This window comes from Maylandia zebra, linkage group LG9 (genome assembly GCF_041146795.1).
Source record: "Maylandia zebra isolate NMK-2024a linkage group LG9, Mzebra_GT3a, whole genome shotgun sequence".
Classification (NCBI taxonomy): Eukaryota; Metazoa; Chordata; class Actinopteri; order Cichliformes; family Cichlidae; genus Maylandia; species Maylandia zebra.
In genome coordinates, this window is record NC_135175.1 from 25,223,455 (window position 1) to 25,339,223 (window position 115,769).

At 41.1% G+C, this 115,769-nt stretch overlaps 7 protein-coding genes and 1 pseudogene across 15 annotated transcripts; all 8 read left to right on the forward strand.

Moving 5' to 3' along the window:
- The first annotated feature begins 5,302 nt into the window (after positions 1–5,302).
- slc4a2b (solute carrier family 4 member 2b) lies at positions 5,303–60,586 on the forward strand. Of its 9 annotated transcripts, none has more exons than XM_076888217.1 (25): positions 6,068–6,186; positions 6,271–6,434; positions 21,044–21,365; positions 26,862–27,033; positions 43,262–43,430; positions 43,521–43,756; positions 44,516–44,640; positions 45,461–45,681; positions 49,503–49,639; positions 51,572–51,752; positions 51,852–51,987; positions 52,334–52,535; positions 52,616–52,724; positions 53,181–53,365; positions 53,588–53,804; positions 53,896–54,102; positions 54,217–54,365; positions 54,469–54,663; positions 55,065–55,289; positions 55,395–55,484; positions 55,594–55,760; positions 57,360–57,613; positions 57,698–57,867; positions 58,210–58,383; positions 58,674–60,586. In XM_076888217.1, the coding sequence occupies exons 4-25, from the start codon at positions 26,974–26,976 to the stop codon at positions 58,752–58,754; spliced, it is 3,690 nt and encodes a 1,229-aa protein (XP_076744332.1). In that variant the 5' UTR covers positions 6,068–6,186; positions 6,271–6,434; positions 21,044–21,365; positions 26,862–26,973; the 3' UTR covers positions 58,755–60,586. The 9 variants fall into 9 exon arrangements, with proteins under 9 accessions (XP_004552023.1, XP_004552026.1, XP_076744332.1 ...); XM_076888218.1 differs by having other exon boundaries at positions 52,619–52,724; XM_004551963.3 differs by having other exon boundaries at positions 21,286–21,365.
- Positions 60,587–60,625: 39 nt separating this feature from the next.
- Positions 60,626–62,008, forward strand: LOC143420316 (cyclin-dependent kinase 1 pseudogene; annotated as a pseudogene).
- A 3,494-nt stretch (positions 62,009–65,502) lies between these two features.
- On the forward strand, positions 65,503–66,761 carry LOC143420317 (uncharacterized). The gene is made up of 4 exons (XM_076888221.1): positions 65,503–65,744; positions 65,931–66,035; positions 66,136–66,237; positions 66,362–66,761. Exons 1-4 carry the CDS (start codon positions 65,547–65,549, stop codon positions 66,449–66,451), a joined length of 495 nt encoding a protein of 164 aa, XP_076744336.1. The 5' UTR covers positions 65,503–65,546; the 3' UTR covers positions 66,452–66,761.
- A 1,079-nt stretch (positions 66,762–67,840) lies between these two features.
- On the forward strand, positions 67,841–69,909 carry LOC143420318 (uncharacterized). Its single transcript, XM_076888222.1, has 4 exons — positions 67,841–68,087; positions 69,120–69,230; positions 69,314–69,415; positions 69,613–69,909. Exons 1-4 carry the CDS (start codon positions 67,896–67,898, stop codon positions 69,697–69,699), a joined length of 492 nt encoding a protein of 163 aa, XP_076744337.1. The 5' UTR covers positions 67,841–67,895; the 3' UTR covers positions 69,700–69,909.
- Positions 69,910–70,623: 714 nt separating this feature from the next.
- LOC143420519 (uncharacterized) lies at positions 70,624–74,776 on the forward strand. The gene is made up of 3 exons (XM_076888701.1): positions 70,624–70,912; positions 72,723–72,887; positions 73,150–74,776. The coding sequence occupies exons 1-3, from the start codon at positions 70,721–70,723 to the stop codon at positions 73,234–73,236; spliced, it is 444 nt and encodes a 147-aa protein (XP_076744816.1). The 5' UTR covers positions 70,624–70,720; the 3' UTR covers positions 73,237–74,776.
- A 2,322-nt stretch (positions 74,777–77,098) lies between these two features.
- Positions 77,099–83,167, forward strand: LOC143420319 (uncharacterized). Its single transcript, XM_076888223.1, has 4 exons — positions 77,099–77,432; positions 80,219–80,329; positions 80,427–80,528; positions 82,880–83,167. Exons 1-4 carry the CDS (start codon positions 77,133–77,135, stop codon positions 82,961–82,963), a joined length of 597 nt encoding a protein of 198 aa, XP_076744338.1. The 5' UTR covers positions 77,099–77,132; the 3' UTR covers positions 82,964–83,167.
- A 499-nt stretch (positions 83,168–83,666) lies between these two features.
- LOC105940916 (B-type lectin plumieribetin) lies at positions 83,667–84,939 on the forward strand. Its single transcript, XM_012919297.5, has 3 exons — positions 83,667–84,107; positions 84,262–84,355; positions 84,458–84,939. The coding sequence occupies exons 2-3, from the start codon at positions 84,266–84,268 to the stop codon at positions 84,725–84,727; spliced, it is 360 nt and encodes a 119-aa protein (XP_012774751.3). The 5' UTR covers positions 83,667–84,107; positions 84,262–84,265; the 3' UTR covers positions 84,728–84,939.
- Positions 84,940–102,013: 17,074 nt separating this feature from the next.
- Positions 102,014–103,118, forward strand: LOC143420320 (B-type lectin plumieribetin-like). Its single transcript, XM_076888224.1, has 3 exons — positions 102,014–102,077; positions 102,180–102,273; positions 102,367–103,118. Exons 2-3 carry the CDS (start codon positions 102,184–102,186, stop codon positions 102,625–102,627), a joined length of 351 nt encoding a protein of 116 aa, XP_076744339.1. The 5' UTR covers positions 102,014–102,077; positions 102,180–102,183; the 3' UTR covers positions 102,628–103,118.
- The last annotated feature ends 12,651 nt before the right edge of the window (positions 103,119–115,769 follow it).

The window sequence follows — 115,769 nt, forward strand, 5'->3', positions numbered from 1 at the left end:
GCTAAATCTGAGAGTAATAAATATATGTACAATATAAGAGTGTATGCATTACTGGATGTGTATACTAAATATGTTTTTCTACGTGTGTGTGTGTGTGTGTGTGTGTGTGTGTGTGTGTGTGTATACATATTTTACAAATTAAATAGAGTAAACAATAAAATAAAATATATAGAATATACAGAGGTTGGTAGTTGGACATGTGCAAAACAGTGGCATTTATATACAGTGTGGAGTGCATAATGCTGAAGTTCCAGTAGTGAAGGTGAGGTGTCTATGAAGTGTTCAGCAGTCTGATGGCCTGGTGGAAGAAGCTGTCTCTCAGTCTGCTGGTACGGGACCGGATGCTGCAGAACCTCCTTCCTGATGGAAGTAGTCTGAACAGTTAATGGCTGGGGTGACTGGAGTCCTTGATGATCCTCCCCGCTTTCCTCAGGCACTGCTTCCTGTAGATGTCTTGGAGGGAGGGAAGCTCACCTCCAATTATCCGTTCAGAGCACCGCACTACTCTCTGGAGAGCTTTGCGGTTGTAAGCGGTGCTGTTGCCATACCAGGTGGTGATGCATCCAGTGAGGATGCTCTCAATGGCACAGTGATAGAAGGTCCTGAGGATGCGGGGGCTCATGCCAAATCTTTTCAGTCTCCTGAGAAAGAAGAGGCGCTGCTGCGCCTTCTTCACTGTTTTGTTTGTGTGTACTGACCACGTAAGATCCTCAGCCAGATGTACACCAAGGACCCGGAAGCTGCTCACTCTCTCCACAGCAGCGCCGTTGATGGTGATAAGGGTTTGTACTTCTCTGCACCTCCGGAAGTCCACTATCAACTCCTTTGTCTTTGCGACGTTGAGGGTGAGATGGTTGTCTTGACACCAGTGGGTCAGGGCGCTGACCTCCTCCCTGTAGGCCGTCTCATCACCGTTGGTGATAAGACCCACCACTGTAGTGTCGTCCGCAAACTTCACAATGATGTTGGAGTTGTTAGTGGCTGTGCAGTCGTAGGTGTAGAGTGAGTACAGGAGAGGGCTCAGTACACACCCCTGTGGAGCACCAGTGTTCAGTGTGATGGGGGATGAGGTGATGCTGCCCAGTCTGACCACTTGGCGTCTGTCAGGCAGGAAGCTAAGGATCCAGCTGCAGAGGGAGCTGCTCAGTCCTAGATCCTGCAGTTTCCTATCCAGCTTCGAGGGAACGATGGTATTGAATGCTGAGCTGTGATCTACAAACAGCATTCTCACATACGTGTCTCTCTTCTCCAGGTGTGACAGGGCAGTGTGTAGTGTCAGGGCTATGGCATCATCAGTGGACCTGTTGTGGCGGTATGCAAATTGTAGAGGGTCCAGTGAGTCGGGTAGTGAAGAGCAAATGAAGTCCCTGACCAGCTTCTCGAAGCATTTGCTCATGATGGGGGTCAGGGCTACAGGTCGCCAGTCGTTCAATGAGGACATGGTGGAGGATTTGGGTGCTGGGACGATGGTGGCCATTTTGAAGCAGGCTGGGACTACAGACAGAGAGAGGAAAGGTTGAAGATGTGTGTAAACACTCCAGCCAGCTGAGCCGCGCATGACTTGAGGATGCGGCCGGGAATCCCGTCCGGACCAGTAGCTTTGCGCGCGTTCACCTTCCTGAAGCAACTAAAATAATATAATAAAAAAAGAAATTGCAATTTATTAGGTACACTTTATGAGCTGCATCCAGCAGATAATTCTACCCTTTGAAAATCTTAGAAATATTGTTTTCATCTACTGTTTATCTACTGATAGAATAAAAATGCTTATTTTAAAGTAGATTGGTATTAACGTCAAAGGGCTATGATGTGTTATATGCTATTGATGGTATTTGATAATGTAGTCTAGCACAATACCTCGAGTATACAGGCCTAGTAACATTAGTTAATATACACTTATAATAAACCGCATTAAACTGAGATTGTAGGTTTACCTAAGATCTGGTATACATCATTTTACAGGTGTACCAGAAACTTCCTTTGCTCAACACTCTGGGATCTCCGTTGTGGTATTTTGTGCTTCACAATGCACCACACATTTTCAATGGGAGAAAGGTCTGGACTACAGGTAGGTCATTCTAGTACCCGCACTCTTTTACTACAAAGTCACGCTGTTGTGACACATGCAGAATGTGGCTTAAGCAGGGACGTCCCTGAAAAAGATGTCACTTGGATGGCAGCATATGTTGCTCCAAAACCTCTATGTACTTCTCAGCATTAATGGTGCCTTCACAGATGTGCAAGTTACCAATGTCGTGGGCACTAACACACCCCCATACCATCACAGATTCTGGCTTTTGAACTTTGTGCTGACAACAATCCACATGATCCTTTTCCTTTTTGGCCTAGAGGACACAAAGTTCATGATTTCCAAAAGCAATTTGAAAAAGTGGACTCGTCAGACCACAGCACACTTTTCCACTTGGCGTCAGTCCATCTGAGATGAGCTCAGGCCCAGAGAAGCCGGTGGCATTTCTGGGCTGTATCTGGAGTTGATATATGGCTTTCGTTTTGCATGGTAGAGTTTTAACTTGCACTTGTAGATGTAGGGACAAACTGTGTTAACTAACAATAGTTTTTCTGAAGTATACCTGAGCCCACATGGTAATATCCTTTACATCATTCCTCAACTTTCCCAGTCTTTTGCTGCACCTGTCCCAGCTTTTTTGGAACCTGTTGCAGGCATCAAATTCAAAATGAGTGAAGATTTGCAAAACAACAATAAAGTTTATAATATAATATTTAGTTTATAATGTTTATAATGTAAATATAATAAAGTTTATCATGTAATATTTAGTTTGTATTCACTGGGCTCTTTTATTTATTTTACTTTATTTATTTTTCCTACTTAACTGTCTCCATTTTTGTGCAATCTTGACCTTATTGAACTATTTTGTATTTGTTATGTTCTGTATGTATGTGTTTCATGTTTTGTGTGCTGTGAGATAGTAACAGTGAATCAGGGAGAGGAAGTGGGGCAGCTATGAATAGGATGAAGCGTGGAAAGGCATCTGGTCCAGGTGAGATATCTGTGGAGGTATGGAGATGTCTCATCCTAACATCCTTCTCTGTCACATCAAACCTCTACAGGTCCTTCTTCATTACATCCATGAACGTTTTCTGAGGTCTTCCTGTTTATCTCTTGCCTGACAGCTCCAACATCTAACATATTCCGTCTAATATAGCCACTGTCCCTGCTCTGCACACATCCAAACCATCTCAACCTTGCATCTCCAACTTTATCTCCAAATGTGAGCTGTCCCTCTGATATAGTCATTACTAATCTTGTCCGTTCTGGTCTCTCCCAGTGAGAATCTTAACATCATCTGCTCCCCTAGCTCAACCTCCTGTCTTTTTGTCAGTGCCAGATTTTAATTCATTGAGCTCTTTTATTTTATTTCACTTGTTTTCATGTCTTTATTGAACTTAACTGTGTAATAAAAACTACATTTTGGATTTTTTGTTTGAAAAAACCCCCCTTATTTAATTATTTTGTCCATTCCACTTTATTTTGCTTGCTGTGAGACAATAATTTCCACATTCTGGAACAATTAAACTATGTTTAATCTCTTTTTGTCTCAATGAAGTGGGTATTCATTCACTACATATATTATAATGCTTAAACACAACAGGTGTAACTTCAGAGTTCATTAGCAGTAAGCTGTCAGCAGGGGTCACACTTACTCTATGTGATGTGGCCATAGACTTTATACACTGATTTTCAGATGTCATGCATTATTAGTAGACAAATACAAAATTTGATTGGCATAAACAATTTATTAATCATAAATAAGCCCGATGGTCTGATTATCCAATTATCTGATCAACTGAGAAGATACAAACAATAAAATAAAATAACACCATGCGCTTGTATCATTGTGAGTTCTTCTGATTAAAAAGCACTGTAAAAAAGAAAAGAAAAGGTAGGATTTAATTACTCATATTACTCTACACTTGAAATTAATATAAAGACTCTTTCTTTAATGCTTTTGCAGGACTGCTGTGGACAAGTAATACAGCAACAGTGAGTGACACAGGAACAGATAACAATGTGATTAAGCGAGATAAGATATTCATAAAGTTGCAGCAGACCGTAATGCGACAGGTAGGGTTAATATGTGTGAAAGAAGAAGGAAGACCTTTAGATAAAGTTCATACAGCTTATACAGCCTTCATAATATATTCTTTCTTACTTACTACTTTATTCACATGCATATGGAGACATTTAGATTATTATACAATTCTTAGATATTGGGTAAAGCTAGACATATATTTAAAGTAGACCTGCATGTACACATATATGTGTATATTTCAATAAAATTGCAGAAATTACACTGTCATCAAACAATGTGACTAATAATTAGTATGCAAGGGCATACAAGTGGCTCAGGTGTGCAGTCAGGTGATGGCAGGGAACAGCAAGGTGGGCTGAGGTAGCCCCTGAGGTTCTGCTGGTATACAAAGGAAAGACAAGGCAGTCCACTTCTGCTGCCAGCAATGAGTAATGCGAAATATGAACCCACTGCAGTGTTGTTCAGATATATTTCTTTATAAACGACATGTGATATGAGAGATTTGTTGAAGGTAACTCAGCTTGACAGACATAAAATCATATATTTGCACAAAGAAACTGATGTCTGAAGAAATATAAGCTGAAAACTTACCATGCTCTTGTGAGGAGATATATAATGAAAACTATCTGCAGCAGATGAACAGCATCTGTAAAACACGATGGAGGTTTTGAGAATTTTGTCAAAACTGATGGAATTATGAATGCAGAAAATGCCAATACCATTTGGAAATAGTTTAACTGGCAGCAGCTTAATTTTTCAGCATGAGAATGAGGCCAAACATGGTGGCCATGCAATACAAGTACACCCATATATTAAAAAAACACACACACACACACAGCAGAAAGCTACCAGTCATGGACTGCTCTCCCCAGAGCCTCAACAACAGCATTACTAAAGTGTCATAACTCAGCTGTGTAACCAGTCAAAGCTGAACCCAAATGCAGGACTCAGGAAAAAGGGTCAAAATCAGTTTTTAATGCTGTAACTCCAAGAAATAAACAACGTCCAGGAAAGATCTACTGAAAGATCTATTGAAATTGAGCCAGGAATTCAAATATTCAAACTCAAAGCTTGCAGCGAGGTAGCACACAGCAATGTGGGACAACACAGCAAAGGATAAGGGGCGAATCAGTACTCAATACACACACACACACACACACACACACACACAGAAGATAACGAGGGGAAAGGTAACAGGTGGGAACACAGCTGCTGCAGACAGCTAACATAATGAGACAGGAAGAGAAACTCCACACAGACACAGAAGACACAGAAGAGAACAACACTTACTATTATAAAACAGGAAGAGAGTCAACTTAACGGGGAGACAAGAAAGGACAAAAAGACAAGTACGGAGACTAAAGGAACAGAATGGGAACAGAAAAGGGAATTATCTAATAAACGTGAAGTCATTGAAAACTAACACTAAGGGCAAAATGACTATAAATTCACATTGTTACAGAATAAAATTATGAAATTATGAGCCTTAAATGATTTTTAGTGATCCTAATAAAGGTTGCCCGTCCTTTCTGGGGGTCAAACTAAGGGTTTTCTGGAAATTTCCTAAGTCAAGATAAGTAAATTGTCGTTATTATTTTAACTTAATGTCATATTGCGCTTTGATCTGCGTAAAATGTGAAATAGAAATATAAGAAACAGAAAACCTTTTATTGTTTTTAATGTTTATTTTCCCACGTACATTTATTTATATTAACGTCATAAGCATCATAACGGAACGACGCCGTCACAGGCCTGAAATGTGATTTATAGTTCACGCAGGCGCAGCAACTTCTGTTTGAAGAAAACGGCGACAGCTGCCAAAAGTTACCTAGATTAAACCGGAATTAGATTGGTGTAACTTCAAAATAAAGGTGCACGATGCAGTATAGAAACAATCAAGTCCTTTGTCTCACTGCAGTGTCACGTTTTTGATTATTTTTCTTGCTTTAAGCTTCAAGATGTCATGCATCTAACGTGACCGTGGCAAATGCACGAATTTGGTGCGAAATTGTTTTAAGTTGAAAGTCTAGCCGGAAGTTGAAATGCTTTTATTTCTGGAGTGTTGACACCGGCTTGAGCACACGTAGAGTTTGGGGTCGAGTACCAGGCACCGGTAAGTAATTAAGCTGTAATCTGTGTGTGAGTGAGCGCTTCACACGACTTTAGCTTTATGAAAAAGCATCTTTTTTTCGCTCAGAGCGGCGTAATTTTGAAGTCAGTTAACGGGTTTCGACCGACGTCTTGTTCTGCTGTGTAGTGAAGAAGCGGAGCTGACAGCCAGTCAACTGCCACACATGCAGTCAAGTGTCCGTTACCTCCGCCGGTGGATGACTTAGCTTTGTTTCCCAGCTTGTTAACCAGGTAATGTGAAAAAACAAAGAGGAAGGGGGGAAAGTGGTAGAAATGTGGTCGGACTGAGAGTTTTTGTTGATGTCGTGGGAGTTCCTCATCCCATAGACTAGTGCTTTTCACCTCCTGACCAAAGCCACGCTGGTGATTTTGTTTTAAGAGCTAGGATGTTGTTTCACGTTGTGTCATCAGGAAGGACAGACGGCTTTAAACACAGCAGTGAAGGGAGTGGACGTGTGGTCGGTCTTATTCATTCATTCATTCATTCATTCATTCATTCACTCACTGGATCAACAGGAGCATTATTGTCTCTCAGGTCATAAGGGGAATAGTTAATCCAGATGTCGTCAGTCTGGTTATCTTCCTGTTAATACATTAATCAGTTATTAAACGAGGCATGCCAGCACTGGTTAGGAGCTGTAACAAGCCGTTTCATCCTATTTTGGTTATTTGTTGTGTTAATCATACACCCAAAAGTTATAAAGTTACAGACTACAACGGTTCTTTCTTTTTTTAAAAAAACATGATTACAGCTGTAAAATGACTGCTGTGTGAATTTAAAATACCACTGAAGAAGCCAGAGCTTTTTATTCCTTTTAAAAAAAATGATGTTTAATATATGCACACATGTTGTTTTGCTCTCCTCTGATCTCCAGGGGTCTCTCTGTCTGCCCATCTGCCAGCTTATTCATTCTTTTGTAACACTGAACACTAAGTGTCTCTGTTCTGCCTCTTAGAATAATGGTTTTTAGTTAGGGTGGAGGAGAACATTCTGTAATAAAGACAAATTGTCAGTTAGAGTAAAAAGAAAAACACATAGTCAGTTAAAAAAAAAAGATAATACTGTAAGGACAGTAAGAGGGAGATATATTTAAAAAAAAAAAAAGATGGAGAGGAGAGGAGATAACAGCAGGTTTAAAAAAAACCAAACATTGTTTTTAGAAGTGGTTTGGAGCAAGTTGTAGATTTTGCTTTATCTTCTCAGGAAGGTCACTCCAAAGCTGAGATTCCTGATGACGAAAGCACGGTCAATCGGTTTTATCATTCTGTTACATGTGCATATAAATTTATAGATAAAGGTTCAAAAGAAACATCAAGACTTAATGTTTAGGAGGGAAAAAAAGTTTAATATTAAATTTTATTTTATTTTTTTTTTCTTTTTGCCCCCACGTGGCGTGGAGCTTTGGGAACATGACCGTGAACGCACATAGGATAAGACATATTCTCAATACACACTCTGTAGACATTTTATTAGGTACACCTTGCTAATACTGGGTGTGCCCCTTCAGAATCACCTTAATGCTTCATGGCATAGATTCGACGAGGTGCTGGAAACTTTCCTCAGAGATTTTGGTCCATGTTGACTTGGTAGCATTACACAATTGCTGCAGACATGACAATATGAATATCCTGTTCCACCACATTCCGAAGGTGCTCTGTTTGACTGAGATTTGGTCACCGTGGAGCCCATTTCAGTACAGTGAACTTATTGTCATGTTCAGGAAACCAGTTGGGGTGATTTGAGCTTTGTGACCTTGTGTGTTGTCATGCTGGAAGCAGACATCAGAAGATGAACAATCTGTGGTTGGCAACAATACTCAAGAAGGCTGTGGTGTCTAAACAGGCTCAGTTAGTGCTAAGTGACGCAAAGGTGGCCAATAAAAGTATCCCCCCCACACCATTGCACTAGAAGCCTGAAACCTTGATACTTGCCAGGATGGATGCTTGAAATAAATTCAGATTCCACAATCTGAATGAGATCAAGGCAATATGCAAGATCAGTTAAACTTTGCTTTTCTACAGTAAGAGTCTGTTGTGGCCAGTGCCATCCTCCATGCCCCTGCATCCTAGGGCCACAGGTTGAAGGTCACAGAGGCCAACAGACTCAATAAACTGATCCCGAAGGCCAGTAATGTGTGGGGATGAAGCTGGAGTCTCTAAAAGTGGTGTCAGAGAAGCAGATGTTAGCCAAGAGATGGGCAAATGCTAGACGATACCTCCTGGCCAGTCATAGGAGCACGTCCAGTGAGAGCCTGAGATTACCAAAATGCAGCATTGAACGACACCGGAAATCATTCCTGCCTCTGGCTATCTCTCTGTACAGTTCCTCCATCTAAAGTACAAGTACACACTGCAATAGTTGCACTTAAATCTGCACATCCTCTGCAGAGAGAATAACAAAGTACAGTATGATAAGAGTTATCCAGCCTTAGTGAGTCTGTGTGAACTGTGAACTGTAGCCTCAGTTTCCTGTTCTTAGCTGACAGGAGAGGCATTGAGTGGGTGCTGCCAAGGTTTGGCATGTTGTGCATTCAGATATGCTCTTCTGCATCCCTTGGTTGTAACGAGTGTTTGAGTTTGTTGATTTCAGAAGCTCTACTAAGCATTTTTGCTCAGAACTTCCACTTACTGGATAGTTCCTCTTCTGACAAGTCTCTGTAAACTCTAAAGATGGGTGTGTGGGGAAAATCTCAGCCGATCAGCAGTTTCTTGGGTATTCTCTTTAGACACCACAGCAAGAAATTACTGAATGATTTCTGAAGTTATTACACAACATGGCGGCAAATGGCCATGTCCCACTTTTGAAATTTGGCCTGTGCCAATGTTCAAATGAACAGTTTTGTTTAATTTAGCTTGTTAAGCAAGTCTGTTCAAGAAAATGTATATCTTTGTTGTTTTAAAAAAGACAAACTGCTCTAAAAGTTTTACATTGATTTGAGGCAACAGATACCCCGCCCCTGCAGTCAAGTTCTGGCTAGAGCCAAAAGGAAATCAGCAGGTAATAAAATAATTTCTGTAATCAGTTTTGTTAACTGGGATTTAATTTACTTAAGAATAACAGACATCTAGGCTTATCAGATTATGAGAAATGACAGAAAAATGGCATATTTCTGCCAAATAAGACACAATCTGGTCATTCTTTCATTTGTATTCCCATACCGTGAGATAATTCTGAGGTTTGAGGAAACAGCATAGAAAAGCATTAATGCGTATCATTTGATGCTGTAGCCTGTAAGAAACATCTACCGTTTCTGTAAATGGCTCTCATGCGGTGGTTGCACATGACAAGAAGAGAAATGTTGAATGGCGCTTTGTCATTAGACGTGAGGTTATGTTGCCTTAGACTAATTACTGGAACGTAGCATTATTTATGTTGTAGTGCCACTTGTGAGTTTCCTGCTGCGGCAGAGCATGTGATGCAAAAGAGGTCTGAATCTGATTTTATCTGGGGAAACAAAGACACAGGAGGGCTCGGTTACAAGTAACATAGTTTTGTTTTTTTTGTGGAAAAAACAAAGGAAACAGTGATGCTCATATCCAGTGTTGGTCAAGTTACTTGAAAAAAGTAATCACTAACTAATTACCGATTACTTCCCCAAAAAAGTAATCCTGTTACTTTACTGATTACTTATTTTCAAAAGTAATTAATTACTTAGTTACTGATTACTTTTTAAAAACATGATTTACAACCTGAATAGGTGATAAAGCGATAGATCTTTCAGCCCAATTCTACTTTTTCTGCATAATCCATCATACAAAATGTAATCAAATGGAAAAGTCTTTTTTTAAAACTTGTTTTATTAGTTTTAACCTTTTAACTTTATGCATCAAGCAAAATTTTAATTATATGCAACATTCTCTGACTTGAAGAAATTTGTTTAACATTTACCGGTAAACTTATTTTCTGCACATTCCAGCACATAAATTTTTTTTTGTGTGTGTTTACACTCACTCTTTCAAATAGATGCAAGTAAAACACAGCAGAAAATAAATAAAATCAAAGACTCAGCGGTCCTGTTGCTCTATTTTCACCTGTAAAGCAGGAGTAGGGTAGGCGGAGGTTTACCCTGGTGCAGGTGTGCCACAGCGGTCAGTTGAAGAACCTGCGAGTTTCTGAGTTTCCCATTACGTCGTTGCGCACTCGGTGCTTGCTTGGAAGTTTAGGGGGGGGGTTTCACTGTAAAAAGAAGTTTTCTTCCCACGCACAACGGACACTAATGTTTTTGTCACTTTTTATGGAATCAAACTCAAAGTAAAGTCAGTACTTCCACGCTTTAAACGCTGCACGCTCATACTCTCTCCCACAATCGATATGTGATCCATTGTTGATCTGCACACAGCTGGTGTCACAAACGTTGCACTCGCTTACGTCACCGTCATGAGACGTACTCGCAAAAAAATCACGGTTTTAGTAACGCAGTAATGCAGCGTTCCTACGGGAAAGTAACGGTAATCTAATTACTGTTTTTACAATAGTAATCCCTTACTTTACTCGTTACCTGAAAAAAGTAATCGGATTACAGTAACGCATTCTCTGATATCTGAGGTTACGGTAAATACAAACTTAACTTGCTTTTAAAGTGGACCTGTACCTATTACTATGCTCTTCCTTATTTTCTGTCATACATGCAGGGTGTTACAATAGTGCATGCATGTATTAAATATTAAAAACTTTGTGCTTTATGTCTAGTTTAAAACACTTTTGTCTACTTTTGCCTCGTTATGATGTCACAGAGAGTGGATATTCCTTATATGGTCATCTCAAGTACAAGGCTCTGGCTCCAAGCAAAAAAGCCACATCCATCTGCTGTTTAAACCTCAAGTTTGTGAGGGGCAGCCAATCAGAAGAAAGCTAAAATAGCTTGTTTCAGAGAGTGGATGAACAGTGGATTATTGTGGATTGTGACTAATGCAAAACTACTCTAGCAAAGTCTAAGGAGGCAAAAATGGGCAACATCCCTTTTTAAATTCACTGTCAGTAAAGCGTTGCAACAGAAACTAATGAGGAAAAATCCATTTTGGCTTGTTTTGTTTCTGGTTTCCACAGATTATGTTGCAGAAAATAAGATAATTTATGCAAGAAAAAAGAGAAAGAAACCCCATCTTAGTCTATCATCTGTTTGGATTCATAAATGGATAGGTGTAATTTCAAGTGAATTAATAACTCATGATTATTTGCACCATTTGAAATCCCCATCTTGGAAACCAGGACCGTGTATTTTGTCTAATGGATGTAAGGACACATGTCCTCTGGCAGGATGGAGGAAGGATGTCTCTTCTGCTGACTCACCAGTATAATCTCTGTGCACTGCAGGTTATTTGAGGAGATATTTTTATTTTGATGCAAGGCCAATACACTGGCTAAACTGATTATCGTTTCCAATAATTAAGTTTAAGTGATATAAACCACAGTGATGCTTTTTTCCCCCTTATAACTGTTCAAAACCTGAGGGCTAGATGGAGGAATGTGAAATGTTTGTCTTGGTCAATCTGAACTTATTTGATCTTTGAGAAAGAAAAAAATAAATAAATAAAATTCCCGAGTCCTTCGATGTCCTTTTGTCCCATAAAGCTCTGCAATGCTTGAACACTTATCAGTGTGATCAGTCTCAGCTTTTATTTGTTTTCCTTTGCTTCTGTGAAATATGTCGAACAGACTTATTGCGAGCTGGTTTGACAACAGCAGCGTGTTGTGCTTTAGAGGAAAGGGGGGAAAAAATGCTGAAGGATAAATATTTGAGCAGAGCGTCTCCACATTCCTTTTGTGAATTGCTTGGTCATGCAGAAGGGGAGGAAGGAAAAGTGGGGGGGGATGAGCTGAACGTTTTTATCAGAGCATGGCAGACACTGGATATCTGCTCTGATGCTGATTTGTAAGGAGTGAAAAATGTAGATATTAGTGAATCAGAAGGATGATCTTTTGCAAATTAGTTAATATGAACACACTGTTTTAATCTCCTAGGATCTGGCGTCCAAATATGGGGACATCACATTTGGGGTTGTCTAGACCACAATACTAAATTTTGCTCTTGCAAATTGCTTTCAAATGAGCCATATTGCTCAAAGGCGCACAATTGTTGTTTCTTATTTTGTTTTTGTAAATAAAAAGTTTTGCACATCATTATTCAATTGTGACTTTATAGTGTTCTATCGAACACTATAAAGTCACAATGGGAAAGAGAAATAAAAAAATGCATGCCATAAAGAGTTTGGGTCTTAGGAGGTTAACTAGAGTTGTCAGGTTATGTGTTGAAGTTCTCTAACCCACCACCATCAGTGCTACGCCTGATGATTCAGGATAGTATACCAAATGTTTATAATTAATTTTCTATAAAATCATGATCATAACTAATTTGGTCAGTAACAAGCTTGAGATCATTTAACGCAATTATTTACAGATTCTGGAGAAACTGCGTATTTATTATACATAAACAAGTTATCTTCTCAGTTAAACTGCTTTCCACTGTATGGAGGGCAGTTCAACTGAAAAACCTGAATGAATAAATAAATAGCTTAGTGAACTGAACAGCCACAAATGGATGCCAATGTGAATATGGATTTTCAGACTGCAGCAACGATAAAAGAAAAGGATGTGGCACTGTAATTATTTTATCTTGATTTTCTTGTGTTGGGCATCAGTCACACGGGCCTAGAGACCGGTTGGCGATCCCTTGCACAAACTCAGGTCATTGGTTAAAAAAAAGGGACAATTTGTAATTAAAATAATAGTCATAACAAAAATGATAATTGCACAGTCCCAATCTAATAAGCCAAGTAGGGTAGTGGAGCTTTTCAGCCACTGCACCTCAGATGTAAATATTTTGTAGAGTTGATTTAATGGAGGCAGACACCTAAACAAGGTAGATAAAATGACAAAAATCTCACATCTTTGCCTCAAAAAGAAACAAGCTCATTGATGGACTTAGCTTATTTTGGTTTTCATGTGACGTATGACCCTGAAGGTAAGTGCGTCATGGACTAAAGTAAAACAGTATGTTGGATGTGCCACGCAATGCTCAATTACATGGGTGGGAACTAGTGTGTTAGCGCAGTTTGCTCGTTAACGTGTTGGCCGTCCAGCCCCACGCACGGGGCGATCCGCGGTAGCTCGTTAACGGAGATTTGCCGTGTTGTGGCGTTAACGTCATTTCAACGAGATTAACGCTGACAGCACTAGTGGGAACACAACGAATATGACTGCACATTTACTCCGACGCCATCCTAGTGCAAAGACAAGTGGAAGCAGACAAAAACAACAAGCACAGATGCTACAAACTTTACCCGAGTCATTTAGACAGCCGTTAGCATATGATTCTCCTTATGGGGACCTGATATGTTTAATATGCTGCTGAGAGTATAGCCCAGAAGAAGCGTATAGTATAGCTTTTATTTTGGAAAGAGCCATTTCTCTGTAATAAACTCTCTTTTCCAAAGATGAGTGATTCCTCAATCAGATTTATGTTTTTATTACTTTGTTGTTTCAGCAACATTAAATTTAAAAACTGTACTTTTGAGTTAAATATATATTTATAATTTTAATAAATGACAAATTAAACGGGCATGAACATTTTTTTTTTTTTTTTTTTTTGTATCAAAAAAAATCGAACCTTGACACTAGGGCTGCCACAAGCGATTATTTTGATAGTCGACTAGTCACCGATTATTTTTGCAATTAGTCGACTAATCAGATCATCATCCACTGGACGTAAAACGTACAGCTTATTGCACCAGCAGCATCTGCTCTTATATAACTATCATTAGCTTACAGCTTTAAGTGTTTAAGGTCTGTGCTAACTAAAAATAAAGACAAGATGGTAGTTTATTAAATTTTAATGAAATTTGCAGATTGGTTCAGTGAAGTTTAATAAACTCCTTGCTATCTAAAATATAACAGGACACCGGAGTAAATTCTGGAGCATCTCACACTTCTGATAATCAGCTGTCTGCTTGACGTTTATTCAGCTGTGTAAAAACTATAACTTTAATCTCAGCCAAACCGATTTACTCAGGAACAAATAAAATACTAAAAAAAGCCAAACAATAACATTGTTAAGTTATCTAAGTGACTTATATATATTTAACCTGAGTAGCGAAAGACGGCGGTGGGTTTGAAAACGATTTGCCGGGAGTCCGGTGTTCTCACGCTCTAGTTAGCCTTGCCCCCGGCTCGCTATCGAGCTAGTGGGTAACAGACGTCTCCGAAAACGTCGGAGCGCTTTTGAAAATATTTGGTGTCTTGATAAACTGAGCAGATATTTGAGGTTTACACAGTTACATTCTCGCCTGAAAATATGTTAAACGTTTATTTTGTAACCCAGAAAGAATAATAAGAGTAAAATTAAAACTAGCTAGCTGCCGCCATTGTTGGAAACTGAGCTGGGCTGCGCTATGAATTCTGGGACACAGTTTCTTCTTCTTCTTCGGGGTTTAACGGCAGCTGGCATCCTTGTACATGCAGTGCTGCCATCTTCTGTTTCAGTCCGTTATTACACTCTTAAATCCTGCTATTATTCCTGCGTCTTTTGGGATCTTACAAAGCTTCAAACGACGCGTCGACTATTAAATCAGTCGTCGACGATTTTGATAGTCGACGTAATCGTGACTAGTCGACTAATCGTGGCAGCCCTACTTGACACCAAAGTATCGAACCGAACCGTGAATTTTGTGTATCGTTGCACCCCTAACATTCTGCTACATGTTATGCTGAGAGTGCAATAAGCAATAAAAAGAGAAGCTGGACAAACTGAGTATTATATCCTCTCTGCATTATCCCAAACCCATTTTTCTGCATTGTTTTTTTTGGTAATAATCTATCACGGGTTTGTAGCTCTTCATGTTTGTTTTACCTTCCCCTTGCAGATAAACAAGCATGCTGCTTTTTCCATAAACATATTAATCCTGAAAAATGTATCTGAACCTAAACACTGTTATTTTTGTCTTGTTTATTATCTGGAACCATGACGTTGGCTTGCTTGGCTGTTGCTCAGCTGTTGCTCGGCTCTATCCTGCTATTTTGCATTTAATTATCATTATGTGATTTGGCTGTAGACGTTGGAATGTGCATTGTTAGGCCTGCTGTCCTGTTACATTAAAGCTCATTAAGTTGTCTGCAGATTGTAGTTTATTGGGAGCATCTAAACCAGACTAAATATGATCTGGTTTGACATCCTTTCTGTTCCTCTTGGATCAATCTTTGCCTTCATCATCCTTTCCCAAGCAAACACAAGTTCAAATTTCATTCATTTTCTCAGTCTGGCAAAGGTTTCCCAAGTTGTGTTGCCAGCCACACAAAAGTAATCACATTACGTTGTTTCCCAAGAAATGAATAAATGGCTGACTTGTATTTGGCATAGTGTGAGATCTCTTTTAGGGCTTTGTTTTGGGTCTGGGAGTCCAGGGGATATTTTATTCCCGCGCCTTTCTAAGTCTCAGGACAATAAGTGGTTATTCTAAGTGCACCGGGTCACAGCTTCACAATTGCTGTTTTTCTGCAACCTGAGCAGCCCTTGATGCAATTTTGAGAAGGAGAACCACACCCTAAGACTACTGGAGCTGGATAGGACCGGTCTCGGGCGGCTCCAACTCGTCTTTTCTCCATTATTACACTGTGTGCCTCCCCCCCCTTTATATTACTATGTGTAATCCAGCATTGTAATTACATTGCTGCAGACAAGGTGCTTTATCTCAGTATTCACTGAAGTAGAATACGAGAGAACCTTCACTGTGCTAGCTCAGTGGTTTTATTACAATCTGATATGGGTACTTTGAGACCAATACCACAATTGCTGTTGGAGGCTGTTAGAGCTGCAAAAATCAATATCTTTTTAATAACAGAGGATGAAATGGGTGGATAATATGAATACTACCCTTTGGCTCTTTATGGCTTTTTTAACATTTTTATTGTTTTTACTTTTTAAGCTCGTTGTTGTGATTTTCAAGCTTGTGACTGGTTGTTTTGACTCCTTACAAACTAATATCTAGATATAAGATGAAAACATAGACACGTATTTTACTTTGTATGTTTATTAGAGGCTTGCTACTTCCTGTTGACTGTTTTTTTTTTTTTTTTTTTTTTTTTTTAAGGAGGAGGACAAAGAGTGGAAGCTTTTGTTAATACATCTCTTTTATCTCTATAAACGGGGAATAAAGGTCAAACAAGGATAAAAAAAAAAAAAGACCTATTTCATGTTGATTGAATGCATTGTTCAGTTTCCATGCCTCCTATTTATAGCAGACACATTAAGTCTTTGCAGCCTTTTCTAACTTGCTGAGTCTTGGGTTGTTTCGGTTTTGTGGACACTGATATTCTTCAAGTAGAGCGAAGACTTGCGTCTGTTTTAGCCTGCCGCTGTGTCTCGTATACCCTAAGCCTTTCTGAGGTATGTGAATGCTTGAGAGATGATTGCGTTCTCTTTTCTGGAGGTGAGGACGATAGACTGGCTGGGACTCAGCAGTCTCTGAAATCTCTCGTCACTCCAAAGACAGGTGCTGTTTCAGCTGTAAGCACAGCCATTTTCTGCCTGAACCCTCTGATGGGAGTTTGATATAAGATGTGCATAGATTGACTGAGAGCAGCTGTTCGCTGTGTTAGACTGGAGCTCTTCCAGTGACTTTGTGCGCATAACAAGCATAGTCATGCTGAAGTCTCTAGACCGTGCCAAACCCTGAGTGAAGCTGGTGTGGCCACTGGGCTGTGAAGAGATGTCTGCATGTTACAAAACTCAGGAGTTGGCGGGGTCACTTCTAAACTGCTGAGCTATTTTAGGCTAAAACACTCGGAGGCAACTGAGTGAACGCTATCAACACACCAGTGCCAAATCGCCATAGAGATCCACAGGCAGGGCAGCTGTCAGAGGTATACAGCTTCATCGAGGTCAGTCTGCATTAGAAGGCAGCACAAGGGGTCTGACTGCTGTAGTGAACCTCTGTGTTAATGCATAGTCTTTGCAAGTCCAGCCTCAGCTGCATCACTTCAGTGTGTTTGTGTGTTTTTATGACTAAGAATATTGCCTTGTGTTAAACTTGAGTGGAGAAAAGAATTACAGGAAGCTGAGGGGAGTTTTCCGAAATGCGTTAACACTAACACTGCGTTAAGGCAGCTTGTTGTCGTGCAAGAATTCTCGTCAAATGTCATTTTTGTGTTTGCTTTCATGTTTCGACCGAAGTACAGATTTCTTTATTTAGTCCAGCTTTTGGGCCAAATCTGGCTCGGTATATTAACCTAACATTAACTTGACATATTCTGTGCAGGTTGGTGATGTGATGTAAGCTTCTCATTTGGTGGTTGCGGTTAAGAAATGACTACCTGTTGTCAATGTGTGTATGAAGTCGCACCTTTTTAGAGCTGGCCACAGTGGATAATGCTATTATTATTGAGGAAAGCCCCAGACTTTGAAGTGGCTTTAATTTTAGCTTTTTTCCCCCGCAAGATATGCATGTGACTCTGAAGTGAGCTTACATCCCCGGAGACAAAAAACTATACCTCTCTCACACACACACACCCTCCGACTTCTGCTGGCGTTTGGTTTTTCTTTAGCCCTTAGGCTGATATAAGCTTTTGTGGAATGCAGTGCTTGATTATTTGGCGAATGGATAAGCAACTTGTTTAGATCACAGGGTTGTTCTTTGCTCGCTGCAAAACACAATTAATGTGGCGGCTTTTGTGACTTTAGGTGGGATTAATTGTGTAATGGTGTTGATTCTTCCATAACATGAGAGGATTTTTTTTTTTTTTTTTCCATTGCCAACTATGCTGCAAAGCTGCGGCAGGCCAGGGGAAAAAATAAAATAAAATAATACTTGTTTATTAATTTCAGCACCCACTGTTTACATGTTTAGATGAAAGCTATTACCCTTTAATAATTAAAGAAGAAAAGAAGAGCTGCGTGGCTGATCTGACGGGCGCTCTTTAGTGAAGCAGGTAGATGTTTAAAGAACAACATTTCAACATCTCATTTCTTTCTATTTTGCTTCCAGAGTTTCCTGTAATCATTAAGCTGACTTTAGCAGTAGACTCTGAAGGCTTAAAAAAAAAAAAAATTCCTTGCTCATTTACTCATTTTCAGTTCAGTCTTTGTAGCTGACTATTTGTATAGGAAGTGTTTTATTTATTTATTTTAGTATTTATTTATCTTTTTCTAAAGCCACTTAACACAGACCTATGACTCATTCAAGCATATAAAAGGCACCTGACTCAAGGGATGAATCAGTGTTGTGTCTACACACAAAAGTCAATTTAGATACAATTGTTTTGAATTGTATCTAAATTGTATCTTCAGGCACTGTCACAGTTGTTCCCACTTCTTTAGGTGATTCTATGAAAAATGCCAAAGATAACAGTTTTCGAGACATAAAACAGTGTTCACAGTGGAACGGTGCCTGTCAAAAAGCCATTCTTAAGGAAGGGAAGTGGGGAGGTTGAAGTAGTTGGTTAGCCAGCTATACATGAACTGGACTGAAAATGAACTGAACAAAACTGCATCCAATCATTGCACCTTTTTCTCATTTGCCTAGTAAAATCTAAAGAAATGAGGGGTGGCTTAACACATTCTCACAGTTCTGTAATAATTATTGTTATGCAGATATAACCATAGGGAACAACTAAAGCACTCTGTCTTCGCGTAAAACAACGTTTTAAATATATTTTTCAAACAAAATAAAGAAAGAGACAATGTGTTTTCAGCAGGGTCTGAAAACCAGGTGTGGGTGGCGAAGTAGAAACACCTGTAGTAAATAACCTGCAGAGGGAGCTAGAAATAAAAGCAGAAGTTTCATAGCCCAAATGAGAAGATGATAAACGATAACAAGAAAATAATCTGTCCAGTTCATGTCCCTCACAAATCCCCCTGTCATGTTCTTTGCCATCTTTGGTCACCTGTTAAGTTTGTATCACATGACTTTGTTTCACCCTTTTTAGGTTGAGAAAGAGATTTGTCATGGATATTTTGAGAACAAATACATGGGAAGCACTGTGTGCAAACCTCATGTGACTTTGATGCTTGAAAAACTGGAGAACCACAAAATATTCTTGTATGGTTTGACCGTTTACTGGGTCGACCAATTAAGAAACACTTAATTTATTAATTTATGTTTTTATTTATGTTTAATATTTACAGTTTACAGTTACCTACAGTGCATCTGGAGGGTTTACACAGTTTGTCATAAAGTGCATTCAATTCTTTTATCATCTAATTACAATGAGAAGTTTTTCTTTATTTTAAAGGAGACAGTTTGTTGTGAAACTTGGAGCTGAGCTCAGGTGAAACCTACCCTTATGAATGGCCCCTCAGATGCTAGATTAGACATGCAGTCGTTGTCCCCAGCAGTTGACGTCTACTGACTTTAGAAATCCCCTCATGTTTCCTCTCCAACTTTCACGAGTTTGACATTTGTGGTTTTGAAGTAAAGGTCTCTGCAACAATTTTTGGGTGGACTGTATTCAGATTTCCTTTACGATTACCTGTAATTGCTTTGGTGATTCCCCTCATGTTTCATTTAAAACATTAATCGGATATTAAACTGACTGGAAAAACAAACAGTATGTACACAGAGTGTACACCTACATTTGTTTTTCCCACCTTGGTTTGTTTATGCACAAAACATTAGTGTTAGTTAGCCGTAATATTGCCACAATTTCAGTGAGATAAAGGATGTGGGTCCAGGCAGATAATGAATATAGGATAGCAATGGTGTCTCAGCACGCAGCTGGACAACAAGTGAGAAAACATCATTAGTAACTTCCATGGTGCTTATTGGCTCATTGCTGGTCACTAATTACCCATAAGCCTTAGCTGTACTTTGTGTTGCCCATTGTAAACATGCTAGCATCCCCCAAACTGTTCCCCCCCCCCCCCCCCCCCAGCTTCATGCTAATATCAGTATGCAAACATGCCAGAAATATATTGGCTAATTTTGTTTTTATTAATTTAACCATTCAGTTTAACATGTTAGGATCATGCACAGTATAAAAGACGAAATTAGCTACTCTTACGTCACCCACTGGTTAGTGAAGTCCCGTTAGGCTTGAGTTGAGCATTTTCGGCATTGCCATCATGAAAATGACAAGAAGATCTATGACAATGACAGCAGGGACATGAGCAGGTTCTGGATAATCCTCCGAGCAACTGAGTCCATAAACCCAAGAGGAAAGTGTTCACTGACATCACAGAGCAAGTGTTTTCCCAGAGACGAAACCAAAAATCTTTTTGGCGAGGTCAGGCGTGTGCAGAGAAAGGGACAGTGGATGTTGAATATGGAGCTTTCAGCGTGAAAGAAAAGAAAGCCAGCAGAAGATTCATTGATGTAGTGGATGGGGTTCATGCAGAGGGTTTGTGTGACGGGAAGATGCTGAGGATGGGGCTAGATGGGGACAGATGATCTGCTGCGGTGAATCCTAAAGGGTTAGCATATTTAAGACACTTCTGCACTGTCTGTGAAAAAGCACAAAAACATAACCTGGAGGCTGGAGCCTGAGGATATATCTACAGTAACTCTTAAATAACACTTCAGCTGCTCAAAAGTATGTTTACCCTTCCTAACTTGCGTCTAATCATTGTTTTCTTTTTTTGGTGCGTGCCAATTATGGGTTATTTGAAATTTTAAGGTCTCTAAAATAAAAAAAGCATAACTAAATTGCAGAAAATCACTGTTTAGTTTTAGCTGAACTGGTCACAGTTAGTGGTAAGCAAATGCAAGTCTATGTCACAAAGGCAAAAAATTGTCAAAACATCCAACTCCCCTCGTTCGGTTTGTTGTAAAGAATGTAAAGAGAGATATCGATCGCCGCATTTCCACTTTCTGTGTGTGTGTGTGTGTGTGTGTGTGTGTGCGCGTGCGTGCAGGAGCCTCTGACTCAGTGCTGAATGGGTCCTAGAGTCACATGGCTACATGTCAGCAGGCTGGAGGAGGAAACGTAATCCCGAGGAGGAAGGCTGGCGTTATCAGTCTGTGCATGTTGGTCTGAGAGGGCATTCGGCTCGACGAGACACTCCACATCTCTAACACGCTCTCTCTCCTTCTTTTTTTTTTGTCTTCCTATCTGTCTCCTCTCCCTCTGTTTGTTTTCTCCCTGCACTCTGATCAGCCCCGGGTCTGTATTCACAGCAGAGTTCAGAATTGCACTACAATGTCTGCGGTGGCTTCTCTGCAGTAAAGCACACAAAGGTATGGTACAATCAATAAGCTTTTTTTTTTTTTTTCCTGCTTCTTTAACAGTTGCTAGGTTTTCAACTATTTGCATTTGTCACATTTGTATGTATTTTTTTTTACAGATTATTGATTTTGCCATTCATTTTTATTTGGTTTATTAATTCATTATTCATATGGGCTAGTGCTTAAAAGAGTAACCTGATCCGTTATTTGTCAAGTCTAATCCTTCCTGATAATGAAACATTTGAGGTGAGATTAGAGCTGACTCAGGGTTCAACCACAGTGATCTGTAGCCAGCTGTAAACAAATCAAAATATGCTCCACAGATTACACAGTTTGAGGAAGGAGGGAAAGTAAGGGGGTAAGAAAACCAAAAAAACAACAAAAAGCCCTTTAAATGATCTTTAAATGAGCTCTCTTGTTGCCCACTTGTGTTTCAGTAGCACAAACATGTTTTTCCAGTGTTGTAAATCCTAAATTGGTGCCTTCAAAGGACACATTTTAGGACTGGATTGCTTTCTAAGTGATGTGGTTAAATCAGAATTTGACCATTTGTGGCTACATCAAAAAACGATGTGATTTTTCTAAAGTGTTTGTCGCTTCACCCACTTTAGTTCTTTTTTATTTTTTTTGTTCTTTTTTTTTTTTTTAAATAAAAGGTTAATAGTATAATAGGTTAGCAACACAGTCGGTGTTTCAGGAAAAAAAATGGTGTTGTCTGTTCAAACCTGCACTGTCAGCTAAAGGAAAAGCTCTGTTCTTTAATGAAACCTCATACTTCTTCTTTCTTCCCTGTCATTGTCCTGCTTTCATAAATACAGGCCAGTGTATTGGTTGAGGTTTGGACATTGTGATCAAGCTTCTATTTCTGTGCACGGGCATTTTTATTGGCAGTGTGCACATTTTATTGAACTGTTCTTTAATTATGCTTTGTTTTTGATAGAATTTGTAGATGTGCAGGGAGACTGCGGTTGGCGCTCACGTGCCAAGCTGCCAACCGAAGCCGGGCCCGGCCGCGGCGTCTTGACAGAACGTTGGTTTAACGCACATGTGGGCTTTTGTCGTGGGTTTTCTTCTGGCTCATAACCTCCGTCCCGTCGTCTGACTGTCTCGTGTATTTATGAGGGCACGACATAGGATATTTTTAACCTTTTGCTTGCGATTAACACAAACGGTCAAATGACATCAAAGTGGAAGATGCACAGGTGCAGAATAAGCAGTTTGTAGGTCTGTATAAGACATTTTTGCTATTTTTCTGAGATTTTCTTGCGCCAAACCATCAGTACTTGACTCCTAATCCAGCGCTCTGTTTTCTATAACCTGCTGTCTTCAAGGATCCCATTTACCCATAAATGTGTCTGTGATATGCATCAGGTGGTAGGGAACTCTTCCTCACAGAAAAGTTTAAAAACATAGAGGGATTTCCATCAGGAATGGAAATTTACAACATACCACAGAGCCAAAGAGTCAGGTGCATTCATACACTTTGGGAGCGATGAGTCATCACAAAGTACACGTCAGAGATCCAAATAAAGAGAAAATGTCAAGCTCTCATCACTCTCCCACTCCGTTATCCTCTTCTTCTGAAAGTGGGATGCAGATCTTTGGAGATTTACAGATTAATCTGATGTGTAATTAAAAGCAAAGGAAGTGTTTGCTTTTGGGATTTATTGCAGTCTCGCGTTAGAAACTATAAAATAACATGTTACACGCTACACCCGCTTGTTTTCTGTAAAAATCTGATTCAAGTCAACACTGGGTGTGACCCCTTTGAAGGTAACCATAGGCAGACATAAGCATTAAGTACTTAATTTGTTTGAGGATCTTGAAGAACTGGCTTAATTTCTATTGTTTTTTTAGGCTGGGGCAGTGACTTCTCTAATAAGTAAGTAATCCCAAATTGACTGGATGATGCTGACATCAGTAGTCTCTGGGGGGGGCAGACCATCTGTTGCAGGGATACTTATAATCGTGGTCTTCCATTACATTGCTATATGCTTAGGGACACAGTCAAGCTGCACATGCTGAAGAAAAAGTGTAAATGTTAAATTCTCAAGCGGTAATCTCCTGGTTGGCACAGTGCTTGTATAATAAAAAGTATGAGAGGTAGATCTGGGTGAAAAATGTTAGCTGTGATTGATTTTATTTTTTATTAATCTGTATGCTTAGAATGAAAAACAAATCATCTTTGTACGTCACTTCATAAAAGATTAGGCTAGTGTCTTAATCACAGATGGCATGAAAGATGTCACTCATTGGTGTTGAAAGCTCAACTTTACTGTTTTCTTAAAGTTATCTTATATGGATGAAAGGCTGGAGTGCCATTTATCAGCTGAAGCTAGAGGGCTATATAGCAATCTGCATCTGTAATCTCTATGGGTGCAATGCATAGCTGTCCTCAGTAACAGGCTAATAAAACACTGAACACTTACCAGTCGGGGCACCTGTCAAGCAGAATGACATTTAAATTTAGATGTCAGGTGGAAGTTTTTTTTTTTTTTTCGTAAATGCATTAAAATGTTTTTATTACTTATAAATTACATTTAAATGTAAATGTGATTTTATTCATTTTATTTTTGCACCAGGTTATTTTTTTCCCAGCCAAGCTTTAGACGTTGTCCTTTGACCAAGACTTGCTATATTTACACAAAAAAAGGCATTCAAACAAGGCTGAGTCTTTAACAAATACAGATGAAAAGAGTTCAGGCTAAAGCAATTTAGTATTGTTTCTGAGTATGAAGTCTTTGGGCCTACTATAAATCCAGGCTCACCACTACAAGCCCGTCGATACAACTGCAAAGGCTCAGTAACACATAGGCTATTTTCGTTGAACGCAGCACATCAACAAATCCAACTACCATGCAAACCAAACAAGCTCCCAGGTGGCTAGAGCGCTTTTAAAATGAGCAATTCAGAATTTGACTAGTCATTGGAGCTAAGGAGGAGAGGCACCATGCAGGTTATTAGATTCACGTGAAAGGTCGGCATCCATTAAAGTATGGCGGTTAGTTAATGCACGTGGTGTGTTTACCTTGCATATCTGTAAAGGGTCCATTAATGTTATATTTGCATGGTTTGGATTGGTGTATGGTGCCATTCAAACAAGCCTTTTTCAGGGAAGGCCTTCCTCGTTCCAACAAGGTAATGCCAAACCACATTCTGCATGTGTCATCAGTCTCATTGCTGCTTACTGACCTTTCACCAAAATAAAACCTTTGGCACATAATACAAAGGAAGCCTGACTAGCTAATTAGCTAGAGTCCTATATTAAGCAATAACGGGAAAATTGGCTGGTAAAAAGTTTCCTCAGTTACCAAAAGTATTGTTCAAAGAAGAGGTGGTGCCTTAACTTAGCCTTTTATGAAACCTGTTGCTTTTTAATAGGTTTCAAAGTAAGAGTATACCTTTCAACAAAACAAAAAATTTACAATTTCAACATTTGCTGTGCGTCTTTGACTTCTGTTTAGTTTACACACATGGCACTAAAATTTCAGCTAATTTGGTTGCATTTGAAGCTTTGGACTTGTGTATGTGTGGATCAGACCTATTTTTCAGCTGCTAGAAAGAAATCTGGAAACCACTTGTTCCATTTCTTTCTATAAGTTTACAGCTCCTACTGACAGGCATCTGTCTGTTGCTGTTACCTTCTTCCTGTTTTCATACTTACTTCCTCCCTGAAGGAAAGATTTCCCAAAGCTTTGTGTTTGCACATTTAAAGGCTGTGACTAAGTCTAACACGGAAAAGTTTTCAAGCTTATAAAGAAAAAAAATTCCATCCTCCTCATCTAAGAAACTCTTTACAAAGTACCAGACTCGTGGATGACTCTTGGAAGACCTGATGGATTTCTTCCAGGTGGGAAAAGGAACATGCTGACCTCAGCACTTATCAGTGCCTTTTTCAGTTCCTGCACAAGGGACCCACCAGTTTTCTTTTGTTCAGTCCTCTAAGTGTACCTGATGTCAGACAGAGGACCATGTTGTTTCTTAACCTACCTGCTCGAAAAGGCAACTGCAGTCATTATTGTTTTCCTTTTCTGATCATTATTGTTATCCTAAAGGTATGATTACAGACGTGCCCTTAGGTGGATGAGCTGGTTCCCATAGTTTTCTCCCAGAATCCCAGGGTTTGGTAACTTTATCCCTGTGTAGCCAGCTCTGCCTCCTCCACTGTGGTGGGGTCTAGGTTTACTGAGAAAGTAATTTTCATGCACGCCCAAAGCTCAAACTCAGGCGGACTCTTTTATTACCACTGCCGCACGGATGGGATTATCTCAAACTATGCATGTAATTAACATTTGGTGCAGTGAAGTACTATCTTTGCTAAATCCATGTCCAAACAAAAGTTCAAGTCTGCCTCTTAAATTAAAATTTATATCATTGATTGTACTTCAGAGAAACCTCTATGAAATTGCTCACTGTGAACGAGGTCAGTGATATGATTGCGTTCAGGCACCAAGGAGGCTTATCATTTCTTTGATAGATGCTGTCAGAAAGCCAGCTTTGGCAGAACATGAACCCACAGAGGGCCCTCCTGCTGCTTTAATATTGTTTAAGGACTCTTTGGGTACCTGATATATACAAAAGTAACCAGTTTGCTTAATTTGGCTAAAGTTTCGGTTGATCTTTTTAGCCTGACAATATAGTTACATTTTACTGTAAAATGTAACCCCCCCCCCCCCCCCCCCCCCCCCCCCCCCCCCCCATTTATTGAGTTCTGTAAGTTAAAGTTTAATTGGGAGAATTTTTTTTTTTTTTTTTTTTTTTTCCCCAGGTGCTTAAGATGGCATCTTCAATTTCTTGCTTTCATCAACAGCCAAGGACATTCAGGGTGCACTCAGAAGAAGTCAGAACCACACCATTTCACAACTTTTGATTTAATAATGAAAAAGAAAATCTAATGAGAGATACAATTAATTTTGTACGTATTGTACCGAAAGCCCCTTCAATAACATTTTACACAATCTCTACCTATGATTACATGTGTACCATACGTGACGGAGACTCTGGAATGACGGAGGTTGGCTGAGGCACGTGCTGCCGCTTATCAAAGGCTCCTCTTCATAGTAGCATTAATGTTATCTGGCTCTTATCTTATCGAGCTGAATTGGTCAACGACCTTGAATGGTAGTTGGGAAGCTCTGCAGGGCTTCAAGGCAAGAATCAAATAAAAAGGAAAAGAAAGATGTAATGTAGTTCTCTGAAGTTGTTGCCTTTTTATGGCTCAAATATAATGTATTACATTTTTCTTCATCATAAAAGTGACCAGTTTAAGTCTGAAGAAACAAAAGGGCCTCCCCACCCCACCCACCCCCCGGGGTTAATTGACTAGGACAGTTCACTGTCTGACCTTGAAAAAAAGTGTAACGCTGACAATTTTCGTTTAAATCTCAAAGATAGCTTCGTCCTTATTCTTTCTAGATTTGTATTTGGTGGCTTTTGCACTCTTGTTCACCTTGAAGTTTTAAATCTGTCATCATGTGATCTAACTCCCTGATCTGCATCTGGCTCCAGGTTATGCTGCCCAAAAGCTGTCTGAGTCCCAGTGAGAAAGAGAAGGGCTAAAGCCACACCAGTCTAAACCAGCTTTCCAGCGCCTCTCCAGCAACGACTCTACTGCAGAGCCATGAGCAACCCCGATGCTCCCAGCCAGGTTACGGACGCCGTGGCTTCGGTTATTCACGGAGTAAGTACGCACGCCCACATGCACAAAAGCTTCAGCCTGCCCTATCAGGTCAGGCTACACCATCACTGGCTGCATGATAAAGGATATGAGATAGTGGCTCTGATTTAAAACCACATTAAACTAAACACATTGGCAGGACTTAGTCTTTCCTTAGTTTGGTCTTTTCCTATCAGTTCTCCTTGTGCTGGATTTATGCTGCATCAGCTTCCTCTGCCCTCTCTGGCATTGGAGTGTGTATTTTGGACAGTGATGTTCCCTCCCGTGCAGATCTAGTAACATCCAGTTCTCTGCCAACATACAGCAGCTCTGACTACAACATAAAAATGTTCAGGAACGCTCAGAGAGCAGCTCCTGTTGAAATCGCCCTCTTATTACAGCACTGGAAAATATCAGCAGGCACACAGTTAAATCTGTTTCCTTCCTCTTTTCTTGAAGTTGACGTTGTTGAAAACAGTGAAAACAATACTGGCACATAATGAGAGTTGATTGCGAGGCTGCTGGTGGAGCACGAGTTGATAAACATGGCTGGCAAAGGCCTGAGGGCAGCTGGTCAGTGGCCAAAGAAAGCAGAATTCCTCCACAGAGGTTCTCAACAAGGTCCTCTCGTGATTATCTTGCTGCAGCAGAAAATAATCACAATCCAGCCGTGAATACTCTCATATTGCTAGAGCTGATCCGTTTATGACTATGGTTTGTAAATTCCAGGCATACATTCAATTTCATACCAGGAAATATCAGGATTGCGGTTTTATTAACTGATTTACTCACCTTTCCCAGGAGCTCTATCTTTCCCAGAATGACAAGCCATATTTTTGATAACTTTACTGTGAATTATATGTGCAGCTAGGTAGAAATGGGAAAACATTTATTTCTGAATAACCAGTCATGAAGGCCACTACTGACTGAGAGTACACGTTCGTCTTCTGCCGTTGTTTTCAGTTTTTCACGGCAGATCCAATCGAGGAAATCCCACCTTGAGCCTAGCTTTGGACTTCATTTCAAATGTTGCAACTACTCGGGAACTAGACAAAGGTTGAATCACCAGGCATACACACTTCGAAGTCGAATCTCACTAGTTAACGCAGAGAATTAGAAGCATTTAGATGAAATTCGATCCACTAAACGCAATTACTGATCTATCTATTGAGATGTCTAATGATAAATACAGATATAGAGAGATAGATATAGATATATATTCCAAGGTGTTCCCAAGCCAGCTAAGAGATGCAATGTCTACTGTATGTCCTTGGTTTGCCTAGGGGCCTCCTCCCTGCAGGACGTGCTTGTTTCCCCTCACCTAGAATCAGAATCAGAATCAGAATACTTTATTGATCCCTGGGGGAAATTATTTTTTGTTACAGTGCTCCATTTTAAACCAACATTAAGACAAGACAGACAATACGCTAACTAAGAATAGTACAATATATACATATATATACATACATACATACATACATAAGTCACTTATAAATAAATATTTGGAAAAGAAACATGTGTAGTTGTAGCAGCAAACAGTGTGTTAAGTGGATGCGTTGTACAGGGAGATGGCCACAGGCAGGAATGATTTCCTGTGTTGTTCAGTGGTGCTTTTCGGTAATCTCAGTCTCTCACTGAACGAGCTCCTGTGACTGACCAACATGTCATGGAGTGGGTGGGAGGTGTTATCCAACATTGTCTTTATCTTGGACAGCATCCGCCTCTCCGACACCACCTTGAGGGAGTCCAGCTCCATCCCCACAACATTGCTGGCCTTACGGATCAGTTTATTAAGTCTGTTGGCATCTGCGACCCTCAGCCTGCTCCCCCAGCATGCAACAGCATAGAGGATCGCACTGGCCACCACAGACTCATAGAAAATCCTCAGCATTTTCTGGCAGATGTTGAAGGACCTCAGTCGCCTCAAAAAATAGAGACGACTCTGGCCCTTCCTGTAAAGTGCTGTGGTGTTTTTAGCCCAGTCCAGTTTATTGTCAATGTGTACTCCAAGGTATTTATAGTCCTCCACAATGTCAACACTGACCCCCTGGATTGAAACAGGGGTCAAGTGTTTCCTGGTCTTCCTGAAGTCCACGATCAGTTCCTTGGTCTTTGCCACGTTGAGCTGCAGATGATTCTGCTCACACCACGTGACAAAGGAGTCGACCACAGCCCGGTACTCTGTCTCATCATCCCTGCTGATGCATCCAACCACCGCAGAGTCATCAGAAAACTTCTGAAGATGGCAGGTCTCTGTGCAGTGGCTGAAGTCTGTGGTGTAGAGGGTGAAGAGGAAGGGGGAGAGGACAGTCCCCTGTGGTGCCCCTGTGTTGCTAATCACCTTGTCAGACACACACTGTGGGAGACGTACATATTGTGGTCTTCCTGTCAGGTAATCAACAATCCAGGACACCAGAGAAGCATCCACCTGCATCGCTGCTAACTTATCACCCAGGAGGGTCGGCCTGATGGTGTTGAAAGCACTGGAAAAGTCAAAAAACATGACCCTCACAGTGCTCGCCGGCTGGTCCAGATGGGTGTAGACACGATTGAGCAGGTAGATGATGGCGTCCTCTGTTCCGAGACGAGGCTGATAAGCGAACTGAAGGGGATCCAGATGTGGTCTTACTATGGGTCGCAGCTGGTCCAGGATGAGCCTTTCCAGGGTCTTCATGATGTGGGAGGTCAGTGCCACGGGCCTGTAATCCTGGGGGCCACTGGGACGAGGCGTCTTTGGTACAGGGACGAGGCATGATGTCTTCCACATCACCGGGACCCTCTGCAGACTCAGACTCAGCATAAACAGTTTATGAAAGACTCCACACAGCTGGGGGACACAGGCCTTGAGGACAAGGGGACTCACTCCGTCTGGTCCAGCAGACTTGCCTGAGTGAAGTCTCCTCATTTGCATCTCAACCTGGTATTGAGTGAAGGTGATGGGTGGGGGAGGGGTGTCAGGAATCTCACAGGAGGCAACATGTGAAGAGAGAGGCTGGCACAGTGGTGTGGCTCTGGATTCCAGGCTGACTGCAGGTGAGGTTGTGGGGGTGGGAGCAGACACTGTGGTGTCGAATCTATTGAAAAACAGATTCAACTCATCGGCTCTATTCTCACCTCCCTCAGCTCCCCTGCTGTTGGTTGGCCTGAATCCAGTGATGGTCTTCATGCCCCTCCACACCTCTCTCATGCTGTTCTGCTGGAGTTTCCACTCCAGCTTCCTCCTGTAATTGTCCTTAGCCTCTCTGATCTTGTCCTTTAGTAACACCTGGACCTTCCTCACCTCCTCTTTGTTGCCCCCTCTGAAAGCCCTCTTCTTGTTGTTGAGGAGGGCTTTGATGTCCTTAGTCACCCACGGCTTGTTTTTTGGGTAACAATGAACAGTCTGAGCTGGAACAATGGAGTCGGTGCAGAAAGTTATGTAGTCTGTGATACACTCAGTAAGCCCATTGATGTCCTCGGCGTGAGGCTCACAGAGTGTTTCCCAGTCGGTCACCTCGAAACAGCCCTGTAGTTCCGCTATTGCCTCCTCTGACCACCTCCTAACAGTCCTGGTGGTCACAGGTTCCCTCCTCACAATTGGCACATAGCGGGGGGTGAGGTGAATCAGGTTATGATCTGACCTACCAAGTGGGGGGAGGGAGGAGGAGCTGTATGCATCCTTGACGTTAGCATACAGTAAGTCTAAAGTTTTCTCTCCCCTGGTGGGACAGTCCACATATTGTTTGAATGTTGGTAGTGTATTGTCCAGTGATACATGGTTGAAGTCACCCGAGATCACAATAAAGGCACTCGGGTGCTGAGTCTGTAGCCGAGCTATGGCAGAGTGGATAGTGTCACATGCAGCTGTGGGGTTAGCAGAGGGGGGAACATAAACAGCCACCAAGATGACGTGAGAGAATTCCCTGGGTAAATAATACGGCCTGAGTCCAACAGCACACAGTTCAGTGTCCGGGCAACAAATCCTTTCTTTGATTGTTATGTTGGCAGGGTTACACCACCGGTTGTTAACTAAAACAGCAAGCCCACCTCCTTTACGCTTACCGCTAGCGATGCTGTCCCTGTCCGCCCGAACAGTGTGGAAGCCTTCCACGGAAGCATTCTCATCGGGAATGACCTGGTGCATCCATGATTCGGTGAAACACATCAGGCTACACTCTCGGTATTCCCTCTGACTCCGTACCAGTGCTGAGAGCTCGTCGATTTTACTTGCCAACGATCGCACATTTCCCATCACGATAGACGGCAGACACGGTTTAAACCTCCTCCTCGCTTCGAGCCTCCGCTGTCTCACCGTCACCTTTTTTCTTCTCTTCTGTCCTTGACCTCTGCATCCCCGATGTGTTTTCCTCCAAATTTCAGCTGGTACTTCTGCGGGCACTTCTGCGGGCCTGGCCAGCGAGCCGGCCGGCATCAGGGCGATCAGCTGATCTCTGGAGTAAACAGTCCGTGCGTGTAGGAGATGTGCCGCGGTCCCGTTCCATGATAAAAGTAACAGTTCCACGGCCACCAGAAGAACAAAAACTCTCTCAATCCACATGATTGAGTAAGAGATAGAAAACGGAGGAAAATACAAGTCAGAAAAAAAAAAGAATACGTAAGAAAAAAGAGCTAAACTAAGAGAAAAGCAGGAGCGACTGTAACAGGCTGCACGCTGGTTGGCGCATGCGCACTTCAAGGAGGTGTCCAGTCACCACAGCTGGCTCCATTCGATGTGGAGGAGTAGCAGCTCTACTCTGAGCTCCTCCTGAATGACTGAGTCTCTAAGGGCCCAGACAGCCCTTAGAGGAAGATCATTTCCGCTGCTTGTTTCTGCAGCCTCATTCTTTTAATCATTCCCCTCAGCTCGAGGCAATAGGTGAGGGTAGGAACGTACATCAAAACACAAAAGTAAAGCTGTCGATTTATCGGTAAAAATCGGCAGTTTCACTTTTACACTCGGCTCTCTCCACCCCAACAGACTGATTCAGCATCCACATCACTGCAGATGCTGCACTAATCTGTTAGTCTCCTGCTTGCACATTAACAAGACACTGAGATACTTGGAACACCAACTCATTGAACTGCACCCATTTCCAGGTGTGGCCTTGAGATTGGAGGTAATAGTTCTACAACTGTAATGGGCGGATTTTTTATTTATTTATTTATATCCAACTCTTCCTTGAGTTATGCTACTAAGGCTTAAATTTAGGGATGTTGCTGCTTCGATTGACAGGCATGCCGACTTGGGCAACCTTTGCCAGTCAGTGAACTGGACCTCTCAACCATGTTTGTGCTGCTGCTTCATTTAAGCATTTAAATGAAGTCATCTGACTAATATTACACCCCGCTGTGGATAGATGGATGCATAGCTTTGCGTATGACTGTTTATCTTACATCCTGCACAGCTCACATCTAATCAGCACTTCAGGATCAGATTATTCCCTTGATCAAAATCATAACTAAATAATAATAATGATAATAACTAAATAAACTTTCTGTTCCTGACAAAGCGAAAAAGGTAAAATGCTGTTTATTTAGAAGCAGTAAATTCCTAATACAGTGCTTTTAGATGCACAGATATTCAGTTTGTGTATAATACCAAAGACATTAGTTGCTATGAAGAACATGGTGCAAAGGGCAGAGCTCCTGTGTTCATTTACAGCACTCTGCATGTCTTTATTGTGTTTGTACTTAGTAGGTTTATGGCAGTCAACTGAGCCTGTGATCCATAATTTCTTTTGGCTGTGATGAGATTTGCCAGTTGGTAGCACAAAGATAAAAAAAATTCTGGGTAAATGATTAACTCCTGAGCTCTGTGTGTGTGTGTGTGTGTGTGTGTGTGGTCAAGGAGTGGTCAGTTACTCCACTCTGGATTTTATGTGCTGACATTTTGAAACTAATGTCAGTGGTTGTCGTCTTCCTGCCGTGAAGATCTGCCCTGGTCACGTGACTGAGGCAAACTGAAATGGAAACGCGTTGCCTTCTAGGAAAGGAGCCAGCACTACCTTGATACAGGAAAACCAAAACTGTCTCTGAGGTTCACATCGCAAAAACGCCTGTAATGTCATTTGATGGACTTCCTGTATAAGGTGAGTTTGTCACCTTTGTGCTTAGGCTGTTTGTGTGACATTTTGGCTTGATGTTATCTTTCCCCGCTTTCCCCGAACAGAGATTGTTCCAAATGTTGTCTGACTTTGCTTCTTAAGGTAAACCTAACCTCAGCACGACCCCTGCAGCTGTTTAATGTTCAGTCTTGTTCTTGAGGGTTTTTTTTTTTCTATGCCCAGTAGCTCATTTCCTTTTCTCCTTAAGCTGCAGAAATAGAAGTTAATAATTACTTCCTTATGTCATCTTAATGCGCGAGTAGTTGCACATAGTCACTCCTCTGATGGTCAGCAGTGAGATTATGGGTTTTCTTCACAGGGGCTTACAGAGATTTTTTTTTTTTTTTTTTTTTTCTTCAGTGGTTGTAACCAAACCACAACGAGTTAACTGTTAAATTGCAAAGCAAACAAGGAAATGAACTTCCTACAAAAAATAACGGGGCAAGTGTTGTGGCAGTATTCTCTGTTACTTCTCTCCTTGGAAATGAAACTCTGAAGTCACGGTTTCTTACAGAACATCTGCTGGTTGGTGACCCTAAGCTAACTCCCTCCATTCTCTCGGGGTGCAACACATGCTTCCTTCTGCCCCTGCTGCTGCGTAGGTCACCTTATTAGGAATGTAAACAGAGTACATGGAGAAATGGCTTAATCAGTCCACATTAGCAAATTAGCTGAGTCAGTGTTAGAATTATTGGGGAGGATCCTTTATTTTCTCCCCTGTAATAGTTGTTATAGTTTACACGTCTGTGAGCCTCGTTGGGTCCACTTTAGTTTAAGTGACGTAAAATTTGTCATCAGTGATTTTGAGAACTGCAGGTTTAGACTATTAAACTTTGTTTTTTAATGGGAAATGTTACACTTAACTGACACTGGGACTAGGGCTGCTCAATTAATCGAATTTAAATCACGATTACGATCTGGGCTTTCAACGATCATTAAAAATGACTGAGCCGATTATTAGCCCCTCCCTCGTTTATCCGCGACACCTTAAAGGCCGGTCCGTGAAAATATTGTCGGGCATAAACCGGTCCGTGGCGCAAAAAAGGGTGGAGACCGCTGATTAAGAGGACCCGAGGGAAGCCCGGAAAGCTAAGCAGAAGTTATTTGGAGAGTGACTGCCGTTGGTTGAAAAGAGAGTTTAAAAAAAAAAAAAAAAACTTCAGTGGTGTTGCACACTATTTTATATTATTATTTTAAAGTCATTGTTAACCCTTTAAAGCCGGTCAGAGCAGCACGCTCCGTTTTGCGTAACTATTTTTAAATCCCTGTAGAACCTGAACCGTGTAAGCTAGCGCAATAATTTGTTTTGCATATGAAACCGGAGGAGTTGTACTTACATCTGATGCCATCAGCTTGTCCTCGGTCACGGTTTCGTTCCACATATAGCTTTGCAAAAATTGCATAAAAAGCGCTTGCAGGAACAAAAACATAATATTCCAGAAACACGCTTTGCCGTTCCTATCAGCTGTTCGTAACACTTCCCACAGTGAAATGATGCACCTGCTGTTTTCTTTGCAAATTTGCATCATAGGATTGTTTTTTGTTTTTCCTGCAGTATATAAAAATTGGTGTATCTCCAAAATAAAACTATGAAGACACTCAAAATAAATTTCCTGTGGTGGGAAACTATTTTTTGCAACTTTATTGTATTTAAAGTTTTGAGGGATAAACCTCTTAAATTTCTCCAAGTAGAAATATATGTAAACAAAACAAAAGCGATTTTCAATTTTTTTTGTAGTTTATTGCACTTTTTTGCAATTAATGTAATTACTATGGACTTAATGCATACATATTATTAAAATATGGGCTATAACAGTTGTATTGATGTATAGCAACTTGAAATGCTCCCACAAATGGCACTACAGCATGTAAAAAAAAAAAAAAATAAATAAAAATAATATAAGCTCTGGTGGACTTGGTTCTATAGTAGGTCTTAAAGGGTTAAATAAATATCGTCAAATAATCGTGATCTCAATTTCAGTGAAAATAATCGTGATTATCATTTTTGCCATAATCGAGCAGCCCTAACTGGGACTGTTGTGGAGAACGGCATCAATAAGCTAATAAGGAGAGAAAACTTCTACTGAGTAGAATTATTTCAGCTTATTGGTGCTGCCCTCCATGACTGTGGCATTTCTCACGAGGTTCCATTCCCGCTTTACAGGTTTTAGTATGTAGAGCTTTATAAACATGGTACACGTGATTCCAATTGTTATGTTAAGGGATGCTACAAAAATCTTAAAAAATCAGCTTTAAACAGGATAGATGGCCTCTTGTTGGAGGTTAAAATAAAAATATTCTTTGCCTGTTGACTATTTCACAATCGTAATCACGCCCCCCTCTTTGATTCCTTTTAGGGAGTCTCACCCTTGAACTTCACGTTGAGATTGAAATGCACACTTTGTCTTTGCGGCATTGAACTTTGATCTTTCAGTGAACTCTTTCAGTGAGCTGTTGGTCGTCCGTGATTGGGATCAGCCCTCTGTGGTTTGCACTACCTCCTCTTTCACACTTTTTAAAAAAAAATTATTATATATCATTCTAGCTTCATTCTTCCTGTGACGTGTATCTGACTCCCTCTGTATGTGACTCATCTCACTTAGGTTTGTAAACTGAGTTTGTCAGTTGGACATTTTAAAATAAAATGAGGCGTAGAAACACGACCCCAGGCTGTGTATACTACCAAATTGCGTCAGACTGATGGCTGGGAAAAGCAAAACTTTAAACATGGCCTTTTTTAATGCATGATGCAACAGGGAGGTTGTTGAAATCAATGTTTGTAATAGAAATTTGGCTGAGGTAAGACCTGGGTTACAACTCTTCTGCTTTCACACACTGTTCTGGAAAACTGAGCACAATCTGCACTGGGATTTCCTTGCAGTTGATTTACTTTAAAGATATGAGTTAATACAGCGACACATCAGCCACGATGCACGACATGATCACTACAGTGTCTGCACCCCCGCCTCCACTTTGCTTCCAAGTGCTGACTGTGGAGGATTTGCGACTGCCTCACCACACAAATAATCTCCTGCAGCCTCCACATGCTGAGTGTTGGTTTCTTTCTACAACAGTCTCTGCACATGCATGCCACTTACTAAAACCTGCATTAAAAATGGATGCATTACATGTTTCAGCAGTCTTAGTGCGGCAGATACAGTAAACTAATGTTGAAAGGAAATCTTTCACAAGTGGATAAAGGTTTTAAAATTGGCAAATACAGTATTTGATAAACCCTGTTAGCTATTTGAAAATCGCTTTTAACAAAATATATATTTTTTGAGGAAAAGCTAACTAGACATGCCCCTTTTAAAATTATCCATCCATATTTCTTTTGCCGCATATGTGGGATCAGCTCAGGCAGACTTTGCTCGCCCTGGCCACGTCTTCCAGCTCATCCAGGGGGATACAAAGTTGTTCCCAAGCCAGCTGAGAGAGATAATATCTTCAGAGTCCTAGGTCTTTCCCAGGACCTGTTTCCAGTAGGAAATACTTGAAATACATGCCTAGGAATTGTCCAGGAGGCATCCTAGTCAGATGCCCAAACCACCTCAACTGGCTCCTTTTGACACAGACAGCCCTCCTCACCCTATTTCTAATGCGTGACTCATGCTTCGAAGGCAAATCTATGATGTAATTTACAATGTAATTGTGAATTCATTTTAACCTTATGCTATAACCTTTGATGTGCACCTCCTGAGAAATGCAACTACACATCAGACTGATGCAGCTCACAACGGTGTGAATGGCGTGGAGAGTTGCGGTGTAGGGTCAAGAGTGACTTCTGGTTTCGTCATAAATCAGATTTCCCAAAGAAGTCCAAATCAAGTTTAACACAGTCCAGGACACTTCTAAAGGAAACTCCTTTCTGTGGCTCACGCTTCACTCTCCCCTCACTCATGAAAAAGACCCCGATACTTAAACCCCTCCACCTGGGGTAGAAACGTTCCCCTGACCAGGAGAGGGCACGCCACCCTTTTCCAGCTGAGAACCATCATCTCGGACTTGGAGGTGCTGAATCTCATTCTCGACGTCTCATACTTGACCACAAACTGCTCCGGTGCAAGCTGGAGGTCACCACCTGTTGAAGCAAACAGAATGACATCATCCGCAAAAAGTAAAGATGAAATCCAGCCACTACCTCGCTACTTTTATCTTGGTGTTAACTTCTGCTTGACTGATGATTTAACTTGCGTTATAACATTTTATATGTAACGCGAGTGGATGGGCTCCTGTCAGGTTGCACCAACACAAAAGAGCTGAGCCTAAGATAAACAGGCCTTAATGTGGGTAAATAACTGAAATTCGCTGAATCACACATGACTCAGTTGGCACTGAATTAATATTAAATGCTCTAACCTTAGGTATATGCTTTAAAGTGCTATCAAAGCAGTGGAATGGTAATTCCTTGAAGAGAACAGCACGGTGCAGCTATGAACACTCCTTCAGTATCCAGCCTCACATACAAGGCAAGGCAAGGCAAGTTTATTTGTATAGCACAATTCAACAACAAGGTGATTCAAAGTGCTTTACAGAGACATTAGAAACAAGAACAAATAAAAAGCATGATTTAAAATTGATTAAAACAAGCAAATAAACTAACTAATTAACTAACAAACAAACAAACAAACAACAGTATATAAAATCAAAACAGATAAAATCAGAACAGTAGATAAAATCAGTAGTTAATGTAAGTTTTGAAATTTAAGCTTAAAGTGTGGATTTGGTGCTTTATTCAAATGCAGCTGAGAACAGGTGAGTCTTCAACCTGGATTTAAATAAACTGAGTGTTTCAGCTGATCTGAGGCTTTCTGGGAGTTTGTTCCAGATATAAGGAGCATAAAAGCTGAATGCAGCTTCTCCGTGTCTGGTTCTGACTCTGGGAACTGATAAAAGACCGGATCCAGATGACCTGAGGGATCTGGATGGTTCATACTGGGTCAGGAGGTCATTGATGTATTTTGGTCCTAAACCATTCAGAGCTTTATAGACCAGCATCAGAACTTTAAAGTCTATCCTCTGACGGACAGGCAGCCAGTGTAAGGACCTCAGAGCTGGACTGATGTGGTCCACTTTTTTGGTCTTAGTGAGGACTTGAGCAGCAGAGTTCTGAATGAGCTGTAGTTGTCTGACTGATTTTTTTTAGGTAGACCTGTAAAGATGCTGTTACAGTAATCAAGCCTACTAAAGATGAATGCATGGACTAGTTTTTCCAGGTCCTGTTGAGACATCAGATCTTTTATCCTTGAAATATTCTTGAGGTGATAGTAAGCTGACTTTGTTATTGTCTTAATGTGTTTTTCTAAGTTTAGGTCTGCATCCATCACTACACCCAAATTTCTCGCCTGGTTTGTGGTTTTTAGATGTATAGATTGAAGTTCTCTGGTGACCTGTAATCGTTTTTCTTTGGCGCCAAAGACTATTACCTCAGTTTTGTTTTTGTTTAGCTGGAGAAAATTGTGGCACAACCAGTCATTGATTTCCTCAATGCATTTACCAAGAGCCTGTACAGGGCCTCGGTCTCCTGGTGACATTGTGATATATATTTGTGTGTCATCTGCATAGCTGTGATAGTTTATTTTGTTGTTGTTTATAATCTGTGCCAGTGGGAGCATGTAGATGTTAAACAGAAGGGGTCCCAAGATGGAACCTTGGGGAACTCCACATGTGATACTTGTCTGCTCAGATGTGAAGTTACCTATTGATACAAAGTATTTCCTGTTTTCTACGTATGTTTTGAACCAGTTTAGTACAGTTCCTGAAAGACCTGCCCAGTTCTCCAGTCGTTTGAGTAATATGTTGTGGTCAACTGTATCAAATGCTGCACTGAGATCCAGTAAAACTAAGACTGACATTTTTCCACTGTCTGTATTCAGACATATGTCATTGAACACTTTGGTCAGAGCGGTTTCAGTGCTGTGGTTCTGTCTAAAACCTGACTGGAAGGCATCGTAGCAGTTATTCTGTTTTAAGAAGTAACTAAGCTGTTGAGAAACTGCTTTTTCAATGATCTTACTTAAAAACGGGAGATTTGAGATCGGCCTGTAGTTGTTCATTTGTGTCTTGTCAAGATTGTTCTTTTTCAGTATAGGTTTGATTACAGCAGTTTTTAGTGATTCTGGAAACACACCTGATAATAAAGAAAAGTTGACGATCTGTAACAGGTCTGACTCTAAAGTCTTTGAGACCTTTTTGAAAAAACTTGTTGGCAGGACATCTAAACAGCAGGAGGAGGAGTTCAGTTGACCTAAGATGTCCTCCAGGTCTTTGCTGTTAATAGGGTGAAACTGTTTCATGGTGTTTAAACAGTTTTTTGGTGGACACAGTACATATCCTGGATCTGCTGTTGATGTACCAATTGCTTGTCTAATTTTTTGGATTTTTTCAGTGAAGAATTTGGCAAAGTCATTGCAGGCCATGGTCGAATGAAGTTCAGCTGCCACTGACACAGGAGGGTTTGTTAGCCTGTCAACTGTAGAAAATAAGACCCGAGCATTATGGCTGTTTTTAGTGATGATGTCAGAGAAGTAGGACTTCCTTGCATTCCTCAGTTGTAAATTATAATTGTGAAGTTTCTCTTTATAAATGTCATAATGAACCTGGAGGTTTGTTTTTCTCCATCTGCGCTCAGCTTTCCTACACTCTCTTTTTTCATTTTTCACCAGTGTGGAGTTTCTCCATGGAGACTTTTTCCTTCCAGAGATAACCTTCACCTTAATGGGAGCAATAGTGTCCATTACATTTAACATGTTAGCATTGAAGCTATTGACGAGCTCATTGACTGACCCTCTGGACAGGTCAGGTGTTAATGGGAAGACCTGGTTAAAAATTGCACTACTGTGTTCAGTTATACACCGTTTTGTGATCACTGTTGTTGATATATTTGTGTGGGCTGAGATTTTACTTTCAAAGAAAACACAGTAATGATCAGACACGCCCACATCAGACACAGTAACCTTTGAAATGCTCAGGCCTTTGGAGATCAGTAGGTACAACTCACTATAAACTTTTTCCTTGTCTTTACCACCTCTCGTTCCTGTACACCTCGCTTCCCAGTACTCCTGTCTACTTTCTTAAACATCCTGCCTATCCCACTTATTCTCTGTCAACCTCTTTCTTTGAACACTTTCTTGTACTCCCTCATTCCACAGCCAAGTTTCTTTGTCCTCTTTGCTCTGTCCAGAGGACACACCGAACACCTTCTTGGCACTACTGCTGAACTTTCCCCAGTCATCTGATAAGTCTTCCCTAGCACCCAGACCCCGTCTCAAGTCCTCCCAGGACTCTGTGCACTGTTCTTCCTTCTTCAGCTCACAACAATTGAAATCCTAAACTGTTTTTTTTCTCTGTATTGGATCCATTAGATTGCATTACCGTACATTAGCTCCCTCAACTGCTAATTCTCATACATGAACATAGATCATTTGTTGAAATAGCTGAACCACTTAAACAGGATTGATGAAGAGTGTGCTTAGATTGAATTATGTTACTAATGCATTTAAACTTCTCTCATTTTCTGGCTAAAGCTAAAATATTAAAATGTCTTAAACTCAGTTTTGCCGGGTCTCAAACCGCACATCTCTAGCCCCGGTCTACACATTTGGATCATGCAGTGCAAATTCAGTATTAAGAGCGTGCTTTATTGTCTGACTCAACCTTTCAGGCTTTTTCACATGTTTAAAAAAGCATTGACTGTAAAATGTCTAACTTAACAGTTCTAGCTCAAGCTAAAAACTGGAAATGCTTATGAAACAAACTGCGTTGTGTGTTTAAGATGGGTCACACTTTTGTTTTTCTTTTCGCCGTAATGAATATATTTGAGCAACGTGCATAAACTCGAGCTCTTGGAAAGAGTCTATTTTCACACTGCTCTTTGGTTCCATGTCAAGTTTAATTAGTTTCATTTAAAGTAGAACCCAAATAAGTAGATTCTGTTCATCTCTTTTCAGTCTGAGAAAACGTGTCCAGCTTTTTTAGGTTTTCCTTACCTGGATGATTGAGCGTGCATCAAAATAATTTAATGTACTGTTAAAAAGTCTTAAATGTAGCTGTAGATATGTGGTGAAAACAGCTGCATTTGTTAGTTTCTGTAATTGAGACAGACTGTAATTCACAGGTCAGATTTTAGTCACTTTTGAGTCTTTCATGTTTCTTTTCAGCCCGTTGCTTAACATTACTTCTGTCAATATTAGCCTTCAAAAAAAAAGTGTAAGAGGTTTAGATCATATGCACTTAAAGCACCCAGGTAAATATTTAGACTTTATGTGGAAAACGTGGGGATGAATGTCAGCGTCGGGTTTTGTTCTTGACTGTTTAAACACGGCTTGTCCTTTCAGGCCACACTTGTCCTCAAAGCGAGAATGCGAGTCTTGTTTGTTCGGCCTCGGCACAATACGCAACCTGGTGAAGGTGGCAGGCTGGGCGATAGGGCTCTGATTATGGCATCACGAGGCTTTGATAAGCAGGGGGAGAGGGATATCTCCTGCCTGCAGTTCTTTAATAGAGGTGCTGAGTGAAGTAAGAGATCCAGTTTTGTCATGGTGGAGGGCGCTGACGCTTGTTGTCACCAAAAACCGTGCTTTTGATAAAGCTCACGTCATGAGTGAGGTAAGTCACTGAAACTGCAGAAGAAGTGTTGATCTTATTCAATTTACTCGTTTTTTTTTCTGCTCTCTTTTTTTCCCTACTATGCTTCCCTCAGCTTGTTCTCATACGTGCCTTCGGTTGTGGAAAATTCTTGCACCCCTTCGAGAATCCTTCACACGTTGCTTCCACCTCGAGGGATTCACCGTGAAACCATGATATGAATGAGGGCCCTGTAAAAACAAACAACGAGATCATTTAGCTACACTCTGAGGGCTTCACTCGTCTGGATAATGCGCTGCAGGGTTTTGGATCAGTAATTAAGTGCTGAACGGTTGATGGTGATGTGGATGCAGGCTGATGCTTCAGTTCATAGCAAAATAGCACAGATCTGCTTGGTTATTGGTCCTTAAAGCTTAATTCTTGACTCTGGAGGTCACTGAGGTGCAGTGAGTCTGCTCACTCCTGTTTTTAGGCACTTGTTTAAAAAAAAAAAAAGGGCGTGGAGAGAGATCTGAGAAATTGAACCTTGGGTCAATATTGAACGTTTTCTTGAAAGCCTTTTATTTTCAGCCCGTCCTCCGTTCAGCAGAGGGCTTACCGCTGCTGTCACCTTTGTGTGGCATGCAAAAAGAAGCATGGTGTTACAGGCTATGGGAGTCAGTTTTCCACACTCTTCCTGCACATGCCTGCATGTCTGATCATCTGTTGACCTATAATTATTATTAACCAGAAAGTTTCCCGCTTAAATTTTCTCATCTCGATGGACTTCATAATCTTCGTGTGTCTAGGGGACCTTTGTACATCACACAGGTGCTGTAGAAGGTGTAGAAAATGTGATGTGAGCTATAAAAAAACGATAAAAATATTTTACAGCGTGCTTGTAAGTAACGACATTTTTATTGTCGTTTTAATTGAATTACTAGTAGTTAAACTGAAGTTTTGTAGTTTAAACCCATCAGAAAAGTATTTGATAACAATAAGAGTACAGTACCATCTGTGCTAAAACTTTGAGCCTAGACACAAAACTATCATCACGTTTGCTGTTGCTCCCTGCAGCACAGGAAAGCCTAGTGTAGGACCACCATGTTGGGAACATTTAACAGGGTGTCAAATGACTTGCGATCCCCGAGTTTTGCCACCTGCTGAATGGTGTCTGAGCAGGTACTCTTGTCATATCGCTGCAGTCCATCCTTTTCTCAATATCTCACCGGGAGAGACGGAGCAGGGCTCAGCGGGTTACTGCGTCGTGCTGCAGGAAAACAGATCTCTTATCACCCATGTGATCCCTGTTGGAACTGATCAAAGCTCATGGCTATGGTTTCTGACTTTAAAGCTCATGTTGAAGAAGAGATGACCTAACTGATGTGTTCACAGCTAGGACAGATCGCCCTCTAGTGGTGGTTTTAAGTGAGGCGCACACTTGTTCATTCTGAGCTGGGTTTTCAGCATGCACTCTTAGACATATGCATATCTCTTCTAACATAGGGCGAGAGGCGGGGTACACCCTGGACAGGTTGCCAATCTGAAGCATTTCCTCATTCTTATTTCACTGCTGTCTTGTTTATTTTCATCTTTTGTTGCAGCCAGAAGCTCCTGCTGCTTCATCACTACACGGGTCTCCGCGCCCAGAAGAGGAGGATGATGGGGACCTGAATAAAGCCTTGGGTGTCCAGCGCTTCCAGCAGATCCTCACGCCTGCTGCTGCCGTGCCTGATAAGGAGCACCACATTTACCATGACGAAGACATTGAATGTGAGCGTGCACAGAAGCTTCATAAAGCATGGAGATGCTTTCAGTTGTGTGCGAACAGCTCTGAAATTGATGTATTTATCTGTGTTTCAGACCACCGACACTCCTCTCACCACATCCACCGGCCTCTGTCCAAACTGCCCTCTGACGTACGCAGGAGGAAGGGCAGCAAGAAAAGGAAGAAGGATAAAGATCACAAAAGCAGCCATCCTCTCTGCAGTGTCCCCATAGAGGAAGGTGAAGATGAGGAGGAAGAGGAAGAAGAGGGGACAGAGCTAAATTCTGTTCTGTCAGAGCGATCTGAGTCAGAGAGAACCAAAGATGTGGAGGTAATCATTTTATTATTAGATTCATTTGAGTCTTTTTAACACAGTGTTTGGGAGCAAATAAGATAAAACCCCACGAGAAGCGTTATTTGATACAAAAATTGATTGAAAATGGGTTTTAAATACAAATTTGCTTCGAGAAAATGGAACAATGTGATGTAACTTTTCTCTTTTAAACCAAATTGAAACCTACTGTGTACCTTTTAGGCTTGTTCTAATTTCGGGAGTAATTAAAAGCTTGAATTATGTTGAATTCTGGGTTTTGCAATTGTCTGACAACTTTTCACCTTTGATTTTCTACTTTAAGCATAAAGAGACTTTTTTTTTTTTTTTGATTTGCTGACCAAAGCTAGACCAGAATAAATGTTGATGGGTTCCTGAGGCTTGGTGGAATTTGAGAAGAAACTCTATACTCTTAAACAAACACTAATCAACACTGGGCAGGAAAAATCCCCCTTTTTAATAGAAGGGAATGTCAAACAGAACCGGACTCGGAGTGGGTGGCTATTTGCCTCAACCCACTTGAATGAGTTCGCATAAAATCAACAAGTAATAATCAAACGATTGCATGAAACTTTTTGCTCCCTTTGAATTCATACTGAAATCCAGCAACATCTAAATAACTCTGATTTATGTGCAAAAGTCTCCACAGGCTTTGTTTCTCCATTGTCTGGATGTGAGAGACGTTAGATTTATCTGATTTATTTATTTTTGACCGTGTTACAGGAAGCAGCACTCTCACGCTTCCTTTTCCCTCCACAGTTCTTCGTTTCCGAAGATGACCATGTATCCAAAAGTGTCAAAGAGAGCCCACACTCGGTCCGAAAGCTCGACATCGTACCGCAGTCCGGTGTGGGAGGTGAACATGAAGACGCAACTTCCACAGAGTGAGTCAAGTGTGCTTCATAGACTTCAAAAAGAAGTGAAAAAGGGCGTGATTGTTAGGTTGGTAATCATGCCTTACCTGCCGCGATGACTGCTTAATGCATGTTTTTGTCTTTTTTGATGAAATGTCCTCACAGCCATCCTGTTTGGGTGAGAGCACTGAGGCTCACGCCTGTTCGGGGGGCGGGGGTGTGTGATGCACTGTACGTTACCATGTCTCAGGCATCCAGTGAGCCTGCTGGGCATGATCAGATGGACCAGAGGAATCCTGTCCTCAGAGACCCATATATCACCTGTTGCTACTCAGCAGCCCTGACTCCACCTGTGACATTTACTTTGTTCCTTTTTAAAGAAATCTGAGCTTGAAAGAAGCTGCACATACACCTTTTGCTTATTTTGAGTCGATTAGAGATCAGCTTAACCGCAGAAGATTTGTCTTTTAAACCATTCTTACCTAAAGTGGAGGAAGTTGACTTAAAGACGAGGTTGTAAAGTAGCGTTTACGCTAGACGGTAAGTTAATTATGTCTATTTTTGCTGGATGTGTTGTTAAAATTCTTTGTCCTCTGTCCACTTTTTTGCTTTTTGCAGCTAAATGTGTAACTTGCACCGTGAATGCATTTATCAGAGTAGGAGAAGCAGTAGAAGGCTGTAATACTTCGACAATGTTAGTCCTGTTAAAACGAAATAACTATTGGGAGGATTTTTATGTGTGGTTGAGTGTGCACAGTTCCCAGTTTTTAAAGGGGGAAATGTTCAATCCTAAAGATAAAAGATGAAAAACAATCCTTTTTTTACTTCTAATCTTTCTGCTCTTCTTTAGTAAACTGCCTTCATCTGAGCCCTCCAGCCCCACTGCCCAGTCAGTCCCAGCCGAGCACACGCCACTGACCCGCGTCTCCTCCGCCAGCCGCAGTTACGACCTGACAGAGCGTCGACGCACGGGCAACATGACGGGTGCCGAGCAGGCCAAGTACCAGCGCATCCCCACTGATGAGAGCGAAGCTCAGACGCTGGCCTCTGCTGACCTGGACGGCATCAAGAGTGAGTGCGAATCATTTGGCAAGCAGATACTAATCGTGGCTTAAGTTCAAGCCTACACAGACTAAAAGTGTAAAGGGGTATTTGACATAGGTGCCCTCCAACTAGCCTTCTGTGGTTGTGTTTGAGGGGTGTTTTTGAAGGAAACGCACTTTGAGCGTTGATTGAAGTGAGATGTAATGTGAGCAATAAAGCGTTTCTCTCCTGCTTTTTATTGGCTGTTGATATTGTTAAAAGAGGACTCGTTACCTCTTTATGTTTTGTGTATTCTGGTAAATATGTAGCATTCTTTTTATCTGTATTCTGGGATCACCAGTGGCTCACATGACTGCCTGTATGTAAAATGAGCTCCTTGTAATGATAAACCCAACAGATAATCATCTCCTTACTCTGCAGTTTCTGTCTGCTTTACAAAATGATGATTGTTACAGCTTGCAAGGTTGGACAAAAAATAGTACAAAGTATACTTACCTGCTCAGCAGTACATAGTGGCTTATTGTTAAACATAGAAAGATGTTTTCTTAAAAGAAAACGACGGTGATTAAACAGCATAATCCACCAAATCTCAGGCTGTAAAGGTTTGTTATTGTTTCTGCATCCTTGAGCCTCCGGTGGGCCATATGACTTCAATTTCGTCATCAGGTGAAGAGTGCAGGGCTTTGTGTGCACAAAAGAGTGCTTGCTAGCTTTTTGCGCATGTCCAGACTCTTATGAGGAGAGACAATAGACTACAGTACATCAACTCTGCACACACTCTTCAGGTGGATTCCAGAGAAAGCACAACAGGTATGACTACTCATCTGTGGTGTCTCCAGCTGTCTGTGTCTGCTTTGCTCTTTGCCTAAGACTAAGTATTTATATGCAGTTTGTGGGCAAAATGTCTGAGGTGATGGATCTATTAGAGTATTTTATTTATTAGTAAAAAATCCAACCATTGCTTTTATTGATTTATTCAACAAAACTAAGGTTGTCATAGGTAGAGAGGTGGGATACAGGTCATTGTGATACAGATAATCACATATTTACAATCATCAGTTTGTCTCTGGACTGTGAATGCAAAAAAGAAAAAAGTCCCATTGATGGTCAATCAATGGGACTTCACTTTTTTTGTTTTTTATCCTGGTTTGAAAATGTTTCATGGATAATAAAGATAAAGGCCCTACATTTCCTGCTTCTAAATTCATATGAAACTGATGTTATTGTAGTCTTCGGCTGATTCAAAATCCCGCGGCGAGAATATCACCCCATTAGAGCACTTCACTGTCAGACTGTGGGCTTACTTGTTGGATCATAGAGTAACTAAAAGTAAAATGGGAGGAAGAGCTTTCAGGCTCAAACTGTGAATTTGGGAAACAGACACCCTCTTTACTTTTAAGAACAGGCTTAAAACTCCTTTTTGATAAAGCTTCAAGATGGGGCTGGATTAGATGACCCTGAACCCTCCTGTAGTTGCGCTGCAATAAGCCTAGGCCTCTGTGGGCTTCCCACGGTGCTTCTTCTTCACTCATTTCTTTTCACTGTATTTGCATTAGCAGTTATTAAACTCTGGCACTCCACATTGTGTCTTTCTCCCGTCCGTCTCTGCTCACCCTAACTGTCAGATGGCCCCTCCTCCCCGAGCCTGGTTCTGCGGAAGATTTCTTCCTGTTAAAAGGGAGTTTTTCCTTCCCACAGTCACTAAGTGCTCGTTCAGAGGGGCTGTGTGATTGTTGGTTTTCTATCTAATATTTTAGGATCTTTGCCTTACAATAAAAGTGCCTTGATGTGAGTAGATTATTCTTTTGTTTTCAGGAAATCTCCTAACTACACCTTTTACAAAAAGTTTAAAACACACTGTTGGGAATGTCATTTTAAAAATATGGTATTATTCACGCGTTACTCTTTCTTGTAGATATCATTTGCTGTTAATCTTCACCAGCATTAACACAAACTTTGTACTTTGCACTAAAACATGTTCTGCGTGTTAAAGAAGCTGGAGAAATGATTAAATACAGCTGAACTGATAGCTAGTCACTTTGCTTAGATTCCTTCGCAAACATCAGGGTGAAGGTGTGGGGCCCTTCTCTGTTTGACTGCAGACTGCTTTCCACTGCCCTGTGACATTCCCAGCCCCAAGCCCAGCGTGGGGTAGTGTCCAGGGCCGAGGTGATTTGCGTCAGGGAGCCGACTCCTCCGCAGAGAGCAGCAGCTTATCAGAAACTGTGGCAGACAGGCCTGCATTATTAAATTAGCTGTTCCCGCTGTCAGATGAGGGCCCTGGACTCGGGCCTGAGCCAACATGGTGGCTAATTGTTAAATCCGGACCTCTGTTTCCAACCTTTAATCATTAAAGGAGTGAAACCAGAGGAAGAATTAAGTAGACCCGAGGGCCAAAACAAGGCAGCTGAGGATGGAAGTGTGGGCGTGATATTTGGTCATTATGAAAGAGGTGAGCCTGCAAACAGGTTCACTGTCACATACTTTCTGTCCTCTTTTATCTACCTCCCGCCACCCTAAATCATCCTGGGAAAGTGTCCGTCTCTGGCTGCCGCTCAACAATAGGAATTATTAGATCACTGTCCCTCCCCTTTTGTTCGACCCGAGCAAATTAGCACCTCTGCTCACTGATGCATTCTGAAAGCTTCAGCTCCGGCGGGGGTCAGGAGCCGGTCAAGAAGTGGCGACTTTTTCCAATTTGTCAAAACAAGTCCAACACTTAAGTTTGAGCAGCGAGGAGGGTTGGGGTCACGCAGTAAGGTGGCTGCGCCAGCGCCAGATGCTCTCGATGCCTGCAGCAGAAACCCTCCTCTTCCTTAACGCCAGCCAGGGCTCATTTTTTTTCCAGGTTCTGCCCCAAAGTGCAGGCAAACATCATGTAGTGACCTGACAAGGGGCCCTCCCAATAAAACCTGAAGGTTGTACGAGTGACGCGAGAACCAATGAGTCAGTTCTGGACAGAATTTCATCTTTTGTCCTGGCGAGGCCTGCCCGGTTATCAGATAATGAGTTAAAGCCTTGATGAAGAACCAGAAAAGCCTCAGTGTTTTTTACATAGGATATGCAAGCTCTGATAATGGTAAGCTTTGATATTTTTTTAAGGAAAATTTCACTCGTTTTTGTGTTGAATGTGTTTTAACTTATTAACAGATCAATTTAGAATAAACAGGATGTCACAAAAGGTTGTAGTAGAAGTCCTGAAAATATAATAAACTTGGATGTTGTGGTTGTATGTTTGAGTGAGCTCAGAGAAAAGATGCTTGTTCAACAGATGCAGACTGTCATTTAAGGTTGATGTGAGCTTTTCGGGGTTTGTGTAGGCTTTCCTGTTCAATGATCCGGTTTTCATGGCCACAGTTAATGCATTTAAATGTGAGATTGAGTCGAGGCTCCCTTATGGTCTCAAAAATAGTGTTTTAGTGTTAAAACCTAAGTAATTGGATGTCTGTTGCATATTTCTTGTTGAAGAGCAGGCCTGTTCATTTTCTCAAGTTTATTTGTCAGTGTGAAGCTGTCATCTCCTCGGTTTCTGAATTCAACTTGAATGAATCAGCGGATCTGTTGATCTTTGAACTTCCAACACCTGACAGAACCATTTGTCTCTGTCATCATGTTTCTTTCTCCTCATCCTTTCAGTGGTTGGTGTGTTGCCAGCATGAGTAACTCTACTCCCTTAGATACAAAGCGAAGAGGCCTGTGATTAAATGGGTTGAGATTTAAAAGGGTGGAAGGTCAATGTGTGCCATCTCTGGGCTAAAGAAACAAAATGTGCCATACAAACTAAAGACCTGATGCTGTTGTGTTGCATGGAGCTACAGTTTGCTGCATGTTTATTTCCGTTACTCCAGGTCATCGCTTTGAAGATGTTCCTGGCATGCGCCGACACCTGGTCCGGAAGAGCACCAAGAACCAAGTGGTGCACATCGGCAAGGACCACAAGGAGCCGACCACTCGCAGTCGCAAGCAGGATCGCACCCCCCATGAGGTGAGACAACACCTCACACTGACGTCGCACAGGTGTCTTAAATTGATGTTGTTAGTAAGCACTGCATTTTAAGAAACTGCATAAAAATCTTATTATAGCACATTTATAATCTACTGGGCTGAATTAAGAATAAGGTCTTAAATTAGCTTGTGTGTGGTAGTCTGAATGACCCTAATTGAGATAAAGATGTCGAGATAAAACTGAGGAAAGTCAGAGTTTGAATTGGAAGCTGTCACCTCAGTGAAAGTTTAAGAGTTTCTTTGATTTTTCAAATTATTTCTTTACCTCAGGGATCTTTGGAAGAGATGAGTTTAAAGACGAGCAGCTTTTAAAAGTGAAACTCTTCCACTTTTGTAGTGGAAGTAAACAAACAAGTTTGTGTGGTGAGAAAGTAAATAGCAGGGCTTTTAAACCCAGTCGTAATTGGTTGGCTCTGTTTTCTACTTCAGATTTCAAATCCTTCAAAGTCCAGGAAATGTTTTCTCTTCTTTCGCTCTCAAATTTAGCAGTGGCTCGACTCTTTTGCCGATGGGCTGGGGAGAGAAGGAGACAATTAAAAATGAATGAGTTCGTTCTTTCCTTTCACACACGGAAAGGAAAAAAGAGGGGAGCTTGGGTAACCAGACACTGGGAGCTCCTGAGAAAGGGGGAGCTATGTTTTATTAACACGCACACACAGATTCCCATACGCAGCTCCGAGCCCCCAGCAGCCCCAGTAAACAACAGGTCCCTGTCAGGTGTGTGTGATGAGGAAGAACTACTTGTGTGGGGATGTGTGTGAAAGTGAAGGTCCCGTCCTTTGTGGCACTGTCGGTCGGGTCAGCGTTTGAGTCGTTTCCTGCACCGTTTGCAGCCGGTGGTTCTGTACCGCTCTGCCTCGTGGACAGAAGGCGTCCACAGATGCGGACAGATGGCTCGTCAGAAGGTGAGGCTGGATGGCCGGCAAGAGTCAGGTTTGATCCTGTGTGAGCGTGACTTCACAGGCATGCAGCAGGGAATAAGGGAATATTTTGCAGCTTGTTTTTTTTTTTTTTTTTTTTTTGGACATCATTACTCGGAGGACTTCGACTGACCCAGCATGGCGTAATTAATCTCTCCCTAACAGATCCTGATCCTGGCAGCTGGGAGACTGCTGCTGCTGATGCACAGCAGTCTTTGTAGTTGCTTGTTTTTCAAGTGCAGCTGGATGTGTAAATTGTTTAGTTTGTAATAGTTGTAAACACATTTTAAGCATGCTTGAAGTGGTTATTAACATTGTAGTTGCTGCTTTTAAGCTATATTTTGGCATCGAAAGAAGCTTTTTGACAAATGTAGTTGTAAAAAGCGCATCCAGCTACATCACATTTTGTTGGAAACTACAAATTTGTACAGTTATAAAAACTGCTTTTGGATGCTCAAGGGGAAGAAAGTTAAGGCTGTACAGATTCTACTCTTAAAACTTAGATTAAGGATTAACAACACTTATCTTTGTGTGCTGAGTATGTTTTTTTTTTTTTTAGATAGCTCACTTCTGGAAAGCATGACATGAATCACTAAATTTCCCCCTCCTCATTTCTTAAGTTTTGAGCAGATATGTGAACGTATGAGTCAAGGCAAGAGGAATCAGAAATGTTAGCGCCAACATTTGTTAGGTCCTCCTGCTGTTATTTGTGTATTCTAGCTTTATCCTGTGCCTCTTTTAATATGCTAAAGTGAATGATGGGTTTCTTCATCCACCACCATAGCTCCTTTCTCCTTCAGGTGTGGAGACATCCTCGAGCGTGGCATTTGAGATTGATTGCAGGATCAAGGGCAGATGAGATGAGGCACAAAACAGAAATGAGAAAAGTTGGACAAAATGACCAGTCAGAGTGCTTTACTCACTGTTTCTGTGTGTTTGGCACGGATGTGCAAGTGATGACGTGTGGACCGTATGCATGTAAACCACCTCAGGTCTTTGTGGAGCTGAACGAGCTGACAATGGACAAGAACCAGGAGCTGCAGTGGAAGGAGACGGCCCGTTGGATCAAGTTTGAGGAAGATGTTGAAGAGGAGACGGACCGCTGGGGGAAGCCTCACGTCGCTTCGCTGTCTTTCCGCAGTTTGCTGGAACTCAGAAGGACCATCTCCCACGGTAAAGAGAGAGACTGAGTGTGTTTGTGTAAGCTGTATGCCTGAAAGTCTCTCGTCTGGTTCATAGACGACTGAGCTCAGCTTGCTTGTGTATTTGCAGGTGCGGTGCTGCTGGACCTGGACCAGAAGACCCTGCCTGGCATCGCCCACCAGGTGGTGGAACAGATGATTATTTCTGACCAGATCAAAGCTGAGGACCGGGCCAACGTCCTCAGAGCCCTGCTGCTCAAACACAGGTGATTGGCAGCGCCTCAGTGCTACAAATAAGCTAGCAGAGATTTCATCTTACAGAGGCATTCAGTGCCATTTGAGGTGAACCTGTTCTTGTTAATGATCTGAAAAAATGTGGCACATGCTGTGCACTGCAATGGCGATGATGTCTCAAGGTAGTTAAATGATAAATTGCAAGGTGTGGAAAATGGAGACCGGATATATGTATGTGCACAAACAAATGGAAGCTGGTTAAACTGTGTTTTCTTTTCCTCACCGCTACACACTTCCTGCTATTAGATGGCTTCATGCTTGGTCACTACCTCTCCTCCTCCTGTTCAACCTCTCTCTCCCCACCTCTGCCTCCCCTAGTCACCCGAGCGATGAGAAGGAGCACAGTAGCCATTTCCCCAGGAACATCTCCGCAGCCAGCCTCGGCAGTCTGATAGCGCATCACCACAGTGTCAACCACACCAACCAGACAGAGCCGTCAGTGACCGACCCCCTCATGGGCACAGTTCGCGTTACGGGGGACACAGACACGCACATCGACATGGAGAAGAATGAAGTGCAGGTAAGTCCGAGTCTGCAGAGTTTGCAGAATATCACAGGGATCTTTACCGTCCTTATTTACACTTCCTGTGTTGTTTCCAGCAGAGAGAGCCAAGCATTGGACCTGGTATGCATCGGTCCAAGTCCAAACATGAACTGAAGCTGCTGGAGAAGATTCCTGAAAATGCCGAGGCTACAGTGGTCCTCGTGGGTAAGTTACTCATCTGTCCATGAACTTCTCTTGCAGCATCAGCAGTTGTGGCACACAGGTACATCTTAGGCCCCTGAAGGTTCTCATCTATATCACATAATATGGCATCACATTGCCTAGCAACCATCAATCAACAGGCTAAGATTACCCATTTATAGGTTTTTATGCACCTACAACACTTTTATAAAAGCATGGTATAAATTTAATGTCATGATTGTAACATCTAATTTATACCCAGAAAAACTTGAATTATATATGAAATCATCATGTTCCCCAGCAACCACCTAGCAACAGACTAAAATCACAGGCCAGGTAATGCTGTACCACTAGTTGTTTTTTTGTTTGTTTTTTTATAACTACAGTTAGTCTAAAAACCGGTTACTACTTACAAAACTTTGCCTTTGGTTGCATGTAGCGCTTTCTGCACACTGACCATCATGTCCTGTGGTTTCCCAGGCAGCGTGGACTTCCTGGAGCAGCCCACCATGGCGTTTGTGCGGCTGCAGGAAGCGGTGGAGCTGGAGTCCGTCCTGGAAGTGCCAGTGCCGGTCAGATTTCTCTTTGTTTTGCTGGGACCCGCCACTACAAGCATGGACTACCACCAGATAGGACGCTCCATCTCCACCCTCATGTCTGATAAGGTGAGTGGTGGTGCTGATTTAGACAAGGGGTGTCAAAAATAAGCCCCTGCAGCCAGGATTGGCCCAGCAAAGGCTCTAATCCGGACCACTGGTCAACTTTGAAAAATGTGAAGGAGGACATAGAAGAATTTTACATTTATATGAAATAAAATAACACCTGTAGGTTTCTGTTGGCACCAATGATGTTGGGTAAATTGGTTTATTTCTGCCATCATCTTTCAGCAATTCCACGAGGCGGCCTACCTGGCAGATGACAGGCAGGACCTGCTGAATGCCATCAACAGCTTCTTGGACTGTAGCATCGTGCTGCCACCTTCAGAGGTGGGAGGTGATGAACTGCTGCGGTCTGTCGCCCGCTTTCAGAGGGAGATGCTGCGGAAGAGGGAGGAACTCGAGGTCAAACTAATGGCCAAAGAGCCTAAAAGCCTTGAAGAAAAAGGTAAGTGTTTCCGTTTCAATTAGGAATTTCACTCGATTTGATTTTAGGTGCCTTCTCATGGGTTTTAACGTAAAGCTCTGTTGTCACTCAGAGGCACTCCTCAAACCTTCGAAAAAGTCAGATGACCCCTTAGAGCGTACTGGGCGGCCTTTTGGTGGGCTGATACGAGACGTGCAGCGGCGTTACCCAAAGTATGTCAGCGACTTCAAGGATGCCCTGAACAGCCAGTGCATGGCCGCAGTTATCTTCATCTACTTCGCTGCCCTCTCTCCGGCCATAACATTTGGAGGTCTGCTGGGTGAGTCTGTGTGAGGGAATTGAGAGCGTATTCACGCCTCATATCGCAAATCCTCTCCGTGTTTTGGTAATAGTGGCCTCTTGATTAACCTTTTAACCCCGGGTCTGCCTCCAGGTGAGAAGACAAACGGCCTGATCGGTGTCTCTGAGCTGATTGTGTCAACATCAGTGCAGGGGGTGGTCTTCTGTCTGCTCGGGGCTCAGCCATTGCTGGTTGTGGGCTTCTCTGGACCTCTGCTGGTCTTTGAAGAAGCCTTTTACAGTGTAAGTTGCATAAAAACATATGAAGTTAATTTCAAAAATGTTAAAAATGCTGGTGACTTACTAAATAGGCAAACAAATGTGCTTAATGTCTCTGTGCTCACAGTTCTGCACATCAAACAACATAGAGTACCTGACGGGCCGCGTCTGGATCGGCTTTTGGCTCATCATCATCGTGGTCACCATGGTGGCCTTCGAAGGCAGCTTCCTGGTGCGCTTCGTCTCCCGCTTCACCCAGGAAATCTTCTCCTTCCTCATCTCCCTCATCTTCATCTGCGAGACCTTCATCAAGCTTGTCAGGGTACACATGAGACGTGAAAAGCTCCTGATTAGAAAAAGTTTTTGTTGGCACGCTGTGTGTTTGCGCCGCTGACGCTAAGCAGAGCAGGCTAATCTCTGGACAGGGTTCAGAAGTCGGGGTCGAAATGAGCGTGTTTTTCTAACAAGCACACCTGAAATCTTTTCTGATTGATGGAGCCTGAATCCTAAATGGATTTAGAGTTTTAATTATGGTCCAGACTTATGATTTTTGGAAGATCTGCTATTTTTAGAGTTTTATGGCACGGACTTAAAAGGCATTTTGCTACGAGCTAATCTCATTTCAAAGAAAGAGTGGTTGCGATACCTGTTAATCTGTCTAAGAAAAGTAATCACAGCGTGTTTGCGTGAGCACCTTTTTATAATATGAAACTCTGTGTGCAGATTTTCAAGGAGCACCCGCTGAAAAGCTGTTCCCTCAACGGCACCGATGCAGACGACTTGGCGGAAAACATCACCCTAATGATGAAAAACAGCAGCCAGCCGTCGACTGTGAAGGTCAGCGGGGAACCGAACACGGCGCTGCTCTCTTTGGTTCTCATGGCGGGGACGTTTTTTATCGCTTTCTACCTGCGCAAATTCAAGAACAGCGCTTTCTTCCCTGGAAGGGTGAGGAGCTGAAATCTGTAATTAAGATCTGCAGCAAATATTTGATCTTGTTTGATGTGACACATTTTGCAGTCTTCTTTAAACCGCGCCGTCTGTGGTGTTTAGATACGCAGGATTATTGGAGACTTTGGGGTACCGATCGCCATTCTCATCATGGTTCTGGTGGATTACTCCATAGAAGACACATTCACACAGGTGAGACTCAGTGGACTGTGCAGTGTGTTTATCATGCAAAATATTGGAAAAATAAGGAACCTCCTTATCTCAGAGGTTGATGGGAGTCTGTCTCGTGTCTTCCTTACAGAAACTGAGTGTCCCCAGTGGATTTTCAGTGACGAATTCCGACAAGCGCGGCTGGTTCATCAGTCCGCTTGGATCAAATGGGGAATTCCCTATCTGGATGATGTTTGCCTGCTGCTTGCCCGCTCTGCTGGTTTTCATCCTTATCTTCATGGAGACTCAGATCACCACGTGAGTTTTGCTGGAGCCGCATCACACAGGCAGATGTTTGAAGAGTTGCTGGTGTACATTTATACGCTGCTCAAAAACTCCTTAAGGAACACTTTTTATTTTTTCCCCTGTGGACACTATCAAGTCAAAGTCCTGGGATATTGATCTGGTCAGTGTAGTAGCAGAGGAGGTTGTTAATCGGTTTCAGCTGCTTGGATGTTAATGAAATTAACAACACGCACATTAGAGGTGCAACAACAGAGAGAGGGACAGACCCCAAACCAGGAATGGTTTTACAGGTGGAGGGCACTGACAGTTTTTCAATAGTTTTGTATGAACGTCATTCCGTAATCAAATAAATAAAATCTGTTACGTTTTTAAAAGTACAAAACTATCAGATTCATATCCAAATGTGGGGTCAAACAAGTTTAGTAGAGAACTATTTGTAACTTTTTACTAAGAAAGAAATAAATGCACCTGGTCATTATTTATTTCCTAACTGATATTTCTAAACAGCCAGATCATTTTTTAATTAAACACAGTTGTACAGAGTAGACTGCACATTTAATAACCTCCTTCCAAAAACAGACAAACACCCTGTTACTGAAAGAAGGCAGATAATGTAACAGATGAAACACGGGGAAAATGTCACTCAGCTTTTTTTATGCAGGATATTAAAGTATAAAGATATTTATTTCAGTTTAACACTTTCTACAATGGCCTGCTGGGGGCAGTATTCCTTTATTTTTTTCCATTATTTTCTACATTTTTACCATAACTGAAATGGTAAACTACAGCAACAAAACATCAGCCGAGTTCTTTAGTGACCAACATTTTATTGAATCAGGAGATTCTCTGGAAGTTTTGTGTATTTTAGTCGTGATGCACAGTACCGTGCACAAGTTTAAACGTTTAACCACTGTTCATTTATTTGTTTTTCTTCCAAGGAGCCAGAATTTCTTATCATTTTTTCATCTTGACCAAAATTTCTGGCCGAGTTTTGTTGGACATTGGCTGCTTTTACCACTCATGTCCAGTCCACTCCATGTACCTGACCATTTTCAGAGGAATATTTTGTTTGTTTATTTAAATTGCTCAGCACTGCCCTCATGAGACATTCAAGCATAAAATAAACTCCTTACTCAAGGGATGAACTTCTGTTGTGTCTACACATAACCAACAATTTAGCAAAGAGCCAGTGTGAAATGATATCTTTAGGGATTTTGTTACTAGCAGCCTGTCACAAAAACACACAATTAGTTCTGATTCCTTTAGTTGAATCTATGAAACTAGCAGGGTTGTCTGCAAAAAACTATTAGTCAAATTGACATGGTGTGCAGTGTGTCCTTAAAAAAGTTGAGGACAAAAGGAGTAAGTTTACCCAGAGTGAAGAATAAAGGTGGTCATACCAAAGATTGAATTTTCCAGCTATTTCCCAGTTTCAACCCATCAGATGTTTAAGCTGTTTTCTAAATGATGTGTTTAGTGTTTTAGCTTCTGTAACGCATCAAAATGCAGATAAACAAGCACACACACACAAAAAAAAAATGCCGTACCTCATCATATGTGATTAATCTGAAATGTGTTTCTTACGTTTGGCTCTGTCCCGGCTTCCTGCAGGCTGATAGTTAGTAAAAAGGAGCGCATGCTTGTCAAAGGTTCTGGTTTCCATCTGGACCTGCTTCTGATCGTGGTGCTGGGCGGCACCTCAGCTCTGTTCGGCCTGCCGTGGATGGCCGCTGCGACCGTTCGCTCGGTGACCCACGTCAACGCCCTCACCGTCATGAGTAAGGCCGTCGCTCCCGGAGACAAACCTCGCATCCAGGAGGTGAAGGAGCAGCGGGTCACTGGGCTTCTGGTTGCAATCTTAGTTGGTGAGTTCCAGACTTATCATCTTTTCTTTCCTCCCGTGGCTGTGTCCTGTGTGAACTTTACCCTTTAACGCTCTCCTCCGTTAGGCCTGTCGATCGTGATCGGCGACCTGCTGTGTCAGATCCCCCTCGCCGTGCTCTTCGGGATCTTCCTCTACATGGGAGTGATGTCGCTCAACGGTATCCAGCTAACGGAGCGGATGATGCTTTTGCTCATGCCACCAAAGTATCACCCTGACCACACCTATGTACGCAAGGTGAGAGGAACATGAAAACACACTTTTACAGCCAAAGTAAAGGACGTGAGGATGGAGATGCTCTGCTGTAGCAGAAACAAACAGAAAAAGAAGTTTCAGGATTTTTGCGGTCTGTCACAAAAAAGATGTTTTGCACACTTAAAAACGCCGGAGTTCCCTCAGAGTGGTTTCCAGCTAGGGGAGACTTTATCTATGTTAATCCACACAACCTCTAAACGTTTATTTAAACCCCTAAAATAGTTTGCAAAGGTTATACGTATCTACATTTGGGAATTTTTTTGAGCGCTCCCTGCAGAAACTGTTGTCCTTGTCAGATATGTGAGCGACCTCTCTATCCTTCAGGTCCGCACGCTGCGCATGCATCTCTTCACCTGCATCCAGCTGGTGTGTTTGGCGGTGCTGTGGGCCATTATGTCGACGGCGGCGTCTCTGGCTTTCCCCTTTGTCCTCATCCTCACCGTCCCCGTCAAGATGTTTGTGCTGCGACGGGTCTTCACTGTCAAAGAGATGGCATGCGTAAGTTAACCACAGGGGGGCGCAGTGCCCTGCTTTACGCTGACACACACTGTAGAGGTAAAAAAGGAAACGTAATTTAAATGTTATGATTAGAACTGATTGATAATATCGATAACATTTATGGCTCTGATGTTGATCCACAGAGATGGGTAGCACAAAACATCAGATCAAAATTTCACTAATTTTTAAAAAAATAAAACAAATTTGCGATAAAATAGTCATTTAAATGAGTCACAGCTGTTTCGGAGTTAGTTCAGGTTACTGAATGTGACTTCTTGTCTTTCTTTTAGCTGGATGCTGACGACGCAGAGCCAAAGTTTGACGAGCGCGAGTGTCACGACGAGTACTCGGAGATGCAAATGCCGGTGTGATCCACAGCGAGCCCTCGCATCGTCAAATCGCACCGAAAATCTGTCAGTTATCACCAGTTAGAGTTCTGGGACGGCGTCCTTCAAGCGATGTCCCTCTTCATCATCATCATCAAGACATTGAAATGCAGTATGTCAAAGGTTGCTTTGGCTTTTAACTTTTCACTATTTAAGAAGCTTTTCTGCTGCTTTAATAACAGTTTGTGTCTCAAATAATGGAAAAGCAGCTGGAAACTCTTCGCTTAGTTTATTTGTTTTTATTTTAAACATTTCAGGGGACAGGAGATACCGAATCAAATGACTTTATCTCGAGCTCGAGTTAAACATGTTAACAGTAGATAGACGTGTACGATTGATTTTTAGCCCTGAAAGTTGCTCTGATTCACATTGAATATGTGGAAGATATACGGGATACATTCCTTTATGCTTTATGAGTTATTGCTATTCACACTCTTTTCTTCACATTTTAAGATCACCAAGCGCCTTACGAAGGAAATATAAAGGTATTAAGATTTTTTTTTCTTTATTTTGTCTTATTTTAGACAGCTGATCACTTTACACGAAAGCTTGTAGCACTTTTAACATAACAAAATCTGAACAATGACTGTATTTTATGTAATCAGTGTTGCTTTAGTTTGCTTCTTAAATGATCTGTGAGTGATTTTTAGCCTACTTTAACTATTTGTTGTTTTTGTGCAGAAGCATTTTAAATGTTTATATTTCACCTGTGGTGAGTGAAGATCACCAGCAGGGGGAGATCTTGTGGGACTGTTATGACGTTCCATAAGAAAAAAGAAAACTGTACAAAAAAAATGCTATTTCTCTCTAAACTAATGACATCGTATCACATTTCTCATCGTGCAAACACTTTTTTTAAAACGGAAAATGACACTGTGGCTTATTAAGTGTACTTTAAAATGTCTCCACACACATATATAGACACACACCCGTACACGTGTAGGGCACTAATGTAGTTTGTTCTGAGGTCTCATTTCTCCTGTGGTCGGTTAACGGTGGTTTCTTTGTGCCAAATGTCTCGTGTAAATAGTTTTGTGGTCAGAAAAATAAGCTGCACTTCAGTCACGTTAGATCTCCTCTAACTTGAAGGATTTTCAGCCTAATTTTAAATATTTTCACAGCAGGACATTCCTCGTTTTTAATATGTCACTCGCGATTGTGTCAGCCTGGTCGACAAAATTTCCAAACAACCTGTTTAGACAATCTCATGGATTGGTTAAAGCTTTGACTGTGTCAAATAGTTTAAATATTCAGCCCCTGTTACTCTCACCTACATGTTTCAAGCACTACGTTTCCCTCCAGGCGGGCCAGTTTCACTGTTGCTGTGATCTTGTTGCCTTTTTCATGTCACAGTCGCACAAAATCTGAAGTGTCTGTGGGACCATGAAGTGATCTGTGTCTCCTGTGTTTTAAGGATGGCACACGTTACAGTAGTTTGCACATTTGAGACATGCATAAATCAAAAATCTCTGTTATTTATCTGTTTATAATCTGTGGAGTAATTGCTGCTTTAGAAGCCTTAATCGGGTTACGTCACACAATATTTTTTTTCTTCTGTACACACACGTTCAGCTGCAGCACGCCCACGGCAGTGAAGGCGATATTTATGAGAGGTTGGATTTGAGTGTCAGTTTTGTGTCTGCTTCTTGTGCCTGTGATTGAAGTGAAGGCAGTCTGTGTATGTCAAAGTATGCTGATGATTAAAAGTATGTGGATTCATTTCAAAGCAATAAAGTCTTCAGGCTATTGCTGATGTTCCCGTGTACAATAATGGTTCAAATATTGATGATGAATAAAAGTTCTTTTCTATCGTTTGAGTCTGTTTGGCTGTCTTTATGTAAAACACCGTGGAGGAAGGAGAAAAGGTAGATGCACAGAAGACATATTTAGTCCCAACTGCACATACAAGGAACTGGGCTCTATGATTGTCAACTATCACGTCTTGGTGCTGCTCTCCTTTCCACTGCTTTTCCACTGAAAGGTAGAGGAAGTCCCAGAGCAGCCATACCACCAAACAGAAATTATGCAGGTGGCAGCAATCTTCTCTTAATGATCTGGTATTTGACTAAAAAAGTTGTAAAATTAACATCCAAGAGTTTTTAAAATAGCAAAAAAGAGTTTGGCAGCACAAATATGATGGTTTCAATGAATGTGCAAACAAACATCAAGACTGAGTCTGCAAGAACACAATCTGACTCACATATTGGTCTATGATATGCTGTGAAGCATGAAGAAAGCATGAGTGTGTTCATGCATTCAATTTACTATTACATGGACGGTATATTCAAGAGTGTGGACAGGTGCACGGGTCTCACTCCTAATGCTGGCCACATATTAAAAGTGAGGGACCAGCAATGTGTGTGAGCAGAGGGCTCAGAGGACCAAGAAACTTTCTGATTCTCAGCAATAAAATCTGTAAAACCTGGAACCTGAAGGGAAGCCAGTGAGCAAAAAGTGTGAAGTGATATGAAAGTATTCCTGAAGCTTTAGTTTCAGTTTTAGTTAAAGGTCACAGGTGCAGGTTTTTTATGTGCTGGTAGTGCAGCGTTAGCAAAACTGAAGAGGTTTGTTCGTGTCTGTAAAAAAAAAAAAAAAAAAAAAAAAAAGGCAATAATGGAAGACTACCTGAAAATAGAGAAAATCGGAGAAGGTACATATGGGGTTGTGTATAAAGGTAAGCAAAAGGCAACGGGGCAAATTGTGGCTATGAAGAAGATCCGACTGTAGAGTGAGGAGGAGGGCGTTCCCAGCACAGCTGTCAGAGAGGTTTCTCTGCTCCAGGAGCTGAAACATCCCAATGTTGTACGACTCCTAGACGTCCTAATGCAAGAATCTCGTCTCTACCTCATCTTAGTGTTCCTGTCCATGGACCTGAAGAAATACTTGGACTCCATCCCCTCTGGCCAGTACATGGACTCTATGTTGGTCAAGAGCTACCTTTACCAGATTTTGGAGGGCATCTACTTCTGTCACTGTCGCCGAGTGCTCCATCGTGACCTGAAACCACAGAATTTGCTTATTGACAACCTGTGTCAACATACCCGAATAACATGATTAGTTCATAACCAGGCCCCCTGGAGAGGTTTAAGACGTTTTGAGGAGGTAATTTAGTCAGCTGTGTTGGATTGAGGACAAATCTAAAACCTGTAGGACACTGGCCCTCGAGGCCAGGAGTTGCCCACCTGTGGTCTAGGTGTTTTCCAGCTCAGGGCTTGTTGAGCGGACAGTATGACGCTTAAGAAAACAGTACAGCCTTTTAGCACATCTGATTCATGGCAGCTGACTTCATTTGCTGTGCAAACACGTTTCTACCCTCATAGAGCACTTGACAGGTGGCTAGGGGGTTGAGCAGATCATCTGCTAGCTGGAAGTTGGAAGTTTGGTCCCAGTCTGCATAATTCTTAGTGGGCAAGATGCTAAACCCCACTTTGCTTTCCAATGTGTTCAGCGTGAATGTGTGTGAATGTTAAACAGAATGCATTGTAGAAATATGTGATGTATGAATGAGACATGACATATAAAACACTTTGAGTGCTCAAGTATAGTAGAAAAGCCCTGTTTACCATAGTAACTTGGGACAGGCTGAGTTGTATTTGTAACTGAACTGATTGGAGCCTGAAAGGGGGTGTACATGTAGGAACAGGTGTTTGTGATATTTAGAAACTTGAAGCAAGACAGGAGTTAAATATTTAAGGGGAGAAACGAAAAGCAGTGTTAGTGAGTGACAGATGAAGGAGTCGGATACATTACAACAGGGGCATCAAGCTCTTTGTACTGTAGTTCATAGGGCAGATGCAGCTCCACTTAGAGCGACCAGGTCCCAACAAAATAGATGTGCTTAGTTTTTTGTGTGGGACACATCACCAATTTGAATTTAAGTTATTGCTTAACCGTCAGAGGCCTCTACAGACACACTGTAGTTTGGACAGGACACAGAGGATATGTGAGTACATACTGCTGATTCATTTTCTCAGTGATAGTTTCATCATATTCAAAAAATCTGCTAAGCTTGTATGTTTTTGGTGAGCTGTATGACTCCAGAGATGTGGGACGGAGGAGGAAGAATAAAGATGCGATGCAGTCCCACTTAAAGAGGAACGTCGCCCTACCACAAGACTTACAGATGATTAATGTAAAATGCCCAAAATCAGACCTGTGATGTGTTTTTAAATCCTTTATATTACATATTTATGAATGTTACACTGCTTCACATTTACATGGATGGACATTTACTCAGCTGTTCCATCCATCTGTCCGTCTTTTCTCTTCCACTTATCCAATTCAGGGTCGTGTGTGTGTCTATTAATGGATAGTTTGCTTTAATAAAAATCTCTAGCTTAGATGATGATAAACTGAATTTGTATCATGTGTTTATAAAGAAACAATGGAAAGTTTGGAATCTTTTGTAAGACACATTTTCAAATTATAGCCAGTAACAAAAAATAAACATGTATAATAAAAAGTAATATAGTCTCCTCTTTCATAAGCCCACCAGAGGTTGCCACACACTGGTTCAGCTTTTACTCGTGACGGTCTGTAAACATGGACGACAGTGGCTGCATATGGAGGTTTATTTCCTTTATTTACACTGATGTTAAGGGCTTTGTGTTTATAATATGATCCAGAATATTCGAGCACGTTTAGTGGAAAGAGACAAATTATACTTGCACATAATTTTTCATTTTGGATACAGAAATAACAAAGCATGGAAAACCTGGATCTTTTCTTCCTGAGTCATTTTAATTGGTTACTGTCCAAAATAATAAATCACTGGGTTAAAGTGAGTAAACCTGCGTCTGATTCTGTTTGTTTCATGTGTTTCCAGGGATGTCCCACTGCCATTCAAACACATTTGGACTCTGACGTGTTCCTGTGTTTTAAAGGGACTTTTTATAATTACACAGAGAATTAAACTAAAACTTTAACCACCAGGGGGCAACATTTTATCAGTTGAGTGATCCCCGTTTAACGTCATCTTTTCTTTTTAGCCTAAAAATGTGTTGAAAGCTTACACAGGCCCACTGCATCATCTGGTGGTACAAATGGAAATTGCATGAAATCGCAGCCCAGGCCTCATTTAACTTTAATTAGGTTCTTTACAATATAATGCACAAATCTGACTTTAAGCTCTCAAAACTATGGTGAACCTATTAACTAGTAAAATTCCTTTATATGGTCACTGAGTCATACAAAACAGCTGCGGCTGCCATGAGACAAATATCTGTTTTTGAATTTGCATCAATTCACATCTTTGCATATGGAGGTTTTGCAGGCATGTGACCCCTAACCATGTGACATTAACCTATTTGCCATTTTGGATGTGTTACAATCATGGTGACAATGTCAGGCCTAAGTCACATAGGCCTAACGACCAGTCTGCACTATGGTCTAAATGTCTAACCCCTGATTGGTCGGTAAAAATTTCCTTGCAGTTTCCTGCGATCGCCCATTGTTTCAATGGAAGATGATGACTTGTCTATGCTGAAGAAATGCTGAAGAATAATTATTATGCACATAGGTGTTTTAACATGAAAACACAGTGGATAGTTACAACAACATATGGTTAGAAAGGCTGGGACTGAATACCTGTCCACTGGGTTGCAGAGGTAGAAGAATCAGGCTTTGACACAGACAGCATCTCTTCTGTCTTCACTCATGAGCTCATCGGCTACCAAAGACAAGCAGCTAGAATGAGGAGTGAAATGGTGCAATGATGATAACATGGAGCAGAACTTGCAGGGAAAGTTTCCAGGTTTGAATCTGGCCATCTTCAAGCAGTTTATCAGCGAGCAGGATATTTTTACACATTTAGTATTTTTACATGTTATTCTCCGCTTTTTATTTGTATGGTTGTTAAAGTATCTGTTTTCAATTAATTTCAGTTCCTGACTTGATCTGAAATCTTAATAGACAGGGACTGAAGATGAGCTTTTTTTTACCTGTTATGTGAGGAAATTATAACACTCATTTCCACAGACTGTATATAAAGGATGGATGTATGCTTGCTGGTCTGAAATTGGTATCTAATGCAAAAGTACCTAAAACCTACATTCTTTTTAATTGCAACTGGGGGGGGGGGGGGGGGGGGGGGGTGTGTGTGACTGCTGTGGCGCCATAAAGACTTTGACTGTTTTTTAAAAATGGCTGTTTGGATCCACTGAGCTCAATAGAAACCTTCCCAACGAGTTTGCAACTTCACTCACTTTTTCTAAAATGCTCAGATCAAAACCTTTGAAAATGGGCAAACAAGCCAGTAATATCACAATGGTTAGTCAATCCTTTATATACAGTCGGTGGTCAGTTCAGCTAATATTTACGACTAACATTTAAAATTATGCCAAGAATTATTATATTTGTTTTACATTATTTATAGTATAAAACTATAAAGTTGTTAAATAAAATGAGGACCAAGAATTGAACCCTGTGGAGCGCCAACAGATTTCCCTTCAGTAAAATAATGTAAATCAGTTTAGTATGTGTTCTCTTTGTTACTTTATCAATCCAACTTTATTTTGTGATTTTCTACATGAAATTCAGTACTACTTTATTATCATTGTGCTGATAGAAAACTAAAACTACTTTTTAAATGTCAAAAATCTTTCTGATAAAAGAAAGAAGTTGGGAGGATGCAGACATCTACTCTGGATCAACACTGAGGCATAATCAAAACAGAAACGCCTGTTTTTCTCCCTTGTAAGGGCAGGGTGTTCTTCTGTCTTTGAGTAAACAGTACAGAAGGGGGTGGTCTGTTGCTCTTTCCACATCACCCTCACTCTTATGGCCACAAGGAGAACAATGGCTGCTCTGTTGGTTTGGCTGTTCAGCGTCGGAGCTTTCTTCTTGTCCTCGAATGCACAGGAACTCCCTGAAACGTATAGGAAAGGAGTAGATCTGGCCTTAGCGAAGCTCCACTCTCTCGCTGGAATCCAAGATCATTATGTCTTCTTAAGAAGTGTCTCAAAGTCGGACTATGAGGTACTGAACAGCAAATCCAGTTTTATTGCTCAATTTTTATCATTTATTTTGTAAGACCTGGTTATTAGTTTATGGTTTATGGTGTATTTGGATTAAAATCATCAGGAAATGTGCTATAAGCAACAAAGAATATGATGCTTTCATGAACTAAAACTCATCTGGGTTGCTTTGCTTCTTTCTTCTCAGATGGGTTTTGATGTAAGCTTCTTCTATCACCACTTCTACCTTAAAGCCACCACTTGTGAAAAAGGGACCACTGACTCCTCAGCGTGTGAGCCTAGAAACGACAGAGTAAGTTTTTGGCAAGTTACTCGGCTCAGGACTGTGGAATGTGAGGATAATGGCCTGCCCTAACTTGTCTATGCTGTTTTGCTCTTCTGCATTCATGCAGCCGCTGATGGACTGTGCAGTCTGCTACAAAATGCACAGAGGAGAAATCGAACCAGAGCCCAAACCGTATATTCACTGCCTCCGTAAACCGGCCATCACACAAGTCAGTATCTCCTGCTTTACCTTTAATACAGTCTCTCCCAAAGTTCTAACTGTGGCCTGTCATAAGTGATGAAACCGCACTGCAATGATAAACATGTTTATCTTTACTTGGTTATGAATGGCAGGCAATGACAGCAGGCAGACTGGAGCACTGCAATACACTGGGATACAGCAGCGGGTCAACAGTTCTTCTGGGATCAACAGGCAAAGAGTGAAAGTTTTGTTAGAAAACATGCAGCATTTAGTGTCTTTGCTTCTGAAAATATCTAAAAAACTACAATCAGACAGGTAAATTCTTGTCAGTCTGCACTTAACCTTTCTGTAGTTTGGTAGATGTACGTATGATGTTTGCATCTTGTCTTTTGAAATGTTATCAAACTATTATTATATATTTTATTATTCACTCTGAGAGGCATTCATCATGTGAGGAACATATTTCATTCAAATGCAACCTCCCTAGCTCCCTTGCTAAGTAAATGTATGCATTCTTTTTATATTCTAATAAACTTTGAATCCAAAATTTTATCTGCTTTACTTCTGATTATTTTTTAACTCTCTGAAAATGGGGGGGGGGGGGGGGGGACTGTGTATAAAAATGGCTCTAATTCATAAACAGGTAATATAAAACTTTTATTAGAGCCTCTGAATTAAAGCTAGAAGTCTGTCCTTTGATCACATCTTACTTTTATTATTTTTAAAACCCACTGTGGTGGTAACAACAGGCAAAACTATAAATATAAATAAATGCATAAATAAATTATTCTGTCAGAACAGTGACGATTATTTCACTTTTTTCCACTCTATTGATCTGATGACATGTATTTAATCTTCTGAACTGTTCAACTAGTCATTATTCTTGATGTTAAAGTTTTGCATTTAAAACAGAGGATATTGGCAAGTTATTAAACCAGTACTTCTCAATCTTTTTAGCCCACGAGCCTTTGAAAGGTCCCTCAGTGGGGCCTCTTGTCACATGGTGTCATTTGTGGTCCAGAAAAGTTACTGGATAAAAGCAATCTAATCCCCATAAAATGTTTATAAACATTTGTTACTTCTCTCCTTTACTATATTATTATGAAGCCTCTTTGGGAACTCTGATCTATGTAGTATATACGGCTACAACAGTGTAATACCTGTGCATTTACTTTTTCTTTGGTTTAAGTAGAATGAAATGAGTTTTCTTTGCTGTGATAATTTGCTGCAATGTGTGTGACTAACAAATGTTTATGAGTTGTGGTTTCATTGAAATGAAGTTGTTACGTAAGCATCCCCAGGTGTTATGTAACCCCATCCCTGCAGAGAATGTTTCTGCTCCTAGAGCATAAAAGCTGAAGATGGTCGTCTTTAAATGTATCATTAGATTGTCAATGAGCTAATCCACAGCTTTAATCACACTTTAGATCGTATTCTGGATAAGTTAGTTATTGTAAGAACAAATTCTTATTATGACATTGACCATGTTTTCCATCTGAAAGTTTTAGTCTGTGGCCTCCTGGGTATTACAGGAAACTGGGGGATATAAACAGTGAGTGCAGCTGGTCTGTTGTTGATAGGTATGTTTAGTTTCACTTGTCATTCCTAAAGCCATAAAAGGACTTGTTTTGAACGCGGGTCTTTATTCTCCAAGCTGCCCTGCTCTCCTCCCAGACTCAGAGAAACATGGCTGCCGGCTTGCTGCTTTTGGTTTGTGCAGTTGCTGTGCTGTACTCCACCAAAGCTCAGGATTCTTACAATGGTCTGCCTGAAATCTACAAGAAAGGAGTGGATCTGGCAATAAAACAGCTCAGCACCCTCGATAAGGTCCAAAACCATTATCGCTTTTTGAGAACTGTGGAGAAGTTAGAACAGGAGGTAAGCATCATTTAGATTTGGCTGTCGACTCTTTTGAAAACTCTTGACCAGAATCAGTGTTATCAGTGTTTTTGCTTAACATTCTGTATAAAAACATCAGTATCAGATCTGTAATAGGGTGAGATAGCCTTGCTGATTGCAGCAACAGTCTTCTAAAGCTCTGCTGAAGAACATAAATGTTTCTAGCTAAAACTTAAAAGACAACATTGAATTATGTTAATAAAGAGAAAAATACTTTAAATTCTGCTTTCAGTGCTTTCAGCCGCAGTTCTCTGTGGCTCCGGAGAATTCAGGTTCAAACTTGTTTTCCCATCTCTATTGGATTATGTGAACTTTGAAACTTAAAACATTCACAAGCATTTAGATTTATGTGCAGAAAAACAAAACAGTTACAGTCTGCTCAAAAAATTAAAGGAACACTTTGAAAATGCAACAAATCTGAATGGGGCAAAAATCATGTTGGATTTTTAGACTGATATCAGGGGTATGAGTGGTGTACATGTGGCTGCATGTGTAAGGTAAGATGCAGGGTGCTTTGGGGGCCAAACAGACTAAACAAAACCAACAAAGAGTGTACAGATGTGAGACTGAGAGAGTAAGAAAGATAACTGAACTGCAGCAGATTTCATCCCCGGCTCCCCAGATCTGCTGATGACTTCAGCTGAGTATTGTTGCCAAGAAGACAGTGATGTTTGCTACGTATCTACAGACACTCATAATTACGCAGGGGCTCATACAGTAAACATGTATCTGTTTATCTGTTGATGCACGCCAAGGGGCACAGCTGCAGTGGATTTAGTAAGCCTGAAACATACTAAAGCTAAAGTGTTTCCTATTACTGTAGTCTTCTTGCTTGTTTACCACTTTCTCAGACTGTTTTTGCAATTTGGCCCATAATTGTTGCCTTCCTGTACATGACCTCTGCAGTGCTTTGCGTGAGCTGACTACTACAGAAAAATCAGCGATGAAACCTGCTAGGTTTTAGTCCATGTTGCAATTGCACCTCATAAAATTTACCTCTATTTCTTTCAGGATGTATTTCGTGTGAAATACTTGTTCCATCACGTTCACCTGAGACCCACCAAGTGTCCGAAAGGAACAACTGAGACTGACCCTCAGAGATGCCCCTTCAGGAATGATCGAGTGAGCGAATGCTAACATTAAAAAAAAAAAGTAGTTTATTGCCTATCAGAACTAAAGCTCTTTATGTTGTCATTGCTCCACAGCCTCTGATGGATTGTGCAATTTGCTTCAAAGCATTTGAAGACCAGATACAAGATGAACCCAATCCATATGTTCACTGTATCCAGAGACCGAGACTCACAGAGGTAATTTTACTCATGTGTTTAAAAAAATTCTTTTTTTTTCTTACATTTTATACTTTTTGCTGCATAAACCTTTTTTTTTTTTTTTTGCTGTTGATGGCTCAAAAACCTAGATTAGATCTGGATGGTCTGTGGTGTCTGTTTAGTTTTCTGAGTGTGAATAATCACCAGACATCTTTTTGTGTTCTATCTTTATTCAGGAGATGAAGCAAGCCAGGCTGCAGCACTACAGAGAGATGATCTACCACACGGGCTCTCCTACACTTTTGTCTCGTACTAGCGGCTAATAAGATCCTAATTGCAGCACAAATATATCCACAAAACTATAAAGGCAATCTTTAATTACCTTAGTTAAGAGGTTGCATGTATACTCATCTGTAGTGTCACTTTTTTAATATTCACTTACTCACTTGTGATAAACACGTGAAAGGAGGCTTCTTTCCTTTTAAACTAAATGTATTCCATGTGTTACATGAAATAAAAAGAGTAAAACAGCATTGTGTGTGCAATAAGTCACCCCTCTGTTGCATTACCCAACAACAATGCATGACTGTGTTGTTTATATTTGTTGGAAATTCAGATTCTTTACAGGCCAAATTTTATTTTCAAACAAGCAACAAGAAAGATAATTGCAGCAAAGGTAATTGCTGCAAATGTGCTTCAGCAGAATATTAAGCAAAGGCTGAGAGTACATAAGGTACATATTAGTACATACATTTGCAAAAATTTACATGCAAACTTTTTTCACTTTGTCATTTTTTTGTGTGGAATTTTGAAGTGGAAAATGTGTTCAATCCATTTTGGAATAACGCTGTAAAATGTGGAACAAGTGACGCACTGTGAATGTTTTCTGGATGCACTATACATGGATCAACGTTTGTTAAGTGTTCATAAGGCCTATGTTTGACTCTGAAATCTTCACGAGTTTTCATTTCATGGAAATAAAATATTTAAATGACCATCCCATTTGCTTTCCTGGCCCAAATACAACTGTTTTTTGGTGCAGGTGACAACAAAGAGCCATCCAATGAAGTCGAAACAAAAAAAATTTGTACTAATTACTGCTAAACTTTATATCCTGTCCTGGTGCCAAAAGCTTGTCACCACATGTTGGGCTTGTTTCCAGGATCTGGATTAGTGAACCAGGACTTAATTGTAATAATGCATTAGGATGTAGTCTAACTTCTCATTTGACAACCGTGGTCTTCTGTGATATTACCCACTGAGTGTGTTTTAATCTCCTATAATAGAACTTGGTTTGCACTCAGTGCTTGGTTTTCCCTGCTCTTCTCACGCATTTGGAGAAATATGGCTGCTGGCTTGCTGTTTTTGGTTTGTGCTGCGGCTGTGCTGTATTCTGCTGAAGCTTGGCGGCCTTACAATGGGCTGCCTGAAATCTACAAAAAAGGAGTCAATCTGGTACGGCAAGAGCTCACCACTCATTCTAAGATCCGACACCGTTATCAGTTTTTGAAAAGTGTGGACAAGTTAGAAACTGAGGTAAGCATCTTTTTGGTTTGGATGTTTGCTCTTTCACCAACTCTTCCCCTTTTTCTTTTATTTTCTAATGAAACCTGTAGCTGCCTCACTGATGGGGTGTGATAACCTTACCGACTGTGTCAACAGTCTCCTAAAGGTCTGCATAAGAACAGAAACAGCTAAAATTTAAAAGACAAATGTTAAATCCTAATGTTAAAGAGAGAGAAAAACACTTGAAATGTTGGTTTCAGGTAACACCGATTTGACGCACTTTCCTCTCTCTCTTCCTCTCTCCTTTTTTTTTTGCCAAATAGCAGCTGTACAGAAAAAGGTTTGATAAAACTGAAACTGTTGACAGTTTATGTTTAGATAATGAGGTGCAAAGACTGGAGTGCTATTTAACAGACTGATGTTTCCACACAGCTGTTCATTAGAATCAAAACTGATGTGTATTTGGTGAAAACTTGCAGGATTTCACGTTTCTTCCTGCAGATAATGAATGAGTTGCACAGCCACGACAGCATAATTAGACATTAAAGTTAAGAATAGCCAAAGGTGGCAAAAGTAGAGACATTCTTTGCTTAAGTAAAAATACAGAAAAAAATACTCCAGTAAAAGATTAAATACTGAATCAACTTCTTTACTAAAGTAAAAGTGAAAAGGTCCAGGCTCCGAAATGCACTCAAAGTAAAAAAGTAAATATCTATTTTGTGTTGCCTACATTGTAGAGGGTGAATTTGACTCTACATCTAAACAGGAATGAGTACAATAAGGGGTTAAAGTGGGATTCAGCAAGTGGGGGAAACCTAAAACTGGCTGTAGGGGCTCAGTGTGAGGAAAACCAATAATTTCTTAGTGTACAGACTGTGATCAGCTGACCTGCTGCTCTTTGTGGATTTACACAGCTGAGTTCAACAAGATATAAGCTTGATGAGCTATCTTGGCTGACTGCCATTTCCCACTTTAATACTGTTACTGTAGTATACTGTATATTGTCTTTATACTATAGACAGTGTTCAGTTGTTATTAAGGTGGAATTAAATGAATTAGTCTCTGAATCATTTGATGTAGTCGGACACTGACCATGAGCATCACAGCCTCTGTGCACCGGTCAAAATCACTGTTCTATATTTTGAGTTCACCACGGTGATATATTTTGGAATTTGGCCCTTGACTGTTTGTCTTCCTCTGCGTGATCTCTGCACATGAAGATTCATTTGGACTTTTATTCTCCCTCCTGGCATCCTGCACTTGGGTCCTCTTTCCAGAAACGGTCTCATATTTTAGGAGGTGGAGCCATATGGAGGCCACAGCCCCTGCAGATTAAAGTGTGACCACCACAAACAACCAAAGAAAAGCCCTGTAGGCTGTTAGTGGGCTGTGGGCATAGACCTGGAGTTACGTTGAGTAACAGTTTTTTTCTGGCAGATTTCTTTGTGGAACTTTTTCTCTGTGGTTGCATGAATTTGAATGTGTTTACCTTATAAAAACATTTCATTAATTTAAGCATTAATGTAAGCATGCATCCATTCTCTGGGTTGGACTCCTTTTTGCCTTCAGATGTGCTTTAAAACTTCATGGCATAGATTCAACAAGTTGCTTGAAACATTCCTCAGATATAGTGGTCCGTATTGCAGTGATGCGTCGACCACAAAATCCCAGTACACGAGTAGTTTCTTAAATAGACCAGCCTGTCTGGCACCAACAATCATGCCATGTTCAGTGTCGCTTAATTCCCCTGTCTTCTTTCTGATGCTCAATTTGAACTTTGGCAGGTTTGCTTGACCATGTCTACCTGCCCAAATCCATTGACTTGCTGCTTTTCTTTCAGAGTGGATTTGACGGGAAATACATCTACCACCACTTTCTCCTGAAACCCACCATTGCTCCACAGCTTCTGATGGATTGTGTCATTTGCTACAAAGCAATAGCAAACCAGATAAAAGGCAAACCCGAGCCATACGTTCATTGCATCCAGAGACAGAGACTCACAGAGGTATTATTGCTCAAATGTAAATGTTTAAAAAGTGTCTTACATTTTATGTTCTTCTCCTACATTAATTTCCTAGATATTTGACCTGTTATCAAAAAAATGTTGCAATAAGTCAATCTTTTTGTCTCAAACTGCTCTTCTGATGGCCCCCAAACCATTGAGCCTGGTGAAATGGCTTCATCGGTTTGGAATAAAGTTGGATCTCTTTGTTTAGTTTCCTTTGTGTGAATAACCAAATGTGTTTATGTGTTCTTTCTTGATTCAGGAGATGAAGAAAACCAGGTTGGGTCACTACAGAAACATGATCTACTACAGTGGCGCTCCTACACTTTTCGCTTTGACTGCCAACTAAAAATAAATTCCTCATTGCAGCACAAATATATGGTTTTTTTTTAGCTGTAAGAAAATATTTTAGTTACTAAGTTACCTTAGTTAAGTGGTTGCTTGCATACTCAACTGTAGTGTCACTTTGATTGCTACTATTTACTTACTAATGATAAATGTGTTGAAGATAATGATAATTGTATGCTTTCTCTACTACACAATGAAAAGAAAATCAGATGTGTGTGTTATTTACGAGACAGGGGAAGCTAATCTGAACATGAACGAGTGACTATCTAAATAAAACAGGACATAAGACACAGAGCAAGATGTGAAAATGTGATACAGGGAACAGACATGGAGACATGACTGACACAAAAGAATGAAACACAGAGAGATGATCAAGGGAACAGGAAGTGATAAACACAGGGACCAGGACTTGAGAGGGAAACAAGAAAACAAAAGACGCAGGGCACGGAAAGACCAAACAGAGAAGAGACAAACTGGGCACAAAGAGGTGACTAACATAATCAAACAGGAACCAACAGCTAACTCAGAGGTATTAGGAAATACTAAACTCAAGACGAATTCATAGCTAGAACATGAAAATCTCTTGATTCCAAAGAGATGAATAATAAGTCCAGAGCAAACTCAAAACATTGGGTCAGCGACCAACAATGCATTAGTGTCTGCAAGATTTCCATGATGAGACCAAAATCCTTGTCATGGATAGCTGCCCTGGTTTGCACTGGTTTGGTGTTTAACTAATTAAGACTGCAGATACTGTAATAACAATAAATCCCAGTAAATCAGATTCCATAATAACTCAAATACTAACCCAGGTCAGGCTACCATTTCACTTACCTAAGCTGATCTGGCTCATGGCTGAATCCTGAAAGTTTTCACTTTTTAACAGCATGCCATTATTTCAGCAATTAGGTAGAACAGAACAGTAAAATATATTTTTTTAGAAAAAAGGTAAAAAACTGTCATGGTCCTGAGTCTGTGGACTCAGTGGTTTTGGTTTTAATTATTATTATCTTATGTTTCGGGTTAATTCTTAAGATTTTCTTGTTCTTAGGGTTTGGCTTCTCTTTTGAGCTCTGGTGTTCGATCCCTGTTCCCATGTCTGATGTCTTAGTGTTAAGCTCATGTCTGGGTGTAACTGTTATATTTCCTACTTTACTTTGATGGTTCCTTTCCTGTGTGTAGCTGTGTCTGGTTTTCCTTGCCCTTGTCTCTTCAGCTCTGATTCCCCCCGTCTCCCATTCCCTGATTGCTCCTGTGAATATTTAAGCCCTGTGTTTTCCTCTGCTTGTGACTGGTCCATCTGTGTTACCTCTGCGTGTTATCCTGCATATCTTTCTGCATATAATTTCTGCATTTTCTTCTGCGATTCATGGTTTCAGGTTTGTTTCTTTAGTTTTTGCCAGTTTAGGTTTATATTAGTTTCTGTCCTTCCCATCTTCGCTCAGTCTGTATTCTCACCATTTTGAAAATAAAGCTTACTCACATCAAAGCTAGTGCCTGCATTTGAGCCCTTCGTTCACCACTCTGCCACCGCAGCTGTGACAAAAACTGGAAACCCCCCCCCCCCCCCAATTCTTTTACTTTAATTGCAAATACTAAGTGCTAATTTAACGAGGTTTAGCAGCAAAAACTTGAAGTAATCATCTTTGGTTTGACTTTATCAGCCTCTGACATCATTGTGGAGGAATTTTGGCCCTGTCTTCTTTACAGTGTTGCTTTGGGTCATTGAGGTTTTGTCATAAAACGGCTGTGTGCAGGCAGGAAAAGGACCCAAACCCAAATCTCGGACCCTTCAGCAGAGACAGGCAGCTGGAAGGGCGCTCCAGAATCCCTAGCTGACGTGGCACGAGTCTGGAGAGGTTCTCCTGAACCCCCAGCGAATGAGAAAGGTTGCTGGAGGGGCTCTTCTGGGCCTCCAGCAGGAACAGGCGGCGGCGTGGGAGCCACAGAGTGCTGAGCAGGTGACTGAGCAGCAATATTCCCTCTAATCTTTCATGTGTCTGAGCGAACACACAAACTCCCTGAGCGATCCCTTGGACCACTGTGAGCAACATTGGACGTGTGCACTGTGGTCACGCCAGCATCGAATCCATCCAAGTTACATGGTTTATTAAAATAATCAAATTACAGCATTTACATTTATGTTAGACTTTTAATTAAGTGCTTTAGCCCACTTACAATGAAAATGTAAAAAAATCTTGTTCATGACCTGTGTAGTATTTTAACACTATTGGAAGTAAAAATAACTTGAACTCCAATTTTGAAAAAACTTTAAAAAAAAAAAAAATAAAGCTCTGACTTATTATGAGTCTGTGGTCTGGGAGAGAGTCCAGTAACTCTCTGTTTGCAAAATACAGTAAATAATGACCAATGTTGGGCAATTAATTATATAGTTACTTCTTAAAAAAGTTACTGAGTTATGCAAACAACAAAGTTTTTTGCAGCGGTTTACCTAAAAATGCAGCCAATGTGTTTTTTTTTAAATAAACATTTCAAACTATTTACAGAACAGTAAGGCCGTGATTGACAACGTGGTCAACAAGTGTTGCCCTAATTTCATTAGGAATCGGCCTATGTATTTGGCGTCTTCTCCCTCTTCCCCTGTTTTGTCCCCACCGCATCCTCACCCCTCTTCCACGATGCTGACCTTCCATTTCTGTGTCACAGAATCGTAGAAATGGTACACACTATGTCCTGCTCGGTTCATATATGCTTGCCAATTGAGGGTTCATGGGATTGATTGATGAGTGACTGTGAACAAGTGGCTTATCATTGATTACAACTGATACTTCACACACCTCCTCGTCAGTGAAAGCTGAAGTTCAGCATTTAAAAACTAATTCACCAATTTTGTATGCAATGATTGAAGACTATTAGTTTTATTGGGAACGACTATTCAGCATCTAAAAGTATAGTTCATTTTGACTGACATGACATAAGCGAATGATAATGTTGTCGACGGCAGAGAATTGTATGAAAGCAACTGATACATGTCCATGAGCATTTACAATTTGTTCAGAGGAAGGAGAAATTGCTACTATGATGTGCACAAATGACTAAATGTTGTGGAGGTTGCACTAATGGCTTTGAGAATTTTCATTCTGATCTGAGAAAAGCACCAAAGCGACTGAGAAAAACTGTAAAAACACAGAGAATATTTAATCCGTGAACTTGTTAAACCAGTGTTTCCCAACCTTTTTGGTCCATCAACCCTTGAAAGGTCTCTCAGTTAGATCTCTTGTCACATGATTTCTACTGTGGCCCAAAGAGGTTACTGGAGAAAAATAATGTAAAAATAATGTAATCCCCACAAAATGCTTACAAACTGCTGCTTTTTTTTCTCCTTAACTGTATTATCATGAAACCTTTTAAGGAACTATATTTATAAAGTGTGTAAAACTGGCTCTGCTACACTAACAAGGACATTTTTCTGTAATACCTGTGCATTCACTTTTTTTTTTTTTTTTGATTTAAGCAGAATTTTAAGTACTTTTCTTTGGAGTACTGAGCCTTTGATTTCTTTTGCCACCAATGTCCAACAAGGATCATCATGTTTTGAAGCCACCACAAGGCCTGTTTTGTGTTCTGCTGGCAGAAATAAAGGTTTTATTTTTTTGTTGGTAAAAACAAAGAGCCATCTAATGAAATGAAAATAAAACTTTTCATCTAATTACTGCTAACCTTTAGATTTGTCCTGGTGCTAAAAGCTTGGCACCACATGCTTAGCTTGTTTCCAGGATCTGAATCAGTGAACCATGGCTTGATTGTAATAATCTAAGTCCTCTTTTGGCACTGAGCATGTTTTCTGTTGGAAAGTTTTAAGCTATGACCTCCTGAGTGTTACAGGAAAGCGGGTGGGATATTAAGTAAATAGTGAGTACGGCTGCTGGTCTGTCAATGATCAATGTTTTTAGTTTCACTTGTGATTCCCAGAGCCATAATAGGACTTGTTTTGAACTCGGGTCTTTATTCTCTAAGCTGCTCTCCTCCCAGACTCAGAGAAAAATGGCTGCTGGCTTGCTGCTTTTGGTTTGTGCAGTTGCTGTGCTGTACTCTGCTGAAGCTCAGGATTCTTACAATGGTCTGCCTGAAATCTACAAGAAAGGAGTGGATCTGGCAATGCAACAGCTCAGCACCCACGCTAGGGTCCAACAGCATTATCGCTTTCTGAAAACTGTGGGGAAGTTAGAAACTGAGGTAAGCATCTTTTAGCTTTAGCTCTTTTACAAGCTCTTCGGGTTTTTTTGTTTCATAATGACACCCACTTTGAAAACATGTAGCGTCACTGATGGGGTGAGATAAAGACCACACTCTCCCAAATGTGTGCAGGATATTTTCAGCCTAAATTTAAAAGACAAACATTGAATTGTAATCTTAAAAAGAGAAAAAACCCCAAAAGTCTGCTTTCAGTTAACACTGACTTGGCACACTTTTCCTCTCTCTTGCTCCGGGAAATTCTGGCTCATACTTGTTTTCCTATCTGTACGCAAGATGTTAAATGTCAGGGAGGAAAATGTTTCCAGCAGAGAAAAAAACAGGATGAGGTGTGTCTCTGTGAGAATGTACACATTAAAGACTGCTTTCACTCCTTTCTTTTTCAAATATAAGGCCTTACAGAGGAGGTTTAGCTAAAACTGAAAGTGTTGAATGTGAAACTTTCAAACACTGGAGCCTTTCACAGTCTGCATACCAAAGTGTCCTTGTGCAAGATACAGAAACCCAGAGTTGCCCTATAAAGGATTCATTGTGGTGTGAATGTGTATGAATGTTAGGAAGAGGCATAGAATAAAACATGCTTTTTTGAATAGGTATTGTTGTATAGAGTGCTCTGAGTGCTCAAATAGAGTAAAAAAGCACAATTTAAGAAACAGCCCATTTACTATTTTCAATCAAAAAAGATGTATATCTGGTAAAAAGTTGTAGGATTTCACATCAGGATGTACATGTGGGGACATGTGAATGGTGAGATGCAGGGTGCTGTGGGGAGAGAGCGAGGCAGATAACTGAACTGCAGCTGGTTTTATCTCAGATCTGCTGATCACTTCAGCTGAGTATTGCTACTGTACCTGCACGTATACTGAAGAACAGAGAGATATTTGGTGGATATCTCCACACACTCATAATAAAGCTCTGGCTGTCACCAGCGGAAGTGCAATTTATCTGGTGATGTACTTTCAAGCCAAGAGGCTCAGCTGCAGTGGATTATCTGCTATTTCAGGCAAATATGTTCTTTATTCTCCAAACTTTGATGAAAATGAGCTTGTGCATAATAACCTGCAATAAACAGAAAATAAAATCAGTAGTTAGGTGTTGTTAGTTGCTTTAAATTACCCATATGCTACTATTTAGTACGCCAGTTTTCCATTTCACTTGTGTTTATAACACTCATCACGTCTTCCTCGTAGTCCTTGGTTCCCTTATGTTCCCTTTGGCCTACTTACTTGTTTATCAGTTTGCTGTTTTTGGAATTTAGTCCTTGATTGTTTGCCTTGTTCTGCATGACCTCTGCGCATGAAGATTTATTTGGACTTTTATTCTGCCCCCTGGCATCCTCACATGTGTCCTCTTTCCAGAAACTATCTCGTAATTTAGGAGGTGGAGCGAAGTGGAGGCCACAGCCCCTGCAGATTAAAGTCTGACCATCACAAACAACCAAAGAAAAGCTCTGAAGCCTGTTAGTGGGCTGTGCACACTGAACTGGAATTACATCAAGAAACTACATTTCTAACAGATTTCTCTGTGGAACCTTTTCTCTGTGGCTGCTGTTCCCACACAAACACATTAAAGATTCAGTTTATTGCATTTATTTTATGGGCTTTATCAGCCATTAGGGATGAGAAAGATGATAAGGATTTTGTTATCGAATCAATAATTTTGTTAGAATTATTGTTACCACTTATTGATTCTCATTGGGATGGCTCTATTTTGAGAGTCACCACAATTACTAGGCAGTATATTAAAGACATTACATTTGTGCAAATTAATTGCCTGCTGTGTAGTCGAACACAAAGCTGAAAACACAAAGCAAAAATGAAAAACAGCACACAGAGACTTTAAAACTATCAACTTTAGAAACATGAGCAGCTAGAAAAAGAGGCAGCTGACTGCTCATTGGTTTGTTACCTCTTGAAGTTCAGGGTCTGGCTGCTGGGCTGGGGTCGGCATTCAGTCAACTTTAAAATCACTCTGGGTTTTTGGCTAGCTTAACGTTAGCATCCTGTCTGGCTAGTTCAATGTTAGCATGCTGTGTGCAGATACTTGCAAAGAGCTGAAGTTGTCCTAGCAGTATAATGCAGCTGTTTCTGTCCAAGGTGCAGTTTCCACTTAACCATCGTGCTTTCGACCTTTTCAATCCATCAATTCTCTTCCATTTATCCTTATCAGGGTTGCGGGGTTTCCAAGCTAGCATAGGGCAAGAGGAAGGTCAGCAGCCTAATGTTGGGCTAACACTGAAAGACAAACAAAACAACCCAACAACATTCACTAGGGCAATTTAGAGTCACCCAAACCCACTAACTGCATGTCTTTAAACAGTGGGAGAAAGCAAGAGTACCCGCAGAGAACCCACGCAGACATGGGGAGAATATGCAAAGTCCACACAGTGCTTTGTTCTTTTGATACAAGACAGGATGGATCCATGGTCTCATCTAAATGTTGAGGTTGCAGGATAGTTTCTTTTTTTCAAACCAGTTGTTGTAAACCCTAGAGATGGTTGTGTTGGAAAATCCCAACAGATCTGCATTTTCCAAAATACTCAAAGCAGCCTGTCTGGCACCAACAACCATGCCAGATTTAGTTTCACTTAATTCCCCTTTCTAATGCTTTATTTGAACTTTAGTAGGTTGTCTCAGCAGTGTTTACATCAATTCAGTTGCTGCCATGTGATTGTCTGTTAAGATATTTGCATTGACAAATCAGCTGAACAGACGTATCAAACAACGTGTTTGTAGCTCCCCATAAAATTATCCTATGTTCTCTTTCAGGGTGGATTTGGTATGAGATACTTCTACCACCACTTCCACCTGAAACCCACCAGGTGTCCGAAAGGAACAACTGAGACTGACCCTCAGAGATGCCCCTACAGGAATGATCGAGTGAGCAAATGTGTTTTTAAAAAAGGAGTGTTAACTTTACCGTCTATCAAAGCATCAGCACCACTGTTATGCTCTTCATGTTGTCATTGCTCCACAGCCTCTGATGGATTGTGCAGTTTGCTACAAAACATCAGGAGAACAGATAGAAGCCCAACCCAACCCATACGTTCACTGTATCCAGAAACCGAGATTCACAGAGGTAGTATTACTCATGTGTAATAAGAACATTTTGGGTTGTTGTCCTTTTCTATGTTTTTGCTTTTGATGTTCTTCTGCTCTCTATTTTACTTTTAAAACTCTGGACATTTTTTAGCTTTCCGTGTAGTTTTCTATGTGTGAAAAATCAAAAAGGCATGTTCATTTGTGGGGATTTTAACATAGATCTATTAAATCCAAACAAGCAGAGAACGACAGAGGAATTTATTAATACAATGTATAGCTTGGGACTTTTTCCAGTGATCACTAAACCCAGCAGGATTACAGCACAGTCGGCAACCCTAATAGACAATATATTTACTAATGAAATATAAAATAGAACCATAAGTGGTCTCCTAATTAATGACATCAGTGATCATCTACCTGTTTTTATAGTGTATAACAGCAATTACAGGAAGGTTAAACAGGAAAACACAATAAAATACAAACGAGTGAGAACAGAAGAGTCAATAAACGCATTCAAAAGTGATTTACTCAAGCAAGAATGGGAGATGCTGTATAAGGAAAAAAATATTGATAAAGCTTATGAGATTTTTTTAGGAAAATTTAAACTGTTATATAATAGTCATTGCCCAGTAAAGAAATATAGTAAAAAACAAAAATATGCAGAGTGCCCATGGATTACAAAAGGATTGCAAAATGCATGTAAGAAGAAAAATACCTTATACAGAGAATTTATAATGAACAGAAGTACAGAAGCTGAAAATAAATACAAGAAATATAAAAATAAATTAACGAGTATTTTAAGGTCATGTAAAAAGGAATACTATGAAAAATTACTGATTATGAATAAAAATAATATTAAAGGGATCTGGAAAACATTAAATACCATCATCAAAAAGGGCTCGGGGCAGGCAGACTATCCTTCGTATTTCGCAAATAATGATAGAAATATTACTAATATGAGAGATGTGGTAAATGAGTTCAATAAATTCTTTGTAAGTGTTGGGCCAGACTTGGCTGAAACAATTCCTGATATAACAGATTCTGTAGAGAAAGAAACTAGACTCATTGACCGCAATCCTCATTCAATGTTCTTAACGGTGGTGGAAGAAATGGAAATCATTGATATTGTTGGGAAATCACAAACAAAAAACTCTACAGACTCTGACGACATTGATATGGAAATCGTTAAGAGAGTGATAGAGGGCATTTCCAGACCCTTAACACACATTTGCAATTTGTCCTTACAAACTGGTACATTCCCAAAACAAATGAAAACAGCTAAAGTAACACCACTGTTTAAAAATGGTGACAGACACCAATTCACAAATTATAGGCCTGTCTCTCTACTTTCTCAATTTTCAAAAATACTGGAAAAAGTCTTTAGTAATAGACTTGACAAATTTATAGATAAACACAAAATAATAACGGATAGTCAGTATGGTTTCAGATCAAATAGATCAACATCATTGGCATTAATGGAACTGATCGAAAATATCAACAACAATATAGATAAAAGACAATGTATAGTTAGTGTATTCATTGACCTAAAAAAAGCTTTTGACACAATTAATCATGACATATTACTTGATAAACTGGAGTACTACGGCATTAGAGGAGTGGTGTTAGAATGGGTAAAGAGTTATTTGAGAGACAGGCAGCAATTTGTGAAAATTGGGGAATATCAATCAGAGTGTATGGACATTGTTTGTGGAGTTCCGCAGGGGTCAGTATTGGGACCAAAGCTGTTTATCCTCTATATCAATGATATATGTAGAACATCAGATATACTACAGTTTATTCTATTTGCAGATGATACAAATATTTTTTGTGCTGGAGAGAATTTACAGCAGCTTTTGGAAATTGTCACACAAGAAATGATTAAACTGAAAACATGGTTTGATAGAAATAAGCTATCATTAAATTTGGAAAAAACTACATTTATGTTATTCGGAAATTGTAAAAAAGATGCAGGAGCAAAATTATTAGTAAACAATGTTGAAATAGAGCAAGTTTCGGATACAAAATTTCTGGGTGTGATAATAGATAACAAAATCTGCTGGAAACCTCACATAAAGCATATACAAGCCAAACTGTCAAGAAACATCTCCGTACTGAGTAAAGTTAAATATTTTTTGCCTTCCAAATCACTCCGGGTACTTTATTGTTCACTTATATTGCCATATTTGGAATACCGTGTGGAAATTTGGGGAAACATATAAAACTGCACTTCAACCAATATGTAAAATTTAAAAAAAAGCAATCAGGATGATTAATAAAGCAGGATTTAGAGACCATACTAACATCATGTTTTTGAAATTAAAAATACTGAAGTTTACAAATACAAATAATATTCACACATTCATCTTTTTGTGTTCTTTCTTGATTCAGGAGATGAAGAAAGCCAGGGAGGATCACTACAAAAAAATGGTCTACCACAGTGGCGCTCCTACACTTTTGGCTGTGAAAGCATAGATTTCCCATTGCAGCTCAAATATATCCAGATAGCTATAAGGAAAGAAATCTGTAGTAACCATTAGTTAACTGGTTAAATGCATACTCCACATTAATTTTTATCATTCACTCACTCATTTGTGATAAACGTGTGAAAGAAGTGTTTTTTTCTTGTTGAACTCATTGCATTCCATGTGTGACATATAATAAAAAAGAGGACAAACAGCTGTGTGTGTAATAAATTACCCAACCGTTGCATTACCCAGGAAACGTAACAATGCATTACTGTGTTGTTTAAACTTGTTAGAAATCCAGATTCTTTACAGGCCATCATAGAAACATGCCCACTAACAAGAAAAACTGTCTCATCTAATAACCACTTTTTTGCAGGGCTTCTAAGGAACACAGCAACGTTAAGCTGGTTAAGACTGCAGATGTCACTGTAATAATACGTACAAGTAAATTTAATTCTACAATAACCTAAATACTATTTCACGTAATTAACATGATTTTTAAATTTGGCTCAAAGTTGAATCCTAAAAGCTTTAAAGGCTGTTTGAAAACCTTGAAGATTGTTTTTTTTTCTTCACCTTTTAATATCCTGGTATTACTTGAACAACTGAGCAGAACAGAACCGGAAAATAAAAATGTAAAAAGGTAAGAATGACAACCAGGTTTTTTCCCGTTAAACTGCACAGATTACATGTATTTTTTAATGTTATAGTCTTAAGAGAAAAGAGTGAGAAGACAGAAATGGAAATTCTTAACGTAGGTAACTCAAAGTACTACTTAAAATTACTCAAAGCACAGGGCTACCTAGAAAAGGATTTGCCCTTACAGGAGAAAACTTGTTGAAGAGGTATTTCGTAAAGTCCCTGAAGGCATGACCTTGAATGCTGCATGCTGTATAATCACACTTTTCTATACAAAGATGTTGACTGATTTGCCAAGATGGAAAGGTCAGAACGATTAAAGTATAGTCTGTCAAATTTTAAATGTCAGACGAACAAAGGCGTAAAAAGGAGGGCTTATTGCCCCTTTCTCAGCCCCCTTTTCACTTTTTGTCACCGCCCTCATCTGTGGTATATAAAAATGTCAATTTTACCTCTCACACATCACCTCTCTGAATTTGCTGAACTCTCACTGGTCGAAGACATTCAAGCCTGTAAGTATACTTTAAAATAAACTCATTCTGTTAAATATCTGCAAATGAAGAGAAGTTTGCAATTGTTATCAAGTTTTTGGATAAAAATGAATGTAAGAAGAACAGGTTTCATTGATGTGCACAAATAAAATTCTGACTTTGTTGTGTGTTGCAGGATCATGAGCAGGAACTTCTTGTCCAAAAATGATGAGCTCCGGAGGGGAGACTACCTGGTGTCCAACAACAAGCAGTACAAAGCTGTATTTCAGGTGACTACTTCAAATTTTCTCAGTTCAGAAGCTCATAAAAGCCTTGTTTTCCAGTCATGCGTGCTGACAGTTATCTAATGTGTGATTTCTTTGTGGTTGCAGGGTGATGGCAATTTTGTCATCTATGGCTGGAAGCCTTTGTGGACTTCAGACACTGAAGGATCAGACGCCGTCCGTCTGTGCATGCAGGCTGACTGCAACCTGGTCATGTACAACAAGTGTGACACGCCTAAGTGGCACACAAACTCTGCCAACTCTGCCAAACCTGACTGCAACATGTGCCGTCTTCAACTGACCGATGACGGCAAACTGGTGTTGAACAGAGAGTGCGAAGAAATCTGGAGCTCTGAAAAGTCCAAAGGCATGAAGTGATGCTTGTGTGCGACCATCCTTTGACATAAACCTTCAGCGATGCTGTTAAAGCAACATATACCAGCGCATAAACAAGCCGTTCCTTTTTCTTTCTGGTTAGCTTTGCAAGATTCTGAATCTTAGCTCTGAATGTGCATTTTTTCTCTGTAAAGCACAAAGTATTGTAACCAAGTGGCAAAAAATAAAAATAAAATGAAAGGTATTTGACCAGCCTCTTGTTCCCTGTGTTTACATTCATGCCATTAAACAGATTTTCTTAAGTATTAATAAATAATAAAACTTTGAGGTATGTAGCTGATATCAAAACTAACACAGATTTTGTAGATGACTCTGGCCTGCATTGAATATTAAACATTCTTTCATTTTTCTTTCTTTTTCCCTGAATTAAGTATCTTCATGTTGTCGAGACCTAATAGCAACTGATATTTTTCCTTGGCCCAGTTCTTTTTTCAGTTTATATACTCTCCTTTGGCTCAGTTTACAAAACGAATACAGTACCTCATTTCATCTGTGGCTCCAAAACTGTAGACAAGCTGTTGCTTCACATCAGGACATTCCCACCTTTAGACTCTTTAACCTGTTTGAAACACATGTTTTCCTTTGTTAAAGTAAGTACTAATGCCACAAAGACTGGCTGTGAGCAGTGCAGAAATAACTACTTTGAGCTTTTATTTTAATTGGAGGTACGGAGTGCATAGTAATCATCTTCAGTCTCTTACATTATTGTGTGGGAATTTTGGCACCACTCTTGTTCACAATGTGGCTTCAGTCCATTGAGGTTTGAGGACATTTGTTAATGTAACGCTCTCTTAAGCTTCCACTACAGCATTTCAAACTTGGACTGGGCCATTGCAACACCTTCATTCTTTCATTTTCAGTCATCCTGTTGGTGTTGTTGCTGCTGTGCTTGGGATCATTTTCACATGTGACAGTAGCAGGGGTGCAGGGGGGTAGTAGTTTAGCTATCAGACATCACATTTGAATCTAGAGTAATTAGGCATATAGAGCTTATGGTTGACTCAATGACTGAAAGGCGCCCAGGTCTTGTAGGTGTAAAGCCAGCCTGCATCACCATCCCTCCACCACTGGGCAGCGCAGTTGTTATGAGGTGTTTGTGCTGATATGCTGTTTGGTTTTCTCCAATAACTTTAGATGTCAGGTACCTGGGTCTGAGGGACCCAGAATCCATGAGCAACTTATATACAGTGGCTTGCAAAAGTATTCGGCCCCCTTGAACTTTCCCACATTTTGTCACAAACATGAATCTATTTTATTGGAATTCCACGTGAAAGACCAACACAAAGTGGTGTACACGTTAGAAGTGGAACAAAAATCATACATGATTCCAAACATTTTTTACAAATAAATAACTGAAAAGCAGGGCCGAATACTTTTGCAAGCCACTGTAGGTCATAGGAGGGTAGCCAATTCCTTGTCGAGTGTTTCCAGGCACCGAGTGCAGATCTGATTTCAGTTTTAAATTCATAAACTTTAATTTTCATGCCACATTAAGCAAATATGATACACATGAAATTCAAAAAGCTGGGAGAAGAGAAAAAATGTCATGTTGGTGGGCTCCACATGGTCCAGAGGCACAAAGTGATGCTTCTGAAGTCATATATGAAACCATCTTTGCATGTAAACCGTCATGTATGGTGATAAAATGTATGTTTTTATTAAATATGTTCCATCTATTCGGGATGTTAAGGAGAACAAGTCCAGATTCAATTATGAATAAATAAACACAGAGTCAAAAACTTTTAAACAACCGTGTCTCTCACTCAGTGGAGCAGACTGATTCCTAACAAGAGGACCTGCAGTGTTGCTGGAAATGCTGAAAAGGACAAAATTTGGGTTTAAAAAAAAGAAACAGCAATAAAATGTATGTTAAGATGTTCTCTAGGCAATAAGACACTGTCCTCTAACCCATCCAAAGCATATAAGCATAAAGGTATAAAAACATGCAGGTACAGGGAGAACAGAACAACTCCACACAGAAAGGCTCCAGCCGGTGGGCGGATTCAAACCCAGGACCTTCTTTCTGTGAGCTGACAGTGATAAACGCTGCACCGCCATGTTTCAAAACACATTCATACTGTTTTATAACCTACAATTTCTAAACGCTAACAACAGTGTTGTAGTTTTCTGCAACACACAGAAACACACAAACTCAGCTGCACTAAGAAATAAACATCATGTAATCCTGAGCTGCGTTCATAGGCAGGATATTTAAGGACATTTTGTGGCTTATCCTGGGAAGCGTTTCAAAACTGCCAAGATCCATTCTTGAATATTACTCAGCTTTGAGATTTCAGGGCCTGTTGTTTCATATTTTGCATTTTTAGTGAAATTGGAAAAGTTTGCTGTATGACTGGGAGAGCTTGACCCAAATTAAGGGTTCAGAAACAGGAGGGATAAACTGAAAAGCAGCTTTATTAACTTAAACTGAGAACAAATAATCCAGATTTTCAAAAGAGCCAGCCAAACAAAGAATATTCAAACAAAACATTCTGCGAGGACGGACAAGACAATAAGCAAACAGCAATTTTGGACTTAAATACACACAAGGCAATTAGGGAGAGAGGAAACAGCTGGGGAAAAGACACAAGTGAACAGAATCCAACAACACAACAGGACACAAAACTAAAACACCATAAAAAAAAAAAAAAGACTAAGAAGACCTTTAAGTCAAAGACTTCGTAAGATTGTAAACACTCCATCTGCATTAATCACAGACGGCGTTGTTCAAACTGCACTTTGGTGTCATTGAATTCTCTGTAAATAAAGTCTGCAACACAGTCAGCTGTGGTCACGCTATTTATTACTACATGCAGGAGAACACATCAAAACATCAGTTTCATGGTAATGAGCGTTCTGAAACAGAAGTGGTACTCCCACTCCTTTATGCATTCCAAGGAAGAGGGAGGAAGTTACAAATTGATCATACCACACATCACGCGCCTCGCTATGAAACCTAACTGAACAATGGGTCTACTGTTTTACGCCCTTTGCGTTATCAGCACCAGTAAAGGGAGTTGTCTTCTCCAACTGCTGAGGCTGAAATAGGTTCATGTAGTTTTAGAAACTTTCACTGAACAGTCTATCGCAGTGTCACAACTAAGCATATGCACTTAAATACTTTAAATGAATATAATAGAAATTTTCTATTACATCCCACCTTTGATTATTTTATAAAATCACCAAAACAAAATTTCCAATTCAACACCATTCAGCATCAACAGCATACTCAGAGAGGTTCACTATGTGCATCATTCTAAAGTGTTAGAGGGAAAATTTTGCATGTTCATCCTCACTCTCACTAACCTCTTTTCTTCATCTAAGTCTAACATTTGTATGCAAAATGCAACCAATAAATTTTTTTATTTTTTTATTGCTACAACACTTTTAAACTCAGGACTTACCACCTGATGTGATCAGTGTCCCAGATAAGTGAATTTATAAGCCCATTGAAATCCGGAGAATCACACTTGATTGTTTTCAATAAGAATATTTTATAGCGCTTTAGTATCAATTTTGCAGGCCTGCTGAAAAGAGAGCTGATTATTAAATCAACAACACACAAAATATCATTCCCTGGAGGGATGACACCTGACAGGTTTGATTTAAGTGCACTGTTTAGGACATGTCCAAGCATAAAACTGCCTTTCTCTTGGAAAGAGGAAACAAACCAAAACTAGAAAAATTTGCATTTCCTGCGAAAATGCTGTGTGGATGCCTTAACGCTGAAGATGTCTGCTGAAAAATGCTGAAAAAATTGAAAAAAAAAAAAAGCAAAGAATGTTGCTCTGAGCAGGATTCGAACCTGGCCCTTCTGGTACTCAAGGAAGGTTCTCATCTCACTGCGCCAACATCTTTCTGACAACGAAGAGGTGGAGAGACTGATAATTGTGCTGAAATGAGCAGAAGAGGCTGAGAATTGTGCTGATAAGAGGTGAATAAGAAGAATTTCTGCTGAAAAGAGTTTAATCAGCACAATTTCTGCTGAAAAGAGTTGAATGAGCAGAATTTCTGCTGAAAAGAGGTTTTTTGCTGAAAACAGCTTAAAAAGCTTGGATTTGTGCTGAAAACATCAGAAAAAACTGAAAATTGTGCTGATAAGCGGTGAAAAAGCTGAAATTTGTGTTGAAAAGAGTTAAAAAAGTTTAACTGTTAAGTGAAAGAAATGTTGCCACAACCTGGATTTGAACCCGGGCCTCCCTCTCTGAGAACGGCTGCTTATCTCACTGAGCTAAAACATGGCTCAGCCAAGCAAGCAAAACTTGTGATCACACTGATAATGTGGTCCTATTCAGCAAAATGGGCCAAAAAATGACATAAAAAGCTTAATATCTTTCGGCATCCACACAACTAACTGACAGAATCTGGGGTCTGGTGTCAACTGGCATAGTTCCACCTGCTGAATACAATAATAAATTTTTGTTAGCAGCTGCACAGTTCACACAACACTAATGTTTGCTGTCAGATGCTTACTAAACACCTCATTGTAATGTTTCATCCCAGGTTTGTACTGTTGCACTCAGTTTAGTCACACACCCAATCATTGTACTTAGCTTGTAAAATAAAAATGTTTGAGATTGCTGTCATGTATTTGACAAAGCCAGTTTGTTCCATTGAAGCAGGCGTGCGTGTATGTCTAGGTGCAAGCTTCACATACATCAGAAACAAGAAACTCCGTCTGTTAGTCTCCGCTCATTTGCAACATTCTATTCACTTGTGTTATGATCAAATGATCTTTCCCTGATCTAATAACAATCAACTAATTTATATATCAATTCTTAACCAACTAAGTTGACAGGAAAAGATGAGGTAAACTGGTTTGCAATTTTTAATCATTCCTGCATCATATTTAGATGAGGCCCACAGGCTGTCAGACACCAGTGCATGAGAGGAGTCTGCACAGGGTGTGACCTGCAATAAACAATTAAACCACCATTTTCAACTGAGCGAACACAGTGAACAGTATAACAATAGACAGCATAACTGTTTTATAAGCATTCAGTTTTAGGGAGAACAACATTTTTGGCTCCTCCCTGACTTGCCAGTCACACGTTCTGTTACAATTGCGCACAAGTCTGCCCAGGTCTTCCCACCTGCAGTCAGTAGACCCAGTAAGGGAAATGTGTGGGGTGAATGCATCCATACAACTATTTTGTTCTTCAGTGAGTGAAATCACAAGCACAGCAAATGTAAAGCTTCAAAATAAATATTTCACAGTTAGTTTATCATTTTCAACTCTGTGTCTGTGAAGGTACTATGTCATCAAGGTCATCGTAGTCACTCCCTAATTTATAGCCAAAGTATTCACTCATTGTGTCTTTATTGTTTTGCTAGCCTAGCTTAGCTCGTAGCTGACTCGCTAGCACCATGGCCTCTTCACCTGTCCCTCCTGCACTTTTCTGCTCATTGTGTCAGATGTTTAGTTACTCCTCGGCCTCCTTTAGTAAATGGTAAATGATACTTGTAACAAATGTAGCATATTTGCAGCTCTGGAGGCCAGGATTACTGAATTGGAGACTCTGATTCGCATCCTTTATTCACCTGTAGCTTGCCAGGCCCTTATACGCAGTGAAGCCGAAGATAGCGTAGGCCTCAGTAGCTGTTCCCCGGCAGACCCCAAGCAGCTGGGGAAAGAGGGTGACAGTGAGGAGGAAGCATAGTCCTAAACAGAAGCCCCAGGTACACCACCAACCTGTTCATGTGTCTAACCGTTTTTCCCCACTCGACGACACACCCGCCGGGGGTCAAACTCTGGTAATTGGTGATTCTGTTCTCAGACATGTGAAGCTAGAGACACCGGCAACCATAGTCAATTGTCTTCCAGGGGCCAGAGCAGGCGACATTGAAGGAAATTTAAAACTGCTGGCTAACGGTAAACGTAAATTCAGTAAAAAAGCAGCTTTATTAACTTAAACTGAGAACAAATAATCCAGATTTTCAAAAGAGCCAGCCAAACAAAGAATCCAACATCTACGAATCTTCAAACAAAACATTCTGCGAGGACGGACAAGACAACAAGCAGACAGCAATTTTGGACTTAAATACACACAAGGCAATTAGGGAGAGAGGAAACAGCTGGGGAAAAGACACAAGTGAACAGAATCCAACAACCCAACAGGACACAAAACTAAACAAACACCCTAAAAAAACAAAACAAAACAAAAAAAACAGGACTAAGACATATGAACTTGACAGAACTAAACAGGACAGACAGAAAGGGACACAAGGTAATGAGCGTTCTGAAACAGAAGTGGTGCTCCCACTCCTTTATGCATTCCAAGGAAGAGGGAGGAAGTTACAAATTGATCATACCACACATCACGCGCCTCGCTATGAAACCTAACTGAACAATGGGTCTACTGTTTTATGCCCTTTGCGTTATCAGCACCAGTAAAGGGAGTTGTCTTCTCCAACTGCTGAGGCTGAAATAGGTTCATGTAGTTTTAGAAACTTTCACTGAAGTCTATCGCAGTGTCACAACTAAGCATATGCATATGCACTTAAATACTTTAAAGCAGGCGACATTGAAGGAAATTTAAAACTGCTGGCTAAGGGTAAACGTAAATTCAGTAAAATCATAATTCACGTCGGCAGTAATGACACCCGGATACACCAATCGGAGGTCACTAAAATCAATATTGAATTGGTGTGCAACTTTGCCAAAACAATGTCGGACTCTGTAGTTTTCTCTGGTCCCTCCCCAATCAGACCAGGAGTGACATGTTTAGCCGCATGTTCTCCTTAAATTGGTGGCTGTCTGAGTGGTGTCCCAGAAACGATGTGGGCTTCATAGATAATTGGCAAACCTTCTGGAGGAAACCTGGTCTTGTTAGGAGAGACGGCATCCATCCCACTTTGGATGGAGCTGCTCTCATTTCTAGAAACATGGACAAATTTATTAAACCCCCCAAAATATGATTATCCAGAGTTGGGACCAGGAAGCAGAGTTGCAGCCTTACACACCTCTCTGCAGCTTCTCTCCTCCTGCTACCCCCCCAAAAACCTATCTCAATAGAGACTGTGTCAGCTCCCAAAAAGACAAAAAACAAACTAAAAACCAGCAACAAACAACTTAAACATAAACAATCACAAAGAAAGAACAATACAGTATCAGCGGCAGCATCAGTGGCAGTAATTTTTCACACCAGCCTATTAATCAACCAAAGACCAAGACAGACTTTTAATTCATTTGAAAGCCTGATGCTTAGCCTTGTTCACCCCAGCTGTAAAACTCAGAAACCAGTCTTACTTGTTATCATCTATTGTCCACCTGGGCCTTACACAGAGTTTCTGTCTGTGTAAGGCAGAAACTCTGACTTTCTGTCTCAGACTTTTTATCTGATTTAGTTCTCAGCTCAGATAAAATAATTATTGTGGGTGATTTTAACATCCATGTAGATGCTAAAAATGACAGCCTCAACATGGCATTTAATCTGTTATTAGACTCAATTGGCTTCTCTCAAACTGTAAAAGAACCCACCCACCACTTTAATCACACTCTAGATCTTGTTTTATCATGTGGCATAGAAACTGAACATTTAACAGTGTTTCCTGAAAACCCTCTCCTGTCTGATCATTTCCTGATAACATTTACATTTACGATAATTGATTACACAGCAGTGGAGAGTAGACTTTATCAAAGTAGATGTCTTTCTGAAAGCGCTTTAACTACGTTTAAGAATACGTACGACTCTGGATACTGTAGCTCCGGTGAGAACTAAGGTCTCTAATCAGAAGTACCTGACTCCGTGGTATAATTCTCAAACACGTACCCTAAAGCAGATGACTCGTAAGCTGGAGAGGAAATGGCGTGTCACAAATTTAGAAGATCATCTTTTAGCCTGGAGAAATAGTTTGCTGCTTTATAAGAAAGCCCTCTGCAAAGCCAGAACATCTTACTATTCATCACTGATTGAAGAAAATAAGAACAACCCCAGGTTTCTCTTCAGCACTGTAGCCAGGCTGACAAAAAGTCAGAGCTCTTTTGAGCCAACAATCGTTAACTAGTAATGACTTCATGAACTTCTTCACAAATAAAATTTTAATTAGAGAAAATAAATTACTCAAAATCATCTCACAGATGTAATATTATCTACAGGTACTTTCAGTACCCTTGATATTCATTTAGACTCTTTTTCTCCAGTTGATCTTTCTGAGTTAACTTCAATAATTACTTCCTCCAAACCATCAACGTGTCTTTTAGACCCCATTCCTACAAAACTGCTCAAAGAAGTCCTGCCATTAATGAATGCTTCGATCTTAAATATGATCAACCTATCTCTAATAATCGGCTATGTACCACAGGCCTTCAAGCTAGCTGTAGTTAAACCTTTACTTAAAAAGCCATCTCTAGACCCAGCAGTCTTAGCTAATTATAGGCCAATCTCCAACCTTCCTGTCATATCAAAAATCCTTGAAAGAGTAGTTGTCAAACAGCTAACAGATCATCTGCAGAGGAATGGCTTATCTGAAGAGTTTCAGTCAGGTTTCAGAGCTCATCACAGCACAGAAACAGCTTTAGTGAAGGTTACAAATGATCTTCTTATGGCCTCTGACAGTGGACTTATCTCTGTGCTTGACCTGCTAGACCTCAGTGCAGCGTTCGATACTGTTGACCATAATATCCTATTAGAGCAATTAGAACATGCTGTAGGTATTACAGGTACTGCACTGCAGTGGTTTGTATCATATCTATCTAATAGACTCCAATTTGTACATGTAAATGGAGAGTCCTCTTCACACACTAAGGTCAATTATGGAGTTCCACAGGGTTCAGTGCTGGGTGCTAGCATACATTTTCACTGCTATGCTGATGACACCCAACGCTATCTATGCATGAAGCCAGATAACACACACCAATTAGTTAAACTGCAGGAATGTCTTAAAAGACATAAAGACCTGGATGGCTGCTAACTTTCTGCTTCTTAATTCAGATAAAACTGAGGTTATTGTAATAAACCCTGAAAATCTTAGAAATATGGTATCTAACCAGATTCTTACTCTGAATGGCATTACCTTGGCCTCCAGTAACGCTGTGAGGAGCCTTGGAGACATTTTTGACCAAGACATGTCCTTCAATGCGCATATTAAACAAAAATGTAAGACTGCGTTCTTCCATTTGCGCAACATCTCTAGTGTGACGCTGCAGCAAGAGTGCTGACAAGGACTAGAAAGAGAGAGCATATTTCTCCTGTTTTGGCTTCCCTTCATTGGCTTCCTGTTAAATCCATAATTGAATTCAAAATCCTGCTCCTCACATACAAGGTCTTAAATAATCAGTCCCCATCTTATCTTAATGACCTTGTAGTACCATATCACCCTATTAGAGCACTTCGCTCTCGCTCTGCAGGCCAACTTGTTGTTGTTTACTTGAGTATTTAAAAGTAGGATGGGAGGGAGAGCCTTCAGTTTTCAGGCCCCTCTTCTGTGGAACCAGCTTCCAGTTTGGATTTGGGAGACAGACACTATCTGTACTTTTAAGATTAGGCTTAAAAAATTCCTTTTTGCTAAAGCATATAGTTAGGGCTGGATCAGGTGACCCTGAATCCTCCCTTAGTTATGCTGCAATAGATGTAGGCTGCCGGGGATTCCCATGATGCATTGAGTTTTTCCTTTCCAGTCACCTTCCTCACTCACTATGTGTTAATAGACCTCTCTGCATTGAATCATATCTGTTATTAATCTCTGTCTCTCTTCCACAGCATGTCTTTATCCTGTCTTCCTTCTCTCACCCCAACTGGTCGCCCCTCCCTGAGCCTGGTTCTGCTGGTTCTTCCTGTTAAAAGGGAGTTTTTCCTTCCCACTGTCGCCAAAATTCTTGCCCATAGGGGGTCATGATTGTTGGGTTTTTCTCTGTATGTATTATTGTAGGGTCTACCTACAATATAAAGCGCCTTGAGATGACTGTTGTTGTGATTTAGCGCTATATAAATAAAATTGAATTGAATTAAGGAATTAAGGAAAAGCGTCTGGACTTCTTTAAGTTGCTTGAAGACGTTTCACCTTACATCCTAGAAGCTTCTTCAGTTCTAGGGTCAAATGGTGGAGAGTCCCAGATTTAAGCCCTGTGGGAGTGTCCCTCCAAGAGGGACAATGAGCCCCCTAATGATCTTCTAACTAATCACACGAGCCAAGGTATGAAAACAGGTGTAGGTCAAAAATCAGCCAAGGTTTCGGGTGAGCTCATTGTGAAACCTAACCTCACCGTATCATGTGATTTCCTGAAGTCAGATGGCCCAGGATGTGAGTGGCTCCGGAGTCTACAAGAAATTCCACCTTCTCACTACACACAGACATTGTATACATAGGCAGAGATTTATAGGCTTTGTTTGTTAAATGTACATAGTGCCCTTTGGATGGCATGAAATGCATTCTAAGTGTTCAATGGCTTCTTGCAACAGAGTCTGTGTGCATGTGGAGCATTTTTGCATGTCAGCATGAGCACTTGTTAGCAGCATCCCTTTTATCCCCTCACACACAACTCTCTGTATCTTTTAGTTATAACAGGTTTTTGTCCCACAGGCTGTTGCTGGGCAGAGAGCAACTCCCACTATCTTTTCCAAGGAAGTTCCTGGCACTGGTCATCTTGGGAATTTTGTACTTCTATGACCTACACAGTTAGCAGATAACATAGTCAAACATCGTTAAGCAAAGCTGAGCAGTTTTCACATACTTCATCCAAGCATGCAAAGGATATACAAAAATTCTAGAATGAGATTATAAACACCTACATCTAAATGTCTGACAATGTGAAAACTAGAATTTTCCCCACTGCACACCAAACCATCAGCAAACTTGATTTTGTAAGTTTTTGTTAGATTATTTTAAATTAACCACTCATGCTTTCACATCCATTTTTTCTGAACTTTCTACACCCAAAAGTTGCTCAACTAAATTTCTGTTTCCGATTAGTGGTGGCTAGTTTGCTTCCATGAACTGACTTACAGAAAATGTTTCTGGGTCATGATGAGATAACAGGGTTAGAATTAGACAGGGATGCATATGAGAACATTATGAGAAACGTGACAAACACTCAGGACTAGTCATGTACTGTGTGAGGCAGGCAGGATTGAGGACCCAAAATACAGACTCTCAGATAAGGCTAAACTTAATCCTCAGCTTTAATACTGGAAACCAAATGTACATAAAACAAAACTGGGAGGCATAGGAAAACTAAACAAACAGGCTGGCAGAACACAGCCCCCCCCCCGACTGTTTGTTCTCCCTGCTTGAGGGAGACCGGGATGCAGGACAGAGGGAGACGCAGACACTAAATACAAGAGGAAATCAAGGCAAAGAGGAAACATCTGGGAAACACAGCTGGCAAAAATCTAACAGACGAGACAGGTGGATGCAAAACTGAAAATGACGCACACCAGACAGCAGACCATTACTGAAAGTAAAACATGAAGTACGAGGAACGCACACACCGAGGCGCAGACTGATGGAGCTCAAGGAACTAGAAATACTGAATAAACTCAAGAGTGTAAACAAACTGAACTAGGAAACATAAGATACACAGAAAACACAATGAATGACAAGACTCAAAATTCTATTAACAGAAAAGAAAAGTGGCTCAACCACCCAGGTTCCCTAACAGGACCATGGAAATTTTGGGGTTAGTATCGTGCCCAAGCATACTTGGCATGTAGACTGGGGAAGCCAAGGATCGAACCACCAACCTTCCGATCAGTAGCTGATCTGCTATATCACCTGAGTCATAGCCACCCCATTGTAGATGCTCGCCATCTGATGGAAAACGTGAGGTTGTATAGCTGTATATAAAAATGATCTGTCCTTGGAGATAGGCCTTCATTGAGTCCCAAACTAAAAGGCTAAAAATGTTCAGGGAAAGGTTTATGTCTAAAAGAATTTATTTGGTTATTCATAAATTCCAGAAAGGTATTATCTGTTAGTAGTGTGGGGTTAAAATGCCAACTCCTGTCTGTTCTAGGTAAGTCGTCATAGACAGAGTCAAAATTAGGGGGGCGTGGTCTGATATAACTATGGCATGGTATTCACAGGCACTCGCGATGCTAGTCAAATAGTTATCTAAGAAAAGGTCGCCTATCCTAGAAAAAGTGTGATGGACATTAGAGAAAAAAGAATACTCCCTGTCGGTCGGAAGAAGATGTCGCCAAATACCCCTACCCAATATGTAGAAAAAGCTGAATGAATACGCGAGGATGACTTACTCAGACAGGCCGGTTTTAATGAGGATCGATCCAGATGGTGCGGCCACGTCCAGACGCCTTCCTGACCCTCCGCTCCAACTATCCACTTTTCTTGTTTTTTACTTATTTTTTGCTCTGGTTTACATCCCAAAATCCTCTAGTCTTATAGTATACGACAGCGGATCACTTGTAAACATCGGTGACAAGGTTGCACATCTAAGCTTGGACACTTTTAAACCTGACCCTTCCTGGCCGCCAGAGATTCTACGCGGCATGGAGAACAACAAAGGACGGGCCGCTCATCCGAGGCGCAGAACAAAGAAGCGCCGGGGGAAACGCGCTGGCATTAGGAACAGACTGAGACAGCAGGTGCATCGCGCATGTACAATCCATGGAGAACAAGCTCGATGACCTAAGAGCAAGGGTCACCTTCCAACGTGACATGAGGGACTGCAACATTCTGTGCTTCACGGAGACATGGCTGACCCCCACCGTGCCGGACCAGGCCGTAACGCCATCGGATTCATTTTTTGTGCTCCGCGCGGACAGAACGGCAGAGTCGAACAAAACCAAAGGTGGAGGAGTGTGTTTCATGGTAAACAGAAAGTGGTGTGATGCCAGGAGCATTTCTACTCTTTCCAGCGGCTGCTCGCCACATCTGGAGTTCCTGATCATTAAGTGCCGCCCTTTCTATCTGCCCCGTGAGTTCACCTCGGTCATCGCCACGGTGGTCTACATCCCACCCCAAGCGGACACAGGTATGGCTTTGTCCGAATTACATGATGTGCTGAGCTTGCTTCAAAACAAGGACCCGGGCGCAGCCCTCATTGTAGCAGGAGACTTTAACAAAGCGAACCTCAGACAAGTCATGCCAAACTTTTACCAGCATGTCTTGTGTCCAACGAGAGTGGATCGAATTTTGGATCACTGCTACACGCCATACAAGCAGGGCTACAAAGCTGTCTCACACCCGGCTTTTGGGAAGTCTGACCACAACGCCATCTTCCTCATTCCCCAGTATAAACAAAGCATACGGATGGAAGACGTAACCACGAGAGAGGTAAAACGGTGGACTGCCCAATCAGAAGCTACGCTACAGGACGCACTCAACGACGTCGACTGGGACATGTTCAGAGCATGCGCAGTCGACATCAACGAGTTTACGGAAGTAGCAGTATGCTTCGTCAATATGCTAGCGGAGGAGATTATCCCCACTGCGAGAGTCACCACATTCCCAAACCAGAAACCGTGGATGGACAGATCGATCCGCACTGCAGTAAACGCCAGGACCGCCTCCTACAACACGGGTCTCGCCACTGGCGATATGAGCGCCTACAATGCGGCCTCATACGGCGTGCGGCGCGCGGTGAGAGATGCCAAACGGCGGTACCGGGAACGTGTGGAATCCTGCTTCCACCAGGGCAACACACGGAGTATGTGGCACGGACTACGCACCATTACGGACTACAAAGCCAGGGACACTGCGCCGATCAACGCCGACTCTGCATTCACCAACGAGCTGAATCGGTTCTACGCCCGTTTCGAGGTTAGCCAGGCGGCTAATGCTATCTGCCGCCTGACTACCGAGGACAGTGACGTCATCAGCGAGAGACCGGTGACCAGTATCGCGGAGCATGACGTCCGAGTGGCATTGAGGAGAGTGAACACAAGGAAAGCAGCGGGGACCAGCTAGCAGGTGTGTTCACTTACATCTTCAACGAGTCCCTGGCGAAGTCTGTGGTCCCCACATGCTTCAAAAGATCCACCATCATCCCTGTGCCCAAGAACAGCAAACCCTCATCCCTGAACGATTACCGGCCAGTTGCACTGACCTCGGTAGTAATGAAGGTGTTTGAGAGGCTGCTGAAGAACATCATCTCCTCCTCCATCCCAGACACCACAGATCCGCTGCAGTTCGCCTACAGATCCAACAGATCCACAGAGGATGCCATCGCCCACGTCCTACACACCACTCTCAGCCACGTGGACAAGAAACAGGGTAACTATGTGCGAATGCTGTTTGTTGATTACAGTTCAGCGTTTAACACAATAGTGCCCTGCAGACTGTTCACAAAGCTCAGGGATCTGGGACTTAACAGCCGTCTGTGTGCATGGGTGTTGGACTTCCTCACTGGCAGAACTCAGGTGGTGAGGGTGGGTAGATGCGTCTCTAACAGCATCACCATCAACACAGGAGCACCTCAGGGATGTGTCCTCTGGTCACTGCTCTACTCCCGCTACACTTCAGACTGTGTGGCCACCCATGGCTCCAACACCATTGTGAAGTTTGCTGACGACAGTGGTGTTGGGTGCCATCTCCAACAACGATGAGGCGGCCTACATGGATGAAGTGAAGAATCTGGCATCATGGTGCCAGGACAACCACCTCCAGCTGAATGTCGGCAAGACCAAGGAGCTGGTGGTGGACTTCAGAAGGGGTCAGCACAGAGACTACAAGCCCATTATCATCAATGGAGCTCCAGTGGAGAGGGTGCAGTCCTTCAAGTATCTTGGTGTCCACATCTCCTCAGACCTGACATGGGCTGCCCACATTCAGGTCCAGACCAAAAAGGCTAGGCAGCGCCTGTATCACCTACGACAACTGAGGAAGTTCAGGGTCTCTCCAAAGATCCTCAGGATTTTCTATACAGGCGCTGTGGAGAGCATCCTCACACAGAACATGACATCGTGGTTTGGGAACAGCTGTGTGAAGGACCAAAAAGCTCTCCAGAGAGTGATCCGTACAGCAGAACGCTGCTGCAGGATTGCTCTCCCCCCGCTTCAGGACACCTACACCAGGAGATGCCGGACTAGAGCAGCGCAGATACTGAAGGACCCGTCCCATCCTGGCAACAAACTGTTCCAACTTCTGCAATCTGGTAGAAGGTTCCGCATCCTCCGGGCAAGGACAGAGAGACTCAAGAGGAGCTTCTATCCCCAAGCCATCCGGGCCCTAAACACACACACCCGCCCTCTCACATCATCTATAATTGACTGAGACAGGACTCTTCCAGACACTAAACCAAGGCACAATGTACATTCCAAATTCCTTTAATTTTAAATATGTTTATATTGTCTATCCTGTAAAATAGTCAGATGTCTATTCATATTAATGTACAGAATTCACCTGCTTGCTGCTACTACTGCACATTCATTCACCCAATGTATATACTATATATTTATATAATGTTCTTCCTCTACCCCCCCCCCTCATTTTTCCACATGTCGAGGAGCGTGTCAGGCTACATTTCACTGTGTGTCATACTTGTATACTTGTATCGCTGTCTCAAGAGGGCACGCAGCATCCTACGGGACTGCACACACCCAGGACACCGGGTGTTTAAGCTGCTGCCGTCTGGCAGGAGGTTCAGGCTGCTGAGGTCCCGAACAAATAGACTCAAGGACAGCTTTTACAACAGGGCAATAGCCCTGATCAATGTAAATAGCTGACCTGACTGGATACCTCCCTGGACTTTTTAGGGGGAGGTAACAATGTTTAAAACGATAACAATAATATTTATATTTATAACAAGGTGCAATAATAATTAATGTGCAATAATAACAGTGTGCAATACACATACACTTATTCTTCTTTTTTATACTAAGTTAATATACTGTGTTGTGTTGTTTGTTACGTTGTGATGTGTCATATCGTGTCGTGTTGTGTTATATGTAGTGCCGACGTAGGACAGTTTTTCCAATTTCATTGTACTACTGTACTATGTATGACTGTGCAATGACAATAAAGAGTTATCTTATCTTATCTTATCTTATAACTATGCATGTGACAAATAAAGAAACTTGAACCCTTGAAAACAGGGTCAAACCAGCAGTTTAAGTCTCCGCCAAGTATCAAAGAGTACGAGCCTACGTCTGGTAAATTCGAAAAAAGATGTTTGAAAAACTTGGGATCATCTGTGTTAGGAGGATATGCATTGACCAAAACTACCTGTACGTTATACAACCTCCCTGAAACAATGACAAAACAACCATGTTGATCTGAAATAACATATTGTTTGAATGGAACCCTGGGGCTGATGAGAATTGATACTCCTCTGGCCTTGGCCTCAAAACATAAATGAAACTGCTGCCCCGCCCACCGAGACATAAGCCCTGAGTTAACCTCTGACATGGGTTTCTTGTAAAAGGGCAATGGAGGCATTTTCTTGTTTAATTTGAGCAAAAACCTTTCCTCTCTTAATAGGATGGTTTAACGTTCCAGCTGAGCAGATTTATGGGACTAATCATGTAAGATTATAGAAAGATAATGAAGGGATGCAAAAACAGAAAAGCATGAGAGAAGCCCAGAACAGAACATGGTATAACACCTGTTGTGGAAGTTTTCCATTTAAATAAAGCCTGCAGACGAGCGGTGAGCGGTAGCTAACATTCTTTAATCCAAACACACAAAGAACAGAAAACCAAGCTTGTGGAGAGCCTACATGACTGCGGGGCAGGTCAGCAGAGTCTCCCTGAGCCTAGCATGGCTCTCAGTTAAATACCTTCTCCAGGAACAAAAGGCAGTACACAGCTGTTTCACACCTTAAGGTTCACACTCCCTTGCTACCTCCCAGAGTCCTCGAAGAGACAAAAGACTCTTCCTGTGGAGTTCCTGCTTCCCCCAACTTCCTTACTACACCTCCACCAGTTGTCTTACTGTATGAGTGTGAGACTTGTTAAAATCAAGTGGCACCAATGCATTATACAATAAAATAATGTGATTAATACACAAGTAAAAGAAATTCCTATACACACCCAATATGAGTTCTGTGGGTTGAAAAAAGAGACACTCCAACAACACATAAAACAAACCCCCTGATCCCCTCTCCCTCACCCCAACCAAAGGACAGCTGGAGAACACAGCAGCAAGCTCCCCTGTACAACACGTCAGCAATTGCGATTGCTCCACTCCATTACATTGCTGCTCCACTAATCCCCCCTCCTCACACACACACACACACACACACACACACACACACACACACACACACACACACACACACACACACACACACACACACACTTCCTTTACTGTAAAGGGCAGTGAGTGTGACTCCACCCCCGGTCAAGATTATATAAAGATGAAGTGATATGCTTTCAGTTTTAACTCTTCCCTTCTCTTCTGCTTGCAGACCGGCTGGTGTGAAATATTAAAACCTGTAAGTATTCTACGCATCTCTACTGACTGATTGATTCACACATTCCTGATACTTTTAAATGCATATTGTGGATACAAGCTCATCTATATTCTCTCCTTTTAGAATCATGAGCAGAAACTTCTTGTCCAAAAATGATGAGCTCCGCAGGGGAGACTACCTGGTGTCCAACAACAAGCAGTTCAAAGCTATATTTCAGGTGACTAAATGTTCTCAGTTCAGAAGCTCATAAAAGCCTTGTTTCCCAGTCATGCGTGTTGACAGTTATCTAACATATAATTTATGGCTACAGGATGATGGTAACTTTGTCATCTATGGCTGGAAGCCTTTGTGGGCTTCAGACACCTATGGATCAGATGCCGTCCGTCTGTGCATGCAGGCTGACTGCAACCTGGTCATGTACAACAAGTGTGACACGCCTAGGTGGCACACAAGCTCTGTCAGACCTGACTGCAACATGTGCCGTCTTCAACTGACTGATGACGGCAAACTGGTGGTGAACAGAGAGTGCGAAGAAATCTGGAGCTCTGAAAAGTCCAAAGGCATGAAGTGATGCTTGTGTGCGACCATCCTTTGGCATAAACCTTCAGCGATGCTGTTAAAGCAACATATACCAGCGCATAAACAAGCTTTTCCTTTTTCTTTCTGGTTAGCTTTGATCAGACTCTGAATTTCAACCTGAATTGTAAACAAATGGCAAAAAATAAATAAAATGAAAGGTATTTGACCAACCTCTTGTGTTTATATTTTGGCCATTAAAGAGATTTTCTTAAGAATTAATATTGTTGCAAAGGTGTAGGAAGCAGTCTTAAAACTTTGAGGAGTGTTGGTGATATAAAACTAACACAGATTTTGTAAATTCCTCCACTGACCATTAGACACGTTTTCATTTTTATTTCTTCTTCCCTGAAAGTATCTTCATGTGGTCTAGCCTTGTTAGCATCTGATATTTTTCCTTGAGCCAGTTTTTTTTTTTTCAGTTTATGTTCTCTTTTGGCTTAGTTTTTAATAAAAGAGCATCTCAATTCATTGTGTAGATGACAATTATTTGTCCTGTTTTTATTCAGGTTTTCTAATTTTATGTTTCCTTTCTTAAACTCTGTAATTTCATCCTGTGTTGGGTGTTATTTAATTATTTTAGATGTACAGCATATTGGTCAACAGCTGTACTTTAAATGTGCTAGAGAAACAAACTTGACTCACTTTATGAGTGCGTCTGCGTCTTTGTGTGTCTGCATGTGTTGGACGTCACGTCTTTGCAGACACACAAAGACACACAGACACACCTCAGGAATTCGCATGATAAGGTGGGGCCAGGTTTCAAAAAGAGCTCACCCGAAACCCTGGCTGATTGGGACCCACACCCAGTTTCACACCTTGGCTCAGGCGATTAGAGGATCATCAGGGGGTCCTTTTGTCCCTCTGTGGGGGGACACTCCCACTAGGTTTAAATCTGGGACTCCCCACCATTTGACCGTAGAACTGAAGAAGCTTCTCGGATGAGAGGTGAAACGTCTTCAAGCAACTTAAAGAAGTCCAGACGCTAATTTCTTTCTCATCACATAAAAAGAAAAAAGAAAACAAAAATATTCAGGAATTAGAAAAAAACATCAAATCACTAGAAGAAGCCTACGCGTCCCACCAAGATCAGGAAACATTGAACAAAATACGCAAAACAAAACTAGAATTAAATGAGATAATTGATAAAAAAAAAACAAAATTCTTAGTACAAAGACTACGCCTACAAAATTACGAACATGGTAATAAATCCGGTCAATTTCTAGCAAACCAGCTAAAAATAAATAAAGAAAAAACAACTATATGTGCTGTTCAAGATTCATCTGGGAACACAATATATGAACCGATACAAATAAACAACATTTTCAGGGATTTCTATAAAACGTTGTATTCACCACAAATAAACCCATCTAAAAAAGAAATTGATCAGTTTTTGGACAACATAACTCTTCCAAAATTATTGGACACTCAAGCAATGGCACTGGATTCACCACTGACACCAGGTGAACTCCAGGAAGCCCTGATAAGTATGCACAATAATAAGGCTCCAGGTCCAGATGGCTTTCCTGCAGAATTCTACAAAGAATTCTGGTCGATTCTAGCACCAGTTTTCTACAGAACGTTGTTGGAAATTAAAGAAAAGGGCAGACTTCCATCAAATATGAATTCTGCAAACATTAATCTCCTGCTAAAACCAGGCAAAGACCCTGTATATCCCTCAAGCTATCGTCCAATATCCCTTATAAATGTAGACCTTAAAATAATCTGCATAGCTCTCTCAAAGAGACTGGAGAAAATAACCCCCCTCTTAATTCATCCTGACCAAACTGGTTTCATAAAAGGTAGGCACTCATCAACAAATACACGTAGATTACTTAATTTGATAGACTACTCATACAGTAAAAACCTAGAAACTACAATATTCTCTTTAGACGCAGAAAAAGCATTTGACAGAGTTAACTGGAAATTTCTATTTGCAACTTTACACAAATTTGGTTTTGGATCCTCTTTCATAAACTGGTTAAAAATATTATATAATTCCCCAACAGCTTGTGTTAGAACAAATGACCAGACATCCTCCAGCTTCTGTCTCTTGAGGGGCACCAGGCAGGGATGCCCACTCTCCCCTTCACTATTTGCAATTTTTATTGAACCACTAGCAGCAGCAATTAGACAGAATTCAGTAATTAAGGGCATAAAATGCAAGAACGTGGAACATAAAATCAGCCTTTATGCGGATGATGTGTTACTCTTTCTCCAAAATTCACAAACCAATATCTCTGGGGTGATTGAATTGATAAACTCTTTTGCAAGAATATCAGATTACTCAATTAACTGGTCAAAATCTACAGTCCTACCGATTAATTGCTCCTTCCATAATTCCTCTTCTACACCACTGCAATCGGGAAATATAAAATATTTAGGTATTAATGTTTCTCCCAAGCTTGCAGATCTAACTAAATTAAACCATATCCCACTTTTAAAGAAGGTAGAAGATGATCTGGCTAGATGGAAATGTCTACCCATATCAATCATGGGAAGGGTTGCCGCTATAAAAATGATGGTCTTACCAAAAATAAATTATTTATTCTCAATGATCCCAACTAAACCGCCACAAGATTGGTTCAGATCTCTAGATTCATGTATGTCCAAATTCCTTTGGAAAAATAAACCCCCACGTATAAGCTTAAAAACACTACAAAAGACCAAGGATAAAGGAGGACTAGAACTGCCTAACTTTCAGCACTACTTCTTAGCCAACAGGCTTCAGTTTATCTCAGGATGGCTAAAACACACCCTCTTAGATGAACCTTGGCTAGATGTAGAACAAGCACTCTGCAATAATCTAGAGATCTCAGACCTACCATTTATCAGCTCAAACATCCAACGACATGAATGCTTTAAAAGCATCAACATCAGCTCTTCTCTGACAGCATGGTGGGAGTTTCTAAAATTGACGGCGTCTTCATTAATCCCATGCAAACGTACACCTATCTGGAACAACCCTGACATATTACAAAACAATAATATGATAAACTTTTCAGATTGGAGTGATAAAGGAATCAAATATTTAGAACATATACTAGAAGGAACAGAATTTATTTCATTTGACGGACTAGTTACACAATATGGGATCAACAAGAAAAGATTTTTAGAATATCAACAAATTAAATCCATAGTAAAAAAGAAATTTAAACCGGGTCAAGTTGAACTACAAACACCACCAAGTGTGGTTCAATTTCTTACTCTTAAACCCCCCAAATTACTATCCAAAATATACAGAATGCTTTCTAAAACAGATGAATCAATATCACTTCCTATTGCAAAATGGGAAGCGGATTTATCAGTTAACTTAGACCTAAACTTCTGGTCTCAGATTTGCTTAAAAACCTTTCATCTAATCAGAAATCCCAGTCTTCAATTAATTCAATACAAAATATTACATAGAGTGCACTATACAGGTCATCGGATGTTCAAGATGGGCTTTACGTCTACCAACAACTGCTCACACTGCCAAACCAATTCACCGGACAATTATATCCACGCTCTTTGGTTCTGTCCACCAGTTCAGAAGTTTTGGCGCGAGATATGTGAAGACTTATCGAAGTGTCTGAAATGTAACATTCCAACTTCCCCCTTAGTGTGTTTGTTGGGCAGCTTAGATAATGTCACTTCAGAAAAGAATATCGCCCATATGGTTTTCACTGCCCTATGCATAGCCAAGAAAACAGTCCTCATGAACTGGAAAAATAAAAATAATCTTAATTCTAACCAATATAGAAATTATCTATTAGATTACATTAGTCTTGATACAGCCTCTGCCACCACATCAGATCAATTGCTCTGGGCTCCCTTGATCAGCTCCATCACCTAGTGGGGGTGGGGGGTCATAGTTTGGTCCCGCCTTCACTGTTGTGATTGGTGTGGGGGTAGGGACAGGCTTAGGGCGTCGGGGGGTTCCCTGGAGGCATCTTCCTTGGGGGGCTCAACCCGGGGTAGCGGTCATGTCCGGTTAGGGGCTCTGTTGGCTCTCCGGTGACTGTTTCCTCGCGGCTGCGTGCAGCGGGGCTAGGGGAGGGTCTGTGCTGACGGACGTGGGTTACTGACCTGGTAGCCTGGCTGCCCCTGGGTGGGTCCGGGATGGGCGTGAGGTTCTGGGGGCGCTCCGTCTCTGGGCTGGGACCCGGACCGGGCCTCGGGGGCTTGGGTCCTGGTTGGTGTGTTGCCGGGGTTGTGGGCGGGTGGGTGCATGGGGGCCCAGCCCTGGAGCAGGGTGCCGCCGGTGCGTCGAGCCACCTGGGGGGCTCTTCAACTGGTGGGGGAGATTTTCACATCTTGCAGGAGCTTTCCTCTCCTCAGGAGCTGCCTCTGCAGGAGGGGGAGATACAGGAGAGGTGGAGGAAGATCTCAGCCTGGGTGTTTATTGTCTTATGTAGTCTGGAAGATGAGTGGATGGTGGGGTGGGTGCAGTTTTCTCTGTGGTGGGGTTGGGTGGACTGTCCCGGGCTCTGTGGGGCCGGGCGGCGCTGCTGCACTGGGCCCCGGTCTGGATGGGCCTGGGCCCCCTTTCCCTGGCGGGTCGCGGAGTATGGGGGTGCCTACTGGGGTCAGCGGGGGAGCTGGCCCCAGGGAGGGGTCACTTGCCCCTCCCTTCCTTCCCTCCCCATCTCCAGCTGCCTCCCTCTTCCCGCTCCACCACAACCACCCACACATGCAGGGCCTTGGAGTAGGGGTATGTCACCAGGGTGCAGAGGAGGCTACCCCCCCCTCTGTCCCCTTCTGGCTGCCTCTGCCTCAATTTTATCCCACAACTTAGACATTCACATTACTCACACTCTCATTACACATACATATAGAATCTTGGGGGTGGGCACGATACACGGAGTCCAAAGTACCATCAGGGTGTACACCCCACCCCTGGCATCGTTGCCCACCTCTCAATTTTAAATACACGTAGACATTGAGGGCTAGCAGGAGGGACCATGCGCTTACCTGCTGCTCTCTGGCAGGTAGCTCCAAGCCCTCCTGGGTTTTAAATGCACCTTAGAACACACATGCATCAACATTACAATGAGCGGGTGGAGGGAGGTTCGGAGTCTTCTCTCACCCCCGTTCTCTGCGACCTGCTGGAGCAGGGGGGCTAGGACTAGGAGGAGGAGTTGGCCGTCCGACTGCGGTCTGGAGTGTGGAGCCTTCCTGCTGCTGCGGAGTCGGGGCGGTCTGCCTCCCCCCACCGCAGGGAAAAGGGAAACACCACCTGGGTCTGGGTGCAGTTCCCCCCTCCAGGGGCGGGGGCACCTAGACCCGGTTTGTAGAGTACGCTTGGGGAGTGTGATCGTGTGTACAACGTCTCTTTATGTCTGTCTCCACGTTGGTTGAGTGTGGAGTAAGTGCATATGAGAGCATGAGGGGGGGAATGGATGTTTGTATCTGTGTGTGCCTGTATGTCTGTGTCTATATGTCAGGTTGGGTGTCAGGCGCCACCTCTCTGGGGACATCTCAGGCCCTCCAAGGTTTGGAGGCCTATCTCCCCCTACCACCACTTCCCCTGCCAGTGGCAGACCCCCTCAGACATCGGTGCGTTGGTGGTTCTTTGTGTCCGGGGATGGGCGTCCAGGTACACACCGGCTCACTCCTTGGCGGCCGCTTATCGGGGCCTGGAGCCTGGGGCTCGCTCGGGCCACTTCGGAGGTGGGGTGCCCCCGGCCTCTCGGCCTGGGGCTCGGTCACTCAGGCGCAGCTGGCTGCCGGCGGAGCTCACGGGCGCGTCACTGCAACTCCCCCTGGCTTCTGCTCCGCGGCTGCTGAGTGAGCCCTCATCTGGGACTCTCCTCAGCTCTTTCCGGGACAGTGGCGCGGCTGCCCCTCTGTTGGTCTTCCTTGGTCTCTTGTGTTCTGGGGGCCTCTGGATGTCTGGAGTTTTGATCTCCTCCACACCTGCTTCACACCCTGGAGGACGGGGCTGTGGCCCCCCCACACCCTCTAGCAGATTATTACATGAAGGAACCTTTTAAAAAAACAAAAAACAAGCGCGTCCATGCTCACAGGTGTACACACGGGTGATCACACCCACAAACTACACCCTTTTTGGCTCCTACCTCAAAGCACACTGTGTTCTGTTGATCTTATGTGCTGCACAATAATGTTTAACATTTAGTATTTACTGTCATATTCCCATATATCATTGTGATGTTGTTTATTCTATTACTCTTGTTCTCTTCTGCTTGCTTTCTTTTTTCTTTCTCAGCAGGTGATCCAGGTGATTGATATATGCATTTTTTTTCTCTGCCCGTTCTGTTGGTTTTTGTCTTTTGCCCTTCTCCCCCGTCCCTCTTCTCAGCTGTTTCTCTTTCCCTCTTTCTTTCTCCCCTTCTTTCCCCCAGTCAAGTCTGTCCCGTATTCAGTAAGTGAAAATAAAATAAACAATAAAAGGTGAATCAAATGGACCATTACGGCAAGGCTGGGATGGTCAGTTTGGTAAAGTAAATCAGTTGGGCATCTTTCTTTGCCTTTAGACAACAATTCTGATGGCAAAAGAGCCAAACGGGACAGGCAAAAAAAAAAAAAAAAAAAAAAAAGAAGTCCAGGCGCTTTTCTTTGCAAGTTCCTTTAACTGATTCTGAGAGTGTTTTTGTCTCCAGATTTTACAGGTTTAAAGTCTCATCATTAATATATCTGTTGAATACATTTGACATTAGCCCAGCACATGCTGTGCCCTGACACATATTTTTATTTTTCACAGTTTTCTCGTCTCAAGTAGTCCCACACAATTCAGAAACACTGTGGAAACACCATTCAAACGTTAACTGCAGGTAAGTCACTGCACTGATGGTCTCATTGTCTTTTGCTTCCTGCTCCTTTATGCTCCATCCTCATTGGTTTCCCCCCGATGTTTGATTTCTTCCGCCTGCATTTTGTCCCTCAGTCATGTTTGTATGTGGAGTTTATGGCTCATATCAAACTGTGTATAGACCATGTAAACAGACCAGTCTAACCCCGCTGTGGTTTTTAAGTATCAAGTAAAAATTACTTATCCTTTTCAGGATAAGTGCTAGAGCCTATCCCAGCTAGTTTAATAACATGTATTTTGTAATTGCCAGAGTGCATCAGAGGGACAGCTCAGGATGAGCGATTTCTAGAGAAAGTTTGAGAGCCAAGACTGAGATGGTTTGAACATGTGGAGAGGAGGGATAGGGGATATACAGGACAAAAGGTCATGCAGAGGGTTGGTGTGACAGAGGAGGATAGCATTCACATGGTGATGCAGAGGCAGATGATTTCCTGTGGTGAGTGAGCAGCTGAAAAAAGAGGAACGATAAAAGAAGAAGAACAGGGACAGGTTTCCCAATGTTTTGCATCATCCCTCTCTTTAACAAGACTTTTTTAACCCAGTAAAGCCAAGTGCATCATATTTGATACATGAGTTTTTGAGACTTCTACATCATCAGTGATTTGTTTCTCGTAAAACAAAACATAGGAATTCTACAACACATTTTTAGCAACTGAAAAACATGCAAACATGATACACATGAAATTCAAAAAGCTGGGAGAAGAGAAAAAAAATGTCATTTTGGTGGGCTCCAAGTGATGCTTCTGAAGTCATATATGAAACCATCTTTGCAAGTAAACCATCATGTATGATGATAAAATGTGTGTTTTTATTAAATATGTTCCATCTATTTGGGATGTTAAGGAGAACAAGTCCAGATTTAATTATGAGAAAATAAACACAGTCAAAAACTTTTAAACAACCGTGTCTTTCCCTCAGTGGAGCAGACTGATTCCTAACAAGAGGACCTGCAGTGTTGTTGGAAATGCTGACAAAAGGACAAAAAATCGGGTTTTAAAAAAGAAACGGCAATAAAATGTATGTTAAGATGTTCTCTAGGCAATAAGACACTGTCCTCTAACCCATCCAGAGCATATAAGCATAAAGTTATATACAGCCTCTGGTTGTCATGGTTTTTTTGTTAATTACATATACGTTATAGCACTAACTGATTAACTTGCGGATGCTGAAACCACTTGTGCACCACAGTCATTGCGAAACAAATGCTGCTTCTTTCCTGTGTTGAAGTCTTGTCTATTGTTTCTTTGTCACACTAAAAACTAGCACACATCGATTGATTGATTGATTGGTAATTTATTTCAACATGTGAACAATATACAAGTACATTTAGAAAAGAAAATAAGAGAGAAAAAAATACTATACAAATTACATACAAAAAAACATTCTGATTAATTTACATGTTGAAAGGGAGTGGGAAGAAGTATACACTTATTTAATCCCACCCCTGTCCCATAAATTATCAGTGAATATTTAGTCAGCTTCCTTACTGATATAATTTGTGATAAAAATAGTGAACAGATTTCTGATATACTATATACTATAATATCACATCATGAGTTTTTTGTTTGTTTGTTTTTAAATAGAGACATTCACTTAATTTAAATATTTTCCTTTTCTTTATAGTTCGAGAAGATCATATTTTTATAACTCTTTTTGAACAGTTTTATGTTTGGACATTGCTTTAATTCCATATTCAGTTTGTTCCATAGTTTCACTCCATGAACAGAAACACAAAAGCCTTTTCTTGTAGTACGTCCCTTCATTGTTTTGAAGTTACAAAAACCCCTTAAATTATAACTTCCTTCTTTCAAAAAAAACATACTCTGAATATTACCTGGCAGTTCTTTATTTTTTGCTTTGAATAGAATTTGTGCTGTTTGGAATTTCACTATATCGTCAATTTTCAATATTTCAGACTGCAAAAATAGTGAGTTTGTATGTTCCCTATAACCTGCATTGTGGATGATTCGAATTGCTTTTTTTTGAAGAGTAAAAAGTGAATGTAATGTGGTTTTATAGTTATTGCCCCAGACCTCTGCACATTAGCTTAAGCATGGTGAAACCAGTAAACATAGGCAATATGAAGTGATGTTCTGTCGAATACCTGTTTTGCCTTGTTTAGTACTGCAATGCTTCGTGATACTTTGGAATGAATATATCTTACGTGAGCTCTCCAGTTAAGTTTGTCATCTATTATTACCCCCAGAAATTTATTTTCACTGACTCTTTCAATATCAACACCATTTATTTGAATCTTTGCATTTGTATTTAAACTACTATTTCCAAATAACATAAGTTTAGATTTATTCAAATTTAATGATAATTTGTTTTTATCAAGCCAGAACTTCACTTTACTTATTTCATTGGTCATATCCTCCAATAAATTCTGCAGATCATCACCAGAGCAAAAAATGTTTGTATCGTCAGCAAAGAGAACCATTTTTAATACTTTGGACACTTTACAGATGTCGTTAATGTACAAGTTGAAGAATTTTGGACCTAAAACTGACCCTTGGGGTACACCACAAGCAATGTCCATACATAAGGAGCAACCACCATTTATTTTCACAAACTGCTTTCTGTCACTTAAATAACTCCGGACCCAATCTAAAACTACCCCTCTGACACCATAACGTTCCAGTTTTCTTATTAATATATCATGATCTATAGTGTCAAATGCCTTTGTCAAGTCTATGAATAACCCAGCCACATATTGCTTTTTGTCTATGGAATTTGTGATGTATTCTATTGAATCTAATAGTGCCGATGATGTTGATCTGCTTGATCTGAATCCGTACTGACTCTCAGTGAGTAGTTTATGTTTATCTATAAATTTTTCCAGTCTGTTTTTAAACAGTTTTTCAAGAACTTTTGAGAATTGAGGTAGTAAAGAGACAGGCCTGTAGTTTGTGAAATGGTGTTTGTTTCCAGATTTGTATAGAGGTATAACTTTTGCTATTTTCATTCTGTCTGGAAATCGACCAGTTTGAAATGATAAATTACAGATGTATGTAAATGGTTTTATAATAGCCTCAATGACTCTTTTAACCACTATCATATCAATATCATTACAATCCAAAGATTTCTGATTTTTACATTTTTTGACAATTTCAAAAACTTCATTTTCATCAACGGCTGTGAGAAACATAGAATATGGATTTCTGTCAATCAGTGTATCGGGTTTTTCCTGTGCTTTCCCAGGATGAGTGATTGTTCTTGCTAAATTTGGTCCAGCAGTTACAAAGAATTCATTGAGACTATTTGCCACAACATCCATATTGTATTCTTCATGGTCATTACAAATGAAATACTTGGGATAGTTCTTTTGTCCAGTCCCACATTTTATAACACTGTTCAGGATTTCCCATAATCTTTTATTATTATTTCTATTTATATCTAATTGCTTCTTATAGTATTCCTTTTTACTAAATCTAAGTATATTAGTTAACCTATTTTTATATCTTTTGTATCTGATTTCAGCATCTTTAGTTCTCGTTCTTAAGAACTCTCTGTATAGAGCATTTTTCTTTATACATGCATTTTGCAGACCTTTTGTTATCCATGGACAGTCCATATATTTCTGTTTCCTACTATATTGCTTTATTGGACAGTTGGTATTGTACAGTAATGTAAATATTCTAAGGAATTTATTATAAGCACTATTAACGTCCCGTTCCTGATATACTTCACCCCAGTTTTCTTTCAATAAATCTTTTTTAAATGCATTCATTCTTTCTTCTGTTCTTACTCGTCTGTACTCTTTTTTACTGTCCATTTTATTGATCTTGTAATTCCTATCACAGATTGTAAAAATTGGAAGATGGTCACTTATGTCGTTAATCAGGAGTCCACTTACAGTCTTATTTTCAATGTCATGAGGCTTGTCAGACACATGAGGTGTCTGACAAGCATCTGCACTGACAGTTCATGAATCCACTAGGACGTCACTCGTGGTCAGAGTCCAAGAGTCTGAGTGTTTATGGTGCAGAGGAAGAATATGATTCAAATCAAAGGATTATTATTTGCAGCTGCGAAGAGAGACCACAAGGTGTCGCTCTAATGCTTCTGTAGTTTATGTTCATGTGAAAATTTTCACATAAAAAACATTTGAAAATCTCCTTTTTTTCCCTCTGAATCACTTATCGAATCCAGAGTTGTGGTGAGACTGGAGCCTATGCAGGTGCCAGGAGGTGAACGGTAAGGTGCACCCTGGACAAGTTAGCAGTCTAACAGGACTGTGCATGTCCAAACACAGTCATGCATGTGTTTGGACTGTGAGACGAGCCTAGAGTACCTAAAGAGAACCCACGCAGGTACAGGGAGAACAGGCCAACTCCACACAGAAAGGCTCCAGCTGGCTGGCAGATTCAAACCCAGGACCTTTCTGTGAGTTGACAGTGATAAACGCTGCACCGCCATGTTTCAAAACACATTCATACTGTTTTATTACCTGTAATTTCTAAACACTAACAACAATATTATAGTTTTCTACAACACACAGAAACACACAAACTCAACTACACTAAGAAATAAACATCATGTAATCCTGAGCTGCGTTCATAGGCAGGATATTTAAGGACATTATGGATATATTGCGACTTCTCATGGGAAGCGTTTCAAAACTGAAGAGATCCATTCTTGTTTATTATTCAGCTTTGACAGTTTGGGGCGTTTTGTTTCATATTTTTGCATTTCAAAATTTATTATTTATATAAATGATATTTGTAAGGCATCTGATAAATTAAAATTTGTATTATTTGCACTAAACAAAAAACTAAACAAACACACTAAATAAACAAGACTAAGACGTGTGAACTTGACAGAACCAAACAAGACATGACTGAGGAAACAGAAAGGGAGGCAGGAACAACCAGGGTTTCATAAACCAGACTGCAACAGAGACATGCTGCCATCAGAAAGCATAAAAAAACAGAACACAAAAGAAGACCTACGTCAAAGACTCGTAGGACTTTACTGCAACACATGAACATCAAACCAGCAGATTGTTCTCACACAGAAAGCTCCGAGTTTCACAGAGAAAAGAAATATGAAGAATCTGCATTACATCACACAACAATCATTCTAACAAACTCTCCAGGTTACTGCACGTCCCATCTACATGCTGTCACGATCTCCTGGTCGATGCACCCGTTTCTCTCCATCTCCCTCTGTCTGTGCGTGTCCTTGTATCTTTCTGGCTTCCTGCTCCTTTGGTGTCACACCTGTGAGTCACTGTTGATTATGCACTTGGTTCCAGTCGGCTCATTACGAGCGATCTATTCAAAACACCAGGTCGTTGCACCACACGTGACACCCACTGATGTGAAGGAAGGCACCTGTGCACGGCAGAGAGGTCAGATAAAGGTGTCTGAGAGCAAAGTTAGGCGAAAAATAGCTTTAGAGGAGACGGAGTAGCCATCTGGACATCACTTACCCAGTGTTTTGTGTTCTGTGTTATTATTAATGTTTGATTTAAACATGGTTTATCATTACTAGTCTTTTGGGTTGTGGTTCATTTCTAGCTCTAGTTCTTCTTTGTTTTGTGATTTCTAGTTCTTGGGTTTTGTTCCCGTGCCCCTCATGTTTAGTGTAGGTTTAGTTCTGTCTTCATGTTTATTTATATGTTCACCTGAAATGGTTTTCACTTCTCAGGTGAGCATTGTCAGGGTTCATTTGTAGAATTTCTTCCCTTCTTAATGGGGTTGGGACCATCAGTTGTGTTGTGCAGAATTTAAGTTGGTGCACAGCTTACAGCCCATATTATGGCAAGAACCAATCAGCGAAGTAAAGAGAAATGAACTGAAGGTCAGTCAGTCCTGAAAATTGCTGAAACTTTGAGTTTACCAGTGCAGTCGTAAAAACCATCAAGCATTACGACAAAATCGGCTCACATGAGGACGGCCCAGGAAAGGATGACCAAGAGTCACCTCTGCTGCTGAGGATAAATTCACTCGAGTCACCAGCCTCAGAAATCGCAGGTTAACAGCACCTCAGGTTAGAGCCCAGATAAATGCCACACAGAGTTCCAGAAGCAGACACATCTCTACATGAACTGTTCAGAGGAGACTGTGTGAATCAGGCCTTTATGGTCAAATAGCTGCTAAGAAACCACAACTAAGGAAAAGCAACAAGCAGAAGAGATTTGTCTGATTAGTCCAAATTTGAGATCTGTGGCTTCACCTGCTGTGTCTTTGTGTGATGCAGAAAAGGTGGATGGATGCTCTCTACATGCATGGTTCCCACTGTGAAGCATGGAGGAGGAGGTGTGATGATGGTGACACTGTTGGGGATTTATTCAAAACTGAAGGCACATTGAACCAGCATCA

What these genes read in the sequence shown, in the direction of transcription:
- slc4a2b (XM_004551966.2), top strand. Translation starts at nt 26,974, where the DNA reads ATGAGCAACCCCGATGCTCCCAGCCAGGTTACGGACGCCGTGGCTTCG. An exon ending in AACATTTGGAGGTCTGCTGG is followed by an intron (nt 54,103 to 54,216) that starts GTGAGTCTGTGT and finishes GTCTGCCTCCAG; the next exon opens with GTGAGAAGACAAACGGCCTG. An exon ending in TCTGGTTGCAATCTTAGTTG is followed by an intron (nt 57,614 to 57,697) that starts GTGAGTTCCAGA and finishes CTCCTCCGTTAG; the next exon opens with GCCTGTCGATCGTGATCGGC.
- LOC143420317 (XM_076888221.1), top strand. Translation starts at nt 65,547, where the DNA reads ATGGCCACAAGGAGAACAATGGCTGCTCTGTTGGTTTGGCTGTTCAGC. An exon ending in GTGAGCCTAGAAACGACAGA is followed by an intron (nt 66,036 to 66,135) that starts GTAAGTTTTTGG and finishes GCATTCATGCAG; the next exon opens with CCGCTGATGGACTGTGCAGT. An exon ending in GTAAACCGGCCATCACACAA is followed by an intron (nt 66,238 to 66,361) that starts GTCAGTATCTCC and finishes TATGAATGGCAG; the next exon opens with GCAATGACAGCAGGCAGACT.
- LOC143420318 (XM_076888222.1), top strand. Translation starts at nt 67,896, where the DNA reads ATGGCTGCCGGCTTGCTGCTTTTGGTTTGTGCAGTTGCTGTGCTGTAC. An exon ending in TGGAGAAGTTAGAACAGGAG is followed by an intron (nt 68,088 to 69,119) that starts GTAAGCATCATT and finishes TATTTCTTTCAG; the next exon opens with GATGTATTTCGTGTGAAATA. An exon ending in AGAGACCGAGACTCACAGAG is followed by an intron (nt 69,416 to 69,612) that starts GTAATTTTACTC and finishes ATCTTTATTCAG; the next exon opens with GAGATGAAGCAAGCCAGGCT.
- LOC143420519 (XM_076888701.1), top strand. Translation starts at nt 70,721, where the DNA reads ATGGCTGCTGGCTTGCTGTTTTTGGTTTGTGCTGCGGCTGTGCTGTAT. An exon ending in TGGACAAGTTAGAAACTGAG is followed by an intron (nt 70,913 to 72,722) that starts GTAAGCATCTTT and finishes CTTTTCTTTCAG; the next exon opens with AGTGGATTTGACGGGAAATA. An exon ending in AGAGACAGAGACTCACAGAG is followed by an intron (nt 72,888 to 73,149) that starts GTATTATTGCTC and finishes TTCTTGATTCAG; the next exon opens with GAGATGAAGAAAACCAGGTT.
- LOC143420319 (XM_076888223.1), top strand. Translation starts at nt 77,133, where the DNA reads ATGATCAATGTTTTTAGTTTCACTTGTGATTCCCAGAGCCATAATAGG. An exon ending in TGGGGAAGTTAGAAACTGAG is followed by an intron (nt 77,433 to 80,218) that starts GTAAGCATCTTT and finishes GTTCTCTTTCAG; the next exon opens with GGTGGATTTGGTATGAGATA. An exon ending in GCCCCTACAGGAATGATCGA is followed by an intron (nt 80,330 to 80,426) that starts GTGAGCAAATGT and finishes ATTGCTCCACAG; the next exon opens with CCTCTGATGGATTGTGCAGT.
- LOC105940916 (XM_012919297.5), top strand. Translation starts at nt 84,266, where the DNA reads ATGAGCAGGAACTTCTTGTCCAAAAATGATGAGCTCCGGAGGGGAGAC. An exon ending in AGTACAAAGCTGTATTTCAG is followed by an intron (nt 84,356 to 84,457) that starts GTGACTACTTCA and finishes TTGTGGTTGCAG; the next exon opens with GGTGATGGCAATTTTGTCAT.
- LOC143420320 (XM_076888224.1), top strand. Translation starts at nt 102,184, where the DNA reads ATGAGCAGAAACTTCTTGTCCAAAAATGATGAGCTCCGCAGGGGAGAC. An exon ending in AGTTCAAAGCTATATTTCAG is followed by an intron (nt 102,274 to 102,366) that starts GTGACTAAATGT and finishes TTATGGCTACAG; the next exon opens with GATGATGGTAACTTTGTCAT.